Here is a 144,179-nt window from a genome sequence, read left to right as displayed (position 1 = left end):
CACAATCCATTATTCAAACAAGAAAGACATATTTTAATAGGTATTAAAGTGGAGAGCTCCCTCTGCTGGCAATGATGTACAGGGAAATCCCAAACTGGCATTCAAAGGAGTGCGTGGGCATTCTGCTCCAATCCCCATTTTTAAACTACCTTTACAGAATATGCTGTTCCATAAATTATTCTTTGCGTTCCGAGTTCAGACTGGACTGGATATAAGATCTTTTCAAAGGAGAATGGGCACTGCTGTTTGCATATGCTATTTTCCCTGGAGTCCTCTTTTGAAAAGCACTCATTCGTTCATGCATGCCTGACTGGCAACTGTTTTCTTCTTTTTTTACTCAGTTGAGTTCAAGGAACAGTGTGGATTTTCTTAGGAGATATTTCTTAGTAGATATACTCTTGTAGGAGTATAACCCAGTGAAAAAATGTAGGTGTCAAAGAACATGAAGAAGTATTCATTTGGATCTTGGTCTGAGAATCTTTAATTTTTAATACAGCATGTTTTTAAATGCAGTGGAACTTGAGTCTGTTTGGTTGAGAGATCCAGGATATTTGCAAATTACTTGAATAAGAAGTATATAATATAACAAAATATAAATCCACAGGAGCCATTTAAGTGCTTTAAGAAAAGACAGGTGATGTTTCAGTCATTTCAGTAAGATCTAGAAATATATAGTACTTGGTCATCTTGGAATAAATACCCCCTTTTGATTTGAAAAGAAATGCACTAATTTTGATTTCTGTTGCTTAGCTACTAAGAAACCTGCTCCAGCTACCAAAAAGCCACCAGGGGGTGAGTACAAAATTGAAGAGTGTGCATGTGTACACACACACACACACACACACACACACACACTCTCTCTCTCTCTCTCTCTCTCTCTCTCTCTCTCTCTCTCTCTCTCTCCATATATTGGTGATTGAAGACACAATGCTGTTGTCTGCACATTCAAGGTCCAGGCCCACAATTTGAGTTTTTCAAAGAGCCTTTAGGACTTGAAAGTGTATTGATATTCTGAGTACTGCCAAATTTTTCTGTTGGATTTTCTGAAGAGTATGTGGTGTACTGAATTTGGATGACAGTGGCTGCATACGTCCTTTCATAAACTTTGCTTTCTTGTTGGTCATTGTGGTTTATGTGATATACTGGTCAGAGGACTGTGAATAGGAATCTTTCATTATTGATAGCAAATAGGAAAAACAGGAAGAATGAATGAAATTTTTAGCAAGCCATAGTGGGAGCTGAGACCGAGGAAGGGATATTCAGTGTTTTCCTTCCATTTCCCCCTTTCCCTAGAGATATATGATAGGTACAGTATATATTAGACACATTAATTAATTCTTTGTGTGTGGTTGTGATGGTGTTTTTAGACTACAGAGAATGGTACAAAGCAATAAAGAGAGGTAAAAATGTAGACATCTAGCTGTAAAAGAGATAAGCCATTTGATGTCCCACATTTTACTTTATGCTGTAGGCAATGCACTGTTTTCATCCAACAAGAGGCTTCTATGAAGACCCCAAGCAGGCAATAAAGGCCTAATACCCCCCGCATCCCACTATTGTTCCCCAGCAACCTGGAGGTAGTAAATAGCAGTCAGAACCAGTAGGCACTGATAGGCTAGTCCTCCATGAATTTGCATAAGTCCTTTTAAAGCCAGTGGCCAGGCCACCTAATGGTGCAGCGGAGAAGTAACTTGCCTAGGGAGCAAGAGGTTGCCGGTTCAAATCCCTGCTGGTATGTTTCCAAGACTATGAGAAACACCTATATCGGACAGCAGCGATATATGAAAATGCTGAAAGGCATCATCTCATACTGTGCAGGAGATGGCAATGGTAAACCACTCCTGTATTCTACCAAGAAAACCACATGGCTCTGTGGTCATGGAGTCAGGAGTCGACACCAACTCGATGGCACAACTTTACCTTTAAACTAGTGGCCAACATCACATCTTGTGGCAGTGAATTCCACAGATTAATTATGTACAGTGTGAAGAAGTACTGCCTTTTGTCCATCCCTGTTCTTGCCAGACAGTTTCAGTGAATGACTCCTGGTTCCAGTGTTGTGAGAGAAGGAGAAATAAATCTCTCTCTCTCTCTCTCTCTCTCCCCCCCCCCATGCATAACTTTGTGGGCTTTAATTATATCATCTTTTAGTCACCCTTTTTCTAAACTAACAAGTTACAACAATTGCAGCCTTTCCGCATAAGGAATGTGCTCCAGCCCCATAGTAAATTGGGCTGCCCTCTTCTGCACCATTTCCAGCTCTGCAATATCCTTTTTGAAATGTGGCAACCAGAACTGCATACAGTATTCCAAATGTAGTGGCACCATAGATTTGTCTAAAGGCATTGTAATATGAGCCATTTTATTTTCAGTCCCTTTCCTAATGACCCCTAACATGGAATTTGTCTCTTTCAAAGCTGCTACACAATGTTTTTAATGAGTGATTAATCTTTTCATAGAGCTATTCACCCTGCTTCCAAAATCTCTTTCCTGGTTTGGTAGCATCCGGTCACCAGCTCCAGTCTTATCCATGTATATATTAAACTGGGATTGTCCAGTGTGGATCGCTTTGCACTCATTTACCCATTAAGCTAGTTTAGAAATATTGACACTAAGGTTAATGAGGCAAGACTTACCTTGCAGAAGGCTTGCTGATTCTCCTTCACCAGAACTTCTTCTCTTATGTGCTACATAATTATATCTTTAATTATGCTTTCTACCAATTCAGCCAGAACAGGTATTAGCTAATCAGTCTGTAATTGCCTGGATCATTTTTTTAAAATCAGTATTACATTGGCTACCTGTTTTATAGCTGCTTCCCTCATAAAGGTAAAGTGTGCCATCTAGTTAGAGTCGACTCCTGGCAACCACAGAGCCCTGTGGTTGTCTTTGGTAGAATACAGGAAGGGTTTACCATTGCCATCTCCTACGCAGTATGAGATGATGCCTTTCAGTATATTTCTTATATTGCTGCTGCCCGATATAGGTGTTTCACCAGCAGGGATTTGAACTGGCAACCTCTGGCTTGCTAATCAAGTCATTTCCCCATTGTGCCATTAGGTGGCTTTTCATGTAGATTGAACTAAAGGTTTATTCAGCAACAACTCCATTTTCCCCTCCTCCCTTTTCCTTTCTGACTCCTGCCCCACACTCTCTATAGGTTCCCCGCTTGGTCAAAAGTCCAAACAAACAAACAAACTGCAAAAGATTACTGGATAGAATACAACACTACCTTACAATCCTCTGACATAGAGGCTAATACTAGGGACAAGTTACATGTTTTTGTTAGAAGACCAGTAATTTCATGTTTGAGTTCTTTGTAAGAACTCTTGAGTGGATGCCATCCACCCATTGATTTGTTAATGTTTAATTTGTCTATACATCCTAAAACATCACCTCTATTTGACTACATTTGACTGCTTCCTTCAGAAGGCCAGTTCAGGCACAGGTATCTGTCCTACATCTTTTGTAGAGTGGTGGAGTGGCCAGAAGTGGCAAGCAGGTGAGGCAGCGCCCAGGCAGTAGAGTGGGATGCCCCACACTTGCCACCCTCCTTTGGCACACCCACACCTGGAGCAGTGGCCTCGCTTCACCTCATGGATGAACTATCCCTGTATCTAGATCCAAACACAGACAATACATAAATAAATACATCCTCCTTCATCTAGTGTAGACACTTGTATGGCAAATTTTGCCTAAACTTAAAACTTTAATCATTAATGCAAGAATTCATTTCTGTAAGAAGAAACAAGCTTGGCACTCATTCCCACAGCAATAATGAAAACAAGCCTTTAAAGGAAGATACATTAATGCCGTTGCTGAAGAAAGGAAGTGTATGTTGATGAGAAACTCATGCCTGAAAACATTTGTCATGAATAGGTGACCGTCCCAAACTGTATCCTGATCTCAGGCCACAGCCAGGAACTCATGGAAATGACGGTAAGGATGTAATTATTGATAAATAAATCCTTCCTAGTCTAGCCTCATCATTAATTTGGCAAACGTTGCTCCAACTTAAAACTCCAGAAACAGTAATGTTTATGACAGGTTTCTGTAAGAAGAAACAAGCTTGGGCCTCACTCCCATAGCAATAATGAAAACAAGCCTCTAAAGGAAGATACGTTAATACCTTTGCTGAAGAAAGGAAGTGTATGATGATGAGAAACTCATGCCTGAAAACATTTGTCGTGAATAGGCGACCGTCCCAAACTGTATCCTGATCTCAGGCCACAGCCAGGAACTCATGGAAATGACGGTAAGGATTATTTCCAAAATTCAGAGCTAGAAATATGATATTAATTCTGATTGTCATTTTATTTCTGTTTTTGGATACAGTATATCTCTTTCAGCTGCTTCAATCATTAATTTAAACAAGTATTTTGAAAAGTATATAGAAATGTAGAAACTGTTAAGTGAGATGTCAAATAGTTTTGTCATAAAATTTGGAAATACTTTTGTAAAATATCTGACAAGATAAAAATTCTCCTTGCAGTGCAAGGTGTAGTATTCAGGATGCTCTAGATGAAAGATGGGTTGTAAGTGTGTTCACTGGACCATTGATGTGTTCAGTGACTTAGATCTCAGTTCCTTACTATTTCTTTTCCTCTGAATTACATCCAAGTGATGTTTAATATTGCCCATCTATTTGTAATCCACTTTGATATCTTTTAGATTCCGGCTTTAATCTAGAAGATGCCATGGGTGGTAATGGTAAGTGTGTTTTAAAATTTTGCAGTCTTTCACATATTTCAACTACATCCATAAATCAACGAACTCTGATCACGAATTTAAAACAGTAATGCTAATTTCACATAATCAGAGCTATGTAAAATCAGTATTACTGGTTTAAGTCCATGTAACTGGGATTAACTGGGTTGTGGATCAGATTGTTCATGTGATAAAAACTAGGGATGAATCTAAGGCTTCCTGACTGGAAAAAGTGCCAACGTAGTGACAGTTTCTTCTCCTGTAGTCTGGATACTGTGGCTATTTTCACTAGACATAAAAGGTTCATCTGTGGATCGGCAACAGTTGAATTTCATTACAGTGATGCAAATCAGGCAAAGTTGCATAATCTTCTTTATATATATATTCCTTTTAGGTATACCCGTCACTAATCCCATGCGTGGCAGCTCTTGCGAGAGTTCGCAAGCAGTGAGCTTGGGGGATGGGCAGGAGGGAAGAAAATGGTGGCAGCAGCCAGCTGGGAAACAAAACGGCGGTGAATGGTGATGGCAGTGGCTGGAGGAAGAGGGAGCAAGGAACGGTGGGTGGGCAGAAGGCAGTGGCAGTGGCACGTGGGGGAAGTAGTGCCGGGTGGGGGAAGCACAAGGTGGGAACAGCGGCAGAGACTGGCTGGTGGGCAGGAGGGGAAACGGTGGGGGTGGGTGGGCAGGGAAGAAGACAGCAACGGAGAGGGGGGGGTGCAGTGGTGAACTAGAGGCATAGATGTTCTGCACCTGCCCAGCTAGTTTCCCTTATTTTGCATGATCGATTTTGGAATGTTTACTATTTTGCATAACATATTCTTGTTTTGTCAGTAATGGGCAAGGGACAAGAAACCTGTTCCAGGATACAGAAACCCATCCCTTTAAGCAATTTAACTTTTATTTTGTTTTATACACTTGGCACTCCTTTTGGCTTTTGAAATTTCAGTAGGCACTAGTGTGCTCATATACTTCCAGTATATAATCACAGTCATAAGCGTGAGAAACTTATAAAATGAAAGCTGGGTTCTCAGCAGGGCTGGCTCAAGCCATTGGCCAGATTAGCCTCAACAAGGCTAATACCAAGGGATAATAGGCATCAAAGAGAGCCAAGCAGATCTCCATCATCTCACTCCACAACAAGGAGCCCCTGGTGGCGCAGTGGTAAAACTGCCGCCCTGTAACCAGAAGGTTACAAGTTCGATCCTGACCAGGGGCTCAAGGTTGACTCAGCCTTCCATCCTTCCGAGGTCGGTAAAATGAGTACCCAGAATGTTGGGGGCAATATGCTAAATCATTGTAAACCGCTTAGAGAGCTCCGGCTATAGAGCGGTATATAAATGTAAGTGCTATTGCTATTGCTATTGCTATCTAACAGACTCTTCCTTCACCAGTTCCCTAATCTTATCTGACACAGGAGATAGAGCCACTTTACATCTCACTACCCAGAAGGGAGAAAATTAGAATACTCTTTGAACTAGGACAGGTGTGAGCTTGCCCCCTCCCTCATGGCTTTAAAGCTAGAGGACAATGGCCTGGCCAGTGTTCACCCTTTTCATCTGCAAATAGATGTTCCACTGGGAGAAGATGTAGAGATTAACGCTCTCTCAGCCAAGGACCTGCACTGATAGACAAAGGTAAAGCTCAGTGCTAATCAGTTAGTAAATGCTTTTGTAATTTCTTTTGAGTTCCTGTGTGCTTTTTTTAACTTCCAATTTCAACCTACTTTCTCCCAATTCCTTATTCTGTGTGCAACCCTTGTTTCTTAATAAAGTTCATATACTTAGAAGTGGCTTCAGTCTGATTTAACAGGTTCTGGAGGTTTACTTGCAAAACTCTTCCCCATGTGCCTCATTAGGTCATTTGCTACTGTTGAGTTGTTTTCAGAATATCTTGTTGTATTGAGCGGGGTTGTGGTGGACTTTGACTGTAAAGTGCCTGTAAGTCCCAAGCCGGACAGTTCTAGGTTGTTGAAGCCATGTCTAAGCCTGGTCAGTGGCTTTAGATCAGTCTTCAACTGGTGGCAGCCTACCTCGAAGGAGCGGCATGCTCCTAGATTTGGGATCAGAGCAATCCCTCTACTGAGGGAAGATCCCAGGAAAGCATAGAGTCACCTCCGTTTCATCACAATTGGCTGGCCGTGGGTGGGATCAAAATTAAATTGTTTTGCAAAAACTTGCTAGAAGCTGACTGAGAGCCAGAAGCAGGTTGCACAGAAAAGGTGGAAAGGAGTAAATAAACACACAGATGAATGTGATTTCTGTTCGGTTTTAGTCAGGGTATTAGCAGTCAGTTTGGAGGATTAAGTAAGGTGCAGATCCATGCTGGGGCTCTTCCTGAGCAAGCCACCCCATCGGCTAGCTGGGCCCCAGAAGCTGCCCCAACCACAAATGAACTGAACAACCCCCAACAAGACTTCTGTGTGGGTGTTCGCATCACAGATTCAAATGCCATTCCTACAGAGCATCAGGAAAGCATAATTATAAATGGGAAGGTGGAAAGGGGATGGAGAGACTCTGGCGCTATTACCTCCATGCATGGAAGCCTTGTAAAACCAGAGATGATTGTGCCTGAGAGAGGTTGGGCAGTTAAACCCTTTGAAATTGCAGTGGTGCACCTCCTGCTTGCCAGTATTTGCCTAAAGTACTGGGACTGAGAGGGTCCCTGGACAGTTACTGTGCACAAGGATTTACAAATTCCTGTTTTGATTGGAAATGATCTGAGCAACCAGGTTGCCTGACATGCCTGTGTCAGTGCGGTCACATGCAGCCAGGCTCAAGCAAGCTCTGATGAGATGGCACCTAAGGATCCTGAAGCCCCACTCTCAGACCCTCCAAACCTCATTGAAGACTAACCATTTGCATCACTCTCAACAGGGGTGTAGCAAGATTGGAGTGCGCCCAGAAACAAGATTTTAAAATGCGCCCCCACTGAAGCTCAGCTCATGAAGTAAAGAAATCTTAAATGAGGCTGAATAGTGGTAACAAAAAGCATAGTGAGGCGATATGTGTGTGTGTGTGTGTGTGTGTAGAACATCATCCTAAATTATTTTTTAAAGGTTTTGTAAATTGTGGACGATGCAAATCATTTAATGGCATTGGTACTGGAGAAAGACATGCTGTTCTGAAAGCTCCAGGTCTTAACACTCACATCAATTTCGGAGGATGAATACAACTGAAGGAAGCCCGGGCGGGTGCACGGTTGGGGAAGTCAGTCATGTGACTTGCCTCTGGGGGGGGGGCAAGGCAGTGGGCCCCCAGACAACTGTCTCCCTTTGCCTATTATAGTTACGCCCCAGGCTCTCAAGTACCAGTGATGCCATGGAAAAGGAACAGCTGGTGCCTAGGGTTAACCCACAGACCAATCCAGTAGTGGAACAAGAGGGTCTTACTGTCCAGATCTTGCCAAATTGGGCAGCAGAGGAACTCAGTGCAGCCAGCCCAGAAAATGCCCATGAGGTCTGCTTGTGGCAAGTGGGGAGAGAGAAAGAATAATGTATTGGATGACGCACAGCAGGGCCAGTAGCCCAATCTACCAAGGAGGTTGGTGAGCTATTGTCTGCTTATCTTTGCCAAACATTATGTACAGTAATCCCTCATCAACCATGGTTTCTCCAATTGATGGGAAATTGTAACCGGTCTCACCAACCATGACCCAGGTATCTGCGGTTTGGTGAGATTTTTTTGGTAATGTGGGGTTCACAATTCCCAGGGGTTCATGGGTGATGTTCATGGGTGATTTCTGGGGCCCCCTCTCACGCCTCTTGCTGTCCATTGGGGATTTAAAGGTATTCCAGGTGACCTTTTTTGGTCATTTTCTCTTTATTTTTAAGTCTTTTCCCTACCGCAGTTCCCCTAACCCCCATTTACAATGCTTTTCAATTGCTTGTCAACCATGAATTCACCAATTGTGATGTTTTCCCGGAACAGAACCCTCGCGGTTGGCGATGGATGACTGTATTAAGCCCTTTCTTCTCCAGTCAAACAACAACTAATACAATGTTAATTTTAGCCAGGTTGTGAGGAGAGACAAGGGAAAGGAGTACACACATGGGTAGTCAGTGATGCTGGTAAAAACCTGCTCTTGTAATCCAAGCCTTTGTGCATTTCTCTCTCAGGGGAAAAAATTATCTCTCTCCTGGAGAGCAGAAAATAAGGTACTAAAGAATGTGCTTACTTAATGGTTATTAACTCTTGCTTTTGTCAGGATAGTTCAGAAGAATAACTGTCATGCCTAGAGTGAAGAATATGTGGGAGAGGGAAATAACCTGAATTTGGAATGGATGTGTAGGGGAATCCACTACAGCAGTGGACAGAGATGCACATTTAAGGAGCCAATTCAGATGCTATGTCCACTGCAGTGGTGGCTGGTGGTTCCTGGGACTGGTTGGTGTGTGTGTGTGTGTGTGCGCGTGCTAGGCAGGACAGGTGATGGGTGGAGACACAGCTAGTGAGAGGTGCAGCCAATTGTGAGCAGCTGCAGAGGTGAGTGCCCTAGGAATAACTGGCAAAGTTTGGATCAAAATACAAGCACACAAATCTCAATTGCTCATCAGAAGAGATACAGAGAAATATGGAAAACATCAGTTGCTTTATGGTGTATATACTGTATATATAGTGGTATATAGTGTATATACAAGACTACAGTACTGTGTAGATTTGTTTCTAATATGGCAGAATCAAAATGCAAGCACGCACACACAGGAAAAGAACTGTACAAACCACAAGTAAAGCACAGGCCAGCTACAAAAGACTGCTTCTGTGGAGAGTAAATGCATTCTGAAGTCACCAGGGCAGCTCTGTCTGCCTGATTATTTAAAAAATGAATACTACTAATAAACAACAACAAGAAGAAAGAACTCTGAGCCAGAGTGGTACAGAGGTTAGAGTGCTGGACTAGACTAGGAAAATCCAAGTTCAAATCCCCATTCAGCCATGAAACTCACAGGGTGCCTCTGGGACAGTCACTTATCTCTCAGCATAACCTTCCTCACAGGGCTGTTGGGAGAATAAATGTAACCATGTGCACCACTCTGGGCTTTTTGAAGGAAGCACAGGCTATACATGTTAATGTAAATAAATCTATATAAGCCACTGGTAAAGTATAGACCAGATACAAAAGAGGAAAACAAATGCATTCTGAAGTTTTCAAGGGCAGCTCTGCCTGCCTATTCAAAAAATGCATACATAAATAATAGAAAAATCACAGGTTTTTAATTGATGCTTGCTGCAGCTATGAACCATTTCCTGTAACTTAAAGAACACCATGAGAAGCAAACATGTATGGGGACACCCTCTCCCTACTAAATGCCTGCTGAACAGCTGGGTGCCACTCTGCCTGACATGGGTGCCCACCACTTAGCCTGGGTGTCCATCCTAGAAAGCAACAAATATTTTTATAGAGATCACTTCCTTGATCCTTGCCGAATGAACCATAACCCCAGTGGACATATTAAGGTTACAGATAATAGCCACAATCCAGAGAAAACCCTGGTTAGCTGTCTGCATAGCAAATGGATTTTTAAAATTATTTCCCTTCCAACAGAATCAATTTCTTCTCTATACCACACCCACATGGAATTATTTGAAAAGAAGTTTGAACTCAGAAATCCATGCCTTAAAAGAACTTTCTAGCTTCTTATGCCAGTTTCTAATCTAATTAGTTGGTCTAGCATTTTGCTGTTCCTTCCTATGTTTTATGGCATGTCATTTTGGAAATGCACCATAATGCTTGGGGAAGAGTTCCCCAAGGGGGATGAACACGAACGTATGTTGCCAGAGGCAGATCCGGTACCATCAGAACCACGGATTATCTCCAACTTCCAACACCCTATGAAGAACCTCAGGATGAAAGCATGGACTCTGAAGCCCACCCATTACCAGCAAGGGACTCCCAAGAGGTTGACCCCAGACTCGGACCCCAAAGAAGGGCCCAGCAGCCACATCTGCCGACATCAAAAAGCCTGGGCAAAACTGCAACAACAGTGGAGAAGCACACTCCTTGCAACCAGGCCAGGGTTATTACAAAAAAGGCTCTACTTGTGAGCAAGGAACTCCTCAGAATCAAAGGAGGGACCATGCACAGCTGTCTGGGCTAATGAAGGCACTCCTAGCTCCATTGCAGCAAACTACATAAAGTTCTCCTAGCCATTCACATCGTGTGGGAACAACAGCTTGCTGCAGCTGCTGTTGCTGCCTCTGGTCCCAGAGCTCTCACTGTGTTCTGAGACTCCCTGAACCTACAATTGCCCTCAAGGACTGTCTTACCTGCAGCCCCTTTGACCTTGCTGCTGTTCCCCACCAGTGCTCCTAAGAACCTCACTCCACACCCTGTGCTGCCTGAGAAGCTGTGATGCAGACCATCTTGACACTGCCTGATCATTCTGGGTAGTGCTTTGTCTGAAGAGTAGTTTGGAGAAACTGTAATTCCCTATGCAAGTAGGAAGCAGTAAAACAGCATGCCAGATATAGGGGGAGATGTCTGTGCCCATGCTCCTCCCACACACTAGGGATGTGCAGGAACCTGTTCAGAGGCCCTTTTATGGGCCTCCAAACTGGTTTGAATACTGGCCAGCTTGAAGGTTTGATGGTGGTGGTGGTGGTGGGGTGTCTGCCTTTAAGGGTGGGGGAGGGTGCACTTACACCCCACCAGTGTTTCCCCAGCTGGTGCACGATTTCCAAAAAACCCATTGGGGTGGCAGAGTATCTACCTTCCACCCTGTTACCATGTTTACCGGATATACCCAGAAGTACTAGATGTGCCTGTGCATGTCGGGCACACACGTTGTGCCCACACACCCGACGTGCCTGCACATGCACCTAGTACTTCCAGGTATATCCGGTAAATGTGGCAACAAGGCGGCAGGGAGGTATGCTGCCACCTCAGCGGGGTTTTGGAAATGGTGCACCGGTGGGGTAAATGTGGTGGGTGGGGGAAGTGCATCTTCCCCCACTCTTAAAGGCACCCCTGCCATCGAACTGCCCCCGCCGGTGCCGTGTACATCCTTACCCCACACAATTAAGAGGGATGATGCACATACCATCTCAATTGATCCCTAGATATGTCTGTCTGTCATTGCTATACTGAAATCCCCCCCCCCGCCCCCGGGCAAACATATGTATGTAAGTGTTCATTGTGGATCCAGAAAATTATGTTGTATGTGGAAGCCTTTTGATTTCTTAAATGGGATATTGTTATTTGATTCCAAGTCCATTTGACTTCCATGTGGATCCTGCTATGTTTGGCCTAGATGCTTGGGGCAGGATAATTATTTCCTCAGCCAATGCAATTTTTTCTTCAACAACAATTCTTTCTTCAACAACAACAACAACAACCAACTACTACTACTACTCTTACTACTAATGTTGGTATGGGGTCTTTCTAGTTATGTACTCTCTGACAAAGGATTCCAGGTTCTTATGTCCTGCATTGCTGCTTAAAGGCAATGCCTACGCCGTCCCCGCCGCCGCCCCCACCGCAATAATGGAAACTGGGCTCTGTCAAGTCTTAGCCTAAAGTTTTCTTATCCGCTTAGAAACATGGTCTCCTGACATCCCTACACTGATACTTTAAAAAATGTGTACAAAATCTATTCCCGCACCAACCACTATAGGACAGAGTTTTAGTTAGACATGCATGTTTTCTGAATATTCCTTGAAACTCAGTGATAAACTCTTAGCATATTGCTTCAGTCTTTTTTGTTGTAAACAAGTGTGAATTTTGGCAAATGGAGTTTTGGCAAATTGAGTCCTGTCTTGCACTTAGTGCAAACTTTTCAAGATGTTGCTAGAAATTAAAAATTTTCTATAAAAATTATATTTATCTCAAAATATTTTGGGTTTCAGATTTAACATTAATATGATGTTTAGTCCATTCAGCTCTCTCTGTTATTTACAGATGGTCAGCGGGACCCACAGCCATACCCACGTCCTCCACCAAGGCCAGGAAGCCATATTAATTCTGGTAAGAATGTTGTTGTTGTTTTTATAAAAATGTATATGTAAAATACAATGAAGGCATTCACACAATGACTGTGTTCTACCTGGGTTTGGGAGCTGTGTGGGCTGCCAATTTTCACTTGTGTGGAAGCAAGGTGAGAGGAAAACTGGGTAGAAATGATTGTGTGGAAGCAAGGAGGAGCTACCTTGCTTCCACACAATCACATCTATCCAATTTTCCTCTCACCTTGGTTCCACACAACCGAAAATTGGCAGCCCACACAGCTCCTAAACCCAGGTAGAACACATTTCTTGATTTTGTGAATGACCTCAATGTTTTAAAATGTTGCTTTGGATAATTTGATCATGTACACCAATGATTTCAATCTGAAACGTGTTTAAGCAATTAGGAAATCTGGTCTCCATGGTACTTACAAAGTTATGAAAGGACTAACTACTTATTATGAGCAAATGTGTATATTAAAGCCTTGATTTAACCTTTTTTTTTTTTTTTGGTCAAGAAAAGTAGCTTTTGGGGTATGCTTAAACTTTCCCCCAGCTCCAATTTCTATGCTCCAAACTGGCCTCCAAGTGGATTTTCCTTTTATTGGATTTTAAATCATGCATTTAAAATACCATGGAGGTAGGTATTTGGCAGCACAATTTTGAATAGGAAAATCGCGGATGGGGAAAATATTGATTATTATTGATCTTACTCACCAGTTGTAAAACACATAAAACTGCTCGTTCTTCTTCAAAAGATAGCAACATTATCCAGACTATTGTAATGCACACTGAAAAATGTGCCACACATGCAATGGGTGATTTTTGGCTTTCCTCTGTAGCCCATTGTACTTCCCAAAAATATATCCCTCAGGGAATATTTGCAGGAGGCACAGTGGACTCCAGAGGCCAGGGGAGACTGCCAAAAATTGTCCCTCCCTCCTCTACATGCATGAAATTATTTTTGGAACACATTATTCTGGATGTCAGCCAGCAATAACTATAGTGAAATTGCAAGTATTAATCAATTACAGAGTAACTTCTGTGATAACTGAGTTGTGTTGTCATGTCAACTTGTTTACCACGACCCCCTAAAAAGGCACTGAGATTTTTAAATACACATATTTGAGTACATATTTCAGTTAACATGGCTGGTAAAGTGGGTGATGCAGAAGGCAGTCTGAAGCCCAGCTGGAGCAGCTGTCTGATAATACGTGTGTGTGTGTCCGTACAAACACACACACACACACACCCTTCATCAGGATTTGTCTCACTTGTCAAGCATCATTTTTCACTCGTCATAGTCAAGTGGACTTCCTGGGCTCTGTGTGTGTGTGTGTGTGTGTGTGTGTGTGTGTGTGTAAAATATATTTCAAGGGCTGCCTCCTTGCAAGATTCTTTCCTGCCAGTTGAGCATTAGGGGTGTGCAAACAGATTCAATATCGAACCAGTTCGGTTCAAAGGTTCAGGGTCGAGCCAAACCACACCCGGACCGAACACGCCCCCTCCCCCCCCGGTTCGGGGGCTCATCAGACATATTTTTAAAAGCTTTTTTTAAACCTATCCCCTTTGGGGAGCTTCTCCAAGATCGGGGGGGTTCCACAGAGGTCCCCCTGCTCCCTGCCCGCCTTCCTTTCCCCACAGAGTGCCCAATTTGGGCATCTTTAGCCCTTTCCAGGCTTATTCCCCAGCACGGTGGTCAGTTTGGAGGCCGCTGTACCTGCGCAGTGGAACCCTGCATGATCAGATCATGATTGTTAAGAGAGTTCCTGAAGATCCTCGGAACAGCTGCATGGGGAAGAACTTGGAAAAATAGTACTAGTAATGCAATAATTTCATGTTTGTAGGTGATATTAATGACTTGGATCTCAGCGATGGGAAACCACTACCTCCAGGTACTTTTATATCAATAACCCTTTTTTGTGTTTACCAAGGGTCTGCTGATAAAGCTTGGGATATTAGCACCAAGGGCGTAGCTATAATTGAGTGAAAGGGTTCAAAGAACACAGGCCCCCAGCTCCTGAGGGCCTTCCAGCTCCATCCCTCCCTATTTTCTTCATTATCTCCCTTACTCTGGGGGGCCACCAGAGAGCGGGATGAACATGGGCCCCCTCTCCCCTATCTATGCCCCTGAGTTAGCACACCTGGGAGAGCCCCCTGCCAGCCCCTGTCACCACCCCTTCTCTTACAAACTTATACTTGTGAAGTGGGGAGAGCTGGCTGGTGAAGGGAATTACCTTCTAGGCCTCAGATTTAAGGCCTGAATGCTCATGAGCATGCTTAGAAGCATCATCACCATCTGTTTCTGTTGGTACGCAGAGGAATTGTAATGTCTAACACCGCCTACCTGAATAATTAAACCGGAAGGCATGGGAAACTAACATTCCCAAACATTTCAGTTGCCATGGAGAGATCCAGGTCTTAATAATGAGATCAACTAGCTCACTCCACCACTGGACAGCAGTGTTTGTTCCAGAGACTAGTTCTTGTGCTAGCTGAAGATGCTGACATGCACTTCATGCGCCTCTGCAAACGTCTTAAGTGTGTATGCCTTCAGCCATTGCTAGTCTGGATGTCAGCCACTGGTTTCCCGCTTTGCAAGGAAAGGTTCTCCAAGGAAGAAAAGGTGGGTGGCAGGGAACTACTTGGCAACAAGCTTGTTACAAGCTAGCCTCTTGTAAGTTCTGGGTTTAGCTCTTAATGGGCTCAGAAGGGGGAACCCTTGAGTTTACCATTCCAAGCACACACATTTGAATATTGGATACATCAGTAGTCACAAGCAGAGAGCAAGTACACAGCCTGAAAGAACTGTAAATGTCTTAAGCAAGCAAGCCAAACCAAGCTACCTGTTCTGTGTAATGTTATAATTTGCTCTTCATGCAGTGCTAAAAGATGCAGTAAGTTATTTAAACAGGCACTGTGGAGGATCAAGGCAAAACGCTTACTGAATCATCCAGAATGCTTGAGAATTGCAATAGCTTTCTGCAGAAATGTAATTGCAACTTCTGTCTCGCCCAACTATCTATTTTAACCAATTAATGGGATGTGCTGCCAAATGTGTTTAGATACATTGCTGCCTTTTCAGAGTTGTTGTTTTTTAAACAAACAAAAAAAATATTCCTCTCCTTTAAACATTCCTCTTTCCTGAAATAATCACATTATTACATCTTTTGTAGACCAGAATGATCACATTTCAAATCAAGGTGGAAATACTGGTAAGTTTTTTTGTATTCTATTTAGCATTCTCGTATTTGAATGTGATGAACATTCCTGAATACAATATTAGAAATATTCTTTTTATCCACATAGTCATTAGCATAGTGAAGAAGAGATGAGAATATGAGGTTTAAATTATTTATTTTATATCCCAGTTTATTATGCATTTATTCAGATTTGTATTTTTCTCTTAAAGTCTAAGATGTAACCCACCCAGAGGTATCTCCCAGCCAGAGTCTTCTAGGTTTTGTCCTGACTTGACACCACGTCTCTTTCCATGAATCTGGATGAGAGGGCATAAGAGAGAGACTACCACTCTTAGACCTCTTAAAGTTGTGTGAATATTTTTTGGTGAAGTATTTTTTAGTGAAGTTTTCACTTCACTTCCTGATATTTAATGTAGTGATGATTTGAATTCTTCACCATGTGAAGACCAGTTTTCCCAGCATTGCCACATTTTATCATGCTGCTCCCCATCTGCAGTGGGTGCTGTGAAGGATCTGGGAGTATGACTGAGCAAATCACACAAGCATTTGACTAGAGGAGATAAAAACTGAATCTTCATTCACTTAGCCCACATCTTACCACCTAACAATGGTCATGTAAATGGGTCCTTTGAACTAATGTGCAAAACAGGGGTATGAGTCACCATAGCCATACAGTAACATACACATATGAGCACATATAAATATTCATGCTATCAATTTCAGGCCTAGATTGACCCTAACTCTTAATAATAATGATAAATAAACTTCTTTTTTAGCAACCCCACCTCCCCCATAACAAATTGTTCTCTGAGCATTTCACAACACAGCAGTAAAACACTGAATAGGAACATAGGAAGCTGCCATATACAGAGTCAGAACATTGGTCCATCTAGCTCAGTATTGGTCCATCTAGCTCAGCAGTGACTTCTCCAAGGTTGCAGGCAGAAATCCCTCTCAGCCCTATCTTGGAGTTTGTCAGGGATGGAACTTAGAACCTAGATGCTCATCCCCTAAGGGAATATCTTAAGAACATAAGAACAGCCCTGCGGGATCAGGCCCAAGGCTCATCTAGTCCAGCATCCTGTTTCACACAGTGACCCACCAGATGCCACTGGAAGCCTACAGCAGGAGTTGAGGGCAAGTCCTCTTTCATGCTGTTACTCCCCTGCAACTGGTACTCAGAGGCATCCTGCCTTTGAGGCTGGAGGTGGCCTGTAGCCTTCCGAATAGTAGCCGTTGATAGACCTCCCTTCCATAAAGTGATCCAAACCCCTCTTAAAGCCATCCAGGTTGTTGGCAGTTGATTATGCGTTGTGTGAAAAAGTACTTCCGTTTGTTGGTCCTAAATTTCCTGGCAATCAATTTCATGGGATGACCCCTGGTTCTAGGGTTGTGTGAGAGGGGAATTCCCCCCACCTCTATCCACTTTCTCCACACCATGCATGATTTTACAGACCTGTATCATGTCTCTCCGCAGTCATCTTTTTTCTAAACTAAATAGCCCCAGGTGTTGTAGCCTTGCCTCATAAAAAAGGTGCTCAAGGCCCCCGATCATCTTGGTTGCCCTCTTCTGCACCTTTTCCAGTTCTACAATGTCCTTTTTTAGATGTGGTCACCAGAATTGTACGCAGTACTCCAGGTGTGGCTGCACCATAGTTTTGTATAAGGGCATTATAATATTATCCATTTTATTTTCAATCCCCTTCCTAATGATGCCCAGCATAGAATTGGCCTTTTTCACAGCAGCTACACATTGAGTTGACACTTTCAATGAGCTGTCCACCATGACCCCCAAGATCCCTCTCCTGGTCAGTTACCAACAGCTCAGATCCCATCAATGTATACTTGAAGTTGGGGTTTTTCATCTCAATGTGCATCACTTTACACTTGCCAGCACTGAACTGCATTTGCCATTTTGTTGCCCACTTCCCCAGTTTGGAGAGATCCTTTTGGAGCTCCTAACAATCCATTTTGGATTCCACCTCCTGACAGAGTTTGGTATCATCTGCAAATTTGGCCACTTCGCTGCTTACCCCTACTTGTAGATCATTTATGAATAAATTAAACAGCACTGGTCCCAGTACAGATCCCTGGGGGACCCCACTTTTTACTTCCTTCCATTGTGAAAATGCTCCATTTATACCTACCTTCTGTTTCCTGTCCTTCAACCAGTTAGCAATCCACACATGTACTTGTCGCCTCCTCCCATGACTGCTATGTTTTCTCAGGAGTCTTTGATGACAAATTTTGTCAAAAGCTTTTTGGAAATCCAGGTATACTATGTTAACTGGATCACCCTTATCCACACGCTTGTTGACACTCTCAAAGAACTCCAAAAGGTTGGTGAGGCAAGATTTACCTTTGCAGAAGCCATGCTGGTTCTCTCCCAGCAGGTCCTGTTCTATGTACTTTACAATTTTATCTTTGACGATGCTTTCCATCAGGGCAGAGCCAACACTGGGCAAACGGGTTAAAAGAACCCAGGCTGCCACCAATCAGGGACCGTGAATGTGGCCCCAGACACGCCCTCTGCATCTGATGGCAGACGTGTGTGGGGGCATTATTTTGGTCCCAAATGGGTCTGCGTGTCCCCGTTTGGAACCGAAATTGGCCCGCACTGTGCTGAAAGCATGGGTGTAGTGACTCTCCCTCCCTTTACTGCCAACGCAGCGGGGCTGATCAATCTCCCTTCCAAATAGGGCCACTGGTGCGTCTTACATCAGATGAAGCGGCATGGCTAGCCAGCTCCCTGAGTCAGATGTCAGATGTGGGGTGGAGCCAGGGGGCTGCTCCTGCTTTCCATCAATTTGCCTGGAATGGACGTTAAGCTAACCAGCCTACTATTTTTTTCAGATCGCCCCGGATCCCTTTTTGACAATTGGTGTTACATTTGCTACTTTCTAGGCCTCCGGTACAGAGCCTGATTACAGGGATACATTATATATTTTAGCAAGGAGGTCGGCAATTTCACATTTGAGTTGTTTGAAGACTCTTGGATGGATGCCATCCGGTCCTGCCGATTTGCTAGTTTTCCGTTTTTCCAGACAGTTTAGATCATCATATCTTGTCACTTGTATCTGACTCAGCTCTTTAGCCTCCATCCCTGAATTCAGGAACAGGTATATGCTCAGTATCCTCTGCTGTGAAGATGGATGCAAAGAACTCACTTAGCTTCTCTGCAACCTTCATATCCTCCTTAATAATCCCATTCACTCCCTCATTGTCTAATGGTCCAACTGCCTCTCTGGCAGGTTTTCCTGCATCTGATGTATTTAAAGAAGTTTTTGTTATTCCCCTTGATGTTTTTAGCTAAATGTTTCTCAAACTCTCTTTTTGCCTCCCTTATTGCCACCTTACATTTCTTTTGCCATAGTTTGTGTTCCTTTTTGTCCTCTTCATTTGTCCTTCCAATTTTGGAAGAAAGTCATCTTCTCTTTTATGGCTTCCTTGACAGTACCTGTTAGTCACGTTGGCATCCTCCTGGACTTAGTGGTACCTTTCCTCCTTTTGGGTATACAATCTAACTGGGCTTCTGGGAGTATTGTGGTTTTGAGTAATCTCCATGCATTCTGGAGCAAAGTGACTTTTCTGATTTTCCATTTCAGCTTTCTTTTCACCATACTCCTCATTTTGGAGAAGTCTCCTCTTCTGAAATTCAAAGTGTCTGTGTTAGACTTCCTTGGTGATTCTCTCCCTGCATGTATGCTGAATTTGATTGTACTATGGTCACTGTTCCCTAAAGGGTCGATGACAGTGACATCACACACCAGGTCCTGGGTGCCACTCAGAATTAAGTCCAAGGTTGCCTTCTCTCTGGCTGGTTCTAAGACCAACAGTTCTAGGGCACAGCCATTCAGCGTATCTAGAAATTGACCTCTTTGTCATGACCTGACTGTGAATTTACCCAGTCTATGTGTGGGTAATTGGAGCCACCCATTATTACAGCCCTGCCTCTTCTTGATGCCTCCCTGATTTCCTGCTGCAACTCACAGTAACTGTCAGCGTTTTGATCTGGAGGGAGATAGCACGTCCCCACTAGCACATTTCCTTTTGGGCCTTGTACTGTCACCCACAGGGTTTCTGTCGAGGACTCTGGTCCTTCTAGGTTTTCTACCTTGTTAAATTTTATCCCTTCTTTAACATACAGTGCTACTCCACCTCCAAGTCGCCCCTCCCTGTCCTTTCTATAGTTTATATCCAGGATTAACAGTGTCCCACTGGCAGTGTTCCCTCTAACAGGGATTCCTAGATGTTGTTGACTACAACTCTCAGAATCCCAAAGCAAAAGCCATTGCAGCTGGGGTTCTGGAAGTTGTAGTCAACAATATCTGGGAATCCCTGTTAGAGGGAACACTGCCCACTGGTTTTCACTGTTGCACCATGCTTCTGTTATGCCCACTATATCTATTTCTGTGCTAGCAACCAAGCACTCCAGCTCACCCATCTTGGCTCAGAGGCTTCTGGCATTGGCATATAAGCACATATATGCTGAATCTCTTACCTGGTGTATGCTATCTTTATTTTGACTCTTTGACAAGCTGGCACAGCCTTCTGTATGCTCTTTATGTGGTTCTGCTATGTTCCCTTCTTTTTCTCTGAATCCTTTACACCCTTGCAATAAGAATGGCATTTGCCGAAACGGATACTGCCCAGCTCCTGTTGGCTATTCCCCAGGCATCATTTTAAAAGATGCTCTGCAATCTTTTTTATTTTAAGCGCCAGCAGTCTGGTTCTCTCTAGGTTCAAGTGTAGCCTTTCCCTTTTGTACAGGTCTTGCTTGCCCCAAAATGTATCCCAGTGCCTAACAAATCAAACCCCCTCCTCCTGGCACCAATTCTCATCTACGTATTGAAACCCCTCAGCTCTGCCTGTCTCACTGTACCTGTGCATGGAACAGGTAGCATTGCTGAAAATGCTACCTTGGGGGTCTTGGAATTCAATACGCTACCTATCAGCCTAAATTTGACTTCCAGGACCTCCCAAGTACATTTCCCCACATCATTGGTGCCAACGTGCACCACGACAGCTGTCTCCTCCCCAGAACTGCCTAATAGTCTATCTAAATGCTGTGTGAAGACCACAATCTTCGCATGAAGCAGGCAAGTCACAAACCCATCTCTCTATACCTTTAATGATTGAATCGCCCCCTGCAAAGAGAACTCCCCCCCCCCCGAGGAGTATCCCCTGTGTGAGAAGATATGGGGTCATCATCCATGGAAGGGGTCCCTTCTAAAAGAGCACTTCCCTATTTCTCAGACCAATGTCCTCCTTCCCCAAGACCTTCATTCTCTTTTAAAGCAGAGGAGCTATCAGCCTTGGAGTGGGATGCCTCTGAAGGTCTCGTCCACATGCCTCTCTGTCTCTCTGAGCCTCTCCAGATCCACCACCTTGGTCTCGAGGGAACGAACCTGTTCCCGGAGAGTCAGGAGCTTCTTGCACTGAGCACACACCCATGTCTTCTGCCCATGGAGCAAATAGTCATACAGTGACATTCTGTATGGGAAGTGCCCCCTCCCCTGCTGGCTTTCTATTTCATAACTGGTTTTGTTGGCAGTTCACAGTATTTAGAGAGAGTTTATTAGAATTATAGGTCTCAGCTGTATTAGTCAACTATTTGGACTATTGTCCAAATTGCCTTTCTCAAGAATATGAGGGAGGGATCACTACTTATATGAGAGAGGGATTTGTACTTACCTTATCTTCTCCACGGGGCTCCTTGTGGGAGACTTGTTCCAGGCTCCCCTGTACACTTCCCTCTAAACTCCTGCAAAACTCCAGTGCCCTGTTTGCTATTCCTGTTGGCTATGCTCTTGGGCCTTCACCTCCTATGTAGAGAATAGGCTTCAAACTGAGACACAGGAATGTGGCTCAAAAGAATGTGGACCCACCCACAGCCCTATCTGACTCCACCCACTCCAGGCAGGGAGAAACAAAAACTGAATGCCACAGGAGTTTGCTAGCCCTGGCAAATAACAAACACACAGACTAGGACTTATCCCTTAAAGAGAAACCAGCACCTCAAAATCTTCGCTCCTCCTGTTAGTTAGTTTGAAGGGGGGGAAAGGCTTGATGTTGTTGTTTAGAAAAGGTTGCCCACCTCCTGAAGCTGCTTCTGCTCTTCCCAGAGTAGGCTTCAAATTGAGGCCTTTAATCATACTGTGCTTACACATGTAGTCTCCCATTCATAAGCAACCATGGTAGACCCTGCATAGCTATAGGACAAGTCATGCTTGCTACTACAAGACCAGCTCTCCTTCCTGAATAAAAACACATAAAACACATGAGATCACAAGACACCAAAAAAACAAAATACAATATAAAACAATTTAAAAACGTGTTTAAAGTCAGTTTTAAAAACCAAATTTAAAAGGCCAGCATAAACAGAGAGGTCTTTACCTAGCGTCTAAAATAAAGTAATGATGCCAGGCAAACCTCACTGGGGAGGCTATTCCATAAACAGTAATTAATCTTGGCTGGATTAATTTAAGTGGAACTGAAATGTTTCTAACTTCCTTTGCATTACATACAAAATTTGCTATTTGCATGATTTTGTTTGTGTTTTAATTATAATAAATTCTGATCACAACACTATGAAAAAACAATTTACCAAAAAGTAAACAAGAATGGCTGAACATTGTCATTATATTTCTTATTCCAAGAATGCACAAATAATTTTTTTTGGACAAATCTGTGTACATTGTCTTCTGATTTCAATGTAATAATCTAATTTTCCAATTAGATTTATGACAAATGTCATATCGCAGATTTCTGTCCAGGGTTGATTTGATTTAAATCATGATTTAAATAGCTTCACAGAAGGACTCTTTAATTATTTAAATAACAATTAAAATTACTAGACAAGAAGATTCTGTTTAATCATCATTTTCTATAAAAGAACATTCTTGTTGTCTAATACTGTATATAACCTTAATCTGTATTTGCATAGATGTAAGTTTCATTTTTAGAAGGTAGATACACACTCCTCATTATGTTATTTCATTTGGGCAACCAGGCCTTGCATTTCATTGTCGCACTGTTTGCATTTTGCGCACATGTCCATCTTATCCACAGGTACAAGAACTCCATTAAAATATTCCAAAATGGGTTCTCTTTTATGGCCTGCTGCCATGATAGGTGTTTCCCTTCTACAATGGAGAATACACTTGGAGAAAGCTTCTTTAGGACTGACTGCAAATGTTTTCATTTCATTTCATGAAACTTTTGGTTTTACTTTCTATTCCCCTCCCCTTCCCATCCCATGCACAACCCCTTGCTCAGAGTACAACTACTACACAAACTAATATTAACTACTGTTAAGGACTCATTTTAAATCAGGGCTGCTATTAAGGATTCTTTTTAAAGATGCTTGCCTGTTCAGCCATCCAGTTTTGTTTCAGTTTAAATGTGCAAATATTTGCATATACCTTCACAAACTTAGTCCATGACACGTCTCTTCTTTTTATCCTTTGCAGAGTGTATGTTTGTTCTGAAAATCATGTTTTTATTTTATTTCCCTCCCCCCTTCACAGTGGATTCTAGTACAACAGCTCAGATTACATCACCTGTTGTGACTGTAGTTGTACTCTTAGCAGTTGGGGCAGTAGCTGGCTATACTGCTTACAAGCAAAAGCGATACTGTTTTAAACCAAGAGGTAAGAATTATTGTAGAAAATATTTATTAATTAATATAAATGATATATTTATAATTAGTCTAATTGATATACTGAACTATGTTATTAATATAATGAACTAAAAACAATTTGGATGAAGCAGCCTTATTTACTCTGGTAACTGAGCTCCAAAGGCTCAGACAGGGGTCATTCTGTTATATCAGAGATGTTTCAGAAAATGAAGTTACCACATACAAAACAAGGGTGTTTCAGATAAATCAGTGGTCCCTGGGGTCTGATCTGTGCATGAAACTCTCCCACTTGTGAGGACTTAGCCATTGATTTTCAATAAAGGGGCAGCCACATGAACATAGAGAGCCCACCCTGACTGGTGCTCCAAGTTCACAATGCAAGTGTACCTTGGGCTCAGGACTAAAGTGTGTGTATTTCCTATTATTTGAAATAACATATCCCTATGTATGTCTTTCATTTTAGGCGGAGCAGTTGTCTAAACTAATTGAGAAGTATGGACTTCCCAGATATCATCCAGATCCCAATGGACTGCCTTATATTTACATATACTGTAGATCCTTTCATTGAGATGTTGTGCAATATGACAATATTTTATTTGGACGCAGGCTGAAGAGCAATGCCATTCAAAGACAACACAACTTAATGACATGTGACTTCAGAATAGTTCTTCATTAACATAACAGAATGTTTTGAATAATTTAAAATTTGTAAATAGTGTGATCTGTCTCCTATCTCTTCCATTTATGTAGGGGTAAACAGAATCTGCTTACCTGGGTACTTATTGTACTGTTTGCTTGGATATTTATTGTTTTGGACAACATGTAGGATTATTGGTTACTAACAAACAGAATCTCAAGAAGCCTCTGTAGGGGTAATATGCTAAACCCCTGAAAGGAATCATAGGAACACAGGAAGTTGCCTCCTATCAAGTCAGACCATTGGTCCATTTAGCTCAATATTGTCTGCACTGATTGGCAGTGCCTCTCCAAGGTTTCAGGCTCAGGGGTCTTACCCAGCCCTACAGGAGATGCCAGGGATTGAAGCTGGAAACTTCTGCATGCAAAGCGGGTGCTATACCGCTGAGCTGCAGCACCATCTCCATTTATCCCAACTGAACCATTTATCTCAATTACTAATTTAATTATTAAGTTAATTATATGACTGAGGAGTGTTGTATCAATCTATATTTTAAACAGAAATGGCTCATTTAATGCAGCCCCCAAGTAGCCTTGACCAAGGTTATGTGAAGATCTGCCTTTTCCCATACAAATGTCCCAGCAAAGGTTCTGTCTGGGTGCCTCCACCTTCAGAAATTAGGTGAATGGAACAGGTGAGAGAACAATCTTGGTTGTGGTACCCTAGCTAGGAATACTTTCCATATATGTTCACTGGAAACCTTCATTATTATCCCGTATATGTTAATGAAAATATTAAATAAAGGCTGACCTATTTTAGTCTGGCTTAATGAAACCTAGAATCAGAATCTCTTTATTTTGGTCATTGACCAGTAGACAGTAACATCAAATAAATTCATTGCGAGATTTACATACAATATAACAGAACTTGGCCACCGTACTAGAAATTGTTACATTAAAATTGGACAGCAAATAGTTGAGATAAAAATAATCCATGTGGCCAGGAAAATTCTTCAATAAAGGAGCAAAAAATGGGTATCCTTGAAAAAGTCACAATAGAGAATTACATGGGCGGTAGTTTCAATGGCACCTGAGCTGCATGGGCATAAATGAGAAGAATATGGAATCCCTTTGAACCTCCCCTCCAAGACTGCAATAGGAAGTGCATTGAAACGGGTGAGAGTCACTGCTCGTCTGAATTTTGCAATTATAAGATTGTTTAAATAATCAGCAGGTCTTAAATTTAAAAGCTGGTTGCCAATATGCAAGCCTCTTGACAACTTAATGAAACCTAGTTTTTAGATCTATTTAGATGGTGGTGGTTTTGTTGATACTGCTGATTTTACAGCACAGTCCATACATGTTTTCTCAAACAAATTCTACTGTGTTCAATGGAGCTTACCCTCAGGAACATTTGTACAGAATTGCAGCCTCAGTCAATTTTAGCCTAATACCTGTTTAATTGCTAATTTGCTTGTTTTTATTATTTAATTAGTTGTTAGCAGCCTCAGTGGGATTTTGCAGCAATACAAAGCAGACATTTTAAAAATGAATACATAATAAAAGTACATATTCTCCAAATATATTATTACTATCCCATAATAAAATTATACCCCCCAAGATATAAATTCTATTGAAACCAATGACATTTACTTCCAAGTAATCGTCCTAGCTCTGGGGATCCATATGCAAAAACAGGTTTCCCTGTGCAGATTCCCTTCTGGATTATTCAATCCTTCATAAAGAAAAAAGTGTGCTGTGCAGCATTAAAAAACAAAACAAAAAACCTTCTCCAACATATGAGACTCAACACACCACAGGTGATTGTCTGAATCATCTATTTGGTGTTGAAGTCATCAGGTATAGAGGGACATACCCAGCATGCTGCCATCTCCAAAGCTCACTGGATTAAAACCTCTGCATTTAAAGCTAGTGTGGGAAAACTGTGATCTACAGATTTATGGGATTTTCCCGCCCTCCCCTAATATATTGTGGAACACAGAATTTTTTCTAGCTTTGTGTGTCTATTTTTTAAAGATTAGCTCTGTAAAGTTTAATAAACTATATACTGTCATCTTATTTCCATACCTGTTGCATATTATTTCTAAAATGTATAAAGAAAATAATAGTCTTTGTACTTAATGCCTTTTGTAATGAATTGCATCTGAGAAATTGTGCCAAATGCAAAACTCTTAACAGTGGAAAAGTACTGAAATATATTAATATGCTGTACATTAAAAAGAAAATTGAAAAGGACTAAGATGGACTTTCTCCCCTCCCCACCCCCATCACCATTCAGAGAATGTCTTTTTCTTACTAATGGCAGGTCCTCAGTTTCATTTAAAACAGTTCAGTCCTCAAATGCAATTGCAGCACCAGCTGTCCTGTGTAGGCACACAAAATGCAACTGATGTTTTTCAAAGCTTCTGGGTCTTTAAGTGTCCTGTTCGAAGGTCCTGCCAACCTTATTGCTTCCTTTGACTGCAACTGGGAAACTAGTGAGTGATTGCCCTTTAGAAAGGTAGGAACATAGGAAGCTGCTGGTCCATCTAACTCAGTATTGAAACATCTCCAAGGTTTTAGGCAGGAGTCTTTTCCAGTCCTACCCAGATATACCAGGGATTGACCTGGGGCCTTTTTTATGCAAAGCGGATGCTCTACTACTAAATGACGACCCCAGCTCCTTGACTGGCCTCTCTTAATTGCTCTAATATCAGTCTCCATGGAGGACTAGAGTTAATAATTGATTTCCTCTCATTTTTCTTCTTCTTCAGCCTACTTTCCAGTAGGCTTATGAGATCACCCTGCATTCCGTGTGTGTGTGTGTGTCTGTGTCCCCATCCCCTTGGCAACCCCTTGACCAATAAGTACCAAATTGGGTACAGTTGCAGGGTCACATAGGGACACCTCAACAGCATAGTTTGTGATGGACACATAAACTTTTGAGGCACAAGCGAATCATCACAGGCCAATCTCCAATCTCCCTTGGTTGGACAAGGTGATTGAGAGGGTGGTGGCCGACCAGCTCCAGGCAGTTTTGGAGGAAACTGATTATCTAGACCCATTTCAAACTGACTTTAGAGCTGGCTATGGGGTTGAGACAACCTTGGTCGGCCTGATGGATGACCCTTACCGGGGAATTGACAGAGGGAGTGTGACTGCTGGTTCTTTTGGATCTCTCAGTGGCATTCAGTACCATCGACCATGGTATCCTTCTGGATCACCTGGGAGAGCTGTGGATAGGGGGCACTGCTTTGCAGTGGTTCCGCTCCTATCTCTTGGGTAGATTCCAGATGGTGGAGCTTGGTGACAGTTGCTCCTCAAAACAGGAGCTGTTATATGGAGTCCCTCAGGGCTCCATTCTGTCACCAATGCTTTTCAATATCCACATGAAACCACTGGGTGAGGTCATCAGGAGATTTGGTGCTGAGTGTTATCAGTATGCTGATGATACCCAAATCTACTTCTCCTTTTCATCTTCAGGAAATGACACTCATTCTCTAAATGCCTGCCTACAGGCAATAATGGGCTGGATGAGGGATAACAAATTGAAGCTGAATCCAAGCAAAAAGGAGGAGCTCATTGTGGGGGCTCAGAATCTGAGGGGTGAGTTAGATCTTCCTGTGCTGGATGGGGTTACACTCCCCCAGAAGGAGCAAGTGTGTATTCCTGGACCCAGGCCTCACCCTGGTATCTCAGGTGGAGGCCATGGCCAGGAGTGCTTTCTATCAGCTTCGGCTGATTCGACAGCTGCACCAATTCCTTGAAGAGGATGTCCTCAAAACAGTGGTGCATCAGCTTGTAACCTCCTGGTTTGACTATTGCAAGGTGCTCTACGTGGGGCTGCCTTTGTACGTAGTTCAGAAACTTCAGTTAGTTCAAAATGTGGCAGCCATATTGGTCTCTGGGGCAACCCGGAGAAACCATATTATGCCTGTCCTGAAACAGTTACATTGGCTGGCAATATGTTTCTGGGCAAAATACAAAGTGCTAGTTATTACCTCTAAAGCCCTGAACAGCTTAGGTCCGAGTTATCTTAGAGTGCCTTCTTTTGCATGATCCCCATTGCATGTTAAGGTCATCTGAGGAGGTCCATCTCCAGTTACCACCAGCTCATCTGGTGGTGACTCAGAGGTGGGCCTTCTCTGTAGATGCTTCTGGGCTGTGGAATGCACTCCCTGCAGAAATCCGTAATTTGAGTTCATTACTGTCTTTCAGGAGAGCTCTTAAAACCTCTCGGTTTGGCCTGGCCTTCCAGGGTTTTTAAACTATTGTAAACTGTTTTAAATTGTTTTAAATGGTGGCCCTGGTTTTCCAGGGTTTTTAACTGTTTGCATGTTTAATTGGTTTTATTCTGTTTTTATAGTTTTGATTTTAATTGTTAACTGGTTTTAATTGTTTTTATCCTGTTATAAACCATCCTGAGCCATTTTGGAGAGGTGGTATATAAATCGAATAAATAAATAAATAAATAAAAATAATAAGTGGTCTAACTTGTGGACCGCCTAACCAATTTGAACCAAATTTGGTACATTTGTAATGAGTGACACATAGGGACACCTCAATGGCATGGTTTGTGATAATAGCATCTTCCTCACTTCAAGATGGCGGACACGTCAATATTTGAGGCACAATTGGGCTAACGTGAACCGCCTAACTGGTTTGAATCAAATTTCCTACAAATGTAGAGTCACAAAGGGACACCTCAAGGGCATAGTTTGTATGATGTCATTGCCCATTCAAGATGGGGGACACTTTGAGGTGCAAGTGGGAACAGACTTGGACCAAATTTAGTACAATTGCCACCTTGTTGGTGCTCCAAGAACCTGCTTCCTGAGGTGACAGCTGGGCCTTGCCTAATGGAAAGGAAACCCTGGTAGCAAGTGTTTGCGGCCCTGAAAGTATGTATGTATGTATGTAATGTATATACCACTCAATATCACAATCTCTAGGCAGTGTACAGAATTAAAACATAATATAAAATATAAAACACTGAAAATTCATAAGATAAAAATAATAATAGATAAAAACATTAAAATTCAAAAATTTTGGTATCAGTTGAAGGCCTGGGAAAATAGGTACATCTTCAAGGTTCTAAAAACAAACAGAGAAGGAGATGCTCTTATTTCAGCAGGGAGTGAGTTCCAAAGCCCTGGGGCAGCCACAGCGAAGACCTGGTTCTGAGTTGCCACCAAATGAGTTGGCGAGAACCGTAACCGGACCTCTCCAGATGATCTTAATAGGTGACAGGGTTCACGACAGAGAAGACACTCTCTTAAGTACCCTGGACCTAAGCTGTTAAGGGCTTTATAGGTAATAACCAGTACTTGGTATTTCTTTCGGAAACATATTGGCAGCCAGTGCAGTTCTTTTAGAAGTGGTGTTAGGTGGTCCCAGAGACCAATCTGGCTGTCGTATTCTGAACCAATTGTAGTTTCTGAACTACGTACAAAGGCAGCCCCACGTGGAGTGCATTACAGTAGTCAGGCCTAGAGGTTACCAGCATATGTACCACCATTTTAAGGTCATTTGTCTGCAGAAATGGACGGATCTGGCCTATCAGCCGAAGCTGAAAAAAGTACTCCTGGCCACAGCCTCAACCAGAGAAACCAAGGAGAGTTGGGGATCCAGGAGCACTCCCTGACTAAGAACCTGATCTTTTAGGAGAAGTGTAACCCCATCCACAACAGGCAGATCAAAACCATCTCTCGGATCCTAACCCCCTACAGACAATACCTTCATCTTATTTGGATTCAACTTCAGCCTATTATCCCTCATCCAGCCCAATATCTCCTCCATGCAGGCACTTAGAGGGGGGTCATGCCATTTCCTGATGAAGTTGGTATGGAGAAATAGAAATAGTGAGATAGGTGCCCGCCCCATCCACCACCCTCCTCCTTTTTCACTGCCACTGCCCAGCTGGCTGCCTTCATCACATCATACCCTGTTTCCCCGAAAGTAAGACCTACCCCGAAAGTAAGACCTAGCAGTAATTTCTGATGTACTGCTAATTGCCCTAGTGCATTTTTGGGGCTAAAATTAATATAAGACACTGTCTTATTTTCGGGGAAACACGGTATCTGCTTTGTGCAGTGCAGCCTGGTGGTTACGGAGCCAATGGGGCTGCTTTGGCTTGGTGGGGCAGGGCTGAAGATGTCAGTGAGGCCTGCTTAAAGGGGCCACCTGTTGTTGCTGGGAGGAGGTGGCTGGCGGTCCCTGAGATTGGGGCATCTGGGATGGGGCAACACTGGGATCCCAGGTGCAAGGGAGGTGGCTAGTGTCCTGGACAGCAGCAGGGCAACAGGCTACACTCCCTATTCCATTTTCCCTACACCCCTGCCTTGGTGACTAACTTAGTCTGGGCTAGGGGAGAGGGTGCCTGTGTTCACCCCACTGTATTCACCCCACTGGCCCCTCAGAGTTAGGGAGATAATGAAAATAGGGAGGGGTGGAGCTGGGGGGCCCTCAGATGCTGAGGCCCCAGGTTTTTTGAACCCATCTGCTCAATTATAGCTACCCCCTGATCTGGACTTTGCCCCCTTTTCTCCCTAGGGATGTTGGAATATATTTGCAATTTGCTTGAGCAGCAAAAAGAGAAAAAGCATGATTAGTTTGGATAACACTTAGCTAGCCAGGATAAATGGAGCTTTCCATGCCAGGTACCTCCCTTCCTCCTCGCCTTGAGGATATCTGACACTACTTGAAAGAATGTCTCTGCGGGGATGGAGCCAGATCTCTTCAGAAGTATGGGTGAGGAATATCGCACTTGGGAGAAAATCGGAACCTTGAGTCTTAAATGTAGTACTTTGGCTTGTATGCAATGTGCAGGTGTGGAATGTTTATGGCTCAGTATATAATACAAAGGAATTTGCCAGAAAGGGGCCAGCCACACTCAGAAGGAGCTTTTTGCTAGCAATGAATAAAGCTGTGTTTGAAACTCTGATACTGTTGAAACTCTGATACTGGTGCAAAATTACCTAACCAAGGAAACGAACGTCAGGGAGAAAGGTTAATTTCCCAGCACTGCAGCCCTGTCCAATTTCTTCCTCACTGGTTGCTTTCAAGCAAAGAAAAATGCCTGATGATGGGAGAGATCCGATTACAGATTTCCCACATCAGGTTTAGTCTGGCCTTTAGTGTTTCTTCATTGCTGTGTGCATAGGGCGCTAAAGCCAAGCTGCTTACAGCCACTCTAAGATTTCACTCGGACTAAGGAGCTGAATCTTGAATTGATCGCTGGACTTACACGAGACATTTAATGAGGCATTCCCAAGATGCAAAAACTGGGGCTGCGACTGACCAAAGCCAGATACCATAAAAAGGGGGCTGGTGCTGCGAAGCGGAGACAAATGGAATGTAGGCACGACTTTAACACCAAGCCAGCAAGCCCCGTTGATCGCAGTGCAGTTCCTTTGCCAGTAAATATGCTGCAGGGGGTGGGGGGGAAGCTACCACTTGAGAACGCAGTTCAGAGACTGGAGAACTGGAAGGCATCTGTGTGTCTCTGTGCGCGTTGCAGTTCTCCCTCGGGGAGAGCTGGCGGGGGGAGGAGCCGCGGTGCTGGCCAATGAGAGCAAAGCTTCGTCCGCCCTCAGTCCAGACTGGCACGGCTAAGGTTGCCTTTAGCCCCGTCGGATGTCGGCGTTCGTGGCTCTGTGGAAGCCACCCTGTTGCTAAACTGCGCACGGGAGCCCCAAGGGCGGCTGGAGGACTTAGCCCAGCGTCGGCTTCAGAGCTCGTCTCCCCTCATAGCATACTTGCATGGTTTGTAATCGCAGCACCCGTGGAGCTGGGAATGACGCGGGCGAGCAGGCAGGGAATAGAGTCTGATCCTCCCCCCAGCACTTTAATTGCACTGGGAGGTGGGAGAAGGAGGAGCTGTATTGCAGGGCTGGCAAAGGGGTGCAGAAATCTTCTGGGGATGAAGAAGGGGCATCCCATCCTTTGAGGAAGAAAAGAACGGCGTCGGATGCCAGAGGCTGCAGGGAGCACCCCTTCCCCTGGGAACAAGGCTTTTACAAATTTTGACTTCCAGTGTCAACAGTGTTAATACATTCCAGAGGGGAGTCGCTGTGTTGGTACATTCCAGCAACACAGGTATGCACACATTCTGGGTGCTGTTTGCGTGTGTGAGTGACTTAAAGGCTTATCAGATGTATTATGGCATAAACTTCATTGGTTCATCAGTTCACTGATGAAGTGGACTCTAGTCCACTGTAGCTTATGCCGTATCCCCAGACACCCCCTCCTCTTTTTTTGGTTGTTTGTTCTAACATTGTTCATAGCCATTCTTTGCTTTTCATTGGCAGCCTCCCCCTTTTCTAAAGCAAATACACAGTAAGCAGTGATAGCTATTAAATGGTTAATATTTTGCTAAGGAATGTGAAAAGGGGAACATGAAACTACTTGTTGGGCCTTCTAGTTCAAGGGAATGGAAGTACATGTTGGTAGGTGTAAGTGTATGGGTGATGCTTTGCTTTTCAAGCATTTGTAAGCTTTCTTCTTTTTGTTGATGCTGAAGAAAACTCTGGTTGGATATTAAAGAATAGTAATGAACTGTTCTCGTTCTAAGAGGTATCTTGCTCTTTTTCTTATCCTCCCAACCTCTCCCCCTTGGAGTTTTGGCCAAAGTGTGGGGAGTGCTTTTATTCGTGAGCTTTGAATAAGGAAAATATATGCTTGTATAGTGGTATAATTTGCCTACTGTCTTCAGCAGGAAAGAAAGAGGCTAATCCTATCTGGTGGACTCAGCTGGGCCTGCTGGGACTCAGCTGGGCCTGCTGGGAACAAGTAAGGAGCAGTGGAGGAGTTCTCACCCCACACCTCTTTCTGGATCCGGTATAGGCTTTATTCTACCACCAGCTTAACTCGTTGGTTTTAAAGATGCCTGGTGAGTAGGTTCTTGTTCCTCCTCATGTTTGTTGTCTTCTGCAGGAGATGTATGAATTTACTACTACAATTTTAATATCTTATATGTTGGAGGAAGCGAGAGGAAGAAGTGCATGGTACAAATATATTGTGTGAACTTTTTTGTTGTTTTGGGGATTCATTTCAGCCATATAAATGGATTTTCTGTGTATGTATTAACAACTGCATGCTGCTTTTCTGTAAAAAATTATTGAAAATGGTTGGGTTTTTTTATGACTTTGCCTGTCTAGAATATTTAAACATAAATGACAAATTAAAAACCTGTCACTATTAGCACAAGTATAGACTGGAATCTGAAGAATCAAAAATCATCTGTAATGAAGTAATTCCTCTTCTTTACATGCTAAGGGTGGTTTTGATGAGCAACACATCTGTTTTCAAAGGTAAACACACAGTTACAGTAGCTGCAAACTCTTTGCAAATGCAACAGGGAAATTATATGTTTTACTTTGGTTGCTAAGTTTATGGTTTACACCCACTTATTTCCAAGTAGGAATTTACACTAAGCAATCTAAACAAAGTAGGCTTAGATTGTTCTTATTGCCTGCTTTCTATAGTTTGATCCACAAGGAGCAGGTTACAATTTTGGAAATGCCTCCCCCCTTCTCCATTTTTCTTTTGTTGCAGTTGTGGCCTAAGGCTCTCCACTACACAGTAATTCATTTGAATGGGATGTGGCCACAACTAAGCAAGGCCAGTACATTGGAACATATTACCACACTGGTGTAGCAGTATTATTATTGCTCTGAAATGGAGACAAATATGCACACGCACACACATACATATATAAATAAAATTTTCTTAAGTGTTGGATACTTTATTTCTTAGAAGAGTGACAGGCTCCTGAATGTCAGCCATGCCTATCTACACTCGAACACATCTGCTGTTTGAGGATCCTACCACTGCATCTTGTGCCAGTGCATGGTGTAGCCCCCAGTGTTTTTCCAGATATTCACTTTTGTCCTTCATCTCCTGAAATATTTTTGTTAGATACTGCTACAGTGCCTTAACTATCTTTCCCTACACCATTTCTTTTTAAAAAACATGCTTAGTGGCTAACATCTAGACGGATGAAGCACTGGTGCTACAAGAGAAGCACCAGTGTATCTCCAGTGCTTCTTAAGAGTCCCTCTAACACCGGTGCTTGGAGGTGAACTACGGCTACCTCCCCTTTCCTGAAAGTGCTCTGTGGCACCCAAAAACATGTCCTTGAGGGCTGTGCAATCCAAAATTTTCCCCAGATAAGTTATGAATCTAACCTCTTTAAAAATTCACAAGCAGCTCTATATTACTTTCTTCTATTGTCAGTGTTACAGGGCTAAGCCAAGTGGAGTTCTCTTGCTTAACTAACAGGGCTACCAGATGTGAGACTAGTATCTATTTTGACACTAGAAAGGTTGACTGATTAAGAAATAATACAATGCAGTGGTTTTCAGAATGTATTATATGGAATTCAAGTTCCTTCAGAGCTCATTGAAGTTTCTCAAGAAGATCAACAATGGTGGACAAGCTTCCCTGAAAGCTTGCTTGACCATATGGAAGTCTGGTTTATTTTCCAGTTCATGAGGTACAGCTGTAAATCCCAATAAACAATGCCAGGCCCCACAAAAATTGTTGTATACCCTAGGAAATGCCCCAAGAATCTTCTGCAGCATGGAAGATTTCCATGGCAGATGAATCAATGTGGAAAGGGTAAATGCAGGGTACAGATAAGAAATGTACTACTGAGTGTGCATTTTGCATAACGTGAATAACTGTATATGGATTATACTGTGTTGAACATAATGTACTGAATAGGGCTCAAGGCTATGTGTGAACTGGTTCTAAAGGAGGAGGGGAGAGACTGAAAACAGCAGCCCCATGTCTCCAACTTGTCACGGTGATATGATGTCCTATAATTTTTCAGATATGAATAGGAAACAAACATTTTGCCAGAATAAGTAATTACCTGTTGCCTCCCTGGGGCGGGTTATGTAGCAAAAGAGCTTATCGTGGAGTCCATATGCTATTGCCGAAATGCAGCTTGTCTTTTTATCAGGATGAGGTAAGACGCTGTCCAGCCAACCCTCTTTTATACTGCCTTCAGTAGCCATTCTGAATCCTTGTTTGCAGTGACAGACCAGGCCTTTGTGACCCTTGGCACAAATGATGTGTATTGCCATGGAGCTCTGGTTCTTGGGCAGTCCTTGAGGAATCATAGGACCTCTAGAAGGCTGGCAGTACTGATCACACCCCAAGTTTCCAGTGCAATGAGGTAAGGACACATTTCCAGATTCAATTAATGTGATAAGTATGAGATGTGAATGGGAATTGTGTTCTAATAACAAAATGGCATTAAGCAGACAGTGGGTTGAATTTGTATCTTAATTCCCAGCTGGTCAGGGTAATTAATTAACACATGGCAGAATATGCAAATAATGGGCTTGGGCATTGTATTCTTGTCGTTTGGTGCTTATTCTAATTCTTGACTCTTTACTACAACCACTTTGTGCATACAATTGTGACTATGAGCACAGATTGAGAACTGCTTGATGCACAGTTAGGGACAGTGTTTTGTTTCTCAGTTATTTGTAACAGTTTTGGTGGTGTTCATTTTCTTGCTTCCTCCCATCTCATTCTGTTGTTCCAGACAAACTCTGTGAGGAAAGAATAAAATATCTGGGGCATTTTAGTTTACAGAAAAGATGATGGCTTAAGGAGACATGATAGAGGCTCATTTAATCACTACTACTACTACTACTTCTACAAATATCTGTATACCACTTCCCAACAAAAGTTTCCGAAGTGGCTTATATAGAGAAATAATAAATAAATTAATTAAATAAATAAATAAAGATGGATCCCTGTCCCCAAAGGGCTCACAATCTAAAAAAGAAATGTAAGATAGACACTGGCAACAGCCACTGGAAGGGTACTGTGCCGGGCGTAGATTTGCTCTTCCCCTGCTAAATATAAGAGAATCACCACTTTTAAAAGGTGCCTGTTTGCCTAGTTAGCAAGGGCACTGTGAATAGTATGGAGAAAATGAGCAGAGAAAAGGTTTCTATTCCCCCTCTTGGAATTATTAGATAGTGCCATACAATGAAATTAGGAACATAGGAAGCTGCCAGTCAGACCATAGGTCCATCTAGCTCAGTATTGTCTACACAGACTGGCAGCAGCTTCTCCAAGGTTGGAGGCAGGAATCTCTCTCAGCTCTGTTTTGGAGATGCTGCCAGGAAGGGAACTTAGAACCTAGATGCTCTTCCTAGAGCAGCTCCATCCCCTGAGGGGAATATCTTACAGTGCAAATACTTCTAGTCTCCCAATTGATTGACAGTAGGCTTGGGACAGACAAAAATAAATACTCATGCAATGAATAATTAACTTATGGAATCCACTTATGGATTGGTGATGACCACTACTTTATACAGCTTTAAAAAATAAAATAAAATTTGGCACTCATGGGGGAGAGAGAGATCCATCAATGGATACTCACCAATGATGGCTAGATGTGTGCTTCATGTTCAAACATGGAAAACCTTTGACTACCAGTTTCTAGGAATAGGCAGGGAGAGCCTTCATGTTCTGCTTGTGAGCTTTCAGAGGCAAACGCCTGGATGTCTGCTGTTGGAAGAAGAATGTTGGTCTAGGAGGATCTTTGGTCTGATGCAGCAGGACTCATTTTCTCATTCACTTACACAGCAGGACTCTCCTTCATTTAAAGGGCAACTGCTGCCCAAATGCCCTGCCCCACTATGCTTTCCCTGCTGAATGAAATACTTGAATTGAAGTTAACATGTAGCACATCCCAGAAATTCTTACAACAGGTGGCCAGCTTTGATATCTGTTGACATTTTAAATATTCTGGTTGGGTGTGCCCTGTATGCTTTAGCAACTCTATTTGGCTTGTTTTGTGTCTTCCTCCAGGCCTTCTCTTAGCAGCAACCTCTTTTTACATCTTGGTATATTGTATATACCAGACAAAATTCAAGGTGCTGGTTATAACCTATAAAGCCCTAAGCAGCTTAAGCCCAGGGTATTTAAGAGAATGTCTTTGCCATGAGCTCCATTGCCCATTGAGCTTGTTTGGAGAGGTTTGTCTGCAGTTGCCACCAGTTAGTCTGGTGGCTGCACAGGGACCCTAAGACCCTGGACGAGAGAAAGGGGAAAACGTCCTATCAGGCAGCTGGCGCTGCCTGAAATGACAAGCCGAGAGCTTGCGCTGGCTCTCGGCAGCCTGGGCCAAGCCCCCTTTGTGCATGACATGTACAAAGGGGGCATGGCCTGGGCTGCCGAGAACCTGAGCAAGCTCTCAGCTTGTCATTTGAAGTAGTGCTGGCTACCTGAAGGGGATGTTTCCCCCTTTCTCTCCCTCCAATCGGGCAGCCAGCACTGCCTGAAATAACAGAGTTCGCTTGGGCTCTCGGCAGCCCAGGCGTGGGAGTGCGGAGTTCTCTCTGGGCTCCTCTTGCTCCTGAGCCACACCCCCTGTGGGCTTTGGCGGACCTTTTCATTGGTGGCCCGGGTTCTTTGAACCCGTTCACTCAATGGTGGCTAAGCCTCTGGTGCTCCCTGCTAAAATAAGAGCTTCCCCACCTCTGAAAACCTTTAGACAGTTTCTAAAGTCACATTTATTCACCCAACCTTCTTAACTAGACTTATGGTTTTAAATTGTTCTAAGGTTTTAATTTCTGTTTTAATTTGTTTTGTGTTGCTATAAACTGTCCAGAGACAGAAGTTTGGGGCAGTTTGCAGATGTAATCAGTCACTAAACATAGGAACTGACCTTTTTGTGCAAAGCTTGTTTGTGCTTTTCTGCTTCTATCTTACTTTCCAAATGTGTTTCTTTTTGTATGTTAAACTTGTATATTTGCACTCTTGCACAAGAGCACCCACACTTCTGAATCAGTGTCTGTGACGATGTCAGAAGTACATGTTGTGTTAGGATGTCAGCAACCATTTGTTCTTATTAACGCTAGCAGCTGTCCTCAGCTCAGTTACTTTGAAGTCTAAAGCAAAAGAGTTCTCAAGGTTTCCACTCTTCTTGTTCTTGATTTGCCAGGGCTGCCCTCAGTAGCATATTTGATGAAGTGGTGGATGTGGATGAAATGGACAGCAATGACTTGGTGCACTTGGCTCTGTTGAAGAGGCTGGAACTGGGTGTAACCTTTACCAAAATGCATTGCTGGACTCTTACTCAATATAGCAAATGTGTCTTTATGGATGCAGACACCTTGGTAAGGATGATGATGCAAGAAGTAGCAAGCGAGGATTTTTTAATTATTATTATTATTAATTTTTTTTGCCGTAGTGATTGGTTGTATAATATTCTTCCACTTTTAGGCATCTTTTCCCGCCTGGTTGTGGAATCCACATTCAGGAGATTTCCTGATTTCAGGCAGAGTTCTCTGACACTTGCACAAGTGTCTAAATATGTATGCATTATACACATGTTTGAACCAACATTATTATAGGTACATCTTTCTGGTATAGTAAAGCTGTAAACAATGGCTTTAAAGGATAACCTAATGTGCATAATGTTCTAGTCTGCTATTGGATAGAAATCTATCCTGTCAGTTCAGAGGTGAAAAACAACATTCATACTGACAGTGATGTAGCTGCAAATTCAGAAGTGCAGGTGATCTTCATGACTGCCCCTATGGCCATGCCCACCCCAACAGCCAGAGAAGCCAAGAAGTACCAGTGCTCTGTCCCTGCATGTCCCCCATACACTGATGCTGATACTGCATACTGATGCTAACTGGAGGGCAGAAGAAGAAGGTCAAGGCATGGGAGGTCACCGGCCAATAGAAGGTTTTGGATTTCTGAAGCTTGTATGGAAGAGGGTTTATTATACATTGCGGTTGTCATGTCTTCTCTAGGTACTATGCAATATTGATGAGCTATTTGACCGGGAAGAGCTCTCAGCAGCTCCAGATTCTGGCTGGCCAGACTGCTTTAACAGTGGTGTTTTTGTTTTCCGGCCATCTTTAAAAACCTTTAACCTCCTCCTGAAATTTGCAAATGAGCATGGCAGTTTTGATGGTAAGTTCATTGGACCTAGTCTGCCTTCTGGAGCCATCTATCAGATCTATAGTGGTGAAATTATTCTGAGGATGCAAGTTTTTTTAATGGAATACTGAAATTATTGTAGGAAAATCCACCTCTACGCCAATCTTAGGATGGAACGAGACTTTATTTAAATACACACCCATCCCAAAAGCAGCAGGTGCTAAAATTGCCATCACGTGTTCAGCCTTGCCCCTGTAACATCCATAGAACTTGTTTCTTGTACTGCCATCATTACACTTGACTGCCAGTATAGGGAAACACTCATCATAATGAAACCTGCATAGGAGGAAGTACTACACAAGATTGCCTTTTTAAATGCCTAGTTCTACCCCCATTATACTACTCTGTTAACAACACTGTAGAAATAGCAATGCTGAATGTTGTCATCACGCTAACGAGAGTTTCATTGTATAGCTCACCTGGACGCGCCTTCTCCCATTTTCCTTTATTTTGCCATCTCTTTTTATTTGTCTTGCTGTATTTGGAACAAGGCAATATATGTCTCCACCCTTGACATCTTTATAGATTTACTAAACACTATATTATCTCTGGAAGTGACTTGATTATCAAGCCAGAATTTTCTGGTTCGAATCCTTGCTAGTATTCCCAGACTATGGGAAACACCTATATCGGGCATTAGTGATATAGGAAGATGCTAAAAGGCATCATCTCATACCACGCAGGAGGAGGCAATGGTAAACCCCTCCTGCATTCTACCAAAGGCAACCACAGAGCTCTGTGGTCGCCAGGAGTTGACACCAATTTGATGGCACATTTTATATTATCTCCAAATATATGGGAACACATTACAGTGGCAATGGTACAACTTTGGTAGCATTCAGATTAAGATAAATGAAAATGCAGATAATGCCAGTGCAGCAAAATGCATGTATTGTGTAATTAGATATGCTCTCAGTTGTGTGCAAAAATGCACAGTGGACTTGGATATCAATCAGTTGGATGACCTTTTGCTGTATTGGTGGTGTTTAAGCACACAGAAGTAGGCTGGGATGCAGCTGTACTTTCACAAGGAGGGTAGTACCGTAGTACAATCACAGGGTAGTACAATCGCAGCAGTAGCATAGACATGCTGCTCTCCAAAGTCCTCTGCAGGTCAGCTCCTTCATGTTTTGTTTTTAAAACTATGAAGGCAAGAGGAAAGCAAGCAGTGAAAGGGTGATTTTATTATATATATAATCGGTATATAATGTGGTAGTTTTCCTCTATTGGTATTCTCACTGGATGGGAGCCTGTTTGGAGTCATTGGTAAAGCAGCATCAATAAATTCACCTTTGGACTATGTTATAGTTTACTTTAAGATGCATATTGCACTTTTCATATGTTCTTTTTCATTCTTTAGGAGGTGATCAGGGACTACTAAATAGTTTCTTTAGCAACTGGGCAACAACAGATATTAGCAAACACTTGCCATTTATCTATAATCTAAGTAGCAGTGCTGTCTACACCTATGCCCCTGCTTTCCAATAGTAAGTAAAGAAATATACTGGTGAGTGGCTGGAGTCCCAGTGATACAGCCTTTCATGTGCAAACAGAGCTCTTCCAGAGGCAGAGGGGAAAGCGTCATATATCCACAGTTTTCTGTCTGTCATATATGGCAATTGAGTACTTGGTGCGCATGCATAGCGTAAGATCTTTAATGTGTATGTTACATATATTTAATATATACTGTAGCCCTCGTTAGGCATTTTTTAAAAAGATGCTGTACATATTAAGTGTCCAAAATGGGAATGTAAGTCCCACACTAGCATGTCACCAGCGCATGCGTAGTGATAGTAAGGATTGGAGGTACGCCTTTCCTAAAAAATTAAAAAGCCCAGGAAGTTCAAATCAAAGGGAAGTTCAAATCAAAGTTAGTCTGTCCCAGGAGGGTCCTGAGGAAGCAGCAGACTGAGAGCTGCTGGGGCGATGGGTTGGCTTGTAAGTAATAAATTAGGACCAAGTCAGTTAGATGCATGAGGAAAGTTATTTTTCTTTACTGATTGCTTGGGATCTGCATTGCCAGGCTAATGAAAATGCTTGCAATCTGTTTTATGAAAGCACAATTGCTCTTATTGCATCTTTTAATCTAATAATAAGCCCTTGTTGCTGAAATGTGCTAGTCTTCATTTTGGGTCTGCCTTAGTCACACACCTTTGAAGGTGGGAAGGTCTTGCCACTTTAACCTCCCCAGGTATCTTATGTGGTTTGTCCCACATCAAAATAAAGTGGATTGTGGCAGCCCACTGTGAATCCCTTATAGGCAAGTATTCAACTCCAGTATAGAAACCTGCCCCCCCCCCCCGGAGTCATGACAGCATCACTCACCTTCTGTGCTCTTGAATACGGTTACAGCATTCTTTTGAAAAGGCGAACATCATAAGTGTGATCATGCCTGGGATGCCCAGCCTGCTGATCACAATAGGCGCAGTCATGCTTACAGTGTTCATGATCATGCTAACAACATGAGTGGGAGGGTAAGTGATGCACCAGTGGTTGGACTTCTGATCCCACCTGGATGCCGTACAGCATTCTTTCTGAAAAACGTCTGAAGAGGGCTTTTATGACAATATTGATGTGATTTCAGAAGCAAACCTAATACTGGGACCAGTAATTAGCTCTGTAAATTTGTGTCATATTATTGCTCTTGAAAGATACTGGGGTCATTCACATGACCAACTAAGTGGGCAGGGGAAGGCTTGCCTAACCTTGCCTTCAACCCAGAAGATCCTTTGGTGCTTGGTGGGAGCACGCTTCCCGCTCCCACATGATCAGCTCCCACATGATCACATGATCTGTGCAGTGCGGAGCAGGGTGGACCACTCTGAGGCCAGGACTCATTGCCCCAGCCTCCAATAATCCTACAGTGCGCTGAGTGCAGTGCACTGGGGGATTCCCCTAGGGAACGAGCTGCTTGCACTGACAGATGGGTTTGCACCCTTAACCTCTGCTATGAGCTGGGCTGCGGCGCTGGATTTAGTGCTGCAGCACCGCTGGGATTCGCCCAGATCCCAGCCATTCTCTCGGGCAGCCAAACCCAGGCTTGCTGCTCGTAAGAATAGCCTCACTGTATGTAGGTCATGAACCTCTTGACTTCTTGTTTGGGGTTTTTTTGGCGAATTGGTTTATATGTGCACTTGGGCTATAAAACCTGTTGAAGCAGAAAACTAGTGCCTAGAGTGGAATATAGCAACTGTTGCACCAGTGTAGTACTGAAGCAGCAATGACCTGCCCAAGGGCACAAAAATCTGAACACTTGGGTATACAATCAACCCAAAACTATGTGACTCAAATTGCAGTCTATACAATGCATGCCATGCCTGGCTGGAAAAGCAAAGACCCTGCATGCAAAGCTCCCTCCTCCCATTGGTGGCTTTGTATAGCCTAGCAAAATTGCCATTCCAGCTGTGTGTTGCCCTGCAGCTGGAAGGAGAGGAGCACTCTGATCCCTAACACTAATCAAAGGATCAAAAGCTACTGAAGTTCTACCCCCTGCCTTCCAGGAGGAACACTACCAGAAGGGAAAGATCAGCCTGGCTGTAGTTAGTACCTGAGAATGAGCTGCAGCTGCAGTTGGCTTGCTTCCTTCTTTCCTCTCAGCCATAAGACTGCTCTGCCAATTGCCCTGTGACTGCAGATAGAAGGCAAAAAGGCACGCTTGTCCTTGTCACTGGTCAGAAGACCAAAAGCAGGAAGGACACCCACAAGGAAAGATCATCCTGGCACCAAGTGACTGCAAATGCCTCCTAAGAACTCATTTCTTTGTTGGATCTTCATTAAACTGATCCTTTCCCCTTCTGCTTCCCTTCTCTTGTATGTCTTGTCCTTTACTTTATCAGCTTCAGGGCCAACTTAGTCTCTTATCTCATTTATGTACAGTGGTATTGTATACTGAATATTAATTTCTGTAAGCCACTTTGGGGGAAGATTTTGTCTGGTGGGGAAGGGGATATAAAGAAATAACAAATACTGATTTTCTTGGTGCTATGTCACATCTTGCATTTTGAAGTAGTGCCTACCAACCTTCTCCTAAGATGATTTTATTTATGATGTTCTCACAGTTTTGGCAAAGATGCAAAGGTAGTCCATTTCTTGGGACCAGCAAAGCCCTGGAACTACACATATAATCCTCAGACAGGAACAATTATAGAGGATGGTTCAGCCTCAGTATCTCAGAATCAACTATCATTTCTTGAACTCTGGTGGAAGACCTACAGTTCTAGTATATTACCATTACTGGAAAAATTGCAGGCACTTTCCATGTCAGAAGTACAGACAGAAGAAATAGAAAAGGTAAAATGATGTCTAGAACAGGGAAACCTTTATCTTTATACTTCACTCTCTTTGACCTTTGTGTGTCTTTATCTGTTCTAGACAATAATCCTGTGTGCGGAGAATGTCCATATTTAAAACAGCCTCTTACAGTACCTGTACCAGTACTACACTAAATGCTTGATTTATACTTTTATTTAGCATATATTAAATATGTCGAAATGAACTACATAAAGTAACTGAGGATACTGAGAGGTCAGAAATGTTGGTTGTATTTCCAAACATACCTGCTTATTGAAAAGTATGTTACAGTAAAACATAATGTAGTAGATGGAACTTCCTTTCAATTGAATGTATAGGATTTTTAGAGTGTATTGGAGTACCTAGTTGGCTAATCTACTTTCATAGTCACTTTTCATTGTTCAATTTCTGTACTGCCTTTCACAAGACTCCCAAGATGGTTTACAAAAAGTAAAATACAATAAAACTTCATAAAAATCACATTAAAACATTAAAATCAGTTAACAATTTTTTTAAAAAAAGTCATAAAGACACAGTATAGCACAGGCGCCTAAAGCCTGGCAGCCCCTAAGGGGTAAAAGTCTGAACAAATAAAAAGCGCTTTAGTTTCAAACAAACAAACCACAAAACAAAACAAAAACAGCTACAGATATCAGGGAGTAGCCACTTACTGGGAGAGCATTTCAGAGCCTGGGGGCAACAGCAGAGAAGGCCTTGCCCCACGTGCATGGCAGTTTAGCCTCTTTCAATATATACTAGCTTAAAGTATAAGAACACACTACAGGTATGAAATGAGCTTGTGAGTTTCCTATCTGTTAGATTTAGGTATGCAGTAAAATATTGTTTTAAAGGTTCCTTTGCTGTGTTTATCAACACAGGAAGGAAATTGTTATAAACTCCTTTAGACTTGTGAAACAAGCATCAGAATATTCTCTGCATTGCCCTGTCTGATGGTGTGATATTGATTTGCTTCCCTGATCCTAAATTCATTAGACATGTTTACAGTTATTTCAGTAGAACCCAGTGTATTTAGGAATTGGCGGAGGAGGCAAATGACCACTTTTTAAAATTGGGTGGTGGGTGGGGTGTCCTGGCACTTTCTGCAGCTAATTACAGCTTTATAGCATTATAGTGACTTAGAAAGGAAGTGAATAACTGTATAGTCCAGCATCTCAGGACCTGCTCATGGCCCTACCACTAACAGAGATCCGTTTGGTGGGGGCTAGAGAAAGGGCCTTTTCGGTTGTAGCCCCTCCTCTTTCTTTGGGACTAGACAGGGCTTTTTCAGTTGTAGTCCCTCCTGGAAGAGCTTCACCATGCTCCCTCCCTCAGTGTTTTTAAAAAACAAATTAAGGACACACATTAAGTTTTATATTTTTTCAAAAGAGTTTTTTAAATGTTTTATCTGCTGCTTATATCTGATAGGGTTTTTAAAGTTATGTTTTAGCTTTTTACTAATAACTTTGAATTTGAAACTTTTAAAACATTGTAATTTTACATATGGTTTTAGCTTGGTCTTTTAACTTGTTCAGTTTTATTATTTTTAAACTTTGTTTTAATTCTATTTTATCTATCTGTTTTATTAATGTTGTGAGCCACCCCAAGCGGTAGTGTACTGGAGGGGTGGGTTGTAAATATTTTAAATAAACATAGTTCCACTTAAAAATATATGTCTATCCAATTCTAATTGGAATATATGATGATCGATTTTTATTGTTAAGATTTTGTTATTCCTTTAATGAATAGAGTGAAGCTTTGTGATTCCATCCCAGCAAAGAGCTGTGGGTGTAAACAGGCTTGCATGTCTGGTCTCTCAGTTGCTAAGCCAATGTGTGTTGGATTGCATATGGGTGTTGATATAGATGCTGCTGATCCATATTGCACTATTCTCAATGGCTGGGTTTCAAAGAACAACACAGCTAATTCACCCATCCTAGAAGTCTTTGGTCTCACGTAGTAGTGGCTTCTGTTCAAAAAGGGGGGGAAAGAAATCTTACTGGGCATGGCATATCTAAAGTAGCTATTTGGACTGGGACCAGTGGAATGCACATTGGGGTTTGTTTGTTTGTTTGATTGATTTTTATACTACCCTTCCAAAATGGCTCAGGGCAACCACACAACAAAAACAACCGTACAATTAAAACAAACCACATACATACATACATACAAAATTTAAAAACAATATAACAACAATTAACAATGTAAAAACATTTTAAAACAACAATTAAACAGTCGCAGTAATTAAAAACCCTGAAACCGGGTTAAAATATTAAAACCGATTAAAAACCCTGGAAAGCCAGGCCAAACAGATGCGTTTTAAGGGTGTATAGGGGTACTATAACTGATAGCAGTTATAATCAAAATACATTTTATTCTAAATGGATTTTTAAAATATTTTATTTATATTTATACCCTGCTCTTCCTCAAAGGAGCCCAGAGGAAGATAGGTACATGGTTATGTTTATCCTCACAACAACCCAGTGTGATATCTTAGGTTGAGTTTCTAGCAAAAGAAGAGCAAAGGCACTATTACCCCTGGACTTTGGGGCCCAATGGGCCCAGGGCCTGCATACCCCCTGGGGGCCCCCAAATCCTCTTTAGTCTGTCCTGGGTGGTGTGGTGCTGCCGGCCTGCACTGTGCTGGAAGGCCAAGTGTGACCTCCACTTTAGAGATGGGGTGGGGGGAGTGGGGAAAATATGTGCGGGAAGGGAATATGTATGTGTATTTGCATAAATACACCTGTTTTATATTTTTACATTCTTGTGAGCTCAGTTGCTGTTTGTGCCCACAAGAACCCACGTGTTAAAAATACTGCATGTGGGGGGGGGGTGTGTGTGTAGGTAGGGGGATGATGCTTGATGTGCAGGGTGAGGGGGCTCTAAAGGCCTTTTGTCCAGGCTCCAAAACTACCTAGGTGCACCTCTGAAGAAGAGAGGGCATATTTAAACACATACGATCAGGGAGGTTTTAACTAATGGAGAACTACTCCTTCTTTTTGTTAGCCCAACTTGAGTGGAGATGAAATTGAATTCAAGGAAGGAAATCATGTCGTTAGCAATTCTTTGCCAGTCTCTGCGAATTCAGAACATGTATTAGAAACTGTTATAAGTTCCTCTGATGAATTTTCCACCAAAAATGTGAGTGTTACCTGCTGCTACTTTTGATATTTCTGCAAGTAATCATGACTTGTGAAGTTTGGAGGTGCTGTGTTATGCCAATTGGCCTTCTTTGTTCTGTGTGCAATTGGAGAAATTAGTAACAAAGCTTAAAATAGTGGTTTGGTTTTTCAGTCTGTACAGAAACCTGAGTGCAGTCTTGAAGTCAAAGTTGCTGGGCCCAGTGAAACATCCACACAGCCCACTGTTCAGCTTATCCCACAGCACACTTTGGAAATGGTAAAGACTTTATTGAGAACATTTACTTGCGCATTTTGATCTGAAAACTAATTGCAAAGTGAGGTGATATACACAGTTGCATAAGAGTTTGTTCAAGCAGTCAAGTGATTGGCTAATTTTATCCATTTTTTTAGAATTGTAAAGACAAAGAAGTTTTTGTCTTGTGAATTCTCAGTAACGCCAGGGTAGGGCATTCAACTTTAGGGGAGTGCCTCCTGTTGGTGATCCTAGGCGGAGTCAGCTTGAAAATGGCACTGAAGGGAGAGGCTTTCACAGAACTTGTACAGCCTGGGTCACTGGCCGAAAGCTCCTTGCAAGTACTTCACAGGCCTGAAAATTAAACCACAAACTGATCCACAAATGGACAGCCTAACAAATCGTAACTGTGCTAAATTCCGTGCAACTTCTGCTGAAAGAGAAGCCATGAGCACGATGGGTCTGAGGGTCATTCCCATGGTCAGAATGGTAGTAGAGAAACCTATACAGTTAGCTAAAATAGGACACTTCCAACTTCCCACTGGTAGGCCCTTCATTTTGTGTCTGCATCAGTAGAATGCTCCACTCTAGTACCACTGATAGACAAACTTTTCTTTCTCCAGCGCTGTTGGCTTTGGAGATGTAAAAGAGCAGTTCATCCTTAGCAGTCCTGAATCAGGGATTAACCATTTCCTAAAAAACCCTTCTCCCACAGCAGCATCAGAAAAGGAGATAACATCTTACTTGTAGTGTTCTGTAAAGGCGTTCATGAAAGCCCAAGTGGGTGGGTGGACCCTGAAGAGAATGGTTCTGTGAAGAATCCTGTGTGTGAAGCTCTTACTATGGTGGGATTGATTTCTTACTGTCTGAGATGATTGTTCTCCATAGAATGTGCTTCAGATCTGACCAGATTAGAGATGTGCAAACAGGTTCAGTGTCGAACCGGTTCGGTCAAAATGAACCTCCCCCCAGCCATTTGCGGGGTTCATGAGTCAATTTAAAATAATAATATTTTTTAGAACTTATCCCCTCTGGGGAGTTCTCTAAGGTTGTGGTGTATGTGTGTCCGGAGGTTTCAGCTCACCCCACCAGCCATGCTTGTGGCAAAAATCTGCCCAGTTGGGGTGGTGTTCAGCCCTTTCTTGGTGTTTCCCCCATCCCGGTGGCAATTTTGGAGGCCGTTGCACATGCACAATGGGCCCCTGCATGGCCAGATCATGACTGGAAAGGGCCAAAGAACACCCAAACCAGGCAATTTTTGTCACGAGGGAGACTGGCCGGGGGGATGGGGAACCTCTGTGGCCACCCCCCTGCCCTGGCATGGCCTCAGAGAAGCCCCTGGAAGGGTTAAGTATTTTTTTAAAAAATTAACTCGTGAACTGAATCGGGGTGGCAGGCTTCGATGTGGGGGGCAAAACTAAGCTGGCCTAGTTCTGTTCAGATCTGGTTCAGATTCAAATTGAACTGGGCCAGCGGTTTTGTGCACATCCCTAGCCCAGATCAATGGCTGACATACTGTACTACACAAAGTTATGTGCACCTTGCAGTATGTTTGCACAGTTACTCAAGAGCACTGTTGTGCAAAATGCACACACAGTGCTGCAGTTGATGGCCATTGTTTCCAGCCATCAGTTGTGGGAGAGATTATGCTGCTGAACACCATTATAGAAAAGCTGAGTGACACAGAGTAGGGATGTGCACGGAATGGGGTGGGAGTGTTTCAAAGGGGTGGGAGCATACCTCCCTGCTGTCCCTTCCGCTCTTCGGTCGGAAGTGGCCAGAAGTACCGGATGTGTGTGCCGGTCACGATTGTGCATGAGCAATGTGTGTGCATATGTGCGCCCGGTACTTCCACTCACTTCTGGCGAAAGAGGGGAAGGGGTGGCAGGGAAGTACTCTCCCACCCATTAGAACTACACTGCAACCTCAGAGAAGTCCCCAGAGGGGATAAGTTCTAAAAACATTTTTTATTTTAAATTGACTCACGAACCCCACAAATGGCTGGGGGGAGGTTCATTTTGACCGAACCGGTTCGACACTGAACCTGTTTGCACATCTCTAATCTGGTCAGATCTGAAGCACATTCTATGGAGAACAATCATCTCAGACAGTAAGAAATCAATCCCACCATAGTAAGAGCTTCACACACAGGATTCTTCACAGAACCATTCTCTTCAGGGTCCACCCACCCACTTGGGCTTTCATGAACGCCTTTACAGAACACTACAAGTAAGATGTTATCTCCTTTTCTGATGCTGCTGTGGGAGAAGGGTTTTTTAGGAAATGGTTAATCCCTGATTCAGGACTGCTAAGGATGAACTGCTCTTTTATATCCCCAAAGCCAACAGCACTGGAAAATGAAAAAAATTGTCTATCAGTGGTACTAGAGTGGAGCATTCTACTGATGCAGACACAAAATGAAGGGCCTACCAGTGGGAAATTGGAAGTGTGCTATTTTAGCTAACTTTATGGGTCTCTATACTACCATTCTGCAACCGGTACTTCTGGCCGCTCCTGGCCGAAGGGGCAGCAGGGAGGCACGCTGCCACCCAAGAAGCTTTTACAGGAATCTAGTGCCGGCAGGGGGAGGGGTACGTGCACATCCCTAGCACAGAGGCCTGTTCAGTCTTGCTGAGTCTCCAATTGCTTCCTCTCCATTTCTCAGATTTGAAATCAGTGTGAGTCTTCATAAGCTCTGGATCAGTCACTTGAAGCCATTTCCAGCCGTGGCAGTGGGGGGAAAGGAAAAGCATGTGCCAAGCCCCAGCAGAGGGATTAGAGTGGGGGAGTAAAATTTAAAATTGTCTAGCCTGTCTTGATGGCTAACTCGTGAAGCTCAGATGCCTGGCTCCTATGGGGACAGCGAGGGAGTAGAGATCAAAAACCCTTTCCTTAAATAAACAATGCTGCAAGCTTAGAGACAACTGCTGAAAAGAACCTGCTTTCAGCTACCAAGGTGGGACTAGTCAGAGAGTTCTGGTAAAGTCCCTTTCCTACAGAGCCATTTGCAAGCTTAGCCTGCTGGTGAATGAGAGAAGCACGGTACTTTCTTAAAGGTTGAGTGCACTCCACTCCCAAGCAGAAAGGGGTGGCTCTGTCTTGACTAGAGAGACAAATGACTTTTTCATCACTTTAAGCAATTTATGGTGGATTCTCATGTTCCAAATTGAGCCTTTCAGTATCTCCCCACCACATAGACAGGTGCAACTGCAAAATGGTTTATATTTGGTAGGATATCTCTGGCTGCACTGCTGCTGTGAAAAGCAGCTGCAGGTTTCTCATCTGAAGATATGCCACCAGAAATAGATATTATAACCCTTGTGGATGTGGGTCTTTCTTTGTAGTAAAGGGAACAAAGTGGATGGAAGTGAACCCAATTCTGTAGTACCGTTGTTTTAAAGTATTTACTGGCGGTTTTAATACAGTGATGGATCAGGTCTCTGCAGATCCGCTTGCCAGTATGATGGGAGAAGCTCCTTCTCCCTCGCCTAAGTTGGGGATTAGGAGGGAGAGTTTCTCATGTTGTATTGAGCTGTTGGAGCAGGCCAAAGCTGCCTGCTCTGGAAATCCATGCAATATGAGAAGCCCCTCCTGAGTTGCGGGAGGGCTGTTCTCTCATATGCTGAAACAACAAAAGAGAACTGCACTGCTTCTCTCTGCTTCAGATCCCAGCATAATACGAGACCCACTCCTCTCTGAGTCCTTTGGCGTGCACTGAGGATGTGGGGGTGGGGAGGGGTCAGTGGCAAACAAAAATGATAGTAATGATGTGTACTTTGTATTTTTGTATTGAATAATGTGTACAGTACTTCATATTTCAATGGTTTTCATTTTTAGAATTTTTAAAAATGACTTTCAGGCTTAGGTTGTATATAATTAAAATTATACAAACTAGGCTTCTGAGCCTGCTTTTCTTGCTGCCACCCCACAGGATGAAATTGCTATTTCTGCTTCAGAACAGTCTATTCAGCCTACTCCTGAGGAGCCAAGTGCAGAAGATGAAAGAAGAAAATGGGAGGAAGGCCACATTGACTACCTGGGGAAGGATGCTTTTGAAAACATTAAAAAAAAGCTGGATTCCTTTTTATTATAGATCTTGCTTTTGTATTCTTATACCATCCAATCACTGTTTGTCTCTCATGTATGTCTCTTCAGCATAAGGTATTTGCTGTTTTTTTCAGGAGGAAACGAAAACAAAAATAGCTCTTGACCAATTGCAGTGCTTGTTGCATACCAGGTTGCAATGCTTGGGCCCAGAGAATGAAGCACCCTGGGCAGCAGCCAGACTAAGTTTAGTCATGACTAAGTCCCATTGACTTGCCCTGACTTGTATCAACGATGCAGGATCATGACCAACTCATCTGGATGCTGCTCAGTGGATTTATGAAGCTGTCTGATATCAAATCAAGCAGTTTGTCTTGCCCAGTACTGGGCTACTCTGCCAGAGTCTCAGCTGGGGTTCGCCCCTGCCTTGGTATGCGAGAACTTTAACTGGAGATGTCACGGGCTGAACATGGGGCCTTCTGAAAACAAAATGCTTCTGAATAGCTTTGGGTGGCTCAATTCTCTGTGCTTGCCCACTCAAGTACAGCTCGCCCACCAACTACAGCTCGCCCACTCAACCCTGTTCCTTACGAGTGGGGATTGTGATGTGTCAGACCAATTTACTTAGTTTTTTGATCAACTTCTGTTAATGAACATGGTCTGCACTTGGAACCCAATAGAACACATGCTCTGTTTCTCAAGTGCAAAGAGATATTGTCTATGCTAAATGAAACGTTTTTAAAAAATATTATTATTAACCTGTAGTGCCTCATGGAGTGTTTCACTTTTATCTGAAATCATGCCATGAAAAATTGCTTTACCTTAATAGACCAACACTCTTCTTCAGTAGTGTAGTACAAATCTTGGAAGTGAGAAATCCAAAGGCTTTTAAGGCAGAACTAAAACATACAGGGCACAATCCAGTCTCTCATGGGTACAGCACCTATGCATTGGAAGGGTCTTATAGGTTCAATAGAGCTTTGCTTTTTCCTCTTCCTTTGCCTACCTGCATGCAAGGAGGACACTTAGGGAAGAGTGTGCGTTTTGCATCTCCACTTGTCCACGGAACTGGCGATGGCCGGTTTGACAGTGTGTGTGTGGGGGTTACCTTTTAAGGAGCAGGAAGGTTGTTCTCTCCCCCCCCCCCCGCCACATTTAACCCGCTGGTACTATCAGAGGCAGCAAGGAGGACCATTTTTAAGGACAGTCCCGGTGGGGAAAATGTGGTGGTGGCAGTGGGAGAGCACCTCCCTTCTCCTTAAAGGTAACCCCTCCGCCAGACCTTTGGACCAGTTCGGAGGTCCGTAAAAGGGCTTCTGAACCAGTTCGTGCACATCCCTAATTCCACCCAGCCCTCCTTCTTTGCTTAGTGTATGTTAGTCATGCTTGTATCAAGATGCAAGGATTGGATAGGGACTTTCCATTGCAGTTACCTATGTGCGCATGCACTGTATAGGAAGAGGGCAATGGGGAGCAACAAAGATGTACTGGGTCTATAGCAATGCTCTGTGTGGGCACTGTATCTCTAGTGTACTAGATTATGTTCATTGTTTTCAGGAATTACTGGAAGGGGAAAGTTGTTCATCAGTTCTTATAATGGTTCAATGGGAAATCAAGTACTGTACATTTTTCTTTAAGGTTTACTATAACTAAAGATCTGGAGACCCTTATTAACTTTTAGGAAATCAGAGTGAGCAGCTTTCTACAGTGGTGCTAATATAGGTTTTTTTCTAAATTGCTTTGAAACTTCATGTATTTGACAACTAGAGGAAAGTAGCTTGAGTACATGTTTCTAAGTGCAAAGGAGACCAAATTTCAGTATATCTGGGACAGCTGGAGAAAGGGACCTAATTGCTTTTTAATCTTCAGTAAGATGACTATTCGTAGTAGTATTTAAACTGCATATATAGTTATATAAATAACTGCAAGTAGTATATCCCTGGGACGTCTATGTCCAGTACATTTGGAATGTAGATATGGCAATATGGAAGTAATTAGATCACTTTTTCTCATTGTCCCTTTGCTTATTCAGCCAATAAGCAGAAATAGTTCATCACCCTAGAAGTCCTTAAAAATGCAGTCCTGAACAGACTTGCTAGGGAATAAGCCCATTGAACACAGTGAGACTTGCTTCTGAGTAAACATGCATGTGATTATACTGTAAAACGTTTAATGGTAAAGCTACTGTTTCCTAAGAAAGACTGTTTTCTTTAAGAACCTATCATAAGTATTAGCAGAGCCCTGGATTATTTTTTTCCTGTATGGTAATTCTGATGAGGAACTACCAAAGGACATGTCAATAAAACAGTAACTGGAGACTATTGCCCTCTCAAACAAAAAATCCTAAAACCTATTGCCTAATTTCGGATGCATTAAGATAGTGTCCACCATAGTTTGCATTCTATCTGTATTTTACTGTGAATATTATATCTCTTTCATAACTGGAGGGATTGAATTCCTAAGTCTGCCACTTGTAAGCTTCTTAAAAGGGTTTCTGATATTAGTTGAACTTTCATTTTACAAAAGTTTGGAGGTTTTTGTACTTACACATTTCCCATCTATTCCTATAATGGATAAATCCTGATCTTGTAAATATATAGTAAAAGGTAGCAATCTTGCTTTCCCATCCCCAACTTTTGTGTTTTTGCATTTTGGTTACATTGTTCATAAACAAATAAACACTTTATATTCTTGATTTCTGTGTGTTTATATGCATCCTATTAATTGGTCTGGGAGCTGTGTATGGTATCTGTAAATAGCAGTAGTAACTGTTGGGAAACAAGCTCTGACCCTTAATTCCAATTGCTCATTTAGTTTATTGTGAATATTTTTTACTTAGTTGAACACACTTGAGCTGCTTTTCAAACATTAAATTAGAAAAACACAGCGCAGCCAAATACAGAGTCCACCAAACAATACATTAAGATGGCTGGCAAAGGTACTGGTTGTATCCAAAGGAAGCCAGTTGTGACTAAGCGCTGCTGAAATAATAAATGACAAGTCATTGTTAAAAGTTTGTAGGCCATTTTTCAAAGTTCTAAAAGTATTTACATAAAGAAAATGGAAGACTAGCTTTCTCCCAAAGGGTTCACAATCTAAACAAATGTGTGTGCGTGCGCACACATGACAGCAGCAAACCACCACTGGGAGGGATGCTGTGCTGGACGGAATAAGGACAGTTGCCTCTTGCATAGTTTAGAAGGCTACTAGAACCTAACAGGTCTAGTTTTTCAACTTTTCTTAGTCATGAGTGATATCACATACAGCTGAGTTCCAAAGCCTGGATTCATGTGGAAGCAAGTGGTTCTTAAGGGATCTTGGACTCAAGCCATTTGGGGCTTTAAGGCAATAACCAGGACCTTGAATTGGGCCTGGAAACAAACAGGGAGCCAATGCAGTTCAAACAAAACAGGAATAATATGGTGCTACACAAGAGGATCCCAAAATCAGCCTGGTTGTAGCTTTCTGTGCCAGTTAAGTTTCCAAATCACCTGCCTCCCAAGAGCAAGATCAGGTTCAGAAGTCCAGGACTATGCTTCCCAGACTCCATACCTGCTTCTATAGGGGCAGTACTACCTATCCATTCAAAATAGGTTGTACATTAGCTTTCCTACTTACCAGAAGCACTTCTGTCTTGTCTGGATTAAATCTCAGCTTGTTAGCCAAAAACCAGCCCATCACTGCCCTCAAGCAGCAATTCCAAGATATACATTTCTCCAAGTTTAAATTTGCCAATTGTTGATGATGTGAAGGCTGCCAGGACTTCGAGATTCGCCTCAGAGGCCCTGCACTCAAGCTTGCTTCTGGGTGATATCTGATTAGCACACACCAGCACCGTGTCTTTTGAAACTTTCCCCAGATGGTGTGTGTCAACCCGGGCACGCAAATGGCCAGTGCATATGTGTGGTGGCCTTCAAAATGGCCACCAAGGGCAGGCAGAGGGCCAAGAAAGCCCATACATGGGTTGAGCCAGCTCTAAAAAGATTGTGTGGCAGTGGGGATCATTTGAGACCTCTTTGTGGCTGTGGCAGCACCCCCTGGAGGCCGTTGGACTGGGAGGTAAGTTTTGTTAAATTTAACCCTTGAGTCGGCCCAGGGAGTTTGGCTCGAGGTCAGACCAAACGGAGCCCAGTCTGGCTCTAGGGCAAGCCATTGAACAAGCCTGGTTCGATGGCAAACTGGCTCTACCTTGAGCCAGTTCACACATCCTTATTCCCAGAGGTTAGCCTGACTACTTCCTGATCATTTTAAAAATGGAAACAAATGCTTTCTATTCCTCTTGGCTTTTTAACATGTATAGTTTAACTGCTAAATTATGAATAGCTTTTAGCTATTAGTAATTTTTAGATTGTTTTACTGTATTATACAACCACAGAAGTGTGTGTAGTTAAGGTGAGTAAAAACTGCGTTCCACAACTATAACCTGAACATTCTCCTATAAAATTCAAACCATGCATTGTGACTGAATCTGTCTGAAATTTGACATGGAGCAACTAGGTGACAAAGTTTGTCACCTCCCAATTAATTGAGAAATGACTGATATAGCAGTTTGAAAATGAACTCCAAAGAAGATGATTTCACTTGTTGGCAACCTGTATTTGGGCTAAAGGTAACCTATCTTTCCTTTTAAAAACTAAACTTCAGGCCCATGGAGCAGTGCATGCTTTTGTTTGCTAAAATAAAATAAAATCCATTGAATATTTCTCAAGTTGTTAGCCTTCAAAATCCTAATAATGGTTATCAACTGAGGGTGTGCAACACAGCAGATGTCAAATGGCTACCTTGGGGTGACATAGGAAAGGCAGGATATAAATCCATATAATAAAGGGTTGGCTTTATAAAAATTGAATCTCGGGCCTGGCTTCTGATTATTTATTTCTGGTTGAAAATACATCTGCGACCAGTTGGTTTAATTCCTGAGTTTCTCTCAGTTAGTCCCCAGTCACTATGGTGTGCTACAGTAAGTACGAAACTCCCCTCTAGGCTTAGACCCAGCTCAACTGCTGGAACTGGGTCTAACGAATGCGAAAAGAGTAGTGAGACAACGCTTTGTTGATACTGAGATCCAAGAAAACTGGGCTGCGCTTCCAGATTTTTATAGAGTTATAAGAACCAATATGGATCTTTCCCCCACAAAATATCTGTCGACAATTACTTTTTCTAAGTTTTGATGGATATTCACGAGAGTAAGGGTTAATTCCTTTCCATCTGCACTTCTAGCTGGGAGGTTTCAGGGTGTGCCTTTAGAAGAACGACACTGTAGTTGTGGGTCAGGAGATACAGAAACTGTTGCACATATCCTTCTCCACTGTAATCTCCATTTATATCCCAGGGAACGCCTTATTGTTGCTTTAATATGTAAACTGGTAGATCAATCTGATGATAACCTTGTAAAACATCTGCTTTCAGATAAAGATGCTTCAATTTCTATTTCTATAGCTAAGTTTAGTTATATTGTTTTTAAAAGGTATAATGGGATATCATCCCAATTTTAAATTGTGTGTGTGTGTGTGTGTGTGTACACACACACACACACACACACACACACTTTAATGCTTACTAGTTTTTATTCTCTGTTTGGTCAATGACTGTAAATAAAATTACAATACAAGGGTTAACAAACAATGTGATGAAATGATGTTAAAATAAAAAGGGAATTTTTATAAAAAAGAACTCATTACTCTGAGGATGTAGTGTTATATTGCAAAACTGTCCTTCAAGGAGAGGCATGCACAACTCTGAACAGATAGTATTGCATTATTAAGCATATACATCACCAGCCTAAACATCTTGTAAATTGTGTCTAGATTATCGGTGTCAACATTAAGATTGTTCAAGATGGTGGATAGCCAATGTGCAAATTCACAAGGGCTCAGCTTGGTAGGATTCCATTTAATCTCTCTTCTTCACAACAGTCAGCTGCTCATTTATTTTAGGTGCCTAGCAACTCCAATCTAGATACCAGCTAAGCTGCCATGCATAGAATGAAGCTACTTTATTTCTACCATCCTCAATGAAAGCCAATCCTCTTACATTCAAGAACTCAGATTTATCAGTGTTGAGATTCGACTGCTTATAAGGCTTGTTGTTTATAAGCTTGTTGCTTATAAGGCTGCTTACAAGCTTGTTGAAGCTTGTACCTGCAAAGCAGTGTACAGTTATAGGCATGCACTCCAGCAACATTGACATCAGTGCGGTTTGCAACTCTGTGCTAATTATGGTCTTTGGCTGATACGAGGAGGAAAATAACTCAAAGCAGACCCATTGAAATTAAAAGGGCAACTTTTAAATTTCAGAGGGACTACTTTACATAATTACATAATTTTCCTCTTCGTATTAGCCAGCATGTTTAAAACACATGGCTATTGCTTCAGATTTAAAAATTGTGGCCGGGATTCAGACCTCGCTGCCACAGGCAGAACATGTATGTTCTTTATGCAAGTAGCTTGCTGAAGAATCCTCAATGGGGAAAATCAAACTGCAGCCAATTATCACACCAATTAAGAAGTATATTGCATGAACTATTCGGTATAATAATGAATACAGGTGAAACTCAAAAAATTAGAATATCATGCAAAAGTTCATTAATTTCAGTAATGCAAATTAAAAGGTGAAACTGATATATGAGATAGACGCATTACATGCAAAGCGAGATAAGCCAAGCCTTAATTTGTCATAATTGTGATGATCATGGCGTACAGCTCATGAGAACCCCAAATCCACAATCCCAGAAAATTAGAATATTACATGAAACCAATAAAACAAGGATTGTAAATAGAACAATATTGGACCTCTGAAAAGTATAAGCATGCATATGTATTCAGTACTTGGTTTGGGCCCCTTTTGCAGCAATTACTGCCTCAATGCGGCGTGGCATGGATGCTATCAGCCTGTGGCACTGCTGAGGTGTTATGGAAGACCAGGATGCTTCAATAGCGGCCTTCAGCTCTTCTGCATTGTTTGGTCTCATGTCTCTCATCCTTCTCTTGGCAATGCCCCATAGATTCTCTATGGGGTTCAGGTCAGGCGAGTTTGCTGGCCAATCAAGCACAGTAATCCCATGGTCACTGAACCAGGTTTTGGTACTTTTGGCAGTGTGGGCAGATGCCAAGTCCTGCTGGAAAATGAAGTCAGCATCCCCATACAGCTCGACTGCGGAAGGAAGCATGAAGTGCTCCAAAATCTCCTGATAGATGGCTGCGTTGATCCTGGACTTAATGAAGCACAGTGGACCAACACCAGCAGATGACATGGCTCCCCAAATCAACACAGACTGTGGAAACTTCACACTGGATTTCAAGCATCTTGCATTGTGTGCCTCTCCATTCTTCCTCCAGACTCTGGGTCCTTGGTTTCCAAATGAGATGCAAAAGTTGCTCTCATCAGAAAAGAGGACTTTGGACCACTGAGCAACAGACCAGTTCTTTTTTTCTTGAGCCCAGGTAAGACACTTCTGACGTTGTTTGTTGTTCAGGAGCGGCTTGACAAGAAGAATACGACATTTGAAGCCCATGTCCAGGATCCGTCTGTGTGTGGTGGCTCTTGATGCACTAACTCCAGCCTCAGTCCACTCCTTGTGAAAGTCCCCCAACACTTTTGAATGGCCTTTTCCTGACAATCCTCTCCAGGCTGCGGTCATCCCTGCTGCTTGTGCACCTTTTTCTTCCACACTTTCCCCTTCCACATAACTTTCTATTAATGTGCTTTGATACAGCACTTTGGAAACATCCAACTTCTTTTGCAATTACCTTTTGAGGTTTTCCCTCCTTATGGAGGGTGTCAATGATGGTTTTCTGCACAACTGTCAAGTCAGCAGTCTTTCCCATGATTGTGATTCCTAATGAAGCAGACTGAGAGACCATTTAAAGGCTCAGGAACCCTTTGCAGGTGTTATGGATTGATTAGCTGATTGGAGTGGGACACCTGGAGCCTAGACTGTTGAACCTTTTCACAATATTCTAATTTTCTGGGATTGTGGATTTGGGGTTCTCATGAGCTGTACGCCATGATCATCACAATTATAACAAATTAAGGCTTGACTTATCTCGCTTTGCATGTAATGCATCTATCTCATATATCAGTTTCACCTTTTAATTTGCATTACTGAAATTAATGAACTTTTGCACGATATTCTAATTTTTCGAGTTTCACCTGTAGTTCATGCAATATACTTCTGTTGTGTCTTTCTAAAAACTTTGTGAGATATATATATATATATATATATATATATATATATATATATATATATACACATACACACACATACATATACACACACACACACACACCCCACACACACCACAATTCTCTGGAAATGTTAACTGAAGAAAAATCTGGTTTAGATGCCCATCTATAAATATACTATTTTAATGCTGTTTGAGTTTCTGTGTGCCACAACCATCTCCAGCATCATCCCATAGTGTGCAGGAGGCAGCAATGGTAAACCCCTCCTGTATTCTACCAAGAAAACCACATGGCTCTCTGGTCACCAGGAGTCGACAGTGACTCAACAGCATGATCTTTCCTTTTCTTTCCATAGCTGATAAGCAGATCCATTCTTCTGACTCCAGTCAGAAGCCTGGCAACCATATTCTGAAGCAATTGAAACTTCCAAACTATAATCAAGGGCAGCTCTGCAGATATTTCATTAATCTAACCTGGAAATGACTAGAACATGGATGATTATGTCTAATTTAGTCAGGACAGGTACAGCTGGTGTATAAGATGAAGTTGGAAAAAAGACACTGCTGTTATCTGGGCATTCAGAAGCAGAGGTGGATCTAAGAGTAGCCCCATGCTGTGAATCTGCTGTTTTAAGGGGCTCAAACTCCAAGTAATGACTGTATACATGGGCCAAATCCAGATGTAACAGGAAACGGGAGCTCCCTTCACCTCTGGTTTCCTCAATTGCATGTCTTAATTTGCAAAAATTGAGTTTGCAGCAGAAGGAGACTAGGCATGTGTGAACTGGGTCAAGTTCGAATCTGCTTGCCATCAAACTGGGCCGGCTCAAGGGCTCACCCTCGAGTCAGACCGGGCCTGGTACAGCTTGACCTCGAGCCGAACCCCTCAGGCTGTCTCTGAGCCAGTTCAGGGATTCTAAGGTTTTTTTGTTTAATTTTTAAGGACTCGCCACCAGGATGCTGAGTCCTGAGTTCTCTGCCATCTCTCCCCACAGCCTTCCTTGGCTTTTCAAAGGGTTGTTTCAGTCCATTTCCAGGCCACTCCAGCCCTTCATCGAGGGTCAGTAGCCATTTTGGAGGCAGCCATGCATATGCCCTGGCCCCCAGGCCATGTAAATGGCCAGGTTGCATGTGTGGCACCTCCCGCCCCCCAATGCCTGCCACCACTGGAGGAAGAGCTGGAACAGCCTCAAAATGGGCCAGAATGCCCCTTTGAAGAGTGGGGAGGAGCCAGTGGGGGAGGGGGGCAGATACACCGCCATGGCCATGGCAGCACCCCCAGATCTAGTAGTGAATCCTAACTCATTTTGAACATCCTCCTTTTTTAGAATCCCTAAACTGGCTCAAATTCGAGCCGAGCCGCGGGTCTGTTCAGGGCATAAAACCAAACATGCCCGGTTCAGTTTGAGTCCAGTTTGGATTCGAACCAGGCAAACTGGTTTCATGCACACCCCTAAAAGGGACCTGCAGTTTCCCTCTGTGAACTCCAATCTGAACCTTCTGTTCAGAGTAGAGGTTTGCCACTGCAAACTCCATTTTTGCAGTGCCAGCATTACATCCAAATGCTGGCACTGCAGCTTGGGCCCCACAGAGCTGGAGTTGAGGGAGGAAGCTCCACCCTCACTCCGGCCTGATTGGCTGTGCTGGCTGTCCTGCCTCTGCAGTCTTACTTACTGCAAAGAGGCAGCTCTCCTGGACATCTGAATGCGGACAGGAGAGCAGTGGGAGGGGGCGGGGAACTGCGGGTCCATTAGACCCACAGTTCTGTGTTTCATCTGAAGGCAGCCTTACTCCAAGATTATCAGAACCCCCAAATTCTACCTACAGCTTCTCTGGATTAAGCTTTTTTCCTGTTCATCTTAAGTTTTTCCCTATTCATCCAGTTCAAAAGAGTCACCAGATACTGATTTAGAATTTCTACTGCCTCCCTAGACTGAAAAGTTGGAAACAAGAGTGAGCAAGGTGTTATATGCATACTGGTGATGCCCAAGCCTAAATCTGAAGATGACATACCCCAGCAGTTTATGTAGATGTTAAACCAATAGTGGAGAAGAAATGTGGGATTGAAGAAGTTCCCCCCCACCCCCCAGCACATCATGGGACCAACCAGGGTCACTGACCAGGAGAAAGGACCACGTCACCTTAATATGTAGCTCCCCATCCCCTCTCAGCAAGGTGACTCAAAACAATACCATAGTTGAAGGCATTAAAAGCCACAGAGATGTCCAAGAGAATCAATAGTTGCTTCCCCTTGTTCATGTCCCAGTACAGGAAATCCATCAGGATGACTAAAGCCATTTCAGTTCCAAAGCTAGGTTAAAACACACACATGGCTATGTACACAAGATGCATGCATGATAAGCTGTGTGAAGGAGGTTCTGTATATGTGCAGTTCCCCCTTCTTTTACAGTCCTCTGGATCCTGGTCAATGACTGTAGCAGAATGATATGATCTAAGCATGTGCAGACGATAGCCTTCCATGACACTTGATAGACATGATCATGCACAATCAGATGCATGGGGAATACCCCTTCAAAACCCATCTTCTGCTAATGCAATTAAACCTTCATCTCTCATTCTCGTCATCAAAACCACAATCCCTATTGTCAACGGTATGAAAGATGCAGCAAAAAAGCGAGGAAAACACGGGAAACTCGGCGAAAAACAAAGGCTAATAAGCCAGAAACCGTGTAGTAAATATATTAAGTTCATATACTATAGAACATATGAAACACATAGTCTGAGAAGTACAATATCACTGAGAGGATCAAACAATGGAAGAATCCACCACAATTTCCTGAATGGACATAGAAATATCCAACAATATTCAGCAATGAACAATATGTATCTAAGTCCCAAGATGAATGGTGTCCTGTCTAAGGAGTCAGAAGGCAATGAGAAGCATGATGCCAAAGGTAATGTCCAGGATGAAAATACATATGCTCCTATTACTTGGTCTATTTTCTCTTTGTTTTCTCTTTATTATCCCAACAGGCGTCCTAGGTTGTAGACCTGTTTCCTCCCGCTATGGCAGGGCTTCATCAGGAGAAACAAAACTAAATCTTTTACTACACCAACAGAAGGGGAATCTTCCACAGCATGGCTGCAGCCATGGCTTCCATACTGTATTGTACAGATCAAGTTGCTGAGGTACAGGAGTGAGTGCCTGACGATGTTCTTCAACTGCTCTTTCAACCTGACTTACAATTATGTTGAAAAGTGGCTCTGAACCTGGTGACAAAGGGTTGGCTTCAGAAGGGTCACACGAGAGGTCATAAAGCACTGGGGGGTTGTGGTGGGTGACACTCTCTCCAGAACAGGCACAAACTCTTGTTCCATAGCAAGCTCCAGCCCCCTCTGGTGTAAAGTTTGGGGTCACATAATGGGCCTTCCAGAGAGCACCACCTTCGAGAAGAAACCAAAAGATAGTAAATGCAATGCCTGGGAAATAAATGTGCCCCACCACACACACACACACACACACACACACACACACCTCTACCTATTTTCTGTCATTCTCAAGGAAATTGGAGTCAAATTACTTTATAGTACTTACTTCACTAATTCTTTGAAAAGGCTGTTAAGTAGAAGCCTTTCTCCATTTCTTTTAAGAACTATTTTGTAACCTTTATCCTCATCATGCAGTTTTAGCCACAATAATAAATTGCTAGCTGTCTTGGAGGAATGCTTCTCCATGGGATAAATGGAATTCCACTTTTTCCCTTTGCAGTCTACTAGCCTTAAAAATAGTCTTGGAGAGTAGTGCTCATTCAACAAAGCAGAGAAGCAGCAGTTGATTATGAGGTGCTCCATTGTGGTTTCAAAATATTTTAAAGTGCCCTGAATCTACCTTGTGAGATTGTCTCCATGGTACTGTTCATTTAAAGATGTATTTATGTCACTTAAACCAGCACAGACAAATATACAGAATATATAAAATGCAGCTTCATTGTGCCCATAGAACTTGTAGAAGTTATTCACACGAGCAGCCCTACCCAGGCTTGCACAGCCCTACCCTGTGTGTGCTCTTCACTGGGGTAGCTTGGGGTTTTAAGCTGGGCTTATATTGGGGGAGAAGGGCACGTTTCTGAAGGCTGGGCTGCATTTCCCCAGCCTCCAGATGGCCACACCGCTCACAGCGCAGCTCATATAGGTGCATGGGCGGCATGGCCAAAGAGATTGGCTGCATCATCTGGGAGGGAAGGTAGGTGTGATCCTGCCTTCCCCCCTGCCCTCCCCCACACAATTAAGTCATATGAACGACTGTACTGTATCAGGAAACCAAATGGTATTCATGAATCCTAATAAAAGGAAGTCATATAAATGAAGTTCCTGTTATTGTTTCTGATTGCATAATTTAGATGTGGAAGTCTTAAAGCTGACTATGTCTTAAAGCTGACTATGATCAGGCTGAATTACCTTCAGACTTCAGAGAGCACAACCACCTAGCAATTCTGTTGCTTCGAAGATGGCCATTTTTCAGGATATACAATTGCAAATGGGAACAACAAAGACATGGCTTTTTGTGCACAGAAAACTTACATACCCCTGCCCCCTAGTGAAACATTTCATAATATACATGTCCAGCTTCTAATTACAGAAGCAAAACAACCCAGAAACCACCATCTTTCTACTTGGAAAGCTATGTGGTGTAAAAATTTGCAAGCTTTAAGCTTAATGCAAAAATGTTTAACCCTTTATCAATTTTATCTTCTTCTTTTTTTAGGAATGGAGCTAAGTGTGGCACTATCCATTTCTTAATGGAATTGAAGGACAGAGCTGTATTGCCACAAAGGTAATCCAGTCCAAGCCCCTGAAGAAAGGCAAAATCCACCATGCACAAAAGAGTGACAGGTACATGTCAGCACTTCTCAATCCATACTTACTGCAAGCGAGTAATGTATTCATTAAACCCTTACATAAATAATGTGGGCAGGAAATGTAACCTATACTATCATGTTGGTTCCCACCAGAATGGCCGAATTGGCACAGAAGCTACATGTCACTTCCCTCAGTTCATGAGGAAGACTTAAGGAGGGACACTTTTCTGGCCTCCTTCCCTTCAAGCAAGGAAAAGCCACACAGGTATTCAAGATCAGTAAGTATTTAAACCTCCTTCTCTGTTCAGTCAATGGAAGTACCCCTCGGGAATTTGACCAGACATTTCCAAAAATGGTTTCATGTTCAGTCTAATTAGAAAGGGAAGCAAGGTGCTTTAAAAAAAAAAAGGAAAGCAGAGATACTAGCTACCTAATTCTGAAGGAACTTCAGACCTAAATCTGAAGGACTGACAGAGCCTGGTTTATAACCCTTGGCAGAGAATCAAACAAATTGTATCAGACTAGGCTCAATGCTTCAAACCTTGAGCTGCATAATATATGCTACTCAAATATAACTATCTGATGGAGGGAGAACATTTTATACTCACTTTCCTTCTGGTGCCAGCGCACTGCATGTAAATATGACCCACAGTAATGAAACATGAATTTGTGCTCTGAATCCTGCACTGCTCCTTGCAATAATGCTACCTGGTTCTTGCCATCGATTACCCTAACATAAAGAGAACGATGCATTCAGTAAAACAGTCTATTTTTATTCTTAAATCGCATTCCCAGCAAAATCTGAAGGTTCTGCTAAAGTAGAGGTCAAAACTGGCAAGGATTAGATATGGGATTATCTACATCACTTCTGTTGGATTCTGGCAGGTCCTCTTTGTGCCAGCACACTTCCTATAGCATATATTCTACAGGGTGCTTTCCAGCTTAGCTCCTCAAAAGCAGCAAAATGCTTCCGTTCAGGCAAATCACATTTGAAATGTAAACAGCAGGGGGAGCAATCTCGCGGAAACGAACAACCTGAAAAAACAGCAACTTTTAAACGCCGGATACATGATGTCATAGCACTATATCGCAGCGATTAAATTTGAAACGACATCCGAAATGTAAATGGCACCCTGCTGTCAGCGTAGGGACTGCAGTGTCATAACACAGTAAGTGTGGAAGCACACTTCAGAGATCTACCGTGACCCTGTTGCAGGGTGTAATCTGGAAAGAGCCCAGGCTTGAAAAGTCTTTGCCGTTGAATACTTTGTTAAGTTGTACTGCATTTTAGGCTTTGTAGTTTCACACTTGTTGCAGACACACAGGCCCACATATTCCATAGCATAATGCAGTACGTTCTGAGCCACCCGCACGGCTTCAGGCTCCTAAGAAACCACCTGTTATCTTGGATAAGAGCACAAATTACTTAAAGTCGTGTGCCTGCATTCAAAGGGAGCACTACTTTGATAGGAAATAATGTAAGTAACACATCCAAAGTGCAAGCACACTACTTTAAGGATTTGTGCCCTTGCACAAGACTGCTAATGGTTGCTTAGGAGCCTGAAGCAGTGCGTGTGGCTCAGAATCACCTGCTTTATTCTGTGAATCATATTGGCCACTTCATTTAGTTCTTGCTTAATTTAGTTCTCACTTGTTTCACTACCCAAAGGGTTTAATACCATTATCTCTTCAATACATTCTAGAAACTGTAAGGATTACATTTCTCATTAAAAGGGATATGTCCTGGATGCACGAGTTCCAATATAATTATTTATTTAACTTATTTCTATACCGCCCCAAACTTGCTTCTCTGGGCAGTTACTTGCAGAACTCCTGCAACAGGGGCTCCCCTGTTGATTTCAGTGGCTGGAGCCAATCTAATATGCAAATTGATTAAAATGAATTCTCTGTCCTCCACATATGGAATAAACCATGTGTGAGCATCTGAGCACACAATGGATTTCTGGATCTGGGCAGTGTTCTACAAGAGCTGAGATTATTTGGAATCTCTGCGGGGTGGAGGTGGAAATCATGCCACATTCAAATTTGTGAAGAAATGGATGAACTATATATTTAATCATTTTGACCACATGGATCTGTTTGTACTCTGACACACCTTAGTGTGGAACACAAGCATGGATAAAATGGCTACAGGTTTGCTGTTGTCAAGATATCAAGACAATAAATTCCTATTCATACATGCAAATTCTTTTAGTACAAGGAAATATAAGTTTACAAAAAAGCATCAACCTTTTAACGTGGAAATCCATCTGTAATTGTTATTGAATTAATGTTAAGTTATTTAACTGTAATTACTGTTATCAAAAGGTCAAAATATTTTCATTCTCATTAGAACAATCCTTGCTGAATGCAGCTGCATTCTGCAATTTTAGCATAATCCATGCAACATTACTGATGAAATAAATGAAGAGGTTTTTAGATATGTAGATTGTAATGTGTCAAGATCAATATGCTAATCTTAAGATTGTCATATGGAGTATATTTTTGCAAGTTTTTCATGATTAAAATAGAATACATCTCGATCTACTTTTAGACTAATATTCCATACCTGTCTTGTGGCACTGATGCCCCAGCCAAGTGAACTACTGTCGGATAAATATCCATAAGGCTCGTTGGTTCATCAATCACCGTGTTAACAGGGACATATCCTGGCCATCTGACTATTCCCGGCACACGTATGCCACCTTCCCAGCCTCCCATACCTTTTCCACCTGCCATGAAAGTAGTAATAAGAGAGACACATAGTTAAATCTTGAGTTAAAACAACAATAAATTGGCCAAATCAATTTTTCTCCACATACCGACTAGCTATGTCATTTAGAAGTTCCTGTCAATCCCAACATGAACAGAAAAAAAGGAAAAGTGTCCATATTTCAGAACAGATATACCTCCACATGCACCATCTTTTGTACATAGAAAAACAGCAACAGTGTGCAACATACCATAAACAGGTAGCCCCCTCTCCAATATGACTTCCTGCATACAATTCTAGATACAGGTTGTTATCTGCATTTGAGTCTGCATTTTCAGGGCAGCCTCTAACAGCATGTTTTACCTCATTTTTCTCTGGAAGCATATCTAGATTGGGCCATTATATTTAAACAAACCTCCTTTCTTAAAGCAGACATATTGGTCTGAACTGAATTAAAGGAGTCGATTTTGTCCAGTGAATGATAGAAGTAGTAGCTAAAGAACTGATTCACATAGTCATTGTGACTGACAACATTGTGCAAATCACCACCTGCAGCAAAAGGCTATCATTTCCCCCTTTATAAAGGGTCAATTTATGCACTTACTTTACACAAATATGACAAATATTTATATACTGCTTTTCAACAAAAGTTTCCAACACAGTTTACATAGATATAAATAAATATATAAATAAAATAAAATGGCTCCCTGTCCCCAAAGGGCTCACAGTCTAAAAAAGAAACATAACATTTATACCCGCAAAAGCCACTGGAGGAATGCTGTGCTGGGGGATGGATAGGGCCAATTGCTCTCCCCCGCTAAATAATCTTTGCTCAGTTAGCATGGCACTTTACCATATGGTGATTACCAGCAGTCACTTCAGAGTGATAGTGAAGAACTATGTGGAACTCACTCTTTTACATAGACACACCACATTCTCAGAGGTGCACCTGGGTAATTTTGGAGCCTGGACCTAAAGGCCTTTTGAGGCCCCACCTCCCCTGCAAATTAAGCATCATCATGCTATGCTGGGCGACCACATCACCCAGGACAAACTAAAGAGGATTTGGGGGGCTCCCAGGGGCTGTGGAGGCCCTGGACTTCGGCCCCAAAGTCCAGGGGTAAGAGCACCTCTGCACAGTCTCACTACAAACATAAACATGTCTTTTAATCCTTCACATTCTATTGTAGCCTGACATATCTTTATTGAGACCACACAACATGATGCTTTCTTTTAAAGTCCCAGACTTCACAGCCACCCAGGTTCGCAATTTCAAAGCAAAAACCAACCCCACCTGAATATTAAATACTGCTGGGATTTTTTTTTTAAAGCATTTTGAAGCAAGATGCGTTTTGAAGATATATTGGTGATTTAAAAGAAGAAAACCACAGGAGTGATCCCTGTTGGATCCAGATGACAATTTTATTATTGTTGTGTGTGCCAATTTTATGATTGGCGGGGAAGATATGGGTCTGCTGCTTAAAGGCAGACCAATAAAGCCTCTCACCTCTGTTTGGATCCTGGCCATATTGGTGACCTTTTCACTGATAAGAGCTACTATTGTAAAGTTTCATACAAGTTTCCGAACCGTGTGACTTTTCTTCAAAAAAAAGTTTAAATGGGGAATACTTTAAAAAATGAAATCAATTCTCTCTTTCTGGAAGTTCTGCACTTCACATACTAATCTTACTTTTATAAATACCGTTCCAGCCACCTAGCTGAGCATTTTCTTCCTTAGCCTCCAAAAATCCTCCATGATCAGATGTAAAGTAAGTAAAAGTGTTATTCCTCAAGTCCTCTTTATCAATTGCAGCAAGAATTTTTCCTACAGCAGAAAAAAAATATTAATAATAATAATAAGAAGCCTGTCAAGTGAAAAGTTTGATCAAAAGAAAAAAAGGGGCTATAATGGGACTATTTGCGGGAACTGGTGACAACAGAAGTAGATTTCAAATTTACATACCTCCATTTAAAGTATTTGTGCATCTGGTTTCATATAGAACATATCACCTTCAGTCTAAAGCTATGGAGGAAAGTCTGCTTTTCTTTTATAAGAAAAAGGGAAGAGGTTCCAGGAAGGCTTGCCTTACTCTGTGCACTTCTTTAAAAATTACTGCTACTTACCTACCATCCAGTCCATCTCTTCTACATTGTCCCCAATATTGTTCTATTCTTCAATCCTTGTCTTCTTGGTTCCATGAAATATTCTAATTTTCTGAGATTGTGGATTTGGGGTTTTCATGAGCTGTACGCCATGATCATCACAATTATAACAAATTAAGGCTTGACTTATCTCGCTTTGCATGTAATGTGTTTGTCTCATATCAGTTTCACCTTTTAATTTGCATTACTGAAATTAATGGACTTTTGCACGATATTCTAATTTTTCGAGTTTTACCTGCCCTAAGCACAGTTTTCTAACCTCCTGTTACAAAAATTAGAACATTTATATGTTACTAGTTGGGCCAGGCGCAGAGCATCTGCACCTCCGGCCGCCCCCCCCCACTGTTGCTCCCCTCCCACCAGTACGCCCGGCTTTCTGGCCAACCAGCCACTTCCCCCCTGCCCGCTTCTCACCCCCCCAGGCTTTCTGGTGGGCTGGCCAGCTGGCCCGCTTCCTCTCCCCCACACCCTGCCTGCTTGGGATTAGAGAGCTGCCCATGCATGGGATTAGGAACATAGGAAACTGCCATATACTGAGTCAGACCATTGGTCGATCTAGCTCAGTATTGTCTTCACAGACTGGCAGCAGCTTCTCCAAGGTTGCAGGCAGGAATCTCTCTCAACCCTATCTTGGAGAAGCCAGGGAGGGAACTTGAAACATTCTGCTATTCCCAGAGTGGCTTCATCCCCTGAGGGGAATATCTTACAGTGCTCACACATCAAGTCTCCCATTCATATGCAACCAGGGCAGACCCTGCTTAGCTACGAGGACAAGTCATGCTTGCTACCACAAGACCAGCTCACCTCTGCCCGATTAGCGATAGGTATGTTTAGGAGAATATCTATATCTATAAAATCCCTATGTCAATATGGTTGTTGGTCTCTTGAAGCTCAAGACCAGAGACTAAGGCGGTAGAGTGGCACCTGTTGGAGCAGGGGGCAGCAGAACCTGGCAATACTTGGCATTTTTTATTTAATTTTTAAAAAGAGCTTTCAAGCCTCTCCAGAATCTCCAAATCATTGCCCTCCATATGTCATCTTAAAGTAGATTTAGTATGCTTGTATGGGTGTGTACAGTATAAAGTATAAGTATAACTTTATAAAAACATACTGTATCTATTAGGGGTGTGCAATTCGGGAATTCGGTGATTCGGTTTGGGACCCAAACCGAATCACCCCTGTTCTGTTTTGTGCCCAAATATGGGCCACCCGAATCACCCTTGATTTGGTTTGGATTTGGATTTAATCCGAATCTGAATTGATTCGGGGGTAAAAAAGGGGCAGAATTTTGGGGTGGGGTGGTAGTGCCCAATGGGTGGAGTCTACCACCCCAATTTCAGGGGAATTGGGCAAAGGGCTGATTTTTGGGGAATTTTTGAAATTTTAGTGACTTTGGGGCAGTTCGTGGGCATAGCATGGGATCTGGGCAAAAAGAGTGGGGTGGCGTGGTAGTGCCTAATGGGTGGAGGCTACCACCCCAATTTCAGGGGGATTGGACAAAGGGCTGATTTTTTGAGAATTTTTGAAGTTTTAGTGACTTTGGGGCAGTTTGGGGGCAGAAAGTGGATCTGCCCCAAAAGAGTGGGGTGGGGTGGTAGTGCCTAATGGGTGGAGGCTGCCACCCCAATTTCAGGGGGATTGGGCAGAGGCCTGATTTTTGGGGAATATTTGAAGTTTTGGTGTCTTTGGGGCAGAAAGTGGATCTGCCCCAAAGGAGTGGGGTGGGCTGGTAGATAGTGCCTAATGGATGGAGGCTACCACCCGTCCCCAATTTCAGAGTGATTGGGCAGAGGGGTGAATTTTGGTGAATTCTGAGGTTTGTCTTCATAAGGTGAAGTGTGCTAAATTGATTACTTCCTCATATTCATAGTAATAGAGAGTGTGAAAAAGTGAAAGTGGGGTCATGAGAGTTGTCTAATTGGAAAAAAATCTCATTTGCTATGATAGAATGAGAATTCACACCTCAGAAGTTTTTTCTAAAACTAAAACTTCAAAAAATCCCCCCAAATCAACCATGAACCGAATCACCCGAATTTTTCATGCCTGAAATTCGGGTGATTCGGCTCGGCCCCGAAAAATATCAGGGGACATCGGGGGTGATTCGGTTCGGCCCCGAATCACCCGAACTTGCTCGTTTCGGGCACAGATCGTTCTGTGCCCGAAATTTTTTGCACATCCCTAGTAGCTATAAGGCCAGTGGCATAGACTTGCTGCTGTAATAATTTAGCAAATGTAACTTCATTTGGTGGGAGCCCTCCTGAGGCACCAACACGACTGATGACATGGTGCTCAGTTCTGGATGTCATGCCTAAAAAAAAGAAAGGAGGAAGAAGCAGGAGTCCCGTCTCCAATAGGCAGGGGTATGCAAATTGCCTTGCAGTGATCTCAACAACAAATTCAGGCATGAACCAAAAAAACCAACCATGAAGTTTCCCTAGTTGCTTCACTGCAGACTCCAATATACACAACCTATCACCCTGTGCTTCAGAAATGTAGATGGCCCCTCCACACCTCTCTCAGGTGATGTTCAGCAACTTAGCTTGGCAGTGCTACCTCAGCATGGTCTCAGCCGATTGTTGGAATAGCCAGGCTATACAGACTCTTCACACACTCTAGGCCTAAATGGGCTGTGTACAAGGGGTTGTGGTGCCCTATACAGCATTATGGCTCAGTAGGAGAAGGGATCTTGCCATGGTAAGTCCTGTTCTGAGGGAACGTATCTGTGACACAGAAGGAGACATCTCAGAATGTGGTAGTGCTCCAGGGGCCTAGACAGAGCTGGTGATGGCTGTGGCTAATCCTTGGGTTCTATGCATCATTGGTGGGGCAGGCACCAGCTCTGTCTAACATACATCAGTCAGCCAACGACGGCACCAACCTGATCGGATGGGGTATCTGCCAGTCAGGAAAGCTGCTCTGCTTGGGGTACAAAGTGAGGCTGCAGAAATGTGCTGAGTGAGTTTCACTCCTTCCTTTGCTAGCTGGTCAATATTAGGGGTCCTAAGTAGAAAGGAAGTATTACTACACTTAGGCAACATTTAGGTAACATTTTGTTATATCAAAAGAGAAATTAATGCAATGTGTGCCCTTCCTTTGGTAGCTGATCAGTACTAGAGACTGTATACACATTAAACTGTAGACATATAATCCAGTGACTCCAGATGAAAATCAATCACTCAATCCTTTATTTTGGTTTCTGACCAGCAAAAAACTAGCCACATCTAATAATCGCTTAACAAAGAGCAACCAAACAAATCTACATAATTACCACTTATATAAATGTATGAAATATATCTATCATACAATTATTCCATTAGAAACTGAAGTCATTCTACCAACCAGCCTTACCTGGGTAGAGCTGGACATGAGAAGCACCAGGATTGGTCCCGATCCTGGTGCTTTACCTGGTAGACTGGGTTTTGTACCCGGGCTAAAAGTGATGTAGGAGGGGTGTGTGTGTGCGCCCTCCAGCACTACTCCCCAGTCGTGTGGATGACAAGGCTGCTGGCAACATCTCCTGGGTTGCTGGTAGCTCCTCCTGGGCTGCCAGGAGCCATTTTAACATAGAGGCTGGGGGAAGGATCGACCTGACCTCAGGGATTTCCACAATGCACCACACTGCTCACACAGTGGATTGTCGGATTCCTGGAGGCCAAGTTTCATTCCCCTAGCCTCCAGATCACCATGCTACTCACTGCAGCAGTGATTGTGTGGGTGCATGAGTGGTGAGGCACCGGAGGTCATGAGGGAAGGTAGGAACAATCCTGCCATCCCCAGCCCTATCCGAAGTGGTCGTGAGAATGACCTCATTATCTTCTGTCTAATTTTACTAACTACTACCACATAAAATTTGACTACTATATACAAAATATCAGTATCCTGAAAAAAGAGAAGGGAACATTCATTTTAAAAAATCATCTGAATGCCCTGGCACTAGATGAAAATTGTTTTTTAAAAGCAAGCAAACAAAAATAATAGAATTATTATTATTTATTTTATTTAATTCATTTATATACCATCCAAAATGCAAGTTCTCTGGGTGGTTTACAGGACAATAAAAACAGCCAATAAAAGATTAAAACATTTTAACAATTAAAATTAACATGTTAAAACTATTAAAACACAATCTAATTAAAAGCCTGGGTGAACAAATGCATCTTGACTGCCCTTTTAAAAGTTGTAAGAGATAAGGAGGCTCTTATTTCAGCAGGAAGTGTGTTCCAAAGCCTCGAGGCAGCAATGGAGAAGGCCCATCCCCGAGTAGCCACCAGACGAGCTGGTGGCAACTGCTGATGAACCTCTCCAGATGATCTCAATGGGCGGTGTGGTTCATAGTGAAGAAGACGTTCTCTTAAGTACCCAGGGCCCAAGCTGTTTAGGGCTTTATAGGTTATAACTAAAACCTTGTACTTGAATGCATTGGTTGCTCTAGCTTTGCAAGTTAGAATGTTAGTTAATAATAATACTAGGTGGCAAAGTCCAACAGGGCTACAAGAAGAAGCAAAAGAGAGAAGATGTGACATTTTCATATATGGGACACACTATTTTTGCTAGCATCTCATGCTTCTTGAGAAAGAAAGCAATGGAGGGACATCTGTAGTGGATATGAGCATTCTTTCCCAAACAGATGTTACAGTTTAAACTTCATATTAAAAATAAGAAGAAAACTAGCATAACAGCTAGCGTGCATCTACATGAATATCAGCAAAACCATTCTATCGATTAAAGTGTCTACAGGTGGATTTTCATGGATGAAAATGCCTCTGGGCCTTGGAGTTGCCACAGGAACTTTTGTATTTGCACTGTACATTCTATTTCAGTGTTGCCTTTTACCTGCAGCATCTTGATGAGATAAATTTATATTTATGTTTGAATTTCTATGCCTACCTTCTAACCTTCAGAGGTTTCAGTTCAGTATGCCTATTGTGCACAGGCTTCTAATGGAAAGCCATTGATTTCCCGAACAAATGGGTTTTCCCTTTTGCTCCTCCTGGGATTAAGGGATAATCCTGATGTCTATGTAAAGCAAGGCCTTTTGCAATGGGGAAGTGCCCTGGATTTCACATCGGCAGGGGACCACATCAACACTGACAAACAGTATACTCCAATGGAGAAAGAGATGCCATTGACAAAGGTGGCGGAGCAGTGGTTAAACGAACATTTCCTGGGCCTCTCAGAGGCCAGTTTTAAAGTTACACTTACCTTATTGTATCATTACCAAAACAGCCTAAATCACCATACCCAAGATCATCTGCCATTATCAGCAAAATGTTGGGTCTTGACATGTTCATCCCACATGTTTGGTGAAATAAGAAGGAAATTAGCATAACAGCTAGAGTGCATCTACATGAACAACAGCAAAACCATTCAATCAATTAAAACATCTACAGGTGGATTTTCTACAATAATGTATGAGAGGAGTAAGTCATTATGTAGAGCATTTCCCCCCTCCTTCTATGCTGAAGTTTTCTTGGGCAACCTCCTTTCACCATCCTTCCACACACATTTACATACTAAAACTTCATCAGGACATTCTTAACTAAAATGCCTACAGCAGTATCCATTCAGGAGAACAAAACAAAATCCTGCACTTGGTGACTTTTCCCTACATGAATATATGTATATATTACCCAAACACCATGAGAACAAGATGCTTTTTCAGCTTAAAGTTTGTATCCTGAAGCAAGACAAGCATGTAGAGCAGGTCTGGGGTATAGCAAGATTGGAGAGGGCCATGGGACAAAAAATGAAGTTGCTCCCCCTACCATCCCACCTTCTTCTTTGGAGAGGCAGGAGGCGAAGAGCAAAGAGCAAGCTGTAGCTCAGCCAGTGCCCCCCTTCCTCAGAGACCCAAGGAATAGAGTTGTCAGGTCCAGATGGTGAAAAAAGTCAATATCCATCACCAAAAAAGTGGAAAGAAAGGACGCTTTTCACCAAAACAGTTTCCAAGAAGTCTCCACTTTGCATACAATTTGCATATGTTTATTGGCATTATAGATGCATATTTTGTTATCTGGATAATTTGAAAATAAATACAGCTCACCACTGTGAAGCTGACGACCAGGTGAGCAGTATGTCTGCTTAGTTTGCTGTCTAGGTGCAGAGTTCTCAAGGCCCCTGTTTCTTAACCACAAATTCAGCAACCAAACCCCACCCCAAAAGCAGCTAGGCGCCTCCTGCTCCTTCCCCTTCTTGTTGCAATCTTAAAGAGTCAGTTGCTTGCTGCATTTTTGGTGAGCTGAAAAACAGCCAACCCTTGCTTGAATAAGTAAGTTGTGCATAACATATACTCAACTTCAGTATTCATTACTGAAAGCTAGATCAAGGAATAATGAAAGATAAATTTAACACATTAACACTAGCTGCGTTGAACTGCACAGCATACACAATCATGAGGCAAATATTTCTCCTAGCCACTTCCACACAAAAGTCAAGAAATCACAGAAAAAGCTATTGGTAAAACCTAGCATTAGTTGCTATTAGTTGCTAGCATTAGTTGCTATTTGTAACAGAGATCAACTTTAAACATCAACATCCAAAACAAACCCTTGAACATTTTTCTGACCTTTGTATTCCTCTTTTGAGTGTGTTAAGCATCTTCTGCTCTCAAGGTTATATGAAGTGAAGTTATATAGCTAAGGCTTCTGGTTTTTCTGTTTTTGATGGGTCTCTGTCTGTTTTCCCCACCCTCTGCTTCTTTCATCATTTCCAAGAGCATTTCATGTCTTAATGATGATATTACTGTTAAATATTGACATGAACCCCTGGATAGCAATGTGTGAAGTCCATCACCAGGAAGTTTTAAAAGCTACAGTAATTAACTTTGCAGTCTTGTCTACACTTATTGGCTATTAAAGCAGTACAACCTTATGGTTGTTTGTGCTCTGTCACTCCAGGGCGATGTCTAGTAAGTGATCTTCTCGTCTTGCATATTATTTCCAAAGAAAGCAGCGGTTGGCAATATATATTTATTCCCAATTATTAAATATATTGCCTTTTAGTGAGCACCTTATTTTTCTATGCTTTCTTGAACTTTATTAAAAGCAACATGAACTTGTCCTGGTTAACACCCCTTTCCAAATAATATATGAGCTGCAAAGAAAACCACCAAGAATGCTGTGGCAACCCAAAGAACCATTAAGAAATGCCTGGTGGCATACGCTTCTGTGGGTAGAACCTTCTTTCAGAAGGAAGGAGGGAAGCTCACAGAGGAGAAGACCTCAAAAGTACACAGAAGATGTTTTATTGCCCAATGCAATACAAATAGAAATAGCAATAGCACTTACATTTATATACCGCTTTATAGCCAAAGCTCTCTAAGCGGTTTACAATGATTTAGCATATTGCCCCCAACATTCTGGGTACTCATTTTACCGACCTCGGAAGGATGGAAGGCTGAGTCAACCTTGAGCCCCTGGTCAGGATCGAACTTGTAACTTTCTGGTTACAGGGCGGCAGTTTTACCACTACGCCACCAGGGGCTCATATAAAAACTCTTTCTTGGCTAAAATATAAAAACTCTTTCTTGGCTAAGATTCATGTGCAGTCTTTTTCAATATAAGAAGTTGTATCTTAAAAGTTTAATGCATCATGAAAAATTAACATGAATATTAAATACCAAGTAAGCTCATCTGTGTACTAGGACCACAATTAAAAAGTTATATTTAAAACCTACATTTTCCAAAACATACCAAAGTGGGGAGAGGAGAGAAAGAGGTCTGCAGGGCTGGTGGGGGGAAGCCAGTGACGTAGGGAAAAACAGAGTGGTATGGTATGTGGTTAGGAAAGAAGAAGAGTCAAGGTTGGGGGAAAGTGGTGAACCGTGTGTTTTGTTCTTTGCTGCTGCTGGTGAGGAGGTTGCAACTCACGTCACTGCCTATATATATATATATATATATATATATATATATATATATATATATATATATATTAGAGAGAGAGAGAGAGAGATCACTCACACACACACACTTCTATTTATTTATTTTTCATGTGTACTATGCAATATACATAATTTACACAAAAAACAACACCCCCTCCACCAAAAAAAAATCCCCTTTACTTGAATGAATATCAAAGAGGACCTACACAATCATCGTTATAAACCCAAAGAGTATTTACATAATAAATGTCATTTTAATCCTTCTGGCCTTGTATAGTTGGATTTGGAATTATCAATACAATTTTAAAAAGAAACCCATCTTTCCAAAAAGTAACATTTGTTATTCAAACTCAAAGCAGCTTTGATTTGCAAACACAATGTAAATCCCAAACCCACTCACCAATTTTGTTAAGGAAGACAGCAGCTGAATGCTTTTGAGGAAAAATGACACTTGTTTATAGGGGCAAGGAGCACACAACTAAGGGAAATAGTGTTAACATGTTCATTATTCTTTGAGTGTAAAATCTGAAGGAACTTTTCAAATTATGTTTGTAGGCAAACAACAAATCTTGCCGTTCTCTTCTAGCAACTTTTGCAAATGTGCAAATTCCTTTTGATAGCCAAATAAGCACTATATTTTGCTACTGTTTCTTCTTGGGTTGTTATCTTAGCTACTCACTACTAACTTTATTTTTCATATTTATTTTATTTGTAAGCTTATTTCTATTTGTAGATATTTTTAACATCTATGTGCCTCTTTTTTCGTACGCAGAATGCAACTAAAATTTCTATGCACTGTACAAAAATTAAACACCATATAACCTTGCCTGCTGATCTAAAATCTGATGGTTGTGCAAACTATTTTAAAAATATGATCACACCACAGAGCATTCCAATTATTTACATCCATAAATGAAGGCGTATGCTGGCAAGAGAAAGAAGAATCAATCTTCCTCATTCCCTTTTTTTTAAAACCTAGAAGCCTAAATTAGAAACTTCAATTGAAGTCTAGTAACATATGCTGAATGACAAGAGGCATGGTATTCTAACATGTTTTCCCTTTCTTTTCTTCTGGTATGTATCCTAGACCTTAATGCTGAACTCTGGAGGAAGAAAGCCAGGCATATTAAACTTTGGTCTCATGTCCTCTTAAATGCACTCAGTTACTAATTCTGTGCATAGATTCTGGGTGTTAAATCTTTGTCAGCTCTCCCTTTCAAGTACAACTATCAGTTGAGTTACTAAACAACAACCTAGACATCCCCCTACCTTTTAACCAGCTCTGCAACCACAGAATAAGGTGTAGCTAGAACTGCTCTGAGTTCAATCCTTCACCACCAAGTGCTGATTGTATGTTGGCTTTTTAATATGCAAATAGCAGCTGTGTGGAGCCCTTCATCCAAATCAGGACTACAGGAGGGGTAGTGGTAGAAGTAGGGGCTAGTGATAGAAGTGGGCAAACTCTTTGCCCCACTGCAGTCCTAATATGGATAGCACCCTCCCTCCCCCAACACCTGGCCTAATTAGAGCTTTCCTCCTTTGCCCACTCTCTTCCTGCTGGTGCAGTTCATTATGTGGATCCTGCTTCCCTCAAAGCAGGTAGGAAGGCGAAATAGGTAATGGGACTAGGAAGGGAGTGAGGTGTCCTCCTCCATGGTGGTGACAGCAGGGGCCTCCAGGTTGCAACCAGGCATAATTAACATTGTGGCAGCCAAAAGCACAAGAGACAGTTTTAGTGATCTTGATAGGAGTTCACTGGACAAAAACTTTCATTCTAATAGGACAACTTGTCTAGCCCTCTTAAAGTGAATGGACACTGCCATCTTCCTTGTCACACCAACAGAAGGGGAACGTCCCACAACATGGCTGCAGCCACGGTTTCCACATAATATTGTAGAGCGAGAGCTGCTGTGGAACAGATGCAAGAGTCCCACGATGTTCACCCACAGCTTTTTCTATTCTCTTAAGAACTGCATGGAACACTGGCTCAGTGTCTGATGATAGAGGCATGGCCTCTGATGGATCTCGAGAGAGATCAAACAACAAAGGTGGATCGTGATGTGTTACACCTTCTCCGAAACAAGGGCAAATTCCTTTTCCATAACAGGCCCCTGCACCCTTCGGGTGGAATACTGGTGTCACATAATGGGCTTTCCATAAAGCACCACCTGGAGGGGAGGGAAAGCCTGATGGTGAAAAACATGGGATACAACAACATTCCCTGGAGATTTGTTTACACCCATGCATTCAAAGAAAGTTTCTTGCCAACATAACGAAATGCACAAAAACAGCTCTCTAAAAATCATTTGCATTAGTTGTACTACCGATAATGCATTCTCATGCTGTTTCTTGGTTGATTTCATTTTATCAAGTGCTACAGGCAGTGGTTTATATACAGAGTGGGCAACATTCAGATTAAGTTAGTCTTAACCATGTTTGATTAAAATTAATGGAACTTAAATCAGACAGGATACACTTGTCTCATTGATTTTGATGGGGCTTAGTCTCGATTAACTAGTCTGGATGTTGCTCAGTAACTTTTCTAACTACTGTCTATGGCAGTGTTCTTCACTGAAAGGCCTGGGAGCCAGTGATGGCTCCCATCAATCTTAAGTATGGCTGCCAAGTAATTGTTTATTGGGCCTTTGTGAAGCTTTGGCTAAAGTTGAATACTCTGCACAGTCCCCTTGGCACCATGCGGAGATGATAATTCCCATCATTCAGTGCTGTGCCCATTACTGGGGGGCTCCTTTAAGGGAAACTCACTTGAGCCCCTGCATCTTGGAAAGTGTAGTCCTTCCCAGCACTTTCTCTGTGGATTTCTTGAGAGGGTTCCGTCTCTCTCAAAGGCCCCTCCTCCCAGCACGGAGGAAAGCTCAGTACTGTGCAAAGGTCAGCCCAGTGGGAAATGGCTCTCCCATTGAAGGTGTTTTTTTTGTTTGTTGCCAAAGTGGCCCCACTCGAAAAACAGTGACGATCACTGGTATCTGGCAAACATCTGCACTATAGGGTACCCCTAAAGAATAAGCAGTTAGGCAAAGTATGCCTGTATGGAATGAACATGCTATACCAGTTCTGAAGCTGACGGTGCTGACAACCTTCAGAGGTGGACGTTTGATTAGCTTTCTTTTCTTAACATACTACAAGCATGCTTGTGGTAGCACCACACTAATCTGGAGTATGTGTTTCAGACCAGTGTTGGAATGCACTTCTGTAAGTGCTTCATTAGGAAGTCAGCCACTGAGAAGAAATACATTTACTGTAGTTCGAAGTGGCCATTACATATTAACAGTTCAGGTTTGTCTAACAGGTGAAACTCGAAAAATTAGAATATCGTGCAAAAGTTCATTAATTTCAGTAATGCAAATTAAAAGGTGAAACTGATATATGAGATAGACGCATTACATGCAAAGCGAGATAAGTCAAGCCTTAATTTGTCATAATTGTGATGATCATGGCGTACAGCTCATGAAAACCCCAAATCCACAATCCCAGAAAATTAGAATATTACATGAAACCAATAAAACAAGGATTGTAAATAGAACAATATTGGACCTCTGAAAAGTATAAGCATGCATATGTATTCAGTACTTGGTTTGGGCCCCTTTTGCAGCAATTACTGCCTCAATGCGGCGTGGCATGGATGCTATCAGCCTGTGGCACTGCTGAGGTGTTATGGAAGACCAGGATGCTTCAATAGCAGCCTTCAGCTCTTCTGCATTGTTTGGTCTCATGTCTCTCATCCTTCTCTTGGCAATGCCCCATAGATTCTCTATGGGGTTCAGGTCAGGCGAGTTTGCTGGCCAATCAAGCACAGTAATCCCATGGTCACTGAACCAGGTTTTGGTACTTTTGGCAGTGTGGGCAGATGCCAAGTCCTGCTGGAAAATGAAGTCAGCATCCCCATACAGCTCATCTGCGGAAGGAAGCATGAAGTGCTCCAAAATCTCCTGATAGATGGCTGCGTTGATCCTGGACTTAATGAAGCACAGTGGACCAACACCAGCAGATGACATGGCTCCCCAAATCAACACAGACTGTGGAAACTTCACACTGGACTTCAAGCATCTTGCACTGTGTGCCTCTCCATTCTTCCTCCAGACTCTGGGTCCTTGGTTTCCAAATGAGATGCAGAAGTTGCTCTCATCAGAAAAGAGGACTTTGGACCACTGAGCAACAGACCAGTTCTTTTTTTCTTGAGCCCAGGTAAGACGCTTCTGACATTGTTTGTTGTTCAGGAGCGGCTTGACAAGGAATACGACATTTGAAGCCCATGTCCAGGATCCATCTGTGTGTGGTGGCTCTTGATGCACTAACTCCAGCCTCAGTCCACTCCTTGTGAAAGTCCCCAACACTTTTGAATGGCCTTTTCCTGACAATCCTCTCCAGGCTGCGGTCATCCCTGCTGCTTGTGCACCTTTTTCTTCCACACTTTTCCCTTCCACATAACTTTCTATTAATGTGCTTTGATACAGCACTTTGGGAACATCCAACTTCTTTTGCAATTACCTTTTGAGGCTTTCTCTCCTTATGGAGGGTGTCAATGATGGTTTTCTGCACAACTGTCAAGTCAGAAGTCTTTCCCGTGATTGTGATTCCTAATGAAGCAGACTGAGAGACCATTTAAAGGCTCAGGAACCCTTTGCAGGTGTTATGGATTGATTAGCTGATTGGAGTGGGACACCTGGAGCCTAGACTGTTGAACCTTTTCACAATATTCTAATTTTCTGGGATTGTGGATTTGGGGTTCTCATGAGCTGTACGCCATGATCATCACAATTATAACAAATTAAGGCTTGACTTATCTTGCTTTGCATGTAATGCGTCTATCTCATATATCAGTTTCACCTTTTAATTTGCATTACTGAAATTAATGAACATTTGCACGATATTCTAATTTTTTGAGTTTCACCTGTATATTACAGGAAAATATCCACACTTGGGATAATTTTTTGTACTCACTGTCTTTCTGATGCCACCGTACAGCATGCAAATATGATCCACAGTAATGAAACATGAATTCATGTTCGGAGTGCTTGATGTTTTGTTGGAGTAAAGGCAACAGATTCTTCCCATCAATTATTCTACAGTGATACAGAGAGCAGAAGTCTTCAAACTGAGGAATGGGTGTACTGCAAAGTCTGCAATCAACCAACTGTTAAAAACAAAAGCTTCTGAAATCTTTGAAGCTGTTCTGGAGTCATCAAAACACTTTGATGACACTGAGTTATAACACCCTTAGATGGCCAGACAAGTGTGCCCTGTCACTTATTATGGGAAACAGTCACCAGCACATTTTTCCCCCTTTCAGTCTCCTGTAGTGAAGCTTTATTGGCAGCAACACACTCTTATATCCTCAGATCGATGCTTAACGACATCCTGAAAAAATGCTAGATTTATGCCACTGTTAAAAGAATTGAAAAGGGCCATGAGAGCATGCCTGTGCTTCAGTGCTACCAGAGGAGCACATAGTCTCTGAAGAAGAAGAAGAAGAAGAAGACCACAAGAGGACACTCACAAAGTGATGTGCGCATAAATAGGGGCGGGGGCTATAAAACTTATCAGCAATGATGCCACAGATGCTATGCAATAAGTGTTTATGACACTATTGAAATGACCCAGCCCTCCTAATCACCAGTTATGCAGTAGGAGGGGTAGGAATTTTGTTTTCCTATTCAAAAGATTCTAGTAAGAGTGCTGACAATGGACAATTTCCCCATAACAGAAGTGTTACTTAAAGATGGTTGGATCCTGTACACAGAGTAACAGAATGCTATGGGATAAAAACACAAAGGAAGGAAGGATATTTCAGAGGAAGGTGGTACTGCATGCCTGAATACAGAAACCAATCTGGCTACTAAAGCCCACTGGTTGCTAGTTACGCTTACATTTCATCTCTACACAGACACAGATGATCTGAAGAGAGCATTTCCAGCACAAAGTACATGGTAAGAGTAAACCTATTTACCTGTCCTGGGGCACAGCCCCTCCAGCCAGATGAGCCACTGTGGGGTAAATATCCATAAGGCTTGTTGGTTCATGAACAACAGTGTTGGCAGGGAGAATTCCAGGCCATCTAAATATGCCTGGCACACGGATTCCTCCTTCCCATCCTCCCATGCCCTTACCTCCTATATTGGAATCACAAGGCAACCATGTCAATGGACAAAATAAAAAGGACAAGTTTTATTAAGCTGACTTGTGGTTTTACCTATAATTATGGATAGCTGAGAACATCACATTATCCACCCCCTCCCCCATAGGCTCAGCTTCACTTGGTGGATCAAACATTAGAATAGTTGCAGCTGCAAAGAATAATGTTTATGTAATTGGAAAACTGTCACAGGTATGGATGAGATAAACATATAACAGTGTGTGGTGGGGATTACAGTTCAGTAATCCAAAAACCTTCAGTTTAAGATGAGAGTTAAGATGCTTTCCATTTTCACTTGTGCTCTAGAAAGAATGGAAATTGCAAGCTAAGGTGCCCATCTTAACTTCCGTGCCCTATAAGCTGTAAAGTCTTTGTAAAGTCCGGTATAGGATGATGGCTTTAGGAATGAGGCTCCATGCACACACACTTTGCCTTGATCTTTCAGATGGACATTGGGCTGGGGAGGGATGCATCCAGGAAGACATTTAAGAGGCGCAGCTCCCCCTAATCTCTTCCTAGAGATGCCCCTGATGAATTTCTGCTGGCTGAATCTCTGATCAAGGCAAAGTGTAGGTGGGTGCATGGAGCCTCATTTGAAGAGTAATTTTCCCAGGAATAGAACCCAAAAGAAGAAGAAGAAACTCCAGATTTCTAGACAGGCACATTGATTTTATTACTGTGCTACTTACCTTTATATATGCCATTCCAGCCACCTAGCTGGATTCTTCCTTCTTGAGCTTCCAGCTGTCCCCCATGGTCTGAGGCAAAATAGATCAATGTGTTGTTTCTCAAGCCTTCTTTGTCAATAGCATCTACAATTTGACCTATACAATAATTTTTTTTAATTATGAAGGATATACATCAAATGGTACATAACATGTCATATGTGATTATTACAATGCACTATTTTTGAGGCTACCCTTGAAAAGAATCCAGAAACTACAGCTGGTGCAAAATGCGGGAGCTAGGCCGGTGTTAGGAGTTCCTGGCACATAACACATTATGCACATTAACACATAAACACATTAACTATTACTACTAAACTTTATTTTTAGCCACTTCATAACAAATTGTTCTTCCTTCACAAATTATATTTGTTTTGCTCCATTTGTCCTGGCTTCTGGTTTGTTTCTCAAGGTGGCCTGGGCCATCTAAGGACAGACTGTTCACATATGAATCTGCCTGCCATGTAAGGTCAACTGGAGAGGCTCTGCTGGAGAAGCCCAGTTGCTGAGCACATGGGACAAGGCGTACACAGCTGTCACCTCTAGGCTCTGGTATTCCCTTCCTCAGGAGGCCATATTGTCCAACCCTGTGGCGTTTTCACAGTCTCTTGTGTATTTGGGATTGGCTGAACTTGGTTTTCTCTCTCTTAAGCTTTTATTCTGATTGTTCTATTGTATGTTTTTAATTATTATGATTTTATATAGACATGACTGTCTGGGGAAGGGGGCAAGGGTCGCCAGTTGCCTCCACCGATTGAGCCAGTCCATTGAATTCAATGGACCTACTCTCAGGTAAATGAGTAGAGGATTGCAGCCTTTGCCCCTGCAAAAACCCATGTATGCAATACTCCACATTGGGGCTTTTAACAAAAAGCAGCAGCACTCCCCCACAAATAAATAAAAATAAACTGGGTTCCAGCATACAACTGTTGTATTCTCAATATATAAGAAACCATTACCATGTTTACCCTAATAGAAGTCTCTAATAGAAGGGGAATTTAAGATGACCCCCTTAAAAATTACAGGTTAAATACAGATTATAGCTGTATTTACCCATAGGAAAAGGACTCTGAATTTGACTCCCCTCATCCCCTGTCCCATTTCTAATATCAAAGAACTTGGGGGAAAACTAGTCTTGGATTCAGGTAAATACGGTACAAAAAGACACTGACAGTCTCTTTCTTCTCCACGAGGGACCTGACCAATTGAAAGAAGGAAAGTGTTTCCAGAAAGCCAACTCACCTACCAACCAGTCCATTTCTTCTACATTGTCCCCATATATACCATGCCTGCTTTTCCCAAGAAATCTCTCTGTTGTAAACAGGGGTGTGTGGACGTGCAAAAAAGAAACAAAGAGGAGGAATGGTCCATGCTTCTTTCTTAAAGGGAAAAACCACATACAATTAATGCAGAAGATAAATTCCAGTGCCTTTGCAGCTTGATATTTCATGGCATACATTAATTACCTTTGAATGAATGAAACTGCTTCCTGTAGTATGAGATATGCTGATCTTTCCAGCTTCATTGGTTGCTCAGTAATGTTGTTGTTGCGCATCAGGATACAATTCCAGTATTTCACAAAGCCATAACTGGAAAACCAAGAAGCAAAAAACAGGAGACCGAACAAAGAAAAACACATGGCTGCTTTCCAAGTCACAGAGACCAACCCAGTAATTTTCCCTGTGAGAAGTGTGAGTACTGCAAGGGCAATGACCTGAGTGTAGAACCACAGCTTAGCTTGAAAGGCTGCATCCAGTTCTGGAGGCTTGTTGTCCTGGCAGTTGTTGAGAAGAGTGAAAGGCATGCCATAAAAATAATCAAAACCATGATTTAAAGGATGGTGACAGTGATCATTGACAGACTCGCAGTTCACACCTTGATGCCACTTGCCTGGAAATCAAAGCAGAAATAGACTGCTACTATTGCTTAGGCCAAGCTTCCCCGCCACCCCCACCGGCTTTTGGAGAAATGGGGGACACAATCCTCTGGAGTTACTTCCATGCAAGCACTACTGAAATAAAGGGCCTTAAAAAACCAAATATCTTGGAAAGATTATTTTAATTTCAATGCAGCTAGTGTAGGAGATGTTCTCAGTGCCTCACTTCCCTATAAATCTTTAAGTAGCAATTTCAACTCTATATTGGAATTCTTGCCTCTCTGGCAGATTCCAGATGGTGATGCTTGAAGACTGTTGCTCTGCAAAGCGAGAGCTAAAGTGTGGAGTTCCACAAGGCTCAATTTAACATCTACAGTGCCTCCAACGCTCTTTAACAGCTACATGAAACTACTGGGAGGGATCAGGAGGTTTGGTTCAAGGTGTTATCAATATGCTGATGACACCCAGATCTATTTCTCTGTACCAACTTCATCAGGAAATGGAATGACCTCCATAAATGTTTGCCTGGAGGCGATGATGGGCTGAATGAGGGATAACAAGCTGAAACTGAATCCAAATAAGATGGAGGTACTGTCTGTGGGGGGTGGGGTGGGGTGGGGGTCGGGACCCGAGAGATGGTTTGGACTTGCCTGTTCTGGATGGCATTAGTGTTATGTGCTGTGTGAAAAAGTACTTCCTTTTGTCGGTCCTAAATTTCTCAACCTTCAGCTTCATGGGATGGCCCCTGGCTCTAGTGTTGTGAAAGAGGGAGAAATTTCCCCCCATTGTCAACTCTCTCTACTCCATGCATAATTTTATATACCTTGATCATGTCTCCCCGCAGTCGCCTCTTTTCCAAACTAAAGAGCCCCAGATGCTGTAGCCATGCCTCATAAGGTAGGTGCTCCAGGGCCCTGATAATCTTGGTTGCCCTCTTCTGCACGTTTTCCAGTTCTACAATAACCTTCTTATGATACAGTGACCAGAACTGTACGCAATACTCCAAATGTGGCTGTACCATAGATTTGTATAAGGGCACTATAATACTAGCATTCTTATTTTCAATCCCGTTCCTAATGATCCCTAGCATGGAATTTGCTTTTTTCACAGCAGCCATGTACTGAGTCAAGACTTTCAATGAGCTGTCGACCAGGATCCCAAGATCTCTCTCCTGGTCAGTCACCAAAAGCTCAGATCCCATCAGCGTATGTGTGAAGTTGGGTTTTTTTGCCCCAGTATGCATCACTTTACACTTGCTTACATTGAACCACATTTGCCATTTTGTCACCCACTCACCCAGTTTGAAGAGATCCTTTTGGAGCGCCTCACAATCCGTTGTGGATTTCACTACCCTAAATTGTTTAGTGTCATCTGCAAATTTGGCCACTTCACTGGTTACCCTAACTTCTAGGTCATTTATTCACATTACTTTCTATTGATATAGGATGACGAACACACAGTTAGTGGGCTGAGAGCAGGAACCTAGAGTCCTGTAGTTCATAAATCTGTCTTGGAGTGCAGGTATGTATATGGAACATATTTGTGTGCATTCAGATGGGAGTCTCTTGGCAAAATCATTAGTTGCAGAAGTAATATAAGAAAAGCTCATAGTAACTTCATGTTTGTTACCATGTAATACAAAATGATAGGGCCTTTTGCAGGGGGGGCATGGACCTCCCCCCGCAAGAACCAAAAATGACCCCCAAAGAAGCAGAGAGTACATTGGTTTTGCAGCCACAGAATGCTAGAAGGTTCTAAAAGGAGGTTCTTCTCTCCTCCTGCCAATCAACAGGGCACAGCAAACAACACTGGAATTTGGGGGAAGGAGGGTGAGAGAAAGAAATCCATTCTGACAAGATCCTCCCAGCCCTACTTTTCACTTTTTGTGGCCCATGAGCATCATACTCTGTCATTTCCTCATTAATATAATACATGAGATCTCAAATCTGGTGCAAAATTTTTGTTGTGGATATTAGATATTAACTATTGCTTCCCATGATGAATCACTTAATAAACCAATAATTCAAATCTATCACCTAGTGTGCAACAAACTTTGCAGTCTCTAAGTTGGATATCCTGTGAACTACTGTAGGGTATCAGGCAACATCCAACATAAATGGACTCCAATGCTACAATCTTGTAACTTAAGGAATATGTTTAAAAACAAAACAGAAAACTTTGCCGGTTCCACTGGAATTCCTCATAAAGTAGACTTCTTTTTAAAAATTGTTGTTATTTTCTCTGGTTTGTACTGTTAATACATGAACAGTTTCTCCTAAAAAGCATCATAAATATGGAAAACTACTGCAAACCTTTCAATTACAAGTGAAGAGCAGAGTAGTGGTTTTAGCAAATGCTCTTGGGTTGCTATTCTTCACTTTCGCCATTTCCATATCACTTCAGGATGGTTCTCTGTGTCACTTTTTTTGCCAAATGCTTCTGGGCAGCTTCATACACTAGTCCAGCATATATATATATATAGACCAAGACCACTCCCACACCCTACCACAAAAGAGTACCACAGCCACTCTTACTTCTTATATGCGTATTCCTCAAGAGTATTTCCTCCCCAGCTGCAAAGCACAGACACTATGCTTCTTACCTAAGATTCTTTTAAAGAGAACTGCTGCATTCTCTTAAGTTCCGTCCTCTCTCCCTGGGAGTTCCCGTCTTTCCCTGTGCTACTAAGTTTGCCAAATACCACCTCTTTAACCCAAAGTGGGTTGCCAGTCCCATTGTCACTCACCTTCCCTGCTGCTCACAGTCCCAGCAGCATTGGTAAGAAGAGATGGATGCTTTAACCATGATGGCAACAGGAACAGAGCTATAATGGAGAACCCAGGCTGCCCAGCTGCTGGGAGCTACATGCCTCAGTTCTCCCACCCCCAGTACCCATTTCCCAGCCACCAATTGCTGGCTGAGTGCATCTGTTTTCCTTCCTCTCCCTTGCTGGAGCCAGATAAAAGCGCGGGGGGGGGAGGAGGGAATCCACAAGCTGGCAAACACCAGCTGGGAATGGGCTCCAGAGGGCTCACGCAGGTCCTCTGGCCATGCCCTCTTGCACGTGACGTCACCCACAAGGGGTATCCAGCATGGTAATGGGGACGGGGTCAAACACAAGGGCTTGCTCCCCTGCCTATGCCAGTAGGTGGCAGGTGTTTCTGTGATAGGGACGCCTCAGCCTGCTGTCACAGTAATATCATGGTGTTCACCTCTTCAGACAAATGCTATTGGGACAGTGAGCAGCATGGTGACGAAGCTGAGTGACGGGCTGGTATGGGACTTTTGGACCCACTTTAGATGCTCGTATAGCATCTTTTGGTTAATGTCCACATAGAGCTAGTGTTTCTCTGCCTTGTACACACTCTTTGGTTCCTTGCACTTTTCTCATTATGTTACACTTCCGTGCAGGTGATCATGCTCATCATTCTTCTATAGCACAGATCAAATATATTTGAGTCTAGAATATTTCATTTTATTACTGATGATGAAAAAGATAATCCTAGAATTCATTCTATTACCATGAGTATTTTGATGGTTTACAATGATAGCCTGGTGTTTAGACAAGGATAAAGACATCTCTGGGAGTCTAGATATAAATTCGAGTCTAGCTATAGTCTATTTTTTAAGTTGGTAGTTTAGATTGCTCTGTTCATTTTATATCTTATTACCAAAATCATCTTCAAGGCATAAATCCTACAAAGTGCCTAGGCAGACAAGAGAACTCCTGAATCCCTGAGTAACAGCAGGAGAGAGGGCATGTCCTCAACTCTTGCCTGTGGGCTCCCCAGAGGCATCTGGTGGGCCACTGTGTGAAACAGGATGCTGGACTAGATGGGCCTTGAGCCTGATCTAGTAGAGCTGGTCTTATGTTCTTAACCCATATTGGCCAATATATTTGCTCAAGTTTCAGTAGATTCAAATGCTTATTACATAGCACTTGCTTGGTTGCTGACTCATCCCTGGAATTGTGCCAGTTATCCTACTTCATCATCCTTTTAATCACATTAGTTACTGCTGAAGTCCTTTTGTAAATATTGTTATGCCACTGGACAAAAGGCACTCAAGTAGTTTCACTGTAACATCCAGAACTCACCTGGAATTTTCAGTACCTGTTTCCCCCCAGGATGGAAACATAGTAAAGAAGAGAAAGTTTCTAAGCATGTGTGTATCATCAATCCTTTCTAACTAAGCAACTCCAACCATTCCCAAATATATCTAGGATCAGGCAAGGGCATCCAGACTACAAGGGGCAAATTGGAGCATGCTCACCTGTCATTTTACAAAATAAGCACAGGCTCTATTGAACAAAAGCCTTAAGAACGTTTCAAAAGTGCTTCCATTTTGCAGGATCATTTTGAGGATCTTTTCATTTCCTGTAAAAACCATCTTTCCCCACCTATGCATAGATTCTACATCTGAAACTTACGTATTTGCATAAAAATAAAGGCCTACAATTTGGAGACAGATGCTAGTGGAAGCTCATAAAGAAGTCAAAAATGTACATACCCACAAGTCCTGTGGCATAACCTTGCTGACGCACCACCTTGGCAAAAGAGGTTTCATTGACAGGAAGTCCACCTGAGCCAGCATTCCACTGCAGAGCCCGATATGCACTGCTTGAAGCCATGCCTGCATTGACAAGGGTAAAGCCCAACAATTCATTTGTCATGGATTCGTGTTGCTGAACCGAGGCCCCAAGATGTCAATACATGCATATGGTTCAGCCATACAAATTCAATCCTTGATCCAGAGATTGGTTGTGTGTAAAGTGGTATTTTTATGTAGCCATGGTAGGCCCTTTCAGCACACGTGCCATAGAAACAACCACACGTCTTGCTCTATTGCATTTTGTAAGGACATTCAGATTAGTTTTATTTTGCCCTTTTTAGCAAATTTCCCCATCCATACGGACACGTTTTATATGCATCACCTTCTGTCTGACCATGATGATTTCTTTAAATGTGGCAAAATTTTGCTATTTAGCTCACAAAATACACAAAGAGATATTTACTTTGATGTAGCTCGGATGGAGCAGGAGTACATCATTGAGGATGAACAGGCAGGGTTTAGAGCTAATAGATCTGGATTAGACCACTGTTTAATATTTCAAAATCTTGTGGACAAACAGGTTAAAAGGAATAAACGACCTGTTTAGTGCTTTTATAGATCTTAAAATGGCTTTTGATACAGTCTCTAGAAGTTGTCTTTGGTCTAAATTGGCTGCTACTTCTATGGACCGAAGGCTTCTACTTTTGCTCATCAAACTGCACAAAAATTCCTTTTTAAGGGTGTGTTTAGATCATGCTGGTAATCTTACAAATTTAGTACCCATTAGGAACGGAGTGTGAAAAAAGTGTGTATTAGCCCCTTACTTATTTAATATTTATATTAATGATTTGATAAGGAATTTGCAGACATCTGACACTCATCCACCAAAACTAGTCAACAAGAAAATCCCAATCCTGATGTATGCTGATGATGCAGTAATTTTATCTCAAACCAGGGTTGGGCTTAAAAGAGGGTTAGATGCCTTAGCATTATATTGTAGAGAGGAGCCTCTACAGATTAATTACGATAAATCTAAAATTGTTTGCTTCACTAATAAAGTAAAAAAAATTGCATGGATGCTAGATGGACATTGATCAGAACAGGTAAATCAAATAAAATATTTGGAGGTAATCTTTCAGCAGAATGCTGGGAAATCAGCACATATAAGTATGGTCACAGAGTTGGCGAAATGTAGCACAACAGCAATCTTAAGATTTTTTAGAACTCATGGTGCAGGTTTCATTCCAGCTGCTTTAAAGCTCTATTCTGCAAAGGTGATTCTTCAGTTATTGTACAGTATTCAATTAGGTCAATTTTCAAGGTTCGACATTTTGGAAAGAAGTCAATCAGGGTTCTTGAGGAACTTATTTGGCATTCCGGAAGTAATGTGATTTTAAGGATGGAGGCTGGCTTGCTAAAAATCAAATCTCGGGATTGGCTTTTAATTATCTATTTTTGGTTGAAAATACATCTGCGACCAGTTGGTTTAATTCCCGAGTTTCTCTCAGCTAGATCCCAGTCACTATGGTGAGTTACAGTAAGTAATAAACTGACCTCTCTAGGTTTAGATCCTGGAACCAGGCCTAGCAAATGTGAAAAGAGTAGTGAGACAACACCTTGTTGATACTGAGATCCAAGAGAACTGGGTTGTACTTCCAGAGCTTTATAGAGTAATAAGAACTAAGATGGACCTTTCCCCCGCAAAATATCTGTCGACTATCACTTTTTCTAAGTTTCGATGGATATTTACGAGAGTAAGGGCTAATTCCCTTCCATTTGCACTTTTAGCTGGGAGGTTTCAGGGTGTGCCTTTAGAAGAATGACACTATAGTTGCGGGTCAGGAGATACAGAAACTGTTGCACATATTCTTCTTCACTGTAAATTCCATTTATACCCTAGTCCTAGGGAATGTCTTATTGCTCCTTTAATATGTAAACTGGTAGATCAATCCAATGGAAATCTTGTTATTATTATTTATTTATTTGATTTGTAAATAAACTGCCCTTCCAAAATGGCTCAGGGCGGTTTACAATTAAAACACACTACTAAAACAGTAAAGAGCTAAAACAAATTAAAAAACAATATAACAATTAACAATTTAAAAACATTTTAAAACAATTAAACAATTACAGTGATTAAAACCCCCGAAATCGGGTTTTGAATTTTAAAAGAAACCAGAAATTAAAACCCCCACAATTTAGGAAGCTGAGAAAGCTTGGGTGAAAAGAAGGGTTTTCAGGTGTTTTTTGAAAATTGCCAAAGATGGGGAGGATCATATCTCAGCAGGGAGCACATTCCACAATCTTGGGGCAGCGACCAAGAAGGCCCGTCTCTGTGTAGCCACCAAACGAGTTGGCGGTAACTGGAGACGGACCTCCTCAGATGACTTCAATGGGCGGTGGGGCTCATAACAAAGAAGACGCTCTCTTAGATACCCAGGGCCTAAGCTGTTTAGGGCTTTGTAAGTTATAACTAGCACTTTTTTTTTTTACAGAAACCTATTGGCAGCCAGTGTAACTCCATCAGTAAAGGAGTAACATGGTCTCTCCGATATGACCCAGAGACCAACCTGGCTGCCGCGTTCTGAACCAACTGAAGTTTCCGGACTACGTAAAAAGGCAGCCCCACGTAGAGTGCATTAGAAAAATCCAGTCTGGAGGTTACCAGCAGATGTACCACAGTTTTGAGGTCACTGATCTCGAGAAACGGGTGTAGCTGGCGTATCAGCCGGAGCTGATACAAAGCACCCCTGGCCACCGCCTCAACCTGAGAAGTCAGGGAGAGGTGTGAATCCAGAAGTACTCCCAGACTGCAAACCTGTTCCTTTTGGGGAAGTGTGACCCCATCTAGAACAGGCAGATCAAAATTGTCTCTAGAGTTCTGACCCCTCACAATAAGTACCTCCGTCTTATCTGGATTCAGCTTCAGTTTATTCTCCCTCATCCAGCCCATTACTGCTTCCAGACAGGCATTTAGGGAAGATATGCCAGCTCCTGATGAAGCTGACATGGAGAAGTAGATCTGGGTGTCATCAGCATACTGGTAACACCCAGCTCCAAATCCTCTGATGATCTCTCCCAGCGGTTTCATGTAGATGTTAAAAAGCATTGGAGAAAGTACGGAGCCTTGAGGGACACCATACTTAAGCTCAGATTTTGAAGAGCAACAGTCTCCAATCGACATCATCTGTGGACTTAAACCTAAGCAGGGACGCTTCTGAGAGCCTGACTGAAAAAGCTCTGCTAGTAACATAGCTCACATCAGGAGGAGGAGAGAAGAGGTGTGTCCCAGCAAGGCGAGGATGGGGAAATAGACCGCATGCCCCAATAGAAAAGGGAAAGGTGGAAGCAGCAGGTAATCAAGAAGCCTTGGGGAAGCATCTCTGGTATTGAGCGGAGGCAGTGCTTGCCAGCTCCTGTACTCCTCCTCACACCTATGCCTGAGGGAACCACCTCACCCTGCCTTATGTAAGGGCCGCCCTTACCCCCTGCCAAAAACAGCCCAGGTGAACAGGACATGTTGTCTGTTTTAGTAACACATATTTTTTATTGTGCTTTTTGAGTTTGCAATGTGCTTTGTGTGTATTATATTATTATTAACAACCTTGTAAAGTAAAAACATGTTATATTTGCATATTGTTTTTGAAAGGGAGTGGCTTGCCTAAGGCCACCTAGTGGGTTCTCAGTAGAGATGGGGGAAGCTCTGAATCACACTTCAGCCACTGCACAACACCAGCTCTCTCTACGGACTCTTCTCAGAAGGATGTCTGTGACACAAGCAGCCCTTACCATTTCCAGCACATGCCCTTTGCATGCAAAGCAGTAATGGGCCCAAGGAGAGGGGCCAAGAGATGGGAGCAATAATGGAGATTGGTGCAGTAGTTGTTGATGTCACAATGGCCATACCTGGCCCTTAATTAACACTGCCACACAGATGGGCTAGAGCAGAAAAGGACTGAGAGGAACAGAGGAAAGAGGCCAAGGTAAGAGTGCAGATTAGACAGTGACAAAAGTCTCAAAAGATGAGGAAGTAGAAGTCAAGAAAAAGAAAAAGAAGGCAGACTTAGAAGCTGTGGGGCTATAATTGGCAAGTCTTTACTACTAGCCATAGATGTCCCTGCTACACATAATGAAGGTACCCTGCTTTTGTTTTAGAAGATCCTGTACCATGGGCAGATTATTTCCAAAATCTCTCGATAACAAACTAAGAAAAATTGAAGTATTTGCCAGTAGTGACATTAAGCCATGCTGTGCTCATCACACAAGAAAGACTGATAATATGGTTTCTCCATTATTTTTAACACAGAGCTTTGCTCATATTGGCTCAAGTGTCTGTGCCACTGTATGTTCTAAAAGTGCCCAACCTGATCTGATGGGATATCTGCCAGTCAGGAAGGCTGCTCTGCTTGGGGTACACAGTGAGGCTGCGGCAATATGCTGAGTAAGTTTTACTCCTTCCTTTGCTAGCTGGTCAATATTGGGAGTCCTAAGATGGAAAAAGAAAAAGTGATTGGGTAAAAAGCTCATTCTTATCTACAGGAAGCATTTTATTTAAAAAAAACCCACAAGTAACCAAGTCCTAAAATATGCAATGGTATCCACAATAATTTGCACGCATTTACAAATATTACAAGTAGCACATATTTTGTAAGTGCATCCATAAGAAAATGTAGATTTAGTAATGAGGGTCATACAAACACATTTGCAACACCACACCACTATTGCTCACATGTGACAGTTAGGTTTGTGTTTTCAGATGTGCACACAGATCCACTCCAGCCACTAAAGAGAATAGGAATGTCTTTGCTGTTCTATGTGTCTACTTGCAGCTGATTGCTGGAGTGAAAAGGAGATTGCAGCTTCATCAGCATTATACAAGGCAGGAGCTGTATCAAAACTTCCTAAGAATGGCCAAAGGGACGTCCCTCTTCTTAAGAAAAAGAACAGGAAAGAAAAGGGATTTTGTTTATCTGGAATGCTTCTCCCTAAAATGAAGAGATACTTTCTTGCAGTTCTTGACTTTCCCCCTGCAAATAAAGATCAAGATATTCCAATGGGTAAATAATGGGGATTATTTTCCTAGGGAGATAATCTCACCTAAGCCTTCATGAGTTTACTGAACATGGAAGGGTGTGTGTGCGGGGTGGGGAGACATCATGCCTCCTAGCTTCACCTCAATACCAATGCAGCCACGTTTGGCTGTCATGAGAAAGGGGTCCTACCTCTATGAGTGAAAACCCTGATCATCTAGGGTTCCTACTCGCATGGAGTACCTGGATACAGCTCCTTTCTCATGAAAACTGAACATGTGGCTGCCAGAGTATGTAGGGTCAGGTGATGCAGTTCTGCTCCCTTGCCCTGTATTTAGTAAAAATAGGTGTGGGGATCAGAAGAGGACTTCAAGTAAGGGGTGGGGGTGACTTATGCTGAAACAATGTATAAGAACCCAACTGTGCAAACTGTTTGAACCCAACTGATTGAAGCTATAGCAAGATGGGGATAATGAGAGTATGAAGCTGAAAGACAGGAGTGGGCTCTAGGAGGGGCAGGGGCTGAATTTAACGTGATGACAGGGATTACTTCATTCCCAGGAGGGATCAGAGATTGGACTGACTTCTGAAGGAGGCCTTGGAAAGTTTGAGTACAGGCAGCAGAAGCAATTCCTCTCACGTAAATTAATAAATGCCTATCTTGAAGTCCAGGATTCGAGACATATTTTTTAAAAGAAGGGATATTAATGGGCAGAGAGGAGATTGGGAGGAAGCAACACATGGCAACGTATATTGACAGCCACAGTACTTCCTTTGGAAGAGGTCCTACCTTGTAGATTATTGTGCCTAATAGTTAATCCAGTGACAGAAGTTATGGCAAAGCAATGAAACACAACAGTGTCAGATCAAAGCAGTTCTGGGAAATTACTTTTTCTTGTTTTATACTCCTAAAATACTTAACTAGCTTTAGGCAATTACAATACTCGGAGAGCACCTTACCTGACAGTATTATTACCATAGCAGCCTATATCTCCAATCCCAAGATCATCAGCCAGCATCAGAACAATGTTTGGTTTCAGGTCCAGAGCTACACTCACTTCGCAGGCATTGAGCAAAATAACGAGACACAGCAGAGTAGCGAGATAGACCCTGGAATCAAAATGTATGGAACAATGATTTACACGTCTCACATTGGCAAGAGAAAAGATCCAGAAGGTGATACCTTTTAGTTGGCATCAGTACCCTACTATAGTGGACTATTCCAATGAGATGACAGTTGCAGCTACACTTTCAGGGCGACTTCATATGTCGAGTCAGACCCCTACATTTTATTTTTTTTAAAAATTTAACACACTTTTATACTGCCCAAAACTCACATCGCTTGGCGGTTTACAACAAACAAACAAAAAGCTAAAACATTCGTTAAAATGGACAACAAAAAACTTAAAACAGTAATTAAAACAAAATAAATGACATAGTAAAAGTTAAAACATTACAATTTAAAATTTTAAAACAACATTTTTAAACGATGCTAAAACTGTTAAAACAATATTTAATTAAAAGGCTGGGTGAATAGATGCATCTTTAAAGACTTTTTAAATGCTGTCAGAGATGGGGCAGCTTTTATTTCAGCAGGAAATGCACTCCAAAGCTCTGGGGCAGAGGCAGAGAAGGCCCATCTCCGAGTAGCCAGCAGATGAGTCAGTGGCAACTGCAGACAGACCTCTCCTGATGATCTCAATGGGCTGTGCGGTTCATAACGAAGAAGACGTTCTCTTAAATACCCAGGGCCCAAGCTGTTTAGGGCTTTGTAGGTTATAAACAGCACCTTGCATTTTGCCCAGAAACCTATCGGCACAGCAGCCATTGTAGATCTTTCAATATAATAGTAATATGGTCTCTCCAAGATGACCCAGAGACCAACCTTGCTGCCACATTCTGAACCAGCTATAGTTTCTGGACTACACAGAAGGGCAGCCCCATATAGAGCGTGTTATAGTAATCCAGTCTGGAGGTTATCAGCATATGTACCACTGTACTGAGGTCATTTATCCCAAGAAACGGACACAGCTGGCATATCAGCCAAAGCTGATAGAAGGCACTTCTGGCCACCACCTCACCTGGGAGACCAGGGAGAGGCTTGGATCCAGAAGTACCCCCAGACTTCGTACCTGTTCCTTCCGGGGAAGCATGACCCCATCCAGAACAGGCAGATCAATCTCATCTCCCGATTTTCGACCCCGCACAATGAGTACCTCCATCTTATCTGGATTCAGTCTCAGTTTGTTATCCCTCATCCAGCCCATTACCTCCTCCAGACAGGCATTTATGGAGGTTATGTCCCCTCCCGATGATGTTGATATGGAGAAGTAGATCTGGGTGTCATCAGCATACTGATAACACCCTGCACCAAATCTCCTGATGATCTCTCCCAGCTGTTTCATGTAGATGTTAAACATCAGAGACAATATGGAGCCCCGAGGGACACCATACAGAAGTTCAGATTTTGAAAAACAACAGTCTTCAAGGGACACCATCTGGAACCTGCCTGAGGGGTAGGAGTGGAACCACTGCAAAGCAGTGCCTCCCACTCCCAACCCCCTCAGACGCTCCAGAAGGATACTATGGTCGATAGTATTGAAAGCCGATGAGATGTCCCAAAGGATCAACAGAGTTACACTTCCTTTGTCAATTCCCAATTGGAGATCATCCATCAGGCCGACCAAGGCAGTCTCTACCCCATAGCCTGCCCCCAAACCATTCTGAAACTGGTCAAGAGAACAGGTGGTAGGTTGCACCATTCCAATCAGCTCATCCACATCCTCAGGAGTCACAAAATGGAATTAATCCAACAAACACACAAGAGGAGGATTTGCTGAGCTTGCATCTCTCCTGTAGCATTTGAAGGGTTTGGGGCTGTCTGAAAACATGGAACTAAAAGTAAGAAAACTAAAGTAAGAAAAGTGGCCTGGGGCTGGTGGTAATTATGATGATGAACGTGGCTGTTGTGTTACTTAAATGGGGGGGGGGAAGGGTCTCTGTAGGCTGGTCATTGCATTGGACTGTGCTGAGCATTATCATGACTCTGCTCTAAAGAGTTCCAGGGGCCCCACTCCATCCCATGGACTTTCTTCTTTTCCTCCATCACATCTTGGATGATAGTTTTTTTCTCTCTTCCCTCCCCTCCCTTCCCCCACCCTTGTATTAGGAAAGGAAGGCAGTGATGGGGGGAGCCATTTTAAAATCTCATCTCTGGGCCCACTCCAGCCTTGCTACGCCCCTGGCAATAAGCATATATTGTACCTTTTGTCTCAATGGCTTATCTGAAACAGGATTTTGGCATCACCTAACCTGGGGTGAAGATAAATTACCACCCATCTTCACATGTTCAACAATCCAGGGTAATAGTAAACATAAAATAAAAATCCTTTACTACCACCTGGGCACACTCTATAGGTGACTGATGACTCAATCTCAGCTCTTAGGCAAGTTAGGCTTTGCAGGCTGAATAACAGAACTTAACCTGAACAAAAACATGCATTCCAGGTAGTAAACATTTTTTCTCGTGGAACCAGTTAAGCACTTGATCAAATTTCTTTTCTCAAGATGGTTAGAATGAGGATTCTGTGTATTCCTTTGCAAACAACACAAGGGAAAGCCACCGGTCACCTGAACAAAGACATCTGGAACAAACACACCTTTTAAACAGAGGGAAGATTCCTTTCAGATGCTCCCCCTTTTGGCGGAATGCGCCGTAAGGCTGAAACTCCCCCATCTAGTCTCAGTCTCAGAGCCGATCCGGAAATAAGAAGAACGGCAAAGTTGCACTCGTTAAAGCTACAAAATCAAAGCCAATCAAAGTCCACAAAGGAATAAAAATCCTCCCACGGAAATGGAAAACTTCTATAAGGGAGTGAGGGGAAATTCCAAACGACTGAAAAAGTGAAGGACGTAGTATCAGCCAAAAGAGCTCTTACTTCAGGTCGTAATACATGCAGGAGCCACTCTTCAACTCATACATAGAAAGGGGAAGATGATTTGGGAAGTTGCAGTTTTCTGTTACTCATACTGAGGCTAAATGCAGTAGGGGCATTTGAGGGTAGGAGTAGGACCCGTTGATCTCAGTGGATATTTCTTTCAATAAGCATTCACAGGTTTGCAGTGCATCCCAGAGGGTTGCCAACATCCCACTGCCCGAATAAGGGACACAAGGGAGGGAGTATGCTGGACTGGAGCAATTTGGGTCCTCCTGAGTACTGTAAGTGTTTTTACCACTTTCAACTTAAACTATGGTATAAGTTACAACTTAGATTGCTTCTCCTCTGCTTATTTATATAACCACGGTTAGCCAAACTGGGTGTGATGTAATTTTGTTTTCTAGAAAGAGAAGTGTTGTTAGCCAGTAAAAATAGGTTTCACACATGTAGTCATGGCTTGCATGAATTTCATGATCCTGATGATACCTGGATGATGCTAAGTTAGCCAATCATTGATGGCTGTTAATGTTAATGTTTTTGTTAATGTCCCCAATAATGGGACTGTTGGCAACCCTAAACCTGCAGCCCACCAGAACCACAGAGAACTCTGGTAGTGAGAGAAGGGCAAGGAGTTGGAGCTCATTAATTAGTTCATGATTAGTGAAAACAGTTGGTTTGATCTGAGCTATAGGTTCTTCCGATTATCTGAATATAAGGGACAAATGGCATCCTGAAAAGGACCAGGGGTGTACTGGAGGGGGATGCGCAGGGACAGAGCGCTGGTACCTCTCGGCTTCTCTGGCTGTTGGGGTGGACGTGGCCATGGGAGCTGTCATGGAGAGCGCCTGCACTTCTGCATTTGCAATGACCTCACTGTAAAGGACAGACAATTTGGGCTGAAATAAGGGACGTTCCTGCTAATAAGAGACTGTTGGTAACCCCCTGCCCCCTCCCCCACTTAGCAGATAGAGACTTTTGAAAATCTGGTTGCTAGACACCAGGGGTAACTAACTGCAAATATTCACATCTACCCAAGGAGGGGGAACAACCCCTAAACCACCATGTTGTGTGAAATGGGAGATAATTGGTATTAACACAAGCGGGCAGTGTTTTCATGTTCTTTGTAATTTGTAACAAAGTTATGTACGCTGAGATGCTTCCAGATACTTGCTGTAAAAGTCTGGAATAGAGGTTCTCCACAGTTGAACCTAACACCAACTCCATGAAAAATAACACATGTTATCTAGTAGGGAAATACCACTATTACTACCATTGGTTTATTATTATTTTATTTTTAAATCACATAAATCCATGATGTATGGTGTATTCTGAGGAGGAACTTTAAGAAATAAAACAAGAACAAGAATACTAAACAACATGCAATGTTTAATAAAGGATATGGAAATATATCAGTACAAACTGTTATTTAGAGAACATGGATCATTGAACTGATTTGGATGATTGTCAGCCAGCACACATGATAACACTGGGGATGTAGAAAGAGAGTGCACACTCTTGACATTCTTGAGGCATCCTTGAATTGCATGAGCAAGGCATTCATATGAATCATCCCCCACATGTGCTCTAAATCCTATTCAAATAGATAAGCATCTGAAGATGGACCCTTCCTGATGATGATGTGGGGATCTTGTAGAGAAAGGCACTCTCTCAGCTAACCTGGACGTAAGCCAATCAGGGCTTTAAAAGGTAATAACCAGCACTTTGTACTTTGCCTGGAAACATATCAGCAGTCAATGCAACTGTTTAAGAGCAGGCATAAGTGGTCCCTCCAGGATGCCCAAGAGACCAATCTGACTGCCACTATGTACAAAGGCAGTCCTATATAGAGTGCATTGCAGTAGTCCAACCTGAAAGTTACCAGCTGGTATACCACTGTTTTCAGGTCATTCTCCTCAAGGAACGTGGTCACAGCCTCCACCTGTGACAACAGGTTGAGACCTAGGTCCAAGAGCACTCCCAAGCTATGAATCTGTTCTTTCTGGGGGAGCGTAACCTCATCCAGAACAGGAAGTTCTATCCCGTCTTCAATGAGTGCCTCCGTCTTGCTTGGATTCAGCTTCATTTTATTATCCCTCATCCAGCCCATTATTGCCTGTAGGCAGGCATTTAAGGGGCTAATACCATTTCCTGATATTGATGACAAGGAGAAATAGATTTGGGTGTCATCAGCATATTGATAATACCCAGCACCAAATCCCCTGATGACCTCAACCAGAAGTTTCATGTAGATGTTAAAAAGCACTGGGGACTGATTGGAGCCCTGAGGTACTCCATATATAGCAGTTCCCATTTTGAAGAGCCATGTGCCACCACCTGAAATCTACCCAAGACATAGGAGCGGAACCATTGTAAAACAGTGTCTCCTATCCCCAAATCCCTCAGGCAATCCAGAAGAATACTATGGTTGATGGTATCGAAAGCTGATGATAGATCTAAAAGAACCAGCAGAGTTACACTCCCTCTGTCAGTTCCCTGGTGAAGCTAATCTATCAGGTTGTGTTATCCATGGAAATGGTAAGGAACGGAACCCCCATGATTAACGAGGGCTACCTGTAACTTTTTAAAAGACCACAACTGTATCTATGGTTCACATGTTAGGTTCTTCACATCTCTAGGGATGTTTTGTCCTGTGAAACTTCTAAACGTCTAACCTTCCCCTACATTGGAAACATTTTCCAATATTCTAGAAAAGGGAGTTTGCCTTCAGCTCCGTCATGTTCCAAGTGGCATTTTTGCCTATGTGATATTTTTCTCTTTAATAAACATATTCCCCTTTCCTTTCTTATGATGTTTCCTATGGGAACCTCTAGCATTTTAATGTTGTTTCTGCTTTCCCCGACATTGTGCCACATCTCAGAATAGGTGAACATACCCAGTATTTTTCTGCAGCACAAGTTAATCAAAACATTTGATTAAGAAGAAGATCTCACTTTATTAATATCTGGAAGATCTCACTTTATTAATAAGGATACAAAATGATTTTAAGAGATATCTCATCACTATGATTGTGCAATGTTTACAATTTGGTTGTAACAATAATATTGGTGTAATTAAGGTTGAGTGAATATCTCAATAGAAAGGGCCATATAAAAGGACATGCCCTACAGATTCCACTCCCCCCTCTCATCACAAGGATATATATGTTTGTGATAAGGGACCCTCTGATATCTCCCCACCAAGAGATGGAAGCACATTAAATTGGGCTAACGTAAACACCCTACACATTTTTGAGATTAAGTCAGTTAGATGACTAGCAGGTGCCGATATATTCTTGGTGCCCCTTAGAATGGGATATTTAGAAAGACAGAAAGAAAGAAATGTTAATCAAAAGTTGAATATGGAGAAGCAGGCTAAAGCCTCTATAGAAATTATGCTCACCTCTAGCCTAGATAGCGTTGAGGACACAACACAGAACTGCCAATTTGCTTTTAAAAATACTTCAGTGATCATCATTACTACTTTCTCTATCACACCAGCAGAAGGGAAATATCCCACAACATGGCTGCAACCATGGGTCCCATTGATTACTAGGTAGATCAAGTTGATTAGGGACAGGAGTGAGTGTCTTGCGATGCTCTTCCACTGCTCTTTCAATTTGACTTACAATTGTGTTAAAAAGAGGCTCCGAACTTGGTGACAAAGGGTTGGCTTCAGAAGGGTCACGTGAAAGGTCATAAAGCACTGGGGGGTTGTGGTGGGTGACGCTCTCTCCAGAACAGGGACACATTCTTGTTCCATAGCAAGCTCCAGCCCCCTCTGGTGTAAAGTTTGGAGTCACATAATGGGCCTTCCAGAGAGCACCACCTTCGAGAAGAAACCAAAAGATATAAAGTGCAATGCCTGGGAAATAAACGTTTCATCCTCCACCCAAAAAATTATATTCTGTTATTTCCACTGGAATTACAGTCTAATTTCTTCATAAGAAGTACTTCAGAAATCCCTTGAAATAGCTGTTTTGGTTAGTCTGAGTAGAAGTTTTTCTAAGAAAAATGCTTTCAACTACTTCTATTTTCTTCTGTAACTGTTATCATCATACAGCTTTGCCAGAGATGATTAATTGCTAGCTGTCTTGGAGGAATGCTTTCTCCATGATTCAGATAGAATTTCACTTCTTTCCTTCACAAATCTTTTAGCTTCAAAAGAAATGGTCTTGGATGCTTTCCAGACTAACTGCCTATCAACAGCAAAATGCCTCCGTTTGGGCAAGTTGCATTTGGGACGTAAACAGCGGGGGGGGGCAGTCTTGCAGCAACTAACAACCCAAAAAAGAGCAACTTTTTCACGCTGGATATACAACATCCTTGCTCTATATCACAACAATTAAATTCACATCAAGGCACTGGAAATGTGAACGGCACCCTGCTATCCATGTAGGTGTCATGACACAGGAAGTGTGGAAGCACACTTCCGAGATTTGTCCTGACCCCGTTGTAGGGTCTAGTCTGGAAAGTGCCCTAGAGAGCACTTATCAGCAAGAGGGAGCAGTAGTAACTGTTTGTGACGTGTTCAGTCATGGTATCAGGCTGCTTATAGTGGCCTGAGATTACCTTGTAGGAATTATCTCAATTGAACTATTAGTGTAAAAGATTATTTCTAATATATAACTGTTTTACAGCTTAATTGTGCCAAGTATACACATTCAGAGGAACTTAAAATAGTTTTGCATTGTGTTAGGAAACAGATAGTTCTCATGAACCTTGGCAACAGAATTCCCACATCAGTTCCTACATATGTACAAGGAAGAGACTGCCAATAAGAAGTCCTATCGTTACAAACATGGAGGAAGAGGCTTTTGAATACTGTGCCTTTTGAACTCATCTGTTCCTATCAACACGTCCTAACTGATGTGTCCTAATCAAAAGACAAAAGCTTTGCTTCCCAAAAGAGCATCAGAAATACCTGAATATTTGGGAATAGTAAACCACATGGGGGAATATTTCAATATATATTTGGGCTAGAATTTTATTTCTACATTGCTCCAAGGAAGTGCTCCAAAGTACATAACACCTGTGGTTTACTTTTTTAAAAATGGGAGGTACCAGGCCATTACAATCCTTGACATAAAAACTCTGTTCCTACATTCAGATATTTGGGCTATCAGCCTCCAACTGGCCCAAATCTTGTGGGATAGTCATGAGTGTCTGGCAAGTCTCCTAGGTATTTATGGCTAACAGGAGCTATGCTGAGAAGGATTTGCTGCAGAAATTGAGTGTTGTTCCCAAGTAGCTTTTTCTTCTGTCATCTCCTGTTCCCCGACAATCTCTCTCACTTACTCGCATGCATATGGAATATGATCATATTCTATTTACTCGAGTAACCTATATTGGACACCAGCGATATAGGGAAGACGCTGAAAGGCATCACCTCATACTGCGTGGAAGATGGCAATGGTAACCCCCTCCTGTATTCTACCAAAGAAAAACCACAGGGCTCTGTGGTCGCCAGGAGTTGACACCAACTCGACAGCACACTTTACCTTTAACTGTGCGGAGAAGTGTAGCATTGGGAGTTTATTGGTATGGGAATCTGACTAATCTGTGGTCTTTCTCCCCTGCTTTCTTCCTGCTGTCAACCTTGTATTGCAAAAAGAAACACATTGTTAACCGCCCAGAGACGAAAGTTTGGGGTGGTGTACAAATGTAATAAATAAATAAATAATCCAGCCCAACCCACTGAAGATGGTAGCTGGTGGAATAGGTGAGTAGTAATTTGTGGTGGAAGGGGGAGGCCTTTTCAGCAGTGCCACCCCCTTTATAGAATATTCCTCTCTTTATATACCGGGCAAAGATCTTTTTATTAGCCCAGGCCTTCAAACATGTTTAAAACTTTAATTTTGATGAAGAAAGCTGATGCCAGGTTGATTATGCTGAATATTTCAGATTTTGAACTAAGTACTTTATGCCACACATGAATATTTATAACTGCTATAGGGAGGACATTTATACTCACTCTCCTTCTGATGCCAGCGTACTCCATGCAAATGTGTTCCACAGTAGTGAAACATGAATTCATGCTCAGAGTGCTGTGTTGCTCCCTGTAATAATGCTAGCTGGTTCTTGCCATCAGTAACCCTAAAACAGAGGGAATAATACATGCAGTAAGTGGTATGTGTTGATTTCTCCCCAGTTTTAAATACCAACAAATTCAGGGCAAAATCAGAGGGGTTTGCCAAGATAGAAAATGTGTCAACAGATGGGGAGATAAGATATGGGACTTACTGAAATATTTATCACTTATCTTAAATTCTGGAAGGTCCTATTTGTTCTATAGCAAATGTTCTATAGTGTCCAATACTATGGATTCTCTTCCCAGAAATCTCCCATAAATCTCACCATTCTCCTGCTTGATTTAATTTCCTTCAGGATTGTGTTATCAGCCATTGCATTGTCACTGTGTGTCACTCACTACAACTTTACCCAGTTTGGTTCAAATGGGTTAGGTGGTCCACAGATTAGCCCGCTTGTGCCTCAGATGTTCACACAGCCACCATTTTGAATTGGAATGGATGACATCATCACACACCACGCCATTAGGGCATCCCTAAGTGTCCCTACAACTGTAGCAAATTTGATTCAAATCGGTTAAGCGGTTCACAAGTTAGCCCACTTGAACCTCAAAAGTTTATGCATCCGCCATCTTGGATCAGGGTGGATGACATCATAAAAAACTATGCCGTTGAGGTGTCCCTTTGTGTCCCTACAACTGTACCCGATTTGGTTCGTATTGGCCCAGGCGTTGCGAAGTTGATGGGGGGGCACACACATGGACACACACACACAGACACACACACTGCCAGGTGATCTCATAAGCCTACTGGAAAGTAGGCAAAAAAGGACATTAGGCATTCCTTATCAGGCTCTTTTAATTTCAGTAGGATTACTTTGAGTAATGTTCCTTATTATGTAAGTCACTATCTCTTTCTTGCTGCATTCTTTACGAAATAGGAGAGGATGGATGTTTGACATTTTTGTTTTAAATATACCAACACATCTTATGCCCAGTGAAATGCTTTGGCTAATGTCAGATTCTTTGAGAACAACCTGTGTATTGGGTGGGTTGCTGGTGGGTTTACCTCACAGGGTTTTTACATTGTTTTCCACTCACATTTTTAAAAGGACCTTTCCATTATTAGCCCCTCCCTCAAGACCATTTTCCAGGGTTTATTTAACCGTTCCTTTATTATATGGAAGCAAGTCCCACTGAGTTTAATGGAGTTTTCTCCCTTCTAGGTGTGCATGTAGAATTGCAGGTTCAGTTATAAAAATGCTGCTGGGAAAGGCATGGGTACTCCAGCCTAGCGTCTACTTTCTCGCAGTGCTCAGCTACATTCTTCCACAAAGTGCCAAAGAAGTGCAGAAAGGAAATACCAAAAACCATTCCCACCTAGTGCCTATTATTGTGGTGTAGACTGCCTTGAACATGGACATTCTACATGAGAGCCAAACTGCTGGTGAATATGAAGGCTCCATTTCTTAAGTATGGCCAAGTAAAGCTTCCATATTCACCAGCAGTTTGGCTGTGAAGTAGAACCTCCATGTTCAAGAGCAGTCTACATGAGAATGATTATTCTTGCTGCTGAGTGGGAATGGTATTTAGGATTTCCTTGAGGTTCCTCCTTTGGAACTTTCTAGCATGGGATCCTTGCTCCTAATCCTATACATTTTTACTCAGAAGTAAGCTCCAGATAAATAAATGCTCTCTGCCCAGAAGAGTTCCCCCAATTTTGGCTTCAGAATTCTCAGTGGGCAGACTCAGTTATGATCTTAGCTAACTTTCCCTTAGATATTTCCCTTTTTTATGGGGATGTTGGACAGTAATTATTCAAAATTCACTAGATTGATGTTTTTCAAAGCAGCAAAAGTGACGGGTTGCTTACCTGTAACTTGGGTTCTTTTAGTGGTCCTGTCCTTTTACACAAATGGGCTTTGCACATGTGCAGCAACCATGTCGGATGCTTCCAGCTATAGCTCTCCTGCCTTTGGTGGGATCCCCAGCTGCTACATGCAGCTGTGCTACTCCTCACCCCCTCCGTCACGGAGTCTGCCTTCAGGAAACCCCTGCACGAGGATGGGAGTGTAAAAGGACAGATGATCAATAGAAGAACCCAAGTGACCATGTTGTTTTGTGATGTGGTCTCTGTCTTTTATACAAATGGGCACATAACAAGCTTATTTACGTGGAGGTGGGTGTAATCAAAGATAGAATGGAGGACTGCTCTGCCAAAGTATCCCTTTTTGCCCCTCGCATCAATGGCGTAGTGGTGAATGAAGGAGTCTGGAGGCACCCAGGTAGCTGCCTGGCAAATAGTCTCAAGGGGTACTGCTCTTCTGAATGCAGCAGAGGCAACCATGGTCCTAGTGGAATGTGCTTTGGTAGTTGGTGGTATTTCTTTTCGAGCCAACTTGTAGCAGAGGTCAATTGTAGACACAATCCACTCAGATAAAGACTGAGCCGAGACCTGACATCCTTTTTTCGGGCCATCATAGGCCACAAACAAGTGTGGAGATTGATGCCACTCATGGGAACACTGAAGGCAGAACGCCAAGGCTCTTCTCACATTGAATAAATGCAAACAGCATTCCACCAATGTAGATGGATTTCGGGGAAAAGCTGGCAAGTTGATCGGTTGGGATTGATGGAATGAAGACACAACTTTAGGCAAAAACTGGACATCTGGGTGCAAGACCACCTTGTCTGCATAGAACACCAGGGAAGGAGCATCTGCTCTAAGCACACAGAGCTTGCTAATGCTCCATGTGGAGGTAATGACAGTCAGGAACGTGACCTTCCTGGTAAGTAAATAAGGTTCAGTTGTGGCCAAAGGTTCAAACAGTGAGTCCAATAAACAGTCCAGCACTAAAGATAGGTCCCAAGTGGGAGCTATAACCAAGCTGTTTGGGATAGCATGAGACAAGCCTTTCAGAAATTGCTTGACAATGGGATCAGAGAACCAGGAGTACCCTGGTTTAGGAGAGTGTGTTACGATAGCTGCCAGGTGACCTTCAACTAAGATATTTAAAACCAGAAGGTTTTAACTGCAATAAGTAAGAACAAACATTTTGAGCCCATAAAGAGCACACCTTAAATCCATGCCTTTCCTCAAACAAGCAGAACCATCTCCACTTATGCATATAAGACTTTGTTGTTGCAGGCTGATGTGCTGCTTGAAAGATGTCTTGGAGTTCTTCAGAAAAGGAGGAGAGATCTTCCACGCAGTCAAGTGAAGGGTTTCCACACCTGGATGGAGGATCTGGTCTGCTGTGCAAGATAGAAGGTGAGGATATGGTGGGACTCAGATGTACTCTGAGGCCATCCATCTCAGGCGAGGAAACCAAGACTTCCGGGGCCACTAGGGGGCTATCAGAATGCATCTCACAGATCTTTTCTGATTTTCAGGAGGATTCATTGAATCAGTGGAACAGGAGGAAAACGGTAAGTGAAATGACTGGCCCAAGACACTGCAAACATGTTGCCCAGAGAGTCTCGCCCTTTTCCTGCCATGGAGCAATACTGTACTCATTGAGCATTGTCGCAAAAGTATCTAGAGTGGAAACACCTCAACAAGTGAAGATCCAATTGTGGGTCCTGCGATTGAGGGTCCATTCGTGAGATATGGTCATTGAGTGACTGCCTACTGGTTCTTTATGCCCTGAATGTGTACTGCCAAGGGGGTTACCCCATGGTCTATGGGGTAGAGACATTGCCAGAGACAGCAGAAATCTTGAGGCCATCACACCTTGCCTGTTGACATAGGCCTTGGAAGTGGTATTATCCATTTGGACAGTGATTGCCGAATTGTGGATAAGAGATAAGCCTTTGAGGGTTCTGAAAATGGCTAGGAGCTCTAGATAACTGATGTGCCTTTGGTGCTCCACAGGTGTCCAATGGCCGCTGAAGTAGAGGACACTCATATGTGTTCCCCAGCCATGTTCTGATGTATCTGTGGTAATCACCCAACTCGGCAGAGGCAAGTGGAAAGTGTTGGTGGATTTAGGAAAAAGCACAGACTGCCCCTTTGGGTATTGAATGCGTCCAGATACCATCTCTGTAGGATTGCATCCTGTCAAGCATGGGGAAGCACATAGTTGGTGGCAGCCATGTGCCTAACTAGACGCTGAATGTTTTTTATTCAGTGCTTCATTCCCTGCATCACATGCTCTGCCAAAGAGGCCAAGCTGTGTATGTGAGCCTCTGGTAGAAAAACACAGCTCTGTTCCATGTTGAAAATCAGGTCTATAAACTGTATCCATCATATTGGAAATAACTGCAACTTCTCATAGCTCACCTGGAAGCCCAAAGATTCTAGAACATTGATAGTTCATCCTACTGTGGCTGACACTTCTTGGGGAGAACCTTCAGCAATGATCCAGTCATCTAGAAATAGGAAGATCCAGACTCCCATTTGCTGCAAGGACGCTACTACTGATGCCATACACTTTGTCAAGACAATCAGCACTGAAGCGAGGCCAAATGGGAGAGCCTTCAATTGGTATGTCCGGTCTCCCACCTTTGAAGCATAGGTAACATCTGTGCTGTGGTCTTATGGAGATGTGATAAATCTCCATAAGATGTGCAGATCTATCATGCAGATGTGTAGATCTATCGTGCAGTTCTAGAGATGCAAGCCACATGTGATGTGGAAGTGCCATGGTGGTGGGAACAGAGAGCATGCGGAAGTGCTTGTACTTGTTATTTGTTTTTATTCATCATATTTCTATACTGCCTGAAATGTAAATCTCTAGGCACCTGTTCAATGCTCTGAGGTAAAAGATAGGCCTTAGGCCATCATCATGCTTTGGGACTATAAAGTAATGGGAGTAAAAACCTGGGTTGGGAGGTATGGGTACCAATTATATTGCATCCTTGAGTAGGAAGGATTGAACCTTCTCTAGGATGGAGGTAGATGGCATGGTGATGACCTGGGAGTAAGCAGGCCTGCAAAGAAATTTCAGGGCATGACCTAGACAGATGATGGTCAAGACCCAGTGATTGGATGTGGTGGAGTCCCAAACATGAGAAAATGGTGTCAGATGGGTTCCTGACAGGTGGATGCTGGAGTCATTGCTTTGTTGAGTATTGAGGGGCCTCTGCTTCTGGGAAGAGGGTTTGGAAGTTTGAAAGGAGGGTATTTTGTAATGCATTGTGATTTATGAAGCTGCAGGTCTTTTCTTCTTCTAGAGGAGGCACAAGCAGCAGAATCTAATTCAACAAGTCCAGAACAGTTAGTCTCTGAATCTGAAGATATTAAAGAAATTGAACTGAAAAGGTCAAAAGGAGCGCTCTGAAGTAGAAGGTTGAGAAGAGGAGCAAGAAGACTTATAACTGGACTATTTATTTTGTCTAGACTGTTTGGACTGGCTAGAATTGAACGACATAGAGTGGGCGGTGCTCTTCATTTTCTTGATTTTTTGGAGTCTCTCATCACTTTTCTACAAAAAGTGCCAGGCCCTAAAATGGATGATCTTGGATTCTGGCACGGCCGTTATAAGTCAGGCCCGAGGATCTCAGCCAAGCATGTTGGCGTAAGGCTACTGACATCGCCATCATCTGAGCAGCCTACTCAACTATAAAGCTCCTGCTTCGTGGGTTGAGCAGCAGCTTCTTTTATGAAGATGTGCGCTGGGTCTTTCTTGTTCTTTGTCTGGAGAGTGGGGCTAGGTGGGCCTATATTCCAGTAATGCTGAGGTCCCAGAGGTTCTCCATGCTGAAGAGGCAACTGGTTTCAAGGTGATTTGCTTTGAAGTGCCTGGGCTTGAAGTATCAGGTGGTGCTGTGGGCATCTCAACACATTCCCATTGCTTCTTCTTTTTTGGTGCAGGAGCGGCATCCACTTTGGTAGTAAGTGGTTTCTTCTTGGGTATGCACAGAAGGTGTTGTCCCGTAGGCAAGGAAGGCTGCAGATGAGACACCTTCTTTTTCTTTATCATCATTGTTGAGCTGTTTGAGGCGGTTGGAATCAAAGTTGTCAGTGCCAAGAGCTGAGCAACAGACTTTGATGGCAAAGGAGTTGACGATGTCAGTGTTGACTCAGTCGATGGAGCACCAGGCATCTACAGGTCAGGGTTTTAGGTACCAAAACTGTTGGTACCAAGAATGGGTGAGGTGAATGCGGAGTCGCCAGATCAGCGGTCAAGCCTGAAGGTCCCGCAGAAGTGTCAGTTGACATTTTGGTAGTCACCTTAGAATCCCTTTGAGGAATGGAGCAAATGTTCCCACAAAGTAGGCCTGAGGTGGGAGGCACTGTTTTTATGGGCCTGCTTAATAAACTTGAGGCAGTGAGGACACATTTATGCAACATGGGCCTCACCCCCTTTCCCCCAAAAGGCATCGGCTGTGGGTGTCTGTAGATGGCAATTTGTTCCTACAGTGGACACACTTTTTGAAAGTTGTTCTGCTCGCCATGCGACGAGAGCAGAACCGAAGTCCTTCCAACCCCTCTGGGGGATTGGGGGGGTGGGGCTAGAAAAGGCCAAAAAAACTAAAAACACTAAGCCAATAATAAAACTATGCAAAGAAATTAAAGCTAACAAGAAGAAGGGGTAAACAGGAGAGGAGAAAAGTAAACAGAATGCAAATAATGAGGGTTTTCTCTCTGCTTGCAGCCAGAAGATCCAACTATGTTGACTGAAGCGCAGACAACAAAAGACTGAGTGGATGAGGAGTGGTGCAGCCGCGTACAGTGGCTGTGGGTGGGGTTCCTGCCAAAAGTTGGAGACCCATAGCTGGAAGAATCCAACATGGCCTCCACACATGTGCAAAACCCATTTGTGTAAAAGACAGAGACCATACTGAAGAAGCACCAGTTCCATATGGACCTGAATTTTGGGGGAATGCTAAAAAGACATCAAACATTTTAAAAATACATTATCTTTGGTGAAAAAAGGTCGCTGTTGGGCACTCCAGTCAGCTCCTGAAGGGGTGGAACACTTACCAGGCCACACAGTGGCAGGAAGGGAAGGCGAGGAAACCGGCTACTCAGGGCTGGCCAGCATTGCCCAACAGACCATCGCTTGGTTGCATCAGGAGGGCCCCACTTGCTACAGCACTGAGTGGTGGCGCTGGAAACAGGGGCGGGGTCCAGCAGGACTAGACACCATAGTGGCTGACTGGAGGGCGAATAGAGAGGCAGCATGGCCAACAGGAGAGGAGTTGGGGGGGGGGGAGGCTCGGGATTGCCCTGAATGTAGGCATTATTTAAAGCGCGTTTGGCCGGGGATGAGTTAGTCAGTGGTGATGGGAGTTGGGAAATCCTTGAGGCTCCTTGTAGGGATGTTCAAACTGGCTTGAGGTCGAGCTGGTTCACCACTGAACTGGTCTGACTTGAGGGCTCACCAGCTTGGTGCCGGTTAGAGGGTTCTAATGTTTAATTTAAAAAAAACAAAACACAACGCCAGGTCTGGTGGCATTGAGGGAGAGGTGCTGAGGGAAAGGCCACGGGGAGGGAGGGAGAGAGAGGCCACGGGGGGGGTGTCTCACCATTTCCCTCCCCCTGGTCTTCTAAGGGCCTGTTCTCTGGTGGCAGTGCTGTTTTGGAGGCTGTCACACATGCACCCTGGCCATTTGCATGGCTGGGTCATGACCTAGGCCACACAAATGGCCAGGGCACATGCGTGGCAACCTCCCAAAGGGCCACCACAACTGGAGAAAGGGCCAGAATGGCCACCAAATGGGATGAAACAGCACTTAGAAGACTGGGGGGAGGGGGAGGCAGGCAGGGGCAGAGGGAAATGGCAGAGACCTAACTCCCACCCCCGAGGGCCACGGCAGCACCTCTAAGGCCACTGGAGCTGGCATGGAGTGTTAAAACAAATTGTGTTTTTATTAAGCTTTTGAATCTCTGAACCAGCTCAAATTTTGGTTGAACCAGGATTTGGGGGGGGGGGCCGAGGGGCACAAAACCAAACATACCCAGTTCAGTTCGAGTCCCATTCAGACAAACCGGTTTTGTGCACACCCCTAGCTCCCGGGGAGAAGCATGGCAGCCCCTCTCCCTGACAGGTGGAGGGGGACCAGGGTGGCTGACAACTACCTCCGCACCCCTCTGAGGCCTATATATTCTTAACAGTGGGCAAGCCCTAGAGGGAGGGAAAATGCCACACCACAGTCACCAACATGAACCCTCTTTTTAGGAGTTAAAAACTTAAACTGCTGTTATCACAGTCATTTTGCAATGGATTCACACCAAATTTGTAGGGGTGGTGTCTTTAGCCACCTAGTTGTGTGCACAATTTCAGAGGGATTGGGTGGATACTTTCAGCTTTATAAGCAATAGAATGTCTAAGGGCTTATAATGGCAGAATGTTGAATGAATTATACTGTGCCAGTATACTATTATTCTGCACAAAACTCTACAGTAGTGACATTGGTGGTAGCCCATGTTAAGATTTCTGGTTGGCCAGCGCTGCTCCCCCTCCGCCGCCACCTGCCAACTGCTGGCCTCTGTGGTGGACCCCTGCTCACTGCCATTGTTGCCTCCCCCCGCCCCTTTCATTATACCCTGTTGTGGTGGTATAATGGGAGGCGGGGGGGGGAGGCAGTGGCAGCAGTGAGTGGGGGGCCACCATGGAGGCCAGCTGCAAGTGAGTGCGGAAGCTTTCCCCTGGGTGGCAGAGCATATGGGTGCTCAATTATCAATCTGTCCCTGGCATGAAATGCAATTATAACCGCTTAAAAACTGGTTCAAAGTGCCTGAACTGGTTACCAAGCCACTTTCTAAAACTTGGTATCTGAACCAGAGAGTTCAAAAATTCTGATGAATCTGAACTGGACCTGCACCCAGATTTTTAACGGTTCAGCTTCCTGACTGGGTTCCTCCCAATTCATGTAGTTTGTGACTAGCAGATATATGAAAAGGAATCGCATCTCAAATTACAACAGGTATACGAGGAAAGAAAGAAATTCTGAGAGAAGTTTCCGCACTTTGCCAACATACAGTTCTCAGGGTTCCTTCCATGATGAACAAGAACAGTTAAATTGTTTCAGAACCTTTTAAGGCTTTTAGAGTAACAATGTCCTCTGGCCTAATGTCTTCATAGTTCAGTCTGCTGTTCAGCAACCCAAAAAGATGACCAAACAATAATATAAGAAGCAGTGTTGTGTTTCAAGTTACACCCAGAATGGCTATCCAACAGCCTCAGTCCAGGGATCTGTTCCAGATCTAGGAACCCCAGTCCACTTGCAGAGCCTCTGTGTTGTATCTGAAATGGATTCCCTGTTGTTTTTGGTGAATGGAGTCAGTCTATATGTGCAAAGCAAAGCACAGATGGATTAAAATGAAGCTCCATCCCTCACATGTGCAACAAATTTGTGTGCATATGTAGCTTTCAGAATCTGGACAATGCTGTGCAAAAGTGAGATTTGTTTAAACTGTCAGAAATCCAAGCAAAAGAAAAAACAAGAGGGACTATATTTTTGCCCATTCTTTTCATGGCTAAATTCCAAAACATCTTGATCTAGTGTTCTGTACCTGTCTTGTGGCACTGATGCCCCAGCCAAGTAAGCCACTGTGGGATAAATATCCATAAGGCTCGTTGGTTCATCAATCACCATGTTAACAGGGACAAATCCTGGCCATCTGACTATTCCAGGCACACGTATGCCACCTTCCCAGCCTCCCATACCTTTTCCACCTGCCATGAAAGTAGTAATAAAAGAGACATTAAGTCTTGAGTTAAAACAATAAATCAGTCAAATTCAACAATTTCCCTCTATATGCTGTTACAAGAGCTCTTCTTTTTTTAAATTCCTTCTCTGGATCCCATTAGGAATGGAAAAAGAAGACTACCCATGTTCATAGAGCAGATATATTTCTGCATGAAGTCTTTTGTACACAGAAAAGCAGTAACAGTGTGCAATATATCATAAATAGGTTGCCTGCTCCACAATATTATTTTCTGTATATGACATTAGATGCAGGTTGCTATCTGCATTTGCGTCTGCTTCATCTTCATGGCAGCCTCCAAAAGTATGTTCTACCTTGATGTGTAGCTTCATTTTTCTATGGGAGCATATCTGAATAGGGGCCAGTGTAATTATACAAACCTTCTCTCTTATACCATATATATTGGTTTGAATTGAATTAAGAGTCAATTTTGTCAGTGTGAGAATGGATGACAGTAGTACCTACAGGACTGATTCACATAGTCATTGTGGCTGGCGACTTTCTTCTGTTCAATTTCAACTATACACATGGCCACTTATTACCAAAAAATAGTTTTTCCCTGAATGAGGACCAATTCATGCACTTACTTTCTCACTCTAAGGTGATTGTTGTTAACATTATAGTGAAGAAGCATGTGGAACCCACACTTTTTATTTATTTATTAAGTTTACCAAGTTTACCAATTATTCCAAACTGGTATAATACTTTTATACATTGAAATCTGTCTGTACCTATTATTACAATAAAAAGGCTGGCTAAATATTTGATAGCTTGTCCTGCTAGGGAACTTGTCTTACTCCATGCAGTTTTACAGTTAAAAACACAAAAAATCCCCGATCTATTTCATATTAGGATTCCAGTTGTCACTGTAGCCTTGTTATCCAATGTGACAACTCTCTACATGACCCCCCCCCCAATACTTTATTGATAAGTATCAATAAAAGGTAGATGGTAACTAGTCTGAATTCTTTTCTGAAGCACTACCAAGGAGGGCCTAAGAGATATTTTAACGCCCCCTACATGAAAGTTCTGCAGCAAACATACTAATCTTACCTTTGTATATACCATTCCAGCCTCCTAGCTGGACATTTCCATCTCTAGCCTCCAGAATTCCTCCATTATCAGATGCAAAGTAAGTAAAAGTGCTATTCCTCAAGCCCTCTTTATCAATAGCAGCAAGAATTTTTCCTATAGAGTTAGAAAAAACCCAGAGAGCTAATTTATAGACAAACAGAAATTATATTTGTAAAATTAGTATCTGATCACGGTAAAGATAATGTACTGTATGTGTTACTGCCAGGTGCTGAATTGATATGTTATAGAATCTCTGACGTACAATTCAGTTCCCCTGACTATGGTTTCTCCTTCTATCAAACTATCCTTATAAGGCATTTTTGATTTTGTCAAATGAAATATTTTGTGAGAAAGAAAAGGCAATACAGTGGAGCTGTTACAGGTAGAAATAATTTTCAGTTTTATTAATCTCTATTGCCAAGTGTTTGCAAATCAAATTCTCCACTGAGTACTATTTCCAACCTAAAAATATGGATTAAGTTATGTATTTAGGAAAAAGAGAAGAGCTCCAGGCAGGTTATTACTTTGTACTTCTTAGAAAAATGTGATCCTTAAAAATACCACTGACCTATCATCCAGTCCATCTCCTCTATGTTATCTCCATATAAACCATGGCTGCTAGTTCCACGGAACATCTCTGTGGTGTAACATGGTGTGTGGACATGTAAGAAAGAAACAAAGAGAAGGAATGGTCCTTGTTTGTTCCTGAAAAAATAAAAACAAGAATAAAAGCCTTCAGCTTCTTGCCCGCTACAGGAGTACTGATCAATCAAGTTGGAATCATAGCTGAAGCAGAAATCTGAACTATCCAAACCATGCATTCAAGCTTCTGCAGCACATTGTTTATCTATATCAGAGGTTCCCAATTTGTAATACTTCAGATGTTGCTGAACTACAATTCCTATCAATAAATTGTGGCTGGGATGATGGCAGTTGTAGTTCAGCGGCATCTGGAATACCACAGGTTGGGAACCCTTGGTTTATCTATATAGTTGCATCAAGAGAACCAAACAGTAAAGTGGTGATCCTCACTGTATTCCAAGTAGGAGCGAATTTGGCAAAAGACCTTTAGTGTGAAGCCATTTCTCATCGCATAGGAACAACACAGGAACATAGGAAACTGCCATATACTGAGTCAGACTATAGGCTCATCTAGCTCAGTACTGTCTACACAGACTGGCAGCAGCTTTTCCAAGGTTGCAGGCAGGAATCTCTCTTAGCCCTATCTTGGGAAGGAACTTGGAACCTAAACGCTCTTTCCAGAGTGGCTCCATCCCCTAAAGGGAATATATTACAGTGCTCTCACACTTCTAGTCTCCCTTGCATATGCAAGCAGGGTGGACCCTGCTTAACTAAGGGGACAAGTCATGCTTGCTACTACAAGACCAGATCTCTTTGACTTCTGTGCTGTGCTACAGTTTCTCCAATGCTGAGTAAGGGGCTCTAAGACAGGGATTCTCAACGTTGGGTCTCCAGATGTTATTGGACCAACTCCTATAATCCCCATGCCCAGTGGCCTTTGGCTGGGGATTATGGGAGTTGAAGTCCAATAACATCTGGGGACCCAACGTTGAGAATCCCTGCTCTAAGAAAAATGGAGTCTTGTTGAGCTCCACCACCATCTTGGAAGGAGTGCATGGAGTGCTGAGAAGTGTAGTCCTTCCCAGAGGTTTTCCCCATAGAGAAGTGTTAGGAAGAACTACACTTCCCAGCACTCAATGTGTGCCTTCCAAGATGGTGCTGGGGATCAAAAGGGCTCTCTTTTCCTTAAAGCAGCTCTACCACCTTAAGTGGCGCAGTGGGGAAATGCTTGACTAACAAGCAGAAGGTTGCTGGTTTGAATCCCAGTTGGTACTATATTGGGCAGCAGTGATATCGGAAGATGCTGATACATCTTATACTGCGTGGGAGATGTCAATGGTAAACCCCTCCTGTATTATACCAAAGAAAACCACAGAGCTCTGTGGGTGCCAGGAGTCGAAATCAACTTGATGGCACACTTTACCTTTACCTTACTAGTGGTGGACAAAGTACAGCACCGCAGTGTGGGAGCAGTGTGGGAGCATGGAAGGCTGGGAGCATGCACAGCACTGGAACATGGGAACAGTAGTTTCTGTGCAATGCCACAGGGACTGTGGATTATTCAGCTTCAGCCAAAACTTTGCACAGATCAAATAAACAATTAGACAGGGAGCTGCACTTATAGTCAATGGGAGTCATCACTGGCTCCTGGGCCTTGCAATGAGGAACACTGCAGTGAAGCATCTAAAAGCACATTAGGCTTAGAATGTATACAAGACAAGTGGAAAATAAAATACAGTTTTATGTTCCTTGTGTTAACATACACAAGGAAACATAGTAGGGAAAGAATGAGGACTCTATAGCTGCCTGCTCATGCAAAATAATGACAGCAGAAATCTATTAGATATCTCTTGTGTCTTGTTAAAGATGGATTAAAACAGGAAGTGCATATCAAGCCAGTGCTAGTTTGAACTGGGGAAGAAGGAACCCTGTATTCATCAAGACTGAGATACAAATCAGTACAACCCTGGTTCAGATCTCATATCTGTCATGGGTTAACATAGCAAAGCTCGGAAAGAACTTTCAAGAACAAAAGGAAAATTAATTGTTACCGTTGAATAAATGTGAGGGCCTCTTTCAGTATCCTGGGGGCAGCATGCTCGAGCTTGATTGGTTGTTCAGTAATGATGTGATTTCTTAACATAACACAGTTCCAACATTTTAAAAATAAATATTGGATATACTGAGAGTTTAAAAATAGGATCCCACACAAAGTAATGAAGGTCATTAATTTCCATTTCACAGAAAACAAACCAAAAAATTTACCTAGCAGAAGAGTGAACACCAAAAGGGCAATGATTTGTGCGTAAAATGAATATGAAGGTTGAAATTTTGAGGTAAGCTCTGGATTCTTGTTAGAATGGCATTCATTTACCAGTGTATAAGGATTGCCATAGAAATAATCAAAGCCATGGTTTAAAGGATGATGGCAGTGATCGTTGCGGGATTCACAATTTAAACCCTGGTGCCATTTTCCTGAAAAGTGGAAGAAGAAGAAAAAAGCTTAAGCAGTCATCAGTCTAAAAGCAGTTCTTTAACCTCTCTTACAAAATACTTCTGAAAAGAACCCCAGGTTGTCCTACCTCAACCATATAGTCCAAACCAGTCCAGCCCAGAATATGAAGGCTAGGAGCTTAAGGGTGGCACCCAGTGACATCAATACATTTTAAGAAAAGATTTCAGGCCTCTCCTAGCTAATCCCTGGTGGAGAATTATTTCTGTCTTCCCATGTGTTTGCACAATAGATTTATTGTGCAAACATATAGGGCACAACTCTAAGGCATTCTCCCCTAAAGAACGAAAAAGATAGTAAGACTGGAAGAACATTGTTGAAAAGGGGGTGGTATTCAACTTTGAATAAGAAGAGAAGTGTGAGGACGGTTCCTCTGAAAAATAATTTGTTCCTTTTTCTTCTGCCTACTCACTCTGAGAAAGAATATGAAACCCTGAAAGTTCAGGTCAAATCCGGCAACCTTAGAAGTCAATGAAAAGTAAAGAAACATCCCCCTACCTATAAGGCCAGTGGCATAACCTTGCTTTTGTAATAACTTAGCAAATGTTGTTTCATTGGTGGGAAGTCCTCCTGTGCCACCGGCCCGAGCGATGACACGTCGCTCAGTTGTGGCTGCCATGCCTGAAAAATACAGGGGAGGAAAAATTAGCCCCATCTCAACCCTAGCCCACTTGTACTCCTATTGCTGGGGCATTTTTTTTAATTTTTTTTATTTTCTGGAAGCCATGAGGCTAGAGAAGGCTGGATGGCAACTTTCTTGTAGTGACCCCAGCAATCAATGCAGGAATAAACTGAACATATCATAAGGCCTCATTGGTTGCTTGAGGCCACTGTAGGCTTGTGCCACAAAACCTGTGCATCACCTCACAACAGGCCTATAACGAAAATGTTGTGGCCATAGGAAGTTAGGAAGCTGCCATATACTGAGTCAGACCATTGGTCTATCTAGCTCAGTCTTGTCTTCACAGACTGGCAGCGGCTTCTCCAAGGTTGCAGGCAGGAATCTCTCTCAGCCCTATCTTGGAGAAGCCAGGGAGGGAAATTGGAACCTTCTGCTCTTCCCAGAGTAGCTCCATCCCCTGAGGGGAATATCTTGCAGTGCTCACACTTCTAGTCTCCCATTCATATGCAACCAGGGTAGACCCTGCTTAGCTAAGGCTACAAGTCATGCTTGCTACCACAAGACCAGCTCTCATCTAGTAATGGGGCAAAAAGGTTTACATATAGATACAGAATAGTAAGATCATAGATCAAGGCTAGGAAAACTTGGCCCGCCAGCTTTTGATGAACTACAACTCCCATAATCCCTGACTATTGGCCACCATGGCTGGAGATTATGGGAGTTGTAGTCGAAAAAGAGCTAGAGGGTCATGTTCACTCACCCCTGTAGTCTAATGTGTTTAAAAATAATTTAATTGTATAAATTACAATGTATAGCACAGAATGCGGGGGGCTCTCAGTGCAGTGCTCTCAGCTGGTGATGTCTTCAATCCCCAAAACCCTATATTTATCCCCTGCTAAAGCTTGAGTGAGGAGTTACTCCTCAAGTTTTCCATCTGTCTGCACACCTGATGGGGCTAGATCCCACTCTGTATATACAAACTTCAGTCAGTCAATTACTAAAGAGGGCACAAACCTGATCTGATGGGGTATCTGCCAGTCAAGAAAGCTGCTCTGCTTGGAGTACAAAGAGAAGCTGCAGCAATGTGCTGAGTAAGTTTTACTCCTTCCTTTGCTAGTTGGTCAATATTAGGAGTCCTAAGGCAAATTTTAAAAATGCCAGATTAGTATAGTTCAATTCAGGAGCCATATTCAGGCACTCAGTTGTATATAGCACGATTCAGACATTATGCTGTACCAGTGTTCAGATGTCTGTACACTTGTATGTGTTTGTGTGAGTTTCTGTACCTGTGTTCATTTTAAAAGTGAGCCTGGATACAGACCCTTTAAATGCATGGTACAGATAGGAAGTTAGTGGACTGCTGTACCCGCGTTCAACATAACATGTGAATGACAGTACCTGTGTATGGATCTGTACCTGTGTATATTGTACTCTTGTATGAGTGTTGGACATAATGTGTGAATGGGCCCTATGTTTACAGATGTGCATATGTACATCGTTTTGTGTGTATGACTGTATATTAATTCATTTTAAAAGTGAACTTGCGTACAGGCCCCTTCAAATGCAGGATAGAGGTAGTAAGTATACTACTGCAGATGTGTTGAAGATAATGTGTGAATAACTGTACATGTGTACAGATCTGTACGGGTGCATATGGTAGATTGTTCATGTGTTGAACATAACATGTGAATAGGGCTTATAACTAAGATGTTCAATCTTTGCAGGAAATTTGTTTTAATCAGAAGGTTGGAGTAATTTAAGATTGCTTCTGAATTATGCTCATTAAGCACTCTGAGACATTGCAGAATTAAAACATGTTTCCATGTGGCTGGCACTCAGTGAAGCACAATATCATATATTGCCCATCTTCATGGCCAATATTTTTCTATGGGTTTTTACTCAAAAGTAAGTTGCTGTGAACCAGGCCTGCTCTGTATACTAAATATGCTTATGAGCTAGCATACAAAATTAGGCCTGTTTCATCAGTGTCACAAAGTGACCAGTTCTTTTATATGGTGACCATGTAGGATCTGGGCTCAAGGAAGAAAGGAGATCAAAGCAATCCTAAATGATTCAATGGGCTTCATTGAGTATAAAAGAATAACAACATCAATCTAACTGAGCAGAAAATAGAACAATCTATCAGTATTACTAACAGTATTTCAACCCTAGCCAGCAACATTCACCCAGTGTTCCTAACTAACATATGTGTGTATATGAAACCTCCCTAGAGCCTAATATAATTCAGATATAGGCGGAAAGGGGGTAAGGAAGGTTGAGGACTGGCATGGGTTGGGGAGATCAGGAATTAGTAGAGGGAAGAGGGGAAAGGAGAAGGAGGGGAAAGGATGGAGGGATCCAAGGCTTGTGGGGAGGCATATTACCAGGGTCAGAGGCTTGAGAGTGGTGGGGCTTTCAGCTGAAGGAGAGAGGCTGTATCTCGAAACAGGAGCTTTGAGAGCAATGATCAAGCAGGCAGTTTTCTCAGAGCAAGGCTGAGAGTCAGAGCACCATGGCTGGGGGAGTCTTGACTTCTCATTGCACAGCAGAAATCACAGAGAGTTCCTGTCCATGGACAGAGTTCTTGCTTATTGCCCCGCGGCTTAGCAGCAAACTCTGGGATGGCTCTTGAGCAAGTATGCTTGTTAGGCAAGATTGCTAGGGAGTATCATGGCTGGGGAGTCTTGTCTTCTCACTGTGCAGCAGAAGTCACAAACAGACAGTCCCTTCTCCCTGGAAAGAATTCCTGCCTCTAGCCCTGCGGCTTGGGCAGCAAACCCTTGGATTACTCATGAGCAAGTCTTGCTTGTAGGCAAAAGATTGCATGTAGGCAAAAGACTGCTTATCTGCCATGTCCAGAGACTCCTTCTTATACTGGTTCCATCCTTTGATGTCCATTTGAGTCTTCTGGATCACAAAAGGCATCTATTCCTGCTATCCTCTGGATATTGTCTTTTAATTATCAAAATTAGCTCAAGATATTTGGTCAATCCAGGATAAACAGGGTCTCAGTTCATCTCCTGTTAGCAGAGTATTGTTCTATTGTCATTCCCCCAAACAAATCTACATCTTCTCCTGCCTTGTTCCAAGAATGTTAAAAGTCAGGAGTTAGTGAAAGAATTAGCTCTATTTGTGTGAGACAGCAATTATATTATTTCTTGTGTACCTCTATCTAGTGTGCAATTATAACAAAAGAATATTTAAAGTAACATCAACAGGGGTACATGTGTGAGGCGAGTTAATCAATACATTTGACTGAGGCAGAAGCATGACTGAGGCAGGTTAATTTCAGCAGTGTGAGACTGGTAATCTTTTGTGAGATCCACAAACACTTATAAACAATGCTAGATCACCCCTGCCTTTACAAATCATTCACCAGGCAGTCATGCGATCTGGGTGTCATGTTTCAGGTCATCTGAATTCAGGTCATCTGAATTCAGGCATTAATTCATTCCTTAATATAAAATGAAATCAGACACAGGCCTGAATTCCATATACTTCTGGGTTGGTACCTCTGGGTCTAATGTTGGTGTGCCCCCAGCATATTCCCCCTCTCTTATACATTTTGCCTAAGGCAAAATTTATAAGGTCTATACATTTCACATAGATTTATTAAAGAAAAATTAAGCAAACTTAAGACAGACAATAGGTGGGCCAAACTCATAGTAATGATTGTTTCCCCTGACTGCATGTTCACAAGACAGCAGTGGACAGTCTCAATAGCTGTCCCTGCTTCTGTCAGTAGCTGACCCAGTAGGGCTTTTCAAAAAATTCACCAGCAGATGCAGTTGCATCTTTTTAAACCAGATTGTGTTAAACAGGATCTCCAAAACAGAGTCCTCCACTGCTGCACCTTTTGTGCAGCTGGGGTAGTAGTTTAAAGATAAACATATCCTCAATATTGCTGTTGCGATCTAGAGCGTGGATCAGAAGGGAGCACCCCTTCTTGTACCCCCTTTTGCCCAATTTCTTTTGAGTACATCTCACAGTCACATTTGCTGTAGTCACACAGCAGAGAGATACACTCTCATTTTATTCATGGCCAAATAGTTTGCCAAGCATTTGCCTTCAAATGTGGCAGAGTTTACAACCTCATAGATCCCACAGCATCAGAGGTCTGTCAATTGGCCTTTGTCCTTGGCTTTCCTAGCTCACAGGGATCCACGCAGAGTGGAGTCCTGCAATCCAAGAGGCCAAGTGCTTTAATACATTTAAATCTATATACCCTCCATCAAATATACACGCAATCAATTATACACTCCTATAAACCCAACATCTAGGAACTGTAGCATGTAGGCTAAGCCCATAAGTTCAACATACATAAATATGTGCAGACAGATAGATTTTGCAAAGGACTGAGTGTACAACATGAATGCATTTGCACCAATAAATTTTGCAAAGGACTTCAGTGTTCAGTGTTCAGGTTGGGGAGGGAGTTCAATAAAAGGAGAATGAGGCAAAATATACAGTGACACAGAATGAGTGCCCAAACCAGGCACAATGCAGAAGAAAACATGTTCTTGGTCAGACATAATCTATTTCTGTCTGTCTGTCCCATTCAGAAGAAAGTCCTTTCAGTGTTAATGGGAAGCTTCCCTCCTGCAGCTTTTGCCCCTGATTACTTGCTGTTCAGCTAGGCAGCAGTATTACTGATGACTAGCCTATATTGTTGTCAGTGAGAAAAAGAAAGCAAAAAACGAGGACATTTGAGATGCAAATAACATTGTGTCCAGTGGAGAAATGAGTTTACATCACATTAAAAATCCAAGATTTGTCTGTGAAAATGTGCTGCCACAAGAACTTACAGCACTTGCATTGTACTTGTTATTTCAATGGCATTTTTCATTCTGAACATTACCATGGGATACTTTTTATTTATCTATATATATAAAGTGCTAAGGCGACACTGGAGTTGCCTGGAGCACAGAGCCGCACGGGTGTCGAATCCAGTCAGAGGTGGCGGTGGCGGCGTTGCTGCTGCTGTTGCCACCACTGCTACTCAAGGCAGGGACAGTGCTGGAGCTTTAGTTGGGAGCTGCTCCAGACCTGTGAGGAGGAGGAGGGCAGTGGAGGAGGAGGAGTGGAGGAATCTGGTGCTCAGGTGAGGGTGGGGAGATCTTTGGGGTGAGAGGGCTGTGGTGGAGGGCAAGGAGAGCAATACAGTACTAGTGCACAGATATTCTGCACTGGTTGAGCTAGTTTATTTTAAATGTCTATGCCACTCTTCGCTCTAAAGAGTTTTGGTTCCATTTTCCCATAGTCATCTCATTGGAAATCTTTACATATTTCCAATATGTAAGTGTTTCCTTGCTTCTTCCTTTGGAATTGGGGGAATAGATTTGACTAATTTTTAAAGTTACACTTACCTGATTGTATCATTACCAAAGCAGCCTAAATCACCATAGCCAAGATCATCCGCCATTATCAGCAAAATGTTGGGTCTTGAGGCATCCCGACCACATGTTCGGGGAAATAAGAAGGAAACCAGCAAAACAGCTAGACTGCATCTGTATGAAGAACTGCAAAACCATCAAGAACATAAAAGATGGGAATTTACAGAGTATCCCCGAGGTTTGTGGCGGGGGCGGGGGCAGGGGGTGGGGAGGAACTGAGAATGAAATCCCTTCGGGAGAACCTGCAGGGAAGCTGTATTTGTTTAGCAGTAAAACAGTACATTTACTTCTTCAGTGTGACCTTCATGTGACTGAACCTCTAACTCAGGGGCGCACAACCCAAATAACCCAGTGGGCCAGAACCACCCATGACTTAGTGTGTGGGGACCAATGTCAATGTTCAGCACATTAATGATTACATTAATATGAATTATTAAATATAAAGGAAAGCATCGAACTTTCTAATGAGCAGAATTATTGGTTATCCCCAACATGAGAGAAGAGGAGGCTGCTAGCAACCCTCCTTCCTTCCAGCCTTTCATGCACTTTCAAAGCTTGCAAAGGTTAACTTTGGAAGGGGGCTCACCCCCACTAGGGCCATGGGGCAAAGCAGCATTTTGCAGCTCACCTCGGGCACCAGAAAACTTTGGGCCACTCCTGGGGCCAGGAAAAAAGTCCCTGCCAGCCAGATCTGGCCCTATGTTGTGCAGGCCTGCTCTAACTTAATTTTTAAAAAGGTAAAGGTAAAGTGTGCCATCGAGTGGGTGTCGACTCCTGGTGACCACAGAGCCCTGTGGTTGTCTTGGGTAGAATACAGGAGGGGTTGACCATTGCCTCCTCCTGCACAGTATGAGATGATGCCTTTCAGCACCTTCCTATATCACTGCTGCCCAACATACCAGCGGGGATTCAAACTAGCAACCTCTGGCTTGGTAGTCAAGCCATTTCCCCACTGTGCCATTCTTAAAGCACCAATTCACTTTGCCTTAGAATTCCTTTCAAATCCTTTGGGTGACCTAGAAGGCACCACAGAAGAAACGATTGCTAGATGAGCATTACATGAGTCCATGCTACCTCAGCTGTTTACCCTAAAGGAACATGGTCCATTTATTCTTCAGCATTCAGAAAGGCAGCTACTACCAAACACAATCTCCAAATCGGCCAAGCTCCTCCTTCTTTCTCTTCCTGTTGCAATCCTAAAGAAGAAATTGCTTGTTGTGTCCTTGGTGTGCTGAAAAATAGCCAACTTTGTTTTGAATAAATAATTTAACTCCATATCACTTCCATATTCACTGCCAATGTCAGTAGATCATGAGGTAATGAAAAACAATTTTAATACATGAGCTAGCTGGGTTATCCTCATAGCACAGACAATCATAAAGCAAATATTCTTCCTAGCTGCTTTTGCATAATCTAAAAAACCAGGAAGAAAATCACTGGCAAGACCCAGCATTTATTGCTATTTTTAAAAGAGATAATCTTAAATTAAATCCCCAAAAGACCACTTTTCTTTTACCTGGATATTCCTCTTTTCCATTCATAAAGCATCTTCAGTTCTCCAGATCATACATGTAATAGGATATAGCTAGAACAGCCTTCTGATTTTTCTCTGCTTGGACTGGTCTCTGTTTCTTTTCCCTACCTGTTGCTTCCTTATTTCCAAATGCATTGCTGCTTTTAGTGATAATACTGCTGTTAAAGATTGACATGAATCCCTTAGTAGCAGTGTACAAAGTCCATCATCAGAAGCTTAAAAAGCTTATACAGTTTTACTGATTTGGTTAACTTCCTGATGATGGACTGTGTACACTGCTACTCAAGTTCAGATCTGTGTCTTAATGTGCTAATATTTATTTATTATTAAATTTTTAATATAGCCCTTCCAAAAGGCTCAGGGCAGTTTACATTACATTAATAGCGAGATGATCTCTCTTCTGCAGGAAAAGCAACAGCAAACAAATTCAACATTTGGTTGATAAACCCCTCCTGTATTCTACCAAAGAAAACCACAGGATTCTGTGGGTGCCAGGAGTCGACACTGACTCGAGGGCACAGCTTTACTTTACTATTTACTTCCTAATTATTAAGTGTATTGCATTTTGCTAATGACCTTTCCCCTAGGCTTTTCTGAACCTTCTTTAAGGCATACCACGAGTGTTCTGACGAATAAGTGAGCTGTGAAGAAAAATGTATCAGAGAATTCTGTGTCAAGTTAAATACTAAGAAATCTCTCACAGTGTACACTTTGTGGACTAACATCCACTTTGCATGATACATGAATTACAATGGATAAAATGGGTGCCTACTTGTGGATGTTCATGCTAGATGACATTGATTAGTTCTTACAATGTCCCAGGACTTTGTTGTTTCATTATAACATGCTAATATGACTGCCCTTCTGAGATTTGTGGCAAATATTCCCCCTGTCCAATCATTGTCCTGTAGTGTTCACATTTTTTAAAAAGGAAAAATGTGGGGCATGCTTGTTTGGACCCCCCCCCCCCCGCCCTGCATAAATTTCACTCACTCAAGAAAAATAAAATATTTTATTTGCTTGTGGTTATAAGAACCGCTTTTGCTATAAGGCTCCCACTTCCAGGGTAACTTGGTTATTATACATGCACAATGGTGCTTGTATAGTTAAGCTAGAGACTGGGGCAGCTAGCAAAGAACAGGTGAGGGGTGTGTGTCTCTGAAGTGTGCATGTGTCTGCAGTGTATGTGTGTGCGTGCGGTGTGCAGTGTGTGTGTGTAGTGTGCAGTGTGTGTCTGCAGTGTGTGTATATATTTGCATGCAGTGTGTGTGTGGTGTGCCATGTGTGTGCGTGTGTGTCTGCAGTAAATGTGTGTGTCTGCAGTGAGTGTGTGTCTGTGCTTGCTTGCTTGCCTCCTCTGACTCAAGATTTTAGTGAAGCATTAGAAGAGCTTTCTGTTACAGCAGTAACAGAAGCGGACATGGAAGATGAAGTCTTCTGGGTATTTTGAACCTCAGTAATCTCCAGATATGATGAAAGACATTTCAGAGTGACCATGGGCTGGCTGAGATGGTACTCCAACAGCTTTCCTTTAGTTAAATGGGAGAGGAGCACAAACCCATTAATTTCCCCCTCCCTGGTGCAGTCACTTCAACATGCAGGTGAAGGTAATCCAAACCACTCCTCTTTTTCAATGCTACTGAGTATTCAAACTATGCACAGAAGAATGCCCTTCCCTTGTATGATTAGGTTAAGGTATGCTGGCCGGTGGTAGGGGAAGACATGTGCCCCCATACTCCCCGCCCCCGGTATAATGATCACAGCCGGTCTAGTTTCGTTCCAGGTCAGCTAGAAGTCAGAGTTTCTCAGACATTAATGTAGGGGCCGTATTAACCTTAATCAGTTGGATAAGTTGAAAGGGGAAAAATATAGTCCACTATACCCTAAAGATATTACACATCAAAGTAGAGTATAAGAATTGGGGCATAAGTTCTTGAATATGAGTTAAAGCAATGGTTACCAATGGTTTACCAATGGTAACTACTCGACCCAGATCATGCAGAGGCCTATTGCTCAGGTGCGGCAGCCTCCAAAATGGCCACCATGCCGTGGTGGTGCGGGGGGGAGGCCGAAAACCAGCTGAAGAGCAGCTTGAATGGCCAATTTCAGGAATAAGGGAGGAATAAGGAACCTCTGCGAACCTCCCTCCACCCACCAGCTCAGACAACTCCCCCTTAGGGGGGTGAGTGTAAATGAAGGGGGTAAAAACTTGCGAACCCCTGGCAGGGTTTGGTCCGGGGTCAGACCGAACAGGGGGTAGTTTGGCTCGACCCCGAACACATTCTAAGGAAGGCAGCTGGGGTCCCAGAGGGTAATTACAAAACACTCCACAGGAATTTATTTTGGCAAACCTCCCACTTTTTAAAAACATTGTTTTTTCCCTCCCAGATTTCAATCCCATATAAAATTTGGGCAATAACTTTCCCAACAAAAACCTTTAGGGCTGGGGCCACTAATCTGTCTCCTATAGAACAATAGAATGTCAGGATTGTCACTCCTCACAACCATGCCCGCGCGGTGAGGTGGGGGCGGGGTTGTGCCTCTGGCCTCAGAAGCAGGCATGGCGGCTGACATCTTGGGCCCCCTCCACAAGGCCAGTACTGGCCAATTGGGAGAGGGGGTGGGAAAAAGCCTTGCCTGGCTGCCGCCATTTTGTCAGTCTCTCAGCAGCCAGGCAAGGGGAAGGAGCGCTGGTCGGTTGCTCATCCAGTGGCCACGTGGGCAGACCAATGCGAGCGGGGGGGGGATCCGAACCAGTGCTCTGCAGTGTTTGGGGCCCGGTGGAGTGTTTGGGCCTGAGTGGAGTGGCTGGGCCAGAGGGCCAAGTGGGCCCACACACCATCAGGGAGGCAAGCAGTGTGGACAAACGAGCAGCACCGAGAAGGAGCAGTGATGGAGCGTGCGGCCAGGGGCCTTTTCTGGGCCGGGTGATATCCAATCAGTTTTTGGGTTTTTTTGCATCTTTTGCACTGGGGGCAGGTGTTAATGGGCAACCTCCTTACTAAGCCTTTATTGGTTGACTCTGGGAGCCTATATTGGTTGACTGTGGGAGTCTATATTGATTGAATGGGGGATGCTTTACTGATTGATTGGGGCAGCCTTTATTGATTGATTGAATTGGGGAGCTTGTATTGGATGAATTGACTTGGGCAGTCTGTATTGAATGAATTAAACTGGGGAGCTACGGGAGGAGCCAAGATGGCGATTAGCTAGCAGCTACCTAACAAGGCTTCTTACAGAATTCCCTCCAAGGGCACCTGTCCCTCGATCCATCATGCCATCAAAAGGGAAAAAATGAAGCAGGGAAAGCCCTGAGACTGAAAACGGTGCCCATCCTCAATCTGGAAGGAGGAGGAGGGGAAAACAGCTTAAACTAGATCTCTTCTTTTCACCAGTGAAGCAAAGGGAAACAGTGAGTACCATCCCACATACTAAGAACAGATGTATAGCCCTGTCCACTGCTAAATCAGAAAGCCTCCCAGCCCAACCCAACAAGGACTGCTCAGGGGAGCTGCAGATAAATCCAAATACCTCCGATCCAGCAAAATGACCGGACTGGAGACATCCCCAGGAACAGAGAAAAGGGGCTCCTAAATCTGCCATTTCTGACACTCATCTCCCCCAGGAACTCCTCGCTCATTACCTTGGAGACACATGTCTTTTGACAGCCCAGACGTTAATCTCATTAACATCTAAACTGAATGAAATCTCTACTAAGTTAGACAAACTCAGGCTTGACAGAACAATTGACTCAGGGGCAATGCCCACACACAGACTGTAATCTCCAGCCAGCCCCTGCCCCTATTGTATGGGCTCGAAAACTGCCACCTCGACCGGATGCTGGCATCAGACAAAGTTATCATAGAGTCCTGCAACCACACCAAGTCCTCATTGAGCTGCCGGGGAGAGACTCCCGACTTTGGGCAAATAAGAAATCCATACTGGCTTCATTATCGGAGCTTTTAATGCTGTAACTAGACACCATAGAACTGAAAGATTTTCATTTCCTTCCCTCTAGAGCTGGTTACAAAAGACTTTTTCTCACTTTTAAAACAGCCACTATTCTCTCACACCTCTCAAGGCTGACTGATCATCTAAGTTTTTATTGCCTTGCTGCCCAGCATTGCTTTGTGGACATGGAGTTCGGACCACCCTGCTCTAGGAGAAACTGCAATAATTCCCCTGTCCTGGTCAAAGTTCCCAGTCTTTTCAGCTCACCTCAAGCTAACCCTTCTACACATAGTCCCAAGATAAAGGCAATTCAGCAGGATCTTGCTGAATTAAAAATTAATCTAGCAGAAGCAAGGGACAATACAAAGGCTCTAACCAAGATCATAACTCGTACAGAGGACTGCCTTTCTGACTTGAGCTCTGACTCAGAGAGTGAAATGGAGAAATAAAAAGCCGCTAGCTTTTGTTGCTATTGTGGGGAGAGCGGGCTAAGCCTGCTCTCCGCGCAGACAATAGTGGCTGGGGCCCTGGGTGGCCGGATTGGCTGCCCACACAATTGCCGGTTCCATGACGGAGCCAGCGGGGGCTGGGGAGCTTGGGGGCTGTGTGGCCCCCAGAAGCTCCAGTATGCCCTGCGTGAGTGCGCAGGGCATACTGCAGAGACCCCCGGAGCTGGGAGGCAGCTTTTCACCTCCCCTCCGGAGGTCTACTCATGAGTAGCCATGGCACGGAGCCATGCCGTGGCTGCTCACGATCAGGCAGCCCGGGTTTGTGGAGTGCTCGCTCCACAAACCCAGGCTAACGGGAGGGCTACTGAAGTGGGCTAGCTGCTCGTAAACGAACCGGCTTGCCTGCGAGCCCGGTGGTTTACACAACCAGGCAAAATCGGGCTAGGCTCCCCTAGCCCGATTTTGCCTGATCGTGAGAATAGCCCCACTATTTTGGCTAATCAGCTGAGGATAGATAGCTAAGCTAAGGGGAGTTACAGTTTCTAATTTTTTCATTGGTTTTCTTGGATGTATAGTAATTACTCTCTGTTTTCTATTTTCCAGAGGTAAACAGAAATCTAAAATAGATTTCTGATCAGATGGGGTGGAATTTATAGTCATCTTTTGGTTCTTTTTCTGAGATCTAGTTTCCACCATAATCATCTTAGACCTTAGTTATATAGCACCAATATACATATCAATTAAAACACATAAAACAGAGTAGCAGAACTTTCCTTAACTTTTCTTTCAAATACTTTCCAAAACAACACCGGAAGCGACAGGGAGGGGATAGTTACATTCTTATCCTAGTGTTCACAGCTTTAACAAACTTCAGAGTTGTACTCCTTAATTCGGTTCCCTCATAACCATACTAAACTACTGTTTATTATAGGAGTTTTTTTTAAAAAAAATTAAAAAGTGGGGAGGGAGAATCAAACCTCCAGGACTCCAAGTGCCTCCAAGTGCACATTTAGCGACCTACTTGGTGCAACACCAAGGTGCACACCAAAGCGCATCTCAAACTGCAGGTTTTATATGCCTTTCCCTGAGAAGGCAGCGGAACAGAAACTAGCTCTAATTGGTTTGTTCTCTTCCTGGTCAAACACTCTCCAGTCCTTTTCCAGCAAGCTGCAGGTTTTATATGCCTTTCCCTGAGAAGGCAGGGGAACAGAAACAAGCTCCAATTGGTTCCAGCCAGTCCAAGTTCTCCCAGTTCCTGGGCAAACACTCCCTAGTCAGCATGTCTTTGTCTGAACACCAATAACATTCATTGTTCCAGTATATATGCGGTACCAGTGGCTAGTTCAACCTCTGGACAGAGATTAAACCTTTTCATAGTACTGATCACAAAAGGTTTTTCAGTTAGCCTGTCATTCATAATCATCCATAGCCCCTTCCAAAAAGATGATCAGTGATGGTCTTGAAATAGGAATAATAAAGACACATGTCAGTTTTAAAAGCCATTTCCCCTTTCTAGAGCTGAAAAATGAGAAAAGTGATGATCATTATCAAAGAGAATTGTATGGTATCAGTGTGCAATTCCCACAATTACAGCAGCCATTTTGAGGGTAAGTCATATCTTGCTATCTGCTCTTGCAATGAAGACTCCTGTTTCAGTGGGGCACGCAGCCAGTCTCACCACTTGCAGAATTAATGGGTCAAGGGGCCCCCCTTCTCCTGCCTCTGGGAGTTTTTTCTGGTCCCTCACCTGCCGCTGTTGCCACGACCTCCCTCCCTCATTGTGGGGGCCCTTCCAGGAAACTGCCTCCCCAGCGATTGTTGTGGATCGGCTCCTTCTTCCGGAACATTTTCACTGAAGAACATTTTCACATTCACATTTCATAACAGACTCCAGCCCCCTTCGGTGAAAAGTTTTGGAGTAATATAATGGACTTTCCAGAGGGTGATAGTTGTTTACTGCTTTCTGATTGGATCTTTACATGCTTACACACATTACATGACCAGCCCCTCTAGAATGTATGTGCCAGCAGTCACTTGTTTACTGTTACTGCCTTTTGCCTCCATGTTGAAATATCCCATTACCTAACTACCTGTTTTCCAATTAGCTCCAAACAGCAACATCATTTCATGGCAAAAGCAGAAAAACATGGCCTACCATCTTATAGCTACTAGATCAGGCCTGTGCTAAAGTTTAGTCAAGCTAGAAACTCTAGTTATCAATAGCTATTGCCAAAATCCTTTCTAATGATCAGAAATTACACACTGAACCTCCAACAGTGTCATAAAGATTCCACTCCTAAGGAGAGATCAGAAGCTAGAGCCATCATAGCATAGTGGTTAGAGTGTTGGACTAGGACCGGGAAGACCCGAGTTCGAATCCCCATTCAACCATGAAACTCACTGGGTGACTCTGGGCCAGTCATGTATCTCTCAGCCTAACCTATCTCATAGGGTTGCTGTGAGGGTAAAAATAAGCATGTACACTGCTCTGAGCTCCTCAGAGGAAGAGTGGGATATAAGTGTAAATAAATAAATAAATAAATAAATAAAAAATAACTTCTGAAGGAGGCTTTGGAAAGTCTGAGTACATTCACATGGGTGGTCCTATGAAGCAGTTACTTCAGATATGGGTGCAAGGATCAGCACAAGTGGCGACATATACTGGCCCACCACCACCATAGGCACTATTCCACGGGCCTTCTTGTAATGACTCTTCCTGATCCCACAGAGGTCTTCCTCTCCTCCTCCTTGCCTTGCTCAGACATACTTCTTTGTTCCCTTCTCCCCTTGTTCCCAATGGGAGCTAGGAATACCCCCTGTTGCCACTGCCTGGTTGTGCCTGGTGCTACTTGCAGCATCTAAGAGTGTCCACATGCCTCCACTGTTGCCTCAGCAATCAGCAGCATACCCTGGGAATGCCCACAGATGGGGCTGGGCTGGGGTGGGGGCATGTTGTATTGTCCTTCACCTTCAGCAGTTAAATATCTGGGATTGCCTTTCTCTCTGATCACCAGTAGACACTTGTCTTGAAGATCAGGATTTGGGATTTTTTTTAAAAAAAGGCTTGGTATAGATAAGAGAAAGATATGTGACAACAGAGTCAAAAGCAGAAAGCAATATTTGGCAAACCTACATTACAGGCATGGTATCCTACTTTGGTAGAGCTTCTGCTTTGTGTGCATTTTATTTGCAACTGTTGCTATGGTAGCAGCCTTATCTTCAGACCCAAGGTCATTGCCAACATATTATTTTATTATTATTTATTTAAAATATTTCTATACCGCCCAAAACCTGCGTCTCTGATATATTAGAGTCCAAGTCCAGAGTTGCACTTATTTCACAGGCATTAAGAACTAAAGATAGAGTTGCAAGATAGAGCCTGAAATCAAAATTGATAAAATTGGGAGGTGCTTGGCATGCAGTTACTCTTGAAGAGCTGGTTTGTGTGAGACCCAAAAGGTGGGCCTCTGCAATTTCCCCCCTCAAATTGTCCATAAATCTTTTCAGTAACATTTGAAGGTCATTTCATGTCAGAAATGTAGTAACCACATTTTCTCTTTATTTAGCAGGGGGAGAATAACTGGCCCTATCCACCCCCAGCACAGTACCTCCAGTGACTGTTGCTGGTGTCTATATTATGTTTCTTTTTAGATTGTGAGCCCTTTGGGGACAGGGATCCATTTTATTTATTTATTATTTCTCTATGTAAACCGCCCTGAGCCATTTTTGGAAGGGCGGTATAGAAATTGAATGAATGGAATGAATAGAATAGAAACAGATTTCAGGCGCTGTGACAAAATGAGCTTCAGGGCATATTCACCACAAGTTTTCAGCCATGCAAAACATCCATCCTTCAGCGGTGTAACTATAATAGGGCAAAGGGAGACAGTTGTCTGGGGGCCCACTGCCTTGAGGCCACCCCCAGAGGCAAGTCACATGACTGACTCCCCCAGCAGCACACCCGCCCGGGCTTCCTTCAGTTGTATTCATCCTCCGAAATTGATGTGAGTGTTAAGACCTGGAGCTACCAGAACAGCATGTCTTTCTCTAGTACCATTAAATGACTTGCATTGTCCACAATTTACAAAACCTTAAAAAAAAATAGTTTAGGATGATGTTCTGTTGTGGCACGCAGGATATATATAATCTGTGTGTGTGTGTGTGTGTGTGTGTGTTCTATCTATCTATCTATTTATGCTTTTTGTTACCACTATTCAGCCTCATTTAAGATTTCTTTACTCCATGAGCTGAGCTTCAGTGGGGGCACATTTTAAAATCTTGTCTCTGGCCCACTCCAGCCTTGCTACACCCCTGGATGTTACAAAACAAATGCATTTGACTCACATGCTATTATATTACTCTTGAACCTCAGGCAAATTCAGTAAAATGGCTCTGCAAAGCACAGAGCAAGTGGGGAGAGAGGAGGATTCTTAACTTTCCCACACTTTTATCTGCCCGTCTCTCCTCAAGCCTCAAGATTTGAGTACATTATATTTGAATGGCATTAGAAGGGCTTTAAACAAAAGAAGCACAAGCTGACACAGAAGAGCAGACCTTGTGGGTGTTCTGAATTTCAGTGGTATCTATTTATATTGTAAATGAGAGCTCTCAAAACTCAAGCACACTTTCGAGTGATCAAATATGGAATCCTGGCTGGAGTTGTGCACAGAGGAGCAGTGTTGATTCTTAACAAGGCTTTAGTGACTGGGATTACCACAGACAGTTTACTTTCTCCTGAATAAATACACTGTTCTGGGGCAGAGGTATGCGTGTGTGCATCTGTGTGGAGAACACAAACCAGGGGTATTTGGAAAGGGGGAAGAACAAGCTCACATAGCAAAAGGAAAGGAAAGATAAGATAGGGGAATGAGGGAGGGGAAGACAGCTATCTCCAGAGCAAGTTCAGAGAGGAGTATTCAGCGAGCAGACCAAAAAAAGATAGAGATGAATATTTTCAAGGAAGGAGGACAGGAGAGCTGGAATGGAAGAGGGAGGGAACTAAAGTGATACAGCTGAAAGGGATGGGGCACAATGTTGGAGGCCACCCTGAACCCTAGTCCCCTCTTAGGCCCTTCACAGACAGAAGTTTATGTGAACATTAAGCTTGCACTCTACATCAGTTCTGGCTAGTAGCCAATACTGGGATCTGAAAACCAGTAAATTCCAGATTCTGCCAGGCTCTCCCAGTGACCCAGCAGGTCTGCCAAGCTCCATTCACAGCTTGCTAGCTTTTGTCCTGGCTCCATCATTATCTGCCAGATTCTGCCTTGCCTCTGGCCCACCAGATTCCTCCCGGTGCCATCCTGGCTCCATAAAGGGCAGCATTATTTTTCTCTGAGTTGTCAACTCTACCCTTGGAACCAAATCCCTTTTGCAGTTTGTTTTAAACAGATTAAAGGCAGCTCTTTAATTCAAGGATAGAGCAAGAATAATCTGAGAAACAGGTTCAGAAGTACACACAGTCTATAGACAGACCGACAGACAAACAGACAGAAATAAAAAGATATTAGTAATCTGTTTAGGAAAGTGAGAATAAAGACAGCTGGAGTAAATGAGCCAGAGCTGTTGATGAGAAATGTTACTATTTCATGCAAGCATCTATTTATAAGTACTGGAAGGCATTTTGGACAGAGGTTTGGCAGCAAACCCGGTTAACCCACAGGTTTTCATGAAAACTGGTTGCAGGGGAAAGTCTGCAGAACATACTGTGATTACAGATAGCTCTTACTGTGGTAGGGTTTTGCAATGGAGAAAGATTTTCCACTAAAGGACACAAATAACTTCAGAGTAGGCCCTGTTTTCTTAACACTATGAAGAGTGATGACAGGTATAGCATACCTCTGTCATACACTCTGGAACAGAACCCCACCATCAGATCCATCTTCCTTAGCTCCCTTCGCTATCCCTCCAAATACACAGAACTCTTTCTCTCAGCTTGAAGTACTCCTGCCATATTCATCCGGCACTTCCCAGTTTTTATTCTCAAATGGCTGCCTCTGTGTATTGGATTCTCTTAGATCAGTTCCTGTATGGCTACAAGAATAAATGGAGAACCTTCTCTTGGCGTAAATGATTAGTGATGTGCGGTTCGGTCCGGATCCGGCGGTTCGATCCCGGACCGAATCGGGCCCTTCTGGGACCGATCCGGACCGAATCCGGGCCGGTTCGGTAACGAGCCGGTTCGGGTCTCCCGAACCGGTTCGGGAGTGCCATTGTCTTCTATTGAGTCTCTGGAGTGTTGTTTCAAAGTTTCAAGTGTGTCCTCCATTTTGTGGCTCCTTCCTGAAACTTTTGCTCCTCCTTGCATCCATTTTGTGATGCTATTTCCAGGCATTGTATTGGCTGCGCTATTGATCCTTGATTGGCCAGAATGAGTCCTTTGGTCTGGTACGCTGCTTGGCTGTTGCACTGTTGAGAGCTGGCACCCTGTTGGCCGTGGGGGGAGTGCAAAGGTGGGGGCTCCCAAAGGAGGGAATTTCAAGCCTATATAAACCCAAGCCTCTTCTCTGGAAACTTCTCTTGGCTGCAGTTGTGGGATCATCTCTGAGACCTTGCTGTTTTGATGCTTGTGTCATCTGTGAGTCCCTAACTGTGTGTCACATTAGTGTGTGTCTGTCTCTCTGCTCTCTCTGTGTGTTGTTGTGTGCCACCTTGTCCATCTGCCCTCTGTCTGTCTCTGCCAAACCTCTTTAATACTTTCCCCTCAACTTTTTCCAACTTTTCCTGTTGTGTTTTCTGTTCTCTTCTCACCCTTTCTCTCTCAACCCTTCTCCCAAAGTTTTGGCTTGCCCTCCTCCCCCCCACCCACCCCCACCCATCTTCTGCATTGCTTTCCTGTTTTTGTGCCTTGCCTGACTTTTGTTCCACTTTTTGAGTTTCATTCAATTATTGCTTCTGTGTAAATTTATATATTTGCTGATTTTGGTTTTTAATTAATAACTTGTGCTATTGTTATTGCTGGCTGCCTGTCTGAGTTGTGTTTCTGAGGATTTAGTTTATATTATTGCTGCAATTTGATTCCTTGTGTTCTGATTTTGATTGTTAATTTGTTCCCCTCTGGCCCTGCTCCTAGCTTCCCCCCTCCCTCCCTCCCTCCCACCCAGATAAGATTGTTTCCCTCCTGTGCTGCTGCTGTTGAGTCTTGCATTCTTTGGATTTCTTTGTGGAATTAGGTTCTGGTTTTGGTTTTGCTCCCTGTGTGTGTCCCACCCACTCCCCCAGTCCCTCCCTCTGGTAGTTGTTACCCCGCCCCCCCGAGACTTTCTGGCTGCCCTTTGGTTTCCTTTTTTTAACTTTGCATATAGATTGTTTTGATTCAAATTTGATTGTTCCCCTGTGTGGTCCTGCTCCTAGCTTCCCCCCTCCCTCCTCTCCAGAAAGCCACTCCCCCCACTGCCAGCTCCTCCTCCACTCCTGCCCTGCCTGCCCCCACCCACCCAGACTGAGTGTTGTTCCCCATCCTCCCTGGTGCTGCTGCTGCCTGTTGAGTCCTGCCTTAGTTACTTTGGATTTTTTGGTGAAATCAATTAGCTTCTTTTGGTTCTGGTTTTGCTGTGTGTGTGTGTGTGTGTCCCATTCCTCTCTGCTGGTTGTTGTTGGTTCCTCCCCCCCCCCCGACTTTCTGCCCATTGGTCCCAGGTTTTCTTTTTTGGACTTTTTTTCATATTGTTTGGTTTGCTTTGATTGATTCATTGATTGTTCCCCTCTCTGTGTGGCCCTCTGCTCCCAGCTTCCCCCCTCCCTCCCCTCCAGAAACCCACTCCCCCCACTGCCACCTCCTCCTCCACTCCTGCCCTGCCTGCCCCCTCCCACCCAGATTCATTCCCCTTGACGCATACAAATCCCCCCAAAACACACCCTGCCCTCTGGTCTCTCCCCCTCTTGCCCCCCTGACTCCCTGCTACATACCCCAGACACACTGAAACACACTCCACCCCCCAAACAACCTCTGGTCTCTCCCCCTCTTGCCCCCCTACCCCCTGCTACATACCCCAGACCCCCTGAAACACACTCCACCCCCCAAACACCCTCTGGTCCCTCCCCTCTTGCCCCCCTACTTCCTGCTACATACCCCAGACCCCCTGAAACACACTCCACCCCCCAAACACCCTCTGTTGGTCTCTCCCCCTCTTGCCCCCCTACTCCCTGCTACATACCCCAGACCCCCTGAAAAACACCACACACCCCAAACACCCTCTGGTCTCTCGCCCTCTTGCCCCCCTGACTCCCCGCTACATCCCCCAGACCCCCTGAAACACACCACACACCCCAAACACCCTCTGGTCTCTCCCCCTCTTGCCCCCCTGACTCCCCGCTACATCCCCCAGACCCCCTGAAACACACCACACACCCCAAACACCCTCTGGTCTCTCCCCCTCTCGCCCCCCTGACTCCCCGCTACATCCCCCAGACCCCCTGAAACACACTCCACCCCCCAAACACCCTCTGGTGGTCTCTCCCCCTCTTGGGACCGTCACCGCTGCTGCTGCTGTCCTCCCACACCCGAATCCCCCTCCCTGCTGCTACATTACAGCTCCTCCTCTCTTCTTCCTCTCTCTCTCTCTTTCTCTCTCCTCATCCCTTCACTTCTTCTTCCTCCCACAGCTGCAGCTACACAGTATATCCTACCTCCGACCTCACCTGGAGGTCCCCGCCATCGGTTTTTTTTCTTTTGAAAATTCTTTTATTTCATTTGTCTCTGCTTGGGGGTGAGTTGAGCAACAACACATAAATAGTGTTGTCTCCTCACTTCTGCCCCTCCATCGTTGAACTACCCCGATTGCCTGTGCCTCGTGCGGCTGCCCTGTTGTGTCCCAGCCCAGGGGGTTGGCTGGTGGCGGCGCATCCGTGACCAGCAGTGAGCGGTAGGAGAAGGACCGGAAGAAGAGGGGTTAGTGCGTGTGCAATTGTGCACCTTTTGTTGCCCCCTTTCTCTCCCTAGCTGGCGGTTTTAAATAGGGACACCCCTATCTTGAAATGCATTTGGGTGTGGGGAGGAGGGAGAGGAGATGTACGGTTGTACGGATGTACGGTGTCTTCATGCCCAATAAAGAAATTGCTGCTGCTGTGTTGCGTTGCATTGCATGCGTCTTGCAGTTGGTTTTTGAACAGGTGCCTTCTTCCAGAGTGTTTCCTTGCCTCTGGGGCAGTCTGAGTGGGGTCCTGGGTTCCGATGCTGCCACTACATGCTGGGCCAATACACACATATGATGATGATGTTCAATCCATGAGGCTGCCATCAAGTGTTTGCTGCTGCTTGCTTGCCATGGCATTGGGCGGGCAGAGTCACAGAGTGGGTGGGTTCAACCTCTGTGTAGGTGCGACTGGGTTCTGGTTTTGGTTGTGTGCAATTTAGAGTCACTAAATAGGCTGCATTGAGTTTGATGCTCTCCCCACAGGAGCATTACTTGAGAACCACCCCCCAGAACCCACAATTTGTGTTCCAGTTCACTAAATAAGGGTTTCCTCCTTTGATCTGCAGGTTCCCAAGCATTGACTGCATCCCTCCCCCACCCCCGGTAGGTGCTGTGCCCTCCCCCATCCACTCTCCCCGCCCCCAAAAGTTAAAAACTTGCCACCCACACCACAACTACTCTACCCAACTGCCCGTGCCACCCACACCAGGGGTCCACCCTTTAACCCCCTATTTTTTAAAAAAAAAACCTCCCAGGCCCATCTCCCCAATTGGCTTGGTTGACTCCCAAATTCTAAAAGGACACCCTCCCCCTCACTTCAATTGGCTTCCCCCCCATATCAAAAAGTCTTCCTTTCCCCCCAATTGGCTTCCTTTTTTAAAAACAAACTCCCCCCCCCGCCGTCTCCAAATCAGCTGCCTTTTTTTTGGCCCCTAAGCCCCTCCAAATTATTTTTTGACCCTGTCTGGCCTTTCTCCTAAAGTCTCCCTCCTTCTGACCTAGCAGCATGTCTGAGCGCCGTGTGGTGGGCAGGACTCGCTCAAGGTTGGCAGGCAGATGTGGGAGAGGCCAGGTGCGGGGTGTGCTTGCGGCATGGGGAGGGAGAGGATGCGGGGAGCCTGGGGACACCCCGGTTCTCCCCATTGGAGAATTCTTCGCTCCGGCCCCATCTTTGGTGAGCAGGACTCAGTTCGCCCCGCCTGCTGCCGCCAATCGTGGCAGAGGCAGAGGCACCGTTAGGGCTGTGGCGGGTCCCTCCTTGCTGGCGGCACCAGGTGCTGCTGAGGTACCGCCAGTTGTTGTGCTGGAGGAGACTGTGGAGTTGGAAGAGCAGGTAGAGGGCGGTGAGGACCGTGCGGCTGGCAGCGATGCAGCCAGGTTCTCCCTCCCTCTGGGGACCCTTCCCCCTACCCTTTCGCCGCTCAGTGGAGCCCCCCCTCGTGAAGCCCGATGCTCTGGTGGGGAGAGGTCTGGCGAGGTGGTGGAGGAGAGGCCTGCCTCTCCGATGCCAGTTGAGCCGGGCCTTTCCTCCGCTGTGGAGGGCGGAAGGGGCGGGTTGGGTGGCAGCAGTGGGCAGGCAGTGGCGGCCGCCTCCCCCCTAGGACTGCAGCCACCCCGCGAGAAATGGCCTAGGACGGCGCCCAGGGCGCAAGAGGCCAAGGGCAGTGGTGTATGGGTGCATTTTGAGGTCCCTCAAGATGACCCATTCCACGCCCGCTGTGTCCACTGCAGGATGCTTGTCAGCTATGGAAGGGACCCTGCGCACCTGGGTACGACGCCTCTGTGGAGACACATAGAGCATCACCACCCAGGTCTCAGGGGACAGGCTGGCAGCCCTAGTGCGCCTTGTGCATCTGCCACTAGGGCGGGCAGCGGCAGTGTGCCAGCCAAAAGGCAGGCTACACTGTCCGTCCAGCGGTGGACACAGTCGTCGGGCAGCCAGCGTATTGTTCGCATGGACCATCATCACCTCACCCACCTCATAGGGGAGATGATCTCCACCAATGACCAGCCGTTTCAGGTGGTCGAGAACAACGGCTTCCGCCGGATTCTCCAATACCTGGCTCCCGAATACGTCATCCCCTCAAGGACCACATTCAGCCGGAACGTGGTCCCCTCCCTGTACCACCGGTGCAGGGAGCTCGTGTCGGCCGAGCTGTGTGCAGCTCTGGCCGGGACAAGCGTGCATTTCACGACTGACCTCTGGACCAGTGTCAGTGGGATGCAGGCTTCTTTCCTGGCCCTCACTGCCCACTGGTGGGGACCGGAGAGTGAGGGGACCTCCGCGGGCGATGCTTCCGGGTCCGGCGCGGCTCCCGCTGCACTACGGCACAGGTGGGCCGTCCTGCACGTGGAGACGATGGACACGAGGCACACCGCGGAGGAGGTGGCGGCCGTACTCGACCGCCAGATAGAGGAGTGGATTGGCGGGTGTCCACACCTCTCCCGCAGCTTCATTGTCACCGACAATGGAGCCAACGTTACCGCCGCTGTCGAGACAGTCATGGACTGTGTGAACATACGGTGTATGGCACACACGCTCCATCTGACCGTCAGGGACGCCCTTGGCCTTAAGGAGCTGAAGGCGTCCCAGGAGAAGGGGGCCTGCCCCATCCCAGCTGCTGTTGCTGCCACGGCCACACTTGTAGATAAGTCTCGCAAGCTGGCCGCCCACTTCCACCGCAGCGAGAAGTCCAGGAGACTGCTTCGCCAGAAGCAGGATGACCTTGGCCTTCCTTGCCATCTCATCCCTACGGATGTGGAGACGCGGTGGAACTCCACCTTCCTCCTGTTCCAGCGCCTGTTGGAGCAGGAGAGAGCCCTTGTCGCCCTGGCGCGGGACGAGTCCTTGGATGTCTGCGACTTCTCGAACGCAGAGTGGAAGCAGATGTCCGAGGCGGTGTCGGCACTTGAGCCCTTCCAGCTTGCCACGAAGGGCTTGTGTGGCGACACCACTCCCTTGAGCCAGCCACAGCTGTTGGTCTCGAGAAGCTGATGGGTGGACTCCATATCTCTCTGACCACGCCAGAGGGTCGTGCTCTGGCTGGGAGGCTGAGGTCTGGGGTTGACAGGCGGCTCGTTGATGTGCTGGGAGACAGGGAGGAGTATGTCCTCGCTTGTCTCTGTCACCCAGCCCTCAAGGGCAATGCTGTGAGTGCCAACGAATAGCCCAGGTGGAGGGGCATCCTCATCGAGAAGGTTACGGAGTAGGAAGCCGCTAGGGCCCACAGAGACCAGGGTGTTGGTAGTGGTGCGGGGGCAGCCCTCGCGGCCCAACCCACACCCAGCAGCAGCATGGGCGGCCAGCCGGCGTCAGCTTCCCCTTCCCCTCCCTCTTCCCAGTCCAGCAGCGCGGCATCCCAGGCGGAGCCATCACAGCAGCCACTTGCTACCGACTCGAGATCCGCCCAGTGGTTTCAGCGGTTCTGCTATGGCGCCATGCCTGGTATGCGGGAGGCTCAACCTGCCAGGCACCCCTCCAGTGCTGAGCAATGCGTTGCGCAGTACTTGGAGGAGCCTGTGGAGGGAGACGGCGTGGACTGCGCACAGTTCTGGGTGAGCCGCCGCCAAGTCTGGCCGGACCTGGCGGTGGTGGCTGTGTGCCTCCTCTCCTGCCCCCCCACCAGTGTCCAGAGAGAGCGGGTGTTTTCACGTGCCGGGGACGTGGTGACACCCTCTCACTCCCGCTTGGACCCTGGTCTGGTGGAGCAGCTGGTCTTCCTTAAGGTGAACCTCCCCTTGTTGGGCTACCCCAAGCTGGAGTTTGAGCCGGGCGAGTGATTACCGTGGGTTGCCCCATGGTTGGTCACCTGCCTGGCTCGACCTCTTCGCTTATCCCTCCCCTCCCCCCTTCCACCTCTAGCTGAGCTGACGTGACAGATTCTGAGCCGTGCCAGCCAGTCGCAGCGTGTAGTGTGCCCACACAGAGATGCAGTGGTAGTAGTAGTTGTAGTGCTGCGACTGGCCAGATGTTTACAATGCCCATGCCCACCTAAAAAGAAACCCAATGCTGACCAGCACAGGCCCTTTATCTATCCACCTGTCAGCATTTGGGGACCTGGCGTGGGCACGGCACACCCCCCCCCCAAGTAGCACAGCCCACAGAGTACTAGACTTAGCGGCAGCGGAGGGTATACGTTCTAAAATGCAGTGTAAATATGTAAATACTGTATGTAAATAAACATGTAAATAAATTTTTCTTTAAAAACCCCATGTTAAAATCAAGCCTCAAAATTATGCTAAAGAAAGAAAAAAAGGTGACAAAGGGATTACAAAATGATGAATGCTAAATGAATTGATTTAATTGAAAATGACATGTTAGCAGAAATCATGTGTGGGGGGCTTGGTTTACATGCAGAAAGTAATTGGATGATTTTTTGTAATGAAAGGAATGAATTATTATCATCTTATGTTCATCTTGATTGTGGTCACTGTTGATGTTGGCTGATGGCAAAAAACCCAAAACCATCAGAATAGCAATGAACTGGCTGCCAACACAACATATTGATTGATAACTGTGCAGGGGGGGAATTGGGTCTGTGTGTGTGTGTGTGTGTGTGGTGCAGGCTCAGTCTGTCTCTTCCTGTTGTGTGTCTGTCTGTCTGTCTGTGTGAATGGA

At 43.5% G+C, this 144,179-nt stretch overlaps 4 protein-coding genes and 2 long non-coding RNA genes across 19 annotated transcripts; 3 read left to right on the top strand and 3 right to left on the bottom strand.

Moving 5' to 3' along the window:
* The first annotated feature begins 31,722 nt into the window (after positions 1-31,722).
* GYG2 (glycogenin 2) lies at positions 31,723-53,510 on the top strand. 7 transcript variants are annotated; one of them, XM_053311282.1, is made up of 10 exons: positions 31,723-31,891; positions 32,841-33,017; positions 35,168-35,309; positions 38,100-38,274; positions 38,920-39,082; positions 40,470-40,596; positions 43,168-43,399; positions 46,403-46,537; positions 46,691-46,795; positions 50,703-53,510. In XM_053311282.1, exons 2-10 carry the CDS (start codon positions 33,011-33,013, stop codon positions 50,862-50,864), a joined length of 1,248 nt encoding a protein of 415 aa, XP_053167257.1. In that variant the 5' UTR covers positions 31,723-31,891; positions 32,841-33,010; the 3' UTR covers positions 50,865-53,510. The 7 variants fall into 7 exon arrangements, with proteins under 7 accessions (XP_053167257.1, XP_053167256.1, XP_053167255.1 ...); XM_053311281.1 differs by having other exon boundaries at positions 31,723-32,224; positions 32,844-33,017; XM_053311280.1 differs by having other exon boundaries at positions 31,723-32,224.
* An 8,172-nt stretch (positions 53,511-61,682) lies between these two features.
* LOC128350509 (arylsulfatase H-like) lies at positions 61,683-76,787 on the bottom strand. Its single transcript, XM_053308930.1, has 9 exons — positions 76,780-76,787; positions 73,897-74,037; positions 71,573-71,694; positions 70,869-71,002; positions 68,656-68,698; positions 68,222-68,356; positions 66,388-66,550; positions 64,427-64,548; positions 61,683-62,403 (listed from the first exon to the last, which is right to left on the bottom strand). Exons 1-9 carry the CDS (start codon positions 76,785-76,787, stop codon positions 62,024-62,026), a joined length of 1,248 nt encoding a protein of 415 aa, XP_053164905.1. The 3' UTR covers positions 61,683-62,023.
* Positions 76,660-98,697, bottom strand: LOC128352197 (arylsulfatase D-like). 2 transcript variants are annotated; one of them, XM_053312542.1, is made up of 10 exons: positions 98,569-98,697; positions 95,870-96,019; positions 94,244-94,365; positions 89,838-89,960; positions 84,919-85,342; positions 84,695-84,831; positions 83,417-83,551; positions 82,542-82,704; positions 81,536-81,657; positions 76,660-78,741 (listed from the first exon to the last, which is right to left on the bottom strand). In XM_053312542.1, the coding sequence occupies exons 1-10, from the start codon at positions 98,643-98,645 to the stop codon at positions 78,374-78,376; spliced, it is 1,821 nt and encodes a 606-aa protein (XP_053168517.1). In that variant the 5' UTR covers positions 98,646-98,697; the 3' UTR covers positions 76,660-78,373. The 2 variants fall into 2 exon arrangements, with proteins under 2 accessions (XP_053168517.1, XP_053168518.1); XM_053312543.1 differs by having other exon boundaries at positions 82,542-82,578.
* Positions 93,841-94,912, top strand: LOC128352198 (uncharacterized). Its single transcript, XR_008320256.1, has 3 exons — positions 93,841-94,014; positions 94,186-94,320; positions 94,636-94,912. It is a non-coding gene; the product is annotated as an uncharacterized LOC128352198 (long non-coding RNA).
* A 284-nt stretch (positions 98,698-98,981) lies between the features above and the next one.
* Positions 98,982-109,328, top strand: LOC128351656 (uncharacterized). Its single transcript, XR_008319953.1, has 4 exons — positions 98,982-99,128; positions 108,020-108,142; positions 108,265-108,300; positions 108,746-109,328. It is a non-coding gene; the product is annotated as an uncharacterized LOC128351656 (long non-coding RNA).
* Positions 101,799-132,710, bottom strand: LOC128351655 (arylsulfatase D-like). 7 transcript variants are annotated; one of them, XM_053311361.1, is made up of 11 exons: positions 126,229-130,620; positions 125,800-125,958; positions 124,686-124,838; positions 120,334-120,455; positions 119,196-119,318; positions 118,237-118,660; positions 116,172-116,308; positions 115,583-115,717; positions 114,335-114,497; positions 104,818-104,939; positions 101,799-102,672 (listed from the first exon to the last, which is right to left on the bottom strand). In XM_053311361.1, exons 2-11 carry the CDS (start codon positions 125,817-125,819, stop codon positions 102,308-102,310), a joined length of 1,764 nt encoding a protein of 587 aa, XP_053167336.1. In that variant the 5' UTR covers positions 125,820-125,958; positions 126,229-130,620; the 3' UTR covers positions 101,799-102,307. The 7 variants fall into 7 exon arrangements, 6 of the variants coding, with proteins under 6 accessions (XP_053167336.1, XP_053167333.1, XP_053167338.1 ...); XR_008319952.1 differs by lacking the exons at positions 125,800-125,958; positions 126,229-130,620 and adding exons at positions 104,345-104,441; positions 132,394-132,710 and having other exon boundaries at positions 102,541-102,672; XM_053311358.1 differs by lacking the exons at positions 125,800-125,958; positions 126,229-130,620 and adding an exon at positions 132,394-132,710.
* Positions 132,711-144,179: the final 11,469 nt, after the last annotated feature.

This window comes from Hemicordylus capensis, chromosome 3 (assembly GCF_027244095.1).
Source record: "Hemicordylus capensis ecotype Gifberg chromosome 3, rHemCap1.1.pri, whole genome shotgun sequence".
Classification (NCBI taxonomy): Eukaryota; Metazoa; Chordata; class Lepidosauria; order Squamata; family Cordylidae; genus Hemicordylus; species Hemicordylus capensis.
This window is presented reverse-complemented; position numbering and strand designations above follow the sequence as displayed.

Bases quoted from the DNA above. Each gene is read 5' to 3' on its own strand.
- GYG2 (XM_053311282.1), top strand. The intron at 35,310-38,099 runs GTAAGGACACAT...TTGATTTGCCAG, and splicing joins CAAGTTTCCAGTGCAATGAG to GGCTGCCCTCAGTAGCATAT. The intron at 43,400-46,402 runs GTAAAATGATGT...TCTTTTTGTTAG, and splicing joins AGACAGAAGAAATAGAAAAG to CCCAACTTGAGTGGAGATGA.
- LOC128350509 (XM_053308930.1), bottom strand. The intron at 71,695-73,896 runs GTAAGTGTAACT...CTTTCTACTTAG, and splicing joins TTTGGTAATGATACAATAAG to GACCCCTAATATTGACCAGC. The intron at 66,551-68,221 runs GTAAGATTAGTA...CTTTCATGGCAG, and splicing joins CTGGAACGGTATTTATAAAA to GTGGAAAAGGTATGGGAGGC.
- LOC128352197 (XM_053312542.1), bottom strand. From the start codon at position 98,645: ATGGGGGAGTTTCAGCCTTACGGCGCATTCCGCCAAAAGGGGGAGCAT. The intron at 83,552-84,694 runs GTGAGTTGGCTT...ATTATTGTATAG, and splicing joins AGAAATGGACTGGTTGGTAG to GTCAAATTGTAGATGCTATT. The intron at 82,705-83,416 runs GTAAGTAGCACA...ATTCCAATATAG, and splicing joins CTGGAATGGCATATATAAAG to GAGGTAAGGGCATGGGAGGA.
- LOC128351655 (XM_053311358.1), bottom strand. From the start codon at position 132,509: ATGTTCTTCAGTGAAAATGTTCCGGAAGAAGGAGCCGATCCACAACAA. The intron at 118,661-119,195 runs GTAGGGGGATGT...TCCACTTTTCAG, and splicing joins TTATGCCACTGGCCTTATAG to GAAAATGGCACCAGGGTTTA. The intron at 115,718-116,171 runs GTCAGTGGTATT...CTAACTCTATAG, and splicing joins GGAGATGGACTGGATGATAG to GAAAAATTCTTGCTGCTATT.